Source organism: Nycticebus coucang, chromosome X (genome assembly GCF_027406575.1).
Source record: "Nycticebus coucang isolate mNycCou1 chromosome X, mNycCou1.pri, whole genome shotgun sequence".
Classification (NCBI taxonomy): Eukaryota; Metazoa; Chordata; class Mammalia; order Primates; family Lorisidae; genus Nycticebus; species Nycticebus coucang.
In genome coordinates, this window is record NC_069804.1 from 29,570,862 (window position 1) to 29,706,211 (window position 135,350).

The window sequence follows — 135,350 nt, forward strand, 5'->3', positions numbered from 1 at the left end:
GAAGAATTCGTGTGATCACCAACAAAGAGAGACATCCTGGGTCTTTTGATGTAGTTCACATGAAAGATGCCAATGGCAACAGCTTTGCCATTTGCCTCTCCAACATTTTTGTTATTGGCAAAGGTAACAAACCATAGATTTCTCTTCCCCAAGAAAAAGGTATCCAGCACGTATATGGGGCTGGTGCCATACTCACTAAGCCACAGGCGCCACCCAAGGGAAGTTTTAGTTTTTGCTCATTTTAAAAGAGCTGGTTTGGTCCTCTATACAACTGTAATTCTCTAAGCTAACAATTGGCACTCACCTTTTGACTCTACCCAAGGCCTGATCCCCTGTCTTAACTCCTGCTTCTGGGAAGAAAATGTGGAGACCAGAATGTTTTTTTTTTTTGTTTTTTTTTTTATTGTTGGGGATTCATTGAGGGTACAATAAGCCAGGTTAGACTGATTGCATTTGTTAGGTAAAGTCCCTCTTGCAATCATGTCTTGCTCCCAGAAGGTGTGGCACACACCAAGGCCCCACCCCTCTCCCTCCTTCCCTCTCTCTGCTTTTCCTTCCCCCCCCCCCCACAAGCTAGACCTCCCATTTGATCCTACAATCCCATTACTGGGCATCTACCCAGAAGGAAAAAAATCCTTTTATCAGAGCACCTGCTGTTTCCCAAGTGCCTTTAGGTCAATATAATCCTTATGGAAAAATGGCATACTTTGAGGTGGCAAATTTTGACACCCTTCAACATACTGTTCCAGATTTGGCTTTGTGCTTTGAAGGAATCCAAGAAAAATACCAGCAATATCCTTCTATGAGAAGAATTTACAATCTGGTTAGAAAAGACGACACTAGGGTGATATAGATCAAAATGGCACAAAACATGCCGTAAAGTATATTTCACATGATAAAAACTCAATACTTATCTGTTTCTTGATTATAGAACATTCAATTTCACAGATAATACCTCTGAACCTTTATTTTTCAATTTAGTTTCTCTTTAGATCTTGAGACCACATGAGCCCTGGGGAATAAAAAATCACACTTAGACTTATTACATCAAAATATATGAAATTACCATTCTGTGGCCTGAAATAGCCCAATGCTGTCAATTTTGTGTGGCTCACTATGGCATAAGACTTGATTTAGGATCTATTGCCCTAGGTAAGTTATTATTTTGTTCATCTAACCTTGATCTTGGACTTTTTGTCCTACAGCAATAGCTACCCATGAGTTAGTCTCTGAAATCTGTGTGCCTTCAGACATTCCCAGTGCTATTAACCCTACAGCTTGGATGTTGGCTGAGCATTTGGCTACTAGGTCTAATAACAGCTTACTCTTCCCTCAAGACTTGCACAACCCCGGGAGCGAGTGCTTTTTACATTTTTCTTCTCTAGACTCTTTGTTTGCCTCATTTTAGTCCCATCCCTGCCTGACCTCACACTTGAATATTAACCGAGAGCTGTCTGAATTAAATCATTCAAATTCAACTGAAATGTTCTCACTCCTAAGTGGATATTTTTCACCCTAATCATATTACCACCTCTTCTGCATTTGACACAATGAGTCACTCTATCCTTTCCTAAAGCTTTTTCCTCTTTTAGTGATCGTGAAATAGCTGGCTTGGTTCTCTATACACCTGTACTTCTCTAATCTAACAATTGGCCCTCACCTTTGCACTTTACCCAAGGCATGCTCCCCTGTCTTATCATTTTAAATTTTCTCTGGACAATCTCATTCTGGGATGGCTTTCCCTACCAACTATGTGCTGATAATTTTCTAGCCCAGACTTCTACTCTTGACTGGCGGCTTGACTTGGAGGTCCTATAAGAGTCACAGATTCAACTGTTCCTCTTCCCCTAGTTTTCTCTTTTTCAGTTGCTAACACTATCCAGTCACCTAAATTAGAACTTTGAAATCAATCTCTGATACCTCCCTCTCCCTCACCTTCCCATCACCATTCTGCCACCAAGTCTTTTTTTTTTCCTTTATTTCACAAAGGCTTCTTCAAACACTTTCTTCCTTTCCATCTTTTCTGCACTTGCAGTGGAGATCACCAAAGCTTGCCGACCCAAAGTCCTCCTCCAATAAGACTCTGCGTATGATCTTTCCCCTGTTACCTGAGATCAGCATGAGAACCATCTAGAAACTGATGCTATGATGGCAATAATTATTTTCATAAATATTTGTCTATATTATAAATTATTTCTATGTAAGAGTTCTTATACTGCTTCTTTAATAAAATGTTAAAAATTAAGATAAAATACCGGTGCTTTGAATCAATTTTTGAACATATTTCTAAAAGGGCTATAGGTATGCCACATACAGTGAGTTTAATTGTCTTTGGTTTTTTAATACAAGAAATTATTGATAAAATCCTGATGCTGGAATCAAATAAATGCTTACATGAAAAAGGTTCTCAAAAGACGTTAAAGTACCATTTTGTATCTTCTAAAATTTATATTTAACAATAAAATACAGTGATGCACTTTTAATTTCTTTGGGAGTTGAATAGAAGGCCTTTCCTGTAAATGAGGATAAATGAGAATATCAATACTTGAGTTGTGAGAACAACAAAAAAAAAGTACAAAATAGGGAATCCTGATATCGATGTTATTTTATGAACTAGATTTCTATCAATGAAAATTGAAAAACTTGGTCTGGAAGTTTGAAATGTGTAATTACTACAATACAATGGGAACTGTTTATCAATTATGACCACAAAAGCTAGGAAGTCACCCTCATATTAAGTATTACTTAAGAACCTACTAGAAAGAATGGTGTGAAAAATAACACAAAGAACAATACATTGTTCTTATGCCAAACTAACTTATAATCTAGTAGTGTAAAATACCAATAACTGTAATGCTCTAACAGCATCTAATGAGAGCTGTACAAACTGATTGCCGGGAATTAGTTAAATAGCATGAGTTGCCCCAAATCACTCAGTCTCATTTTAGCACCTCTTTCTTTTACTTGTCTTTGGAGAACTCTGTTACAAACCCTTTCTAATTTCTCATCCACAAGATACTGGAAAAGGAGGAAGAGAATAAATAAATGGAACAGGGGAAAGTAAGGAACTGTAGTAGGTTAAAGCTTGTTCAGAAAAGTACTTTATCAAAAGTTTCTAAGGAGCTCAAGGGTTAATGTAGACCCAGTGCTGCACATTTTAGGCAATAATGGATGGAAATGACCTTTGGAAAGTACATTTTTTTCTTTAAAAGTAGAAAAATATAATTCCTCTGAGTAAAAGGCATTATGCTCAGATACACAGGATTTGGGGAGAAAACAAGGACAAGAAATGCTATAGAATGAAGACTTTGTTGCCTTTTTCTCTTCTTCATTTTAGGAAGAGGCTCTCAATGTTTAAATCATTCATGGGAGCTTATAAAAATCCCTATTCTTAAGCTCCACCCCAGAGAAATTAAAGCCAAATCTCCAGGCCTAAGTATTTTAGTAAACTTCCCAGGTGATCTTACTATGTAGTTACAGCTGAGAACCCCAGCCACAACAGATCTAAAAGAGATCAGCTAAGAAAGACTTGAACAAAGAATTTGAGAGGGGAAAGATACATCACCTTCACCTTGCTAGTGTCACCTTGTTAAGATGGGTAGGAATATAGCATCCATAATAAACAAAGTGGACCTCCTTTATCAGTAAAATTAAGAGTGTTGGATTTGATGATTTAAAAATTATCATTTACTGTATACCATTTTGAACTGACCAAAGCTGAAGAAACTTAGGGGGGAAAAAAGTATCCCTAGCTGTTAAATCACTGCTGTGTTATTTCTTCTTTTAGTCTAATCCAAAATATTTAGTCTTGGTCCTCTAATAAACCTACAATTACTGAAACACACATTAAATAATCCAAGCATTTGAGAAGATGGCAATATGGGAAGTCAGGTCTGAGGTTGATATGTGGGTAGATAATTTTTAAAAATTCTTATCTCTTGGTATCAGTAAATATTTTTTCCCTCATAAAATTCATGCACCATTTACTGCATGCATGGTACTTTTGTGTGTATAAAGGCACCTTTCATGTATTCTCACTCTGGAATCTGCAAGTTCCTTGGTGTAAGAAAAGGAAAGCTACAGTTAGTTATAAAATGTGATAGAGATTTAGGTGTCTGTATTCAGCTGTAAGCAATAAACGCTGAGCTAGGCAGAAAGTCCAATAGGCAAAAACGCAAGTGATTTACTAGCTATCCAAAGCACATGAGATTTGTAATGCATGAGACCCTCAGGCCCATCACTTCTCTTCAGTAATGGGAAACAATATTGGGAAACAATGTGAAAAATGACACATTTAATGTCAACTTTGTGTTGTAAAACAAAAAGGCAGGCTACTTTTCATTTTATTATTATTTTTTGGAAGGCATCTTTGCATCTTAGTGGAGGTATAATTTTGTTCTTATTTCAGGTTATTATGAGGGTACAATTAAGTTACAAGGTTTGCATCTGTTAGGTGAGGTCCCTGTTGTGGTTGTACTCCTCACCTAGGAGGCGTGCCAAATAACCTCACGTTGTGCCCATTAGGTAAGAGCACACTAATCCTCCTCCCTCCTCCCCTCTCCACCCTCCCTCTTCCCCACTCCCCCCAACTTAAATTAAGTTTTTCTCTCACATGGGCCTGTTTTAGTTTATCTACTGGTTTCATATTAGTTTTGACAAATGGTTTTTTAAGAACAATGGTTTTTTTAACAACAATGTGGGAACAGTACCTACTGGTAGACATTTATTATCTGCTGTGTGTTTGTACATGGTTGTGGTTGGTGGGATCAAAATGGGAAACCCAGACTGCTGTGACAGACCCGTTGTGTTCTGATGGACTCTCCCGAGAACTGATTCTAGCAGTTTAGTGCTGTTTAAGGCAGATATGTATACAGGTGATTGCCATGGTTATATATGGTTACTGAAAACAGTCTTGGCGTCCTAAAAAACGTTATAAAGGCAGGAGAAAAAAAATAGTAAGAGACATAATGTTACTCGCTGAACTAAGGGTAAAAAAAAAAAAAGTGTAATCACAAAAGACCGTGAATTCAGATATCAACTCTGTTAATGACATATAATGTGAATGCCACAGACTTTCTGTATCTCATTTTATCATGCTGTGAAATACTGACCTATTTTGCTATTTCAATGTGAGAGATAAATAAAACTTCTTCCAAGGCACTTTGAAAACAGATTCTGCATTTCAGAATAAATGCTAAGCAATAATAATGATGGAATAGCTGACACAATGCAAATTTTAAATAGAGCAGAGTAACTTTCTAATTACAAGCTACATTTTATTCTTTGTAAGTGTAATTAGAAAGTGACTATGTTCCTTTAATTAGAAAGTTAATTAGATTGTGACCTCTTTTCCTGTCTTATTATCTTGGACTGCAGGCCAGGAGTAAATTACTAATCCCATGACCTACATGTCTATAGCCCCCCAAAATCAGACTGCTTAAACAAATAGGATTATAAGCAATAATATTAGAACTTACAAGTCGGAGGTGAACTTCATGGGCTATGCAATGGTTCTCCCATTAGAGAAAAGTTTATGTCAATAGTGAAAAAGATACTTTTCTAAATCAAGTCTATGATTTTCAACCAATCTGCAGTGGCACACGGGTGTGTTGTGAGTGGATCTTAGGTGTGCCACAAAATTTTTTAAAGATGGTTAATTAAATTGTTTTAGAAAGAAGTTCAAAGCACAGTAAGTATATTCTTTTTTTATTTTTTGCTTTTATTTTTTTGATCAACATAATTTAAATGTGCCATGGAAGTTCACCTATAGGTTCAAGTATACTGTGGGATAAAAAAAGGTTGAAAAACACTGTATAGAGCAGTGGTTCTCAACCTTCCTAATGCCGTGAGCCTTTAATACAGTTCCTGTGGGTCGGGACCCACAGGTTGAGAACCGCTGGTATAGAGAAAGGTCCTGAAATTGTATTCCTCAGGATACTGGGTTTTTGTCCAGTGGTTTTCATACTTGATTACACATGCATGAGAATTATCTGAAGGACTCATGAAAACAGATATTTTTGGTCTTCACACATACACCCTCTAATTCAGTGAATCTGAGACTTGAGAATTTACATTTTTCTAATACATTTCTAGGTGATGCTAATGATGCTGATTGAGAGAGCTCACTTGGAGAACTACTGCCTCAGAATGTTAATGATGTTAGATGAAAGTATTGTTTTGTAATCAAGTACGTTGGGAACTTTTAAGGATGAACAAAGTAAAACAAGTTTCTTTATTCTATGATAAAGTTAATGTACTTTGGGGATCACCAAGAAGAAGAATAAACTATGCATTACTCTTCAAATGTATTTGACCTTCTCACTTGTAGAAAGTTTTCAATTTACTTTAAAACACTTCAACATCGACGGTGTGACAGAATATATGTATTGCTTAGTTTATACTAGACTGTAGAGGTGGTGAGTTGTCCTTATTAATAATAATTTCCAGGGCGGCGCCCATGGCTCAAAGGAGTAGGGCACCGACCCCATATGCCGGAGGTGGAGGGTTCAAACCCAGCCCCAGCCAAAAACAACTGCAAAAAAAATAATAATAATAATTTCCAAAGGTGGCTCCTACAGGCACCTTGGCTCTCCTTATCTCAGAGGCACACCAGAGATTTTTGTATTTCACGTAGTATTTTTAGAATGGTTTGTTGTGTCACGTTAACAGCAGAATGTTAGAAATGAGTTTCCACTGGTGCAATTAGTGGTTTTCCTATGTGTGTATTATCTAATGTATTATAGAGACATTCCCCACCCAAGTATGAACAGGCTACACAAACACAGTAAGGCTTCTCCCTTCAGTGAGAAATGGTACTATAAATTTAATTCCTAATTCTGGAAGTTTCTTAATTGCCTGATTCCTGCTAGCCTAATTAGGTGAATTCTTTCTCTAATATTATCATATTTGCGAAATGATATTGGGCCACATTAAAGAAATTTGTACTTCATAGCGTTGACTGCCTGTTTTGTGCTTGCTTATTAATAAATGTCTAAGAAACATTACTCTGTGATTTACTCACATAACAATCTAAACACAAACCTCCTAGGGGGAGAGGCTAAGCCTCTGCTACCTCTAAGCAGTGGCAATTATAGATACACACAGAAAAGAGCATAATAGTTGTGCAAGATGAGATCGCCTTAGGTCAGATTACAACACTGCCTGTGTGCTTTACTCCAATTCTTGTATAGATCTTTGTCATGCAACCAATGCTCTTCACAAGCAATTGCAAAAATGCTATATGATTATTTTTAACTTCTTAGAACAAAGAAGCCTGGGTCACAGGAAACCAAACAGCGTTAGTAAAGCAGTCGGTAGCATTTCTGTTGTGCCCTATGTGAAAATACCCTGAAGAGCCAAATAGAAATACAAGAATCACATAGAAGCAAACAAATAGAGAAGAGACAATGATTCATGGTTGCATTCTTGGTAGCCGGTTCCTAGGGAAATGGTAACTTGAGAGAAATAGTCAATTTGCCTTACTTGGTGATGTAAATTGTATCTTGTCTAGAATAATAAATGCTCTAGAGCAGGCAAATACCTCTTTGTCTAAGAAGATGTGCATATGAATGATACTAGCAAAATGCTAGGGATCCTTTTGGTCTAGTCTCATTTGACTTAATTAAAAGCAAGATTCTCCTAAGTCCATAATGTCAATATCTAGTAAAGTTAAGGACTCTTATCCACAGTATACTGTTGCTTGCAAAATAGATGCTCAATAGATGGCTCTGTGTGCATGGGCATTATTTCTGTGCATGCACTGTTGTACTTTCAATTTCAATTCATTATATGGGCTCAGAATATATGGGCAAAAACCACATATCTTAAGGGCACAATGGCCATGATCTATAGAAATTCCATTTGAAACCAAAATGAATGGAGAGCACTCACCTTGGAGTTGGATTTCAGTTTGGTTGTTGGCTGCATCATTTACTAGCTCAGATGGGGCAGGGATACCATGGTTCATTTGCTAATTTGTTAGTGTTTCAGTTTGAGTCTCCCAAAATATGACGAATAAAACCTTACCTCATATATGATTCATTCATTCAATGAACATTTAACTAATATCTACATGTGGCAGGTGCTGCTCCAGGCCTGGAAACCAATAGTAAATAAATATACTAGCTGCTCTTATGGAGCTCACATCTAGTTGCAGAAAACAGGGGGAAAACACCAAAAAACAGTAATATGTAGCAGAATATCTTATGGTGATGAGCACCTTGATGAAAAGCAAATCAGGATAAAGGAGCAAGAGAGAATTATAAGGATACCATTTTATTATGAATCAGGCACAACCTCTTCACTACATATACTTCTGGGAAAACTTTTAGTGAAGTCTTCTGTGTCACAGGGTAAAATGAGGTAGAAAATACGTAAAGTGTATTGTGAAATATTTGACATAGGGTAGATATGCAGCCAAACATGCTGTTATGATTACCATTGCCAAAATTATCAACGATGTTGATATATTTTCATAAACACCTAACTCACATTCATATTTGGAGGACAAACCTAAGGAAAGAATTGCTGCCTAACAGAAGGTCCTCACAAGTGAACTACTACTTAAGGAGGGAACCAGACTTCTCAACCTCACCAAGACAGAAGTCTGAGCTCTCATCACTGCTTTAGTGAGATCGTTATTATGATCGATGCAGTAGTTTGGGCCCCCATGGTTATTAATAGAGAAAATATATGTGATAATAGCTATTAATGGCAGCCGCCACCAATTATTGCTTACTCTTCATGCATCATATAATGTGCTGAGTGCTTTATATTTTCTATTGCTTTTAATTCTCCCCCAAATCCTATAAGGTAGATTTTGTTAAACGTGTAAAGTAACCTGTTCGGGATCACCCAGACACTTAGTATCAGACCTGGGATTGAAGACTGCAGCAGAGTGTAAGCAAGGCTCATGCCCTTATTCACCACATGCATAGTGCATAATGAGAAATATACTGTCAAAAAATTACAACATTCATTAACTTGTATATATTTCAATTAACATTATGGAATAAATAACTAAACTTTTGCTCTTGATTTTGGAACCCAAATTTCTGTGTGTTATTTGCTTTTTTAATGAAAAATATGTTTTGAATACGGAATGGTTTGAATGTGTCCCCTCAAATTCATATATTGAAACTTAATCCCTAATTTGATAGTATTAAGAGGCAGAGCCTTTTGGAAGTGATTAAGTGATGAAAATGGAATCCTCATGAATGGGATTAGTGACCTTATAAAACAGACCAAAGGGACTATCATAGGTCCTTTTTGCCCTCCCACCAAGTGAGGATACAGTGTTCAAGGCACCATCTTGGAAGCAGAGACCAGGCCTTCACCTGAACATACTGGTGCCTCAGTCTTAGACTTCCCAGCCCCCAGAACTGTGATAAATAAATTTCTGTTATTTATAATTACCCAGTCTCAGATACTTTGTTATGGTAGCGCAAGCAGATTAAGACAAATGCCAAATAACAAACATACAAATTACCTTTTAGAGAACACATTTGTGTACCCAGAACTTCCTACAGGTAACAATTCTTGGGATTCTTAGCACTAGGAGGGTAAACAATATGCTTTGGCTTTTTAAAATCATCCTATTTCCCCTCAATTTCATATTTATCCCTCATCTGTTTATACTGTTGATAGGTCGCTATCAAATTCCAAATAGAATCATTCATACAATCCTAAATCATCACTAAGGCCAATTCACAACACGGAGGTTTTATAATTTAGGTGTTGTTGGAGAAACCAAATACGTAACTAAGACAGCTTATTTGATTTTTGAACTTTATTTAGTGGAATGACCTCTGGAAGTACAAATAATATGAATTGCCTTTGAATTATTATTCAGGGTTGGCTGTGGCTGGCAATGAATAGACAGACAATTAAGCATCAAATTTATAACAAAGTAAATCCCCCAGTGACCTACTGTTTTCTTTTTCAGTGAAGGTCCTCAAAGTATAATCCTATCACTTTTGGCTTGCATGAGCTAGTCATTGTCTCCTAAGGTGAATTGTAATGTCACATTGAAGTTTAATTTTCACTTTATTTATTAATAATTTGATCCTGAGTAAGCTGGATCATAGAAAGGAAATATAATCTCCAATTATAAACTTTAAGCATTTTAAAGTACTCTATCCAGTGATCTCATCTAGAGGATCCTAATTGAGACTGAGGATACCTAGGCTGCTATGGCCCTTCCTATTCAGTGGAAGGCTTACTATTAATTGTGAAACATGGAGTCCAGATGCTGAACTGACAAATCTACCTTCTCTCCTGAAGCCTCCTAAATCACAGCTCCACTCAGCTCTATGTGTTGCACTTCAGAGGAATTCTCTTCCACCTCCTTTCCATTTATTCTTGCTTGTATTACTCAGAATTGCCTGCAGCCAGAGTCCATCCTTCTCTGGATGGTAGTGCTACCATACAGCTTGCCCTCCTAATTACAGCCTTCTGCTTACCTGGTTCCCCACAATTTATAACATGGAATTTCGAGTACTCTATGTCATTCACCTGGTCAGAACCCACTACCTCACTTTAGTTTCTAACCATTGCTTAATGCCAGGGCTTCATATCTTAGACCCTAAACTGTTAGATTGTTCTGTTTAATTTTAAGGTTACTAAGATACACACATATGTTTCTATTCTGTAAGCAAGAAGAAAGTGAAATCAAAATGTGGGTGCAATTATTATGTTAGAAATATGAGCTAGAGACTTGTCTGCCTGCATATGGTATTAGATTCCTAATGCTGCTGTAACAAATGACCACAAGCTTGGTGGTCTAAAACAACATGCATTTCTCATCTTACAGTTTAGTAGATTAGACATCTGAAACTCATCTCACTGAAATATAATCAAGGTGTTGGCAGGGATGAATTCCTTTCTGGAAGCTCCAAGGGAGATTTAGTTTTCCTTGCTTTTTCCAGCTATTAATGTCTGGCCACATTCCTTAACTTGTTTTTTCCATTCAAAGCCAGCAATGTCTCATCTCTTTGACTCCTTAGCCCATCCTGGTGTCTCTCTCTGACCATTGGGACAGATTCTCTGCTTTGAAGGACTGATGTGATTAGATTGTGCCTAACAGGATAATCTTTCATATCAAATTCCATAACCTTAATCACATATCCAAAGTTCTTTTTCCCATGGAAGATAAGTTAATTACAGATTCTGAGGTTCTTATGTAGACATATTTGGGGAGGCTATCATTTTGCCTGCCACAAGATATTTTCTGGACCAGTAAGAAAAAGTGAGAGTCTCGTGTCCAGTAACAACAGGAGTTATTCTGATACACAGCACAGCCACTCGGTTAATAAGAAAGTCCTCTGAATTAATATAGGTTGTGATTCTCTCTGTCTTTCATTTTACAGAAATACAGGTTTTTACTTGTGTAGTGGCCATGTTTTTTGCCCCAAAGTAACAATATCTCCCACAGCTTGCCAGATAATTACACACTTCCCAGTTCAGCCTATCTAGCCATCAGAAAAGGAACTTGTTTTATTTAATTAGAGCAAAAAGATTTCTGTCATTTTCTGTTATATGTTTCATAGGCATATGATTTTGTGATAATTTGAAATCTAGACCTTTTTCTAAATTATTAAATTTGACATTTTTTTTTCCTCTTTGCAAATTTCTCCTTATTTGGGGAACAGTCAGCTAGACGAAGAACACATACCATGCACCAAACCTTCCTCCAGTTAGGTCTATCAGAAAATGGGTATCAGTGGTGCCTTGTAGCCCTCTATCAAACTAGCAGGTTACACACATGACTTGATTACACTTGACATCAATCTAGTGTATCCTAAATTTCATCAGAGCAGAACATTACTCAGGAAGAATGTTATGCCAGGTAGCTTTTCAACACTAAACCTATAAATTATCCTGCCTTATGTAATAAGGAAGTTTGCAACAAGTGCTGGGTTATCTGTTGTCAGTAAGAAACTAGGATGTCTTACCTGTAAATTATCTTTCATTATATCTTTTTCTGACCAATTGTCATATTCAGCTACCAATCTCTCCTTTTAGCCTCAATGAGCTACTTTCTCAGGATTGAATCCCATGAGCCTATATGGAGCATAGCACAAACATGCTTTAGGCCCCTCTAAGACCTTCTCATGACCTTCCCACAATGGCAGCCCCGGGGGCTGAGACCTTCTCAGTATGGCTGCCTCACCAGCCACCAAACCTTTGGCAAATCTACTCCAACCAGCATTTAAATCTGGTTGCTGTACACAATTTGAGTCTGCCCACTCTTCCAAGCTTTCCACTCAACGCTCATGGGGACCTTAAGCAGAGTCGAAGCTGGAGCAGTGGAAATCTGATGAATTAGGCAAGTGATTGCAACTGGCTGTAATCAGCCGGCTACTAACAGAGGTCCAGAACGGGAGGAAGCCTTTCTGGAGTTTTCAGTTGTTGGGGGAAGCTGGACATTGAGTGGAAAACTTGGAAGAGTGGGCAAACTCAAATAGTATACAGCAACCAGATTTGAATGCTGGTTGGACTGGATTTGCCAAAGGTTTGGTGGCTGGTTAGGCAGCCATACTGAGAAGGTCTCAGCCCCCAGGGGGCTGCCATTGTGGGAAGGTTGTGAGAAGGTCTTGAGCCTAAAGTATGGCTGTCTTAATCCTGCCTGCCAGGATCATACTCTTGGGACAGGCTGAGGGACTCTCACACCCCACAGGAACTGGAGTCAGGGGCACTGTGAGACCTGGCCTTGAAGGATTCTTGTGAGCTTTAAGATCCCAACCCAGCAGGGGGAATGCTGAGGAAACAATCAGGTAATCACCAAAGGCCACTAAGTTCAGAATAAGGATCATAGAGGTTGCTGGCTGTACTCTGTCTTCTAAGACAACCATAGCGTCACCCAGTGTCTTGGTGACATATTGCAACATATTGTCATCAAGAACAGGGACTTCTGTTTATTTGGCCAGGCTGAATCCACTTCAACACGTAAGCTCTGAGACAAGGTAATTTGAAGCAAAGGAGGCAATGAGAAGGAAAAAGTAGGACAGGGAAGTGCACAAGAAGAAAGAATACATGAGGAGGAACCAACAGAAAAATTTGAGCAACATGAAAAACCCAAAACCTTCCCCAAAGGACCATGAGGCAGCTACTCCAGAAGACTCCACCTATAAAGACTTAATGTACTTGACAGAAAGGGAATTTAAAATATGGATGATAAAGACAATAAGAGGAATGAATGAGAAAATGGAAAGGTAAAACCAAAAGTTGGATAAGAGATCTGTAGACTATAGAGAGGATATGGTGGAGCTTAAGGAAATGGAGACAATCAGGGAATGTAAAGATGTAGTAAAATGTATTAAAAATGAGTTAGATCATGGAGAAGAAAGAACATCAGAGCTAGAGGATGAAGTTTTCAAGTTAACCCAGTTAAAGTTTTTAAGTTAAGGAGGCAGAAAACAAAGAGAGAGAAAGCAGAACAGGTGCTTAGAGAACTGTGAGACTCCATTAAGCACTCAAAATATGAATAATAGAAATCCCTGAAGGGGAAGAAGATTGTTCCAAAGGAATGGAACCCCTACTGGAGACTATCATAAATGAAAACGTCCCAAGTTTTGCTAAAGACCCTGACATACGCCTTTCAGGTGGATATCAAACCTGGGGTCATCTCAACTCAAACAGAGCCTCTCCAAGACACATTGTGATGAACCTGTCCAAAGTCAAGATAAAAGAAAAAATTTTACAAGCAGCCAAGAGTAAGCACCAACTGACCTACAGAGGCAGAGCCATTAGGATAAGAGCAGACTTTTCAACTGAAACCTTCCAAGCCAGAAGAGCATGGTCATCCACCTTCAACATTCTTAAACGAAACAATTTTCAGCCCAGAATTCTGTATCCTACTAAACTAAGTTGACTTCACACCAGAATTCTATCAAACCTTCAAAGAATAGCTTATATCCATATTGCAGAAATTATTCCACAAAACTGAAATGGAAGGAATCTTCCCCAACATGTTCCATGAAGCAAAAACCACCCTGATACCAAAACCAGGAAAAGATTCAACTAAAAAGGAGAATTTCAGACCAATTCACTCATGAATATAGGTGCAAAAATTCTCAATAAAATCCTAGCCAATAGATAACAGCTACACATTAAAAAAAATCATTCACAAGCAAGTAAGATTCATCCCAGGGATGCAAGTCTGGTTTGACATACGCAAGTCCCTAACATAATTCACCATATCAACAAAAGCAAAAACAGAGACCATATGATCCTCTCAATAGATGCAGAAAAAGCAGTCAATAAAATTCAGCACTCTTTTCTAATTAGAACACTTAAGAATATAGGCATAGATGGCACATTTCTTAATCTGATCAAAGCTATCTATGATAAACCCACAGCTAATATCTTACTGAATGGAGTAAAACTGAAAACTTTTCCTCTTATAACTGGAACCAGACACGGTTGTCCTCTATGGGCACTACTATTCAACATAGTGCTGGAAGTTCTAGCTAATATATTCAGGCAAGAGAAGGAAATAAAGGGCGTCCAAAATGGAAGCAGAGGAGGTCAAACTCTTCCTCTTTGCTGACAATATGATCTTATACTTAGAGAACCCCAAAGACTCAACCACAAGACCCCTGGAAGTCATCAAAAAATACAGTAATGTTGGGTGGCACCTGTGGCTTAAAGGAGTAGGGCGCCAGCCCCATATGCTGGAGGTGGTGGGTTCAAACCCAGCCCCGGCCAAAAACTACAAATAATAATAATAATAATAAAATGAAATAATACAATAATGTCTCAGGATATAAAATCAATGTCCACAGATCAGTAGCCTTTATATATGCCAATAACAGCCAAGATGAGAGGCTAATCAAGGACACAATTCCCTTCACAGTAGCTTCAAAAAAAGAAAGAAAGAAAGAAAGAAACACCTATGAATACACATAACGAAAGAGGTAAAGGACCTCTATAAAGAAAATTACAAAACCCTAAGAAAATAAATAGCAGAATATATTAAGAAATGGAAGAACATACCATGCTCATGGCTAGGAAGAATCAACATTGTTAAAATGTCTATACTACCAAAAGCAATCTACATATTCAATGAAATCCCCATTAAAATACCATCATCATGCTTTCAAGATTTGGAAAAAATAATTGTTTTGTATAGCCAAGGCAACTCTTAGTAATTAAAAACAAAGCTGGGGATATCATCCTACCAGACTTTTGGCTATACTACAAGGCCACAGTGATCAAAACAGCATTGCCTTGGTACAAAAATAGAAATATTACCATTTGGAACCAAATAGAAAACCATAAGATGAAACTAACATCTTATATCCACCTGATCTTTGGTAAACGAAATAAGAACATACACTGGGGAAAAGAATCCCTATTCAATAAATAGTGTTGGGAGAATTGGATAACCACATATAAAAGACTGAAACTCTTGCAAAAATTGATTCAAGATAGATAAAAAATTTAAATCTAAGGCATGAAACAATCAAAATCCTTGAAGAAAATGTGGAGAAAACAATTGAAGATACCGGCCTGGGGAAAGATTTTATGAAGAAGACTTCCATGGCAATTGCAACAACAACAACAATAAGTTCCTTCTGTACAACTAAGGAAACAACAACCAAATCAATCAGACAGACTTCAGAATGGGAAAAGATATTTGCATATTATCAATCAGACAAAAGCTTGATAACTAAGATTTATAGAGAACTCAATTAATCAACAAAAAAAGACCCAACAATCCCATAATCACTGGGCAAGAGACATGAATAGAACTTTCTCTAAAGAAGACAGATGAATGGCTAACAAACATATGAAAAACCGTTCATTGTCCCTAATCATCAGAGAAATGCAAATCAAAACTACCCTGATATATTACCTAACCCCAGTGAGAATGGCCCACATCACAAGTCTCAAAACTGCAGATGCTGGCATGGATGTGGAGAGAAGGGAACACTTTTACACTTCTGGTGGGACTGCAAATTAATACAACCTTTTTGGAAGGAAGTTTGGAGAATTCTCAAAGACTCAAATTAGACCTCCCATTTGATCCTGTAACCCCATTATTAGGCAGCTACCCAGAAGAAAAAAATCCTTTTATCATAAGGACATTTGCACTAGACTGTTTATCGCAGCTTAATTTACAATCGCCAAAATGTGGAAACAGGGAGGGTAATTGGTGGGACCACACCTATGGTGCATCTTACAAGAAGGGTACAAGTGAAATTTACTAAGTTTAGAATATAAATGTCTTAGCACAATAACTAAGGAAACACCGTGAAGGCTATGTTAACCAGTTAGATGAAAATATTTCAAATTGTATATAAAAGCAGCACATTGTACCCCATGATTGCATTAATGTACACAGCTATGATTTAATAAAAAAAAAAAAAAGTGGAAACAGCCTAAATGCCCACCAACCCAGGAATGGATTATTTTGTATTAACCTGGATGGAGGTGAAACACATTCTTCCTAGTAAAGCATCGCAAGAATGGATAAGCAAGAATCCAGTGTACTCATTTCTAATACACAGGCAGTAGCTGAGCTAATACAAGGCAGGGTAGGGGAATGAGCTAGTGGGGAGAAGAGAGGAGGGAGGGAGATGGGGGTCACAGTGTATGGCACACATCTTGGGGTTGGGACACAATTATAAGAGGGACTTTATATAACAAATTCAGTCAGTGTAACCTAATTCTTCGTACCCTCAATGAATCCCAAACAATAAAAAAAATGAAAAATTAAAAAAAACAACCTGATCACCAATGCATTAATATTAAGAGGTGGAGCCTTTAGAAGGTGATTAAGTCTTGAGGGCAGAGCCCTCATAAATGATAACAGTGCCTGTACAAAAGAGGCCTGAGGGAGTTTGTTTGTCCCTTCTGCCATATGAAGAAGCAGGAAAAGGTGTGCTCTATGAAGCAGAAAGTGAACCCTCACCAGACACTAAATCTGCTGCCATCTTACTCTTCAACATCCCACCTTCTAGAAGTATAAGGTATAAATTTCTGTTGTTTATAAGCTACCCAATGTATGGTATTTTTGTTATAACAGCCCAAATGGACTAAGACAAGTAGCAATGTTTCTCGATTCTTTTTTTCCTGTCGTTTGGCATTAATTATCATAACAATGCCAGCAATGGCTCCTTTCCTGCTTCCCCTATAATAGAGTCCTCTTTATCACTTATCAGTGTGGATATAGATATTAGAGGTAAGTATTGAGAAGGTTCCTAGTAGTGCCTGGCCAGGCAGCCCTTTATGTATATACTATGTATGACACAAACATTTCATAAAAGCAAGGCAGAAAATCCAGCTCTAAAATCTATGTCTCTGAACCACTATTTTCCTCTTCCCTCTGCTTGCAATGGAATGTGTTTTCTGTCATCTCTCATGTCTCAGATTCCTGGCACTCATATTCCCCTTTGGATTTCTTCATTTTGGTGGATCTTTGGAATTCCCCCCTCAGATGTTAAAACCTTGGTTCTTCCTAAGTGATGTACTGCTTAGGTGACTATTCCCCATTCTAAACCCTAACCCTGTGGATGACCCACACAGGTCATCTACAGACCCTTCTTCCCCCTGCCATTTTCAATTGAGCAGTAGTGTGTTTTATAAACATTTGGGTGTTTTATGGGGAAAAATATGCTTTAAGATGGCTTTAAGCTATTTTTCAAAATAAGCAAATCAAAATCAAGGACTGGGGAGAGTGAGGGATAAAAATTTACCTATGGGATACAATGTACACTATGATGGTGTTGGGTATACTGAAAGCCCTGACTTCAGTATTATATAATCCATCCATGATCCATCCATGTAACTAAAACTATGTGTACTCCACAAATCTCCATGAAATCATCTATCTATCTATCTACCTATCTTTCTGTCTGTCTATCTATCTATCATCATATTCCTTGCTGGATAGAAGTAATCTAAGATATTTCCCTTCCCATTCTCTTCAGCTACCTAACATGATAATGTAGACTTTCAAATTTTCTTCTGCAACTTCATGCTTTATTAATCCATTACATATCAGGATTAAATTATATGACCATTCCTGGGATTCTTGAAATCAGATTTTTGGGAAATCACAATGTCAATAGAAATTATAAAATGAGGGCATTTATATAAAAGGTAGGATCCCTTGCCAAGAATTTACAGACTGAAATAAAAAATCAATGCTCACAGATTTCAGCTCTCATTTTAGTAAAGAGTAGAGTCCATGGCTTTATTCATAAGAGGTGAATGATACACTTGAACAAAACCATTTTACAAAGACTTTTTCTGCAACATGAACAGTGAAATAGATCTTGAGATAGACAACATGAGTATCCTCTGGACACAAATTTTCACATGCAAAAAGTATATAATGTTAGCATATATGTTTGATTTTTAATTAAAACTGGCTGTTTTTATAAAATACATGCTTTCAGTTTTTTCTTTTCTTAAAGAGAATACAATTGTAAAGGTTTTGTTTGTTTTTGTAAATATTTCAATGACTGCAACAGTCGCCACTACCCCCCAATTCCCTAATGCTGTAATCTTAACTCCCGGACTGCAGACTAGACTGATCAGTGGCCTGTTAGCTACCCAGGCCACACAGGAGGAGGTGAGCAGCAAGTGATCATCATCTGTATTTACAGCTACTCCCCGTCTCTCACATCCCAGCCTGAGCTGTGCCTCTGGTCAGTCAGTGGCAGCATTACCCTGTTTCCCCGAAAATAAGACAGTGTCTTATTTTAAGGTGTGCTCCCAAAGATGCACTAGGTCTTATTTTCAGGGGACGTCTTATTTTTCCTGTAAGTAGGTCTTATTTTCGGAGGATGTCTTATTTTCGGGGAAACAGGGTAGATTCCCATAGTAACGTGAACCCTGTTATAAATTGCACGTGTGAAGAATCTAGGTTGCAGGATCCTTGGGAGAATCTAATGCCTGATGATCTAAGGTGGACACGTAATGCACTTGAATCATCCCAAAACCATCCCCCTGCAGGTCCATGGAAAAAAAAATGTCTTCCATGAAAATGGTCCCAGGTGTCAAGAAGGTTGAGGACCACTGCAATACTACATTTATATGCACACAGTTTTCAAATTATCAGTTCTTCAAAAATGTCTCTTTGGTCAAACTCTTGTTTACATAGCATGAATGCCTTAAACACTATTGCCTCTTGATGATGTGAGTCAGTTCTTTTCTATCTTTTATTGGCCCCTCAAAGTGATTTCTGGAAGCCCATCTCATCAAATCATTATTTCCATATGGCAAAATATCTTAAAAACTGATGGTTTCAAAAATGTGAGAAAATTGCCTTATAAAACCATGTACTGAAGGAAACTGTACATATTTCAAGACACAACTTCCCACTGTACATTGAACTTGGTTGAATATGGAAAATATGGCCATATTTATTTATGCTATGCAGTGTTAAATAGTCCTTATCATCAAGGGATCCGAGGACCTCCCACGTCCCTTGGGATGCTTGTTACCAAAGTATATTTCTGAGCCCGCTATAGAGTCTGAGGGTGAAACCAGAGAAAGAAATTTGTTCTGGCGATTTTCATGCATAGTATAGTTGGAGAAGCAATGTCCCTCGGAACCATCAGTAATTCAGCTAGCATCACCCTAGAATTCTACAAAGGGAATCACAACATGCCTTCTAAGAAAACCCTGTATTTCCATCCCTGAACCAGAATCTATAAATTTCTGTTGTCTAAATCCCCCTAAATTTCTTATCCCTAGAAAAAGGCAGAGGGGAGAGATAATGGGAAAAACATGAAGCAAATGAGTAATGACCAAGCGGTATGAATGTGAGTGTGATCCAACACTTTTAATATTTCAAGGAATAGGGGAAAGTAGAGAAAGCAGGTACTGACCAACCCCAGTTTAGGACTGCTTTTGCCCACTCTGACTGTGAGACTGCATGACTTGGTCAAATTATAAGATATATTATCATTCACATTTTTTTGGTAGAGATTAAATGACTGATATAATGTTTCCATCAAAACAGTAGATAAGTATAGGCCCCTGCATATTGCTGGCCTTTCTTACTTTAAAAGAAAAGCTTATAAACTTTGAGGGACATCTGCTGAAAGAGTCTAAAATGATATCAGGTCATGTTTCTAGGTCATATGGAGGTAAAGTTTGTCCACCAAAAACTGTAGTCTTCTGTATGGTTCAGAAAGTGAGTATCAATATGCTTTATCAAACAGCAGCAATAGTCCAGTAATTGCCGGCCTCAGGGTGGAGCTACTTTTAAATGTTCCCAAGTATTCAGTCACATAAATGAGGGCTTCATGTAAGGCTATTCCGAGAAAAATGTCTCAGAAGAAATCAGATTGTAGTCTCTTACAATCTTTACTTTTGCTTTCAGGAAGGAGAAAATGGTAGGAAAGAGAAGAGTAAACAGCCCCGGAAAATGGCAGTAAAAAAGGGCAAATAGGATAAAAGAGACTAATAAAATAACTAGAGCACAGAGAAGCTAAGTTGGCTGACAACTCATGAGAAATGGTTCTCATATTTTGACTTCTGATTCCTAAATCAGAACCCAGGAGTAACTGCTACTAAATAATGAGTTATAATAATTATCCCTGAAAGTGTAGTCTTACTACTGATAAATAAATCAGTCCAAGCATCTATTAGCATCCCCTGTGAACAGTGCAGTATAGTAGACGGCATGACCCAGTAATAAACAAGGCCCCTATCTTTGCCTTCTAGCATTATACAGAATAGCAGGAAGCCTCAACAAATTTGGCACAAGAAATGGGTAATCAGAAAAAAATAAAGCTTATATCAGTGTACTTAAGCTGGGAAGAAAAAGTCCCATACTTCTTGTTAAAACAAATGGGGTTTAATTGCTCAAAGAGATCCCAGTCCACACATTATCACAGTAAATAGTTGCACACCCATCTCTTTTGAAAAGCGCAAAGCATCCTGCTCCATGTGCCTCAGATGCCTTTCCAAATCACCACAGAGGGAGACTTTTAATCATTTCAACAACCAGAGCACCAGCTTTGTTCTCAAACAATGCTGGAAGGTTTCTAACACCTGTGCTATCCACAGTGCTTTACTTCTTTGGCTTTGCATAGGCAGGGGTTTTGTTTTGTTTGTTGGTTGGTACTGTCATATCCCTGAAATAAAATAGTCCTGCAAATCAATGCCACAGATATAACTATGCATATAGTCTCCCTCCTCTTCAAATCTCCCAGGGCTTGATTGGAACTCTGTAGTGGTTGGTGGTGTTGCCTGCATCTGCCTTTCATTCTTAATTTGGGCGAAATGAGTGGAAATTGACTCCTATACCTGGCTTTTTCGATTGGAGATTTCAAATGAGCCCCGGCTGTGTTTCCTACAGTAGGGAATTGCTTGGTGAGCAGCATCCCTGAGAGATCACGGATTTGTCGTATTTCCTAGGGATAAAGAAAATATAAATATAAAATACAAATAACACAGCAGCAACTCTTTTTAACCACTACATTTTCAAAGACATTCTACTGAAAAGAGTAATTAACAAAGTGTTATGTTAACCCAGAAAAAGGACATAATTACTATATAATCACTAAGAAGATGTTAGATAAAGAAATAGGTGTTTGCGTGTTAACATACACATATTCTTATCTCTGGAATATGATTCATTAACCCATAAAATGAGCAAGATGTAAGTTAATTGGTGAGTTCTTTCAGTGATAAATGTTTAATGTAAATACATTAGATTTTCAAAATGATTTAAACAGAAGTCAAAACTGTTTTAATCATGTGTGAAAACATTTCTAGGCTTTAGACTTTTAAGTCTTAGACCAAAACCATCATGGAAAAAACACAAAGGTCTGGGTCTCCATGGCTTTGACCTATGTTAGAATGTCAGCTCCAAGAGGACAAGTACTTTTGTCTATATTTTCAATGACCAATGTATCCACAGTGCCTAAGACAGTGTCTGGCACATTGTAGGCTATTAACAGATATTTACAAAATAGACAAATGGATAATACATTTCAGTTTCTCTACCAAAATGGCAATCATTGGTCAAGTTGGGTAATAGGTGTGGACATCTCTCTTGGGAAGATATGGTACTGAATGCTACTTTGTGGAAGGTATGGCTTAAGGGTTCTTATGGATGCCCTGTCTCCTAATGGGCCCTGCACAACCCAAAGCTCAAATTAACTGGAAAATTAGGACAATCATCTCTCCCTGTCACTTCTCTAGCAGCTTTCACATTCTGCTGTCTTCCAGACACAACTCAGGAGACGTTCCCATTTTTGCTGCCCTTTGCTTTCTCTATTGGGAATGATGCATTGAAGAATATTATGTTTGCTTTTCTGTAACTTCATTTTTGTGGTCAGGGCAAAACGGTATTTGAGGCATTGACATGAACAAAAATGTTGTCAATTGTCTGAATTTCCTCTCCCTTTTTCAGTCTATTTAACTTTTCAGATTTAAGGTGAAGATTTAGGAGATTTCAGATGTGGCCATTGAGGAAAAGCTGAAACAACCATCCCTGGTTTTGTATTATCTCCAACCATAATATTAACTACATGATAAGGGAAAATACTTTTCTCCTCTCCTCTTTGAATAAAAGGCAACTGGGTGGTTTTGATGTCAGTTTCTATAATTTTATTTCTAAGAAATGGCATCGAGATATATCAATTACATAGGAGGATTTTGGTATGTCCTTTTGGTATTTTGTCAGTGTTTGGTTTAATAATTAAAATATCATATGGTGTCTCTTAAACAGTAAAATACATACTTATTATATTATTCAGCTATCCTAATCCTGAGTATTTACCATCAAGAAATGACATTTTATGTTGACACAAAATCCTGTACATGAATTTTTGGAGCAGCGTTATTCATAATTGCCAAAACACTCAAACCAGCCTATATAGTCTTCCTTGGGTGAAGGGATAAATGAATTATAGTGCAGCTGCATGGTGGACTACTACACAGCAGTATAAAACAAACGGACTACTGATACACACAATCTGAGTAGATCTCAAAGAAATAATGCTGAGTGAAACGATCCAGTCTCAAAGGTTACATACTCTATCATTTCAGAAAAGACAAAATTATAGTAACAGAGAACAGAGCAGCAGTTGCCTATTAATAGGAGTACAGAGAGAATGCCACTTCAAAGGAACAATGGGAATAATATTCGAGTGTAACATAATTATTCTGTAACCTGATTGTGCTAGTCATTACATGTATATGTGTGTTTGCGTGTGTCTGTATGTTTGAATGGATATAGACCAGTACAAAAAAAGAAAAAATCAATTTCCAATATTTGAAAATTTAATAATAAAATTTTTGAAATGTCAAAAATACCATATTGTTCCTTATGAGTCTATGACCATAGAGGAATGCCTAGAAGGGTGTTCACCAAAATTTTATCATCTGTGTGGAGGGACTTCAGAAAAAGAATCTGTTTCTTTTGTTATTTGGTAAAGAAGCTATTTCTCTCTCTTTATTTTTATTATTATTATTATTATGTATTTATTTTATTTATTTTTTTTTTTTTTGCAGTTTTTGGCTGGGGCTGGGTTTGAACTCGCCACCTCCGGCATATGGGGCTGGCGCCCTACCCTTTTAAGCCACAGGCACCACCCCTATTTCTCTTTTTAAAATGTGTGTAGTTTATTTTTATTTAGAATTGGTGAAGGTGCAGTTTTGAAAACTCATTTTCTCGTAGCTTCGATTAATATAAATACCCAAGTCATTAATGGTTATTTTTATACAATATTATTCTGGCAGCATTAACACTATTTGTAAGTAGTGAGTGTTATATTATTTCTGCCAAGCTTGGAAATCGAAATGACAAGTTCCATAAGTGTTAAAAATATATAAAATTAATAGTTTCGTGCCTAAGAGCCTCTCTTTGCACATGAGATTAATATACCATTCTCATTTTTATTTTGTGGTATAATTTGCCTCTTCAGAAAGCTCACTTCATTCCATTTAATTGCAAAGCTGGGATGGCTGATATGACTGTAATAAATTTAGAAAATTAAGCTATTACCACAATGAAGTTTTCAAAACTCCATCCATTCACAAGTATTTTAACCTTAATTTTCATTATGGAGAAGATAGAAAGACAGACGCTATAAATATTTCTCTTCCTATACTGGATTTATCCTCTTATTCTTTAATGATGAGAGCATGCTATATCACATATGCAGGTGTGTGTGAACATGGAAGAACAAGAAAAAGGAATGTGCTCTATATTTTAATTTTAGAATATGTCTACCTCTTCTTATGTTAGAATTATAGCAAAAGACAATTCCATAGCCAGTATAAGTAATGCTTCCCTTTTATCCCAGAGTAGGTTTCTTTTTTGTTGCTCTTGTTATTTTTTTTATTGAGGAATCTTTCAAATGATCATGAAGTGTTCAACTCAAAGTAAGACTAATAAAATAAGGTATTAAAGCGAATACTGGGAGGTGAATGAATTGTTATGTTCATTTTACAACATCCAACTATTTCCTGTTTCCATTTTTATCAAAAGTTATCCTTTTGCTGGAATTAAAAAAATTCCTTTCTTGATAAAAATCCGTTGACTTAGCAGTTTTATGCAAGAATTGAAGTTTTCAACTAGTGTTTTTTCCTGTCAAATTTCCCTGTTAATGGGAAAATCTGTTTCGGATTCTTTTTTCTTTAAACATGGTTGAAAAGAGTAATTTTAAATACCACCAAATGTCTTTTTTGTTGAAATGGCTTTTAAAGATACACCACAATAAACCTTTGTTTCTTTTTTGTGTGGAAGCTACCTTTATAAAAAGGCTGATTTTATACTGGAATCTACTATTAAAATTTGTGACTCATGTTTCAATATGAATCAGGATCACAAACAGGGTCATTGTGTATGTTTGGCTTTGAGAGATGCTTATCAACAACCATTCAAGTAGATATTTGTGTGAGTTCCAGTTTAATTTTCTCTACTCTCTTGTGAAAGACAACCATTCTCTTTTCCTCAAAGTATTCCCTCACACTCTCCCTGTGGTCCTCTCCACATCTGAGCTCCCTTTCTTCTCACAGATGGTGATACTCTCCAAGGTCAGTGGTCTGTGAATCTGGAGTGTTTCTTGAGGCACTTTCAAAATTCAATTCCAGTTGTTCAATACTCATGATGGCCCACACTCTAAGGCAGCGGTTCTCAACCTATGGGTCGCGACCCACAGGAACTGTATTAAAGGGCCGCGGCATTAGGAAGATTGAGAACCACTGGTCTAAGACAAAACAAAAGTGAGGGTTAATTGATCAGAGACATGGCCAAGACCACCAAGAGAAGCTGTCGGGGGCAAGCAACTAAGTTGATCCAATTCTACAAAGAGGAGGATGTGTATCGGATATAGAGGAAGGTCACCTTGTTTTGGAATCATAAGCCGAGGGCTAAGAAAAGAATATCTTGGAATTCTGTTCTGTGAGGACACAGATGGCTTTTAGAAGAAAATAAAATACTAATTGTACTGTAACATGACTTTTGGCAGGTGTTTTTGCCTTTTGCTAAAATTCGGCCATCCCCACACCTTGTTGACCCTATTTTATTCTCATTCTGACCTTCAGTAATCTCTAGTCCATATTAATTAGAGACAATATTTGTTAACCAGAATTTAATGTTTAAATAACTTATTCTTTTTATATGTGAAGCATTGATTGGGTAGGAAGAAGTCTGGATTCATGTACTTACTTTGCATCCAGATACTTAGTGACCTTGGGTAACCAGAATCTTACAATCCCAGCTCTAAAATGTTCACACTCAGCACTGTGAGAGATAACTAATTCTATAGAAGGGAAGGCTTGTACAAATAATATCTGCTCTATTAATATATCAGTCAGATAGGGGTGTGTGTGTAATTGAATTGATGGTAGACTATTTCATTTATATAGAATTGATGATAGGTAGACTTAATTTTTTTCCCTAATCAGTTGAAGATTCTCCCCAAGTAACCGTTTGCCTATATTCGTCACATTTCTTTGGATGTGCTGCTAAATATATACAGAGTCATCTTATTAATATTTTGTTCTGAACAAAACTTTTCTCTACACCCTGATACTCTCATTGCTTCTACTAATATAGAAACCTCGTATATTATTGAGAGGCACTATATATGATAGTTAAAGGTATAATTTGGGGAACTAACCCTGGATTCAAATTTTGGGTTGGTTACTTTCCAGTTTATAATATTGAACAAATTATTTCCATTCCTCTGAGCTCTAATTTCTCATTTTTCATAAACTGAAATAATACCAGTATTAATATCAAGGGTCATGGAGAGAATGATCTATATCAAGGGTCAACAAACATTTCTTGTAACAGCCCAGACAGCTTTACAGACCATGTCATATGGCTTTACAGACTGTATCATATAGTATCTTTCACAACTACTCAACTCTGCCTTTATAGCATAAAGGCAGACCCAGACTGCATGTAAACAAATGGACATGACTGTGTTCCAATAATACTTTATTTACATAAACATGCAGCAAGCCTGATTTAGCTGACTGGCTCCAGTTTTCTAACCTGCGATCTATATTAGGGTTTAACATAATTCTAAACAAGAATTTTAATTTATGTAAATTAAATGTTATTCTATGACATGAATTTAAACTTAGTCAAGAATATGTTATAATCATACACTCTATACTATATGACTTCAGAAACTAAAATCATCAGATCCTAGAGGAAACTACCACAGTTTGAAGATTTCTGTTTGTGAGAAATCCTGCAGTAGAATCTAGTGATGTGCTGAGAGAGAAATGATAATCAGTGAGCAGTTTGCAGTGCTTTCTAATCAACTAGATGGGTGAAGCTGGAAAAAGGAATCAAAGTCAGATAAAAATTTTCAGTAAGATAGGACCCATATTTATTCATTCTTTAAAGTAGTTGTCCTTTGACTATCATTTTCTTCCTATTATTTGCTAAACATATGCACCTAGTAGAAGCCTAATGTGCTGAACTTTTAACATTTTATTTCTGTTCCTTGTCTTCCTAATACAATGAAGCTGGTTACATTCCTTGTTCCATAATGTTCATCCTTTTAGGATTGGAAAATTCATCGGCTACTAAGCACAGCTTTCTGTTCATGCTCTTATCATTAGCACTATTCTAGCTATGGAGCTGTCAGCATTTTTAGCCTAAATGCTGCTTTCAGGAGTTTGCAATTCAGTCATAAAAATTAGCTGCAGGCAGAAACTTGACATATGAAGTCCAGACCCAAGAGAAAAATTTTATTACATTTTTTAACAGGGAGAGAGAAGTACATTTGGCCATTATCAAAAGCATAAATATCATTGTAGTGAGCTTGCTGTGGATCCTTTTCTGTTCTGGCATAATTTAAGATTGTAGTCATACTCTGCCTCCTCCATTTTCCATGTATCCATGGAGGAATCCTATGGACTTCCAGTGTTAGACAACTTTATGACAAGTTCCCTTAAGGCTACTGTTCTATTTAAGATTGGACCAAAGCAGTTTTTGAGGCTCCAGTTGTCAGTGGGAAAAGGAAACATCAGCCTTTTGCTATAGCCTTCTATGAATTCAAAATCGGAATAATTTTTCTGCCATAATAGAGCAATATACAGTATGACCTGAATCAGGCTTCATGTTTTATGACTGAGCTTTAAGAAGTGGCTTGCATGTGCCAAGGCTTTCCTTTGATGTGACGTTGAGTTAGGAAGCTTGATTAGCATTTTATAATTAAATCCTGCATTGTGACCTCAATCACATTGTACTCGGCAACTTTGAGGAGATTGCTTGCTCTTTATTTAAATAAACACGATGGCTTACGTGGTTGAGAGTTTGGGTAATAACCATCTCTTCACTTCATCCATTGTCACCCCTGTTTTATAGGAACATTTTTAGTCATTCATCTAACTAACTGCAGCCTTTTTTTTAATTAATATTAAATCATAGCTGGGTACATTAATGTGATCATGGGGCACCATACACCGGTTTTATAAACAGTTTGACACATTTTCATCACTCTGGTTAACATAGCCTTTCTGGCATTTTCTTAGTTATTGTGTTAAGACAATTAGACAATTATATTCTACATTTACTAAGTTTCACATGTACCCTTGTAAGATGCACCGCAGATGTAATCCCACCTTTCACCCTCCCTCCACCCATCCTCCCCCATCCCTCCCCTCCCTTTCCCCATTCCCCATATTCTTGGGTTATAACTGGGTTATAGCTTTCATATGAAAGCCAAAAATTAGTTTCACTACACTGCTGGTGGGAATGCAAATTAGTACATTCCTTTTGGAAAGATGTTTGGAGAACACTTAGAGATCTAAAAATAGACCTGCCATTCAATCCTATAATCCTTCTACTAGGTATATACCCAGAAGACCAAAAATCACATTATAACAAAGATATTTGTACCGGAATGTTTATTGCAGCCCAATTCACAATTGCTAAGTCATGTAAAAAGCTCAAGTGCCCATCGATCCACGAATGGATTAATAAACTGTGATATATGTACACCATGGAATATTATGCAGCCTTAAAGAAAGATGGAGACTTTACCTCCTTCATGTTTACATGGATGGAGCTGGAACATATTCTTCTTGGTAAAGTATCTCAAGAATGGAAGAAAAAGTACCCAATATGTACTCAGCCCTACTAACTGCAGCTTTTGGGTAGAAACACATTTCTCAAGACTGCTCAGGGATATTAAAAATTATGCCTGATTTCCCTTAATATCTAATTCAAGTTTATTATGTTCATGAGACCAAAGATGATTTTTATTCTCTTCCAGACCATTTTCTAAATGGAATATATTATGGATAGCATGTATTATATAATGACTAGCATATATGTGATCTCTGGTGTCTGTCGTGCTGTTCAGTGTAATGGCTAATGCACCATCCTCATTTTACTTGCCCTGAGAGCTGCACTGGACACAGTACTCACAGTTCCTCCAGGATACTCCCTCTCCCACAGCTTCTAGGACAACACAGTCTCCTAGTTTCTCTCCCATCTCTCTGGTCACTCCATCTCACTCTCCCTTTGCTAATTATTCCTCTTCCCCCTAATCTCCCAATATTGCAATGTCCTGGGGCTTAGTCTTGGGCATTTTTCCCTGCTCTCTACGCTCTACATTGATGATCTCATCCCATCTGTATGCCACTGACTCCTAAATATGTATACCCTCCCCTGACATTTCTCTAATATCTCTGTTTATTCATCTCCATTAAAATAGACACTCCAAATTCCACATGTTCAAAACCAAGCTTCCTGAGCTTTCCCTGCACATGTGTACCACTCACAGATCCCCTGCCTCAGGGATAGTAACTCCATCTGTCAATGGCTTAGGCCAAAAACTTAGGAATCAGCTTTGAGTTTTTATTCTCTTGCTCTTCACATCCAAGCTGTGAGGAAATTTTGATGACTGTAATTTGAAATTCATCCAGCATCTGACCACTTATCTCTTCCTCAACTCTTATCACCATGGTATGACGCACTTCTCATAATTTGTCTGCTTAAAAGTTACCTGTTTTACATTGTAAACAACAGTCCCTACAATGACATATAAGACCCAACCCAGGTATACTTTCTGTCCCCCAACCTCATCTCTCTCTTCCTGTCTAACTTTTACATGTCACACAACCCCACTGGCCTTCTTGCTGTTCCTCTAATATTTCAGGTATTCCCTCTGCTTAGGTTCTGGAACTCATCCACCTCTTGCCTGTGGTGCTCCTCCATAACATGTCTTGGCTAATTAATTCCCTCACCTCTTCAAGTCTTTCCTCAAATGTCACCATGTCAATGAGTCCTATCTTGACCTCCTCTTTAAAATTGCAAATACATTATATTGGAGGTATTCCTGAGTTCTGTATTTTGTCCTTTTCCAATATATCTGATCACCTCTGAACATACTATATAATTTTTCTCCATTTATTATCATTTGTCTGTTACATGAGGATACAGATCCCACGGGTGCTGAAAGCTTTGCCATGTTCTTGTACACATCCCAAGCATTGAGAGTAGGGCCTGGTACACAGAACTAACTCATGGACTATCTGAACTAGTAAATGCATGTATAATCATTGAAAATAACTTAAAATGTAACTATCATATTTCAAGCAGTCACAATGTTGAATGATTTGTTAAATATTTTTAATTTAGGAGAGGTGATTTTTTTACAAGTAATATTTATTTTAAATTATTCTTGACATTTTAAAATATTCATTTGATATGATAAAAGATGGATGGTGGTATTATACATTAAGCATCTTTTAAAGAAATAATAGTTACATCAATTGCCATGGAGTTCTCAATAAAATTTGCACATAGAAAATTAAGCATGTAAAGTATTTGCATCCTGATGATTTATTAATTAACAAAATGTCCAAAAGAGATAAGCTTGGTCATAGATTTAACTCAGTGGTTCACAACTAAAGTCATTTGGCACATTGGCAGCAAAAACAAGAATTTTAGAAGATTTTTCTCCCAAATATTGGATGTTGTTATTTCTTTCTAAAAAACCATAATTTATTTAGCTCTGCATGCTTGTTAGAAGTAAGCAATAGCAATCACTTATTCCTTTTGATCTCTTTATAGAACCTCTGGCTCTGTGGGTATATTTCGCCCCATGTTCTATCTCCACTCCAGAGGTTTTGATCATAACAAATTCCTCTTAATGAAGATGATTAGAAGGTAAAAACTAGTATTAATTTGGGGGGGTGGGGGTAGTAGAAGTTTCCCTTAGGTATTGAATTCTAACCAAGTTAGGAAAATCTATTATTGATATTTATTCAAAATTTCATATTAGAGCATTGAAAATCTCTAAGACTGATGATTATGAAGTCTCTGCTAATAAGTTAATGACAATGCAAGATATTGAGTGCTTAAAAAGTTAAAATAGCTGTAGATGGCAATTCCTGACTGAGAAAACTGTAACACTTTTCCCATAATTAACATTCACATAATACAACTGAGACAAAAATCAAAGCAAGAGGTAAATGCAATATGGAGTAGATATAATTAGGGCCTAGAAATCAGAGTTTAATTTGAAAATTATAGTTCTTAAAGTAATTGTGCTACGGAAGCCTATCATGAAAAATATAAACCATGGAATAAAATCAGTATGAAGTTCTTTCTGAAACCATTTTTATATCCTAGTTTTGATGATTTACACTGCTAATTTCACATCTGTAGTTGAGCCCTAAACAAAATTATGAAAACATGTTTCTTATTAGAGCATTTGGAATTCCCCACATGTAGCTGACTCCAACCGATGAATAGGAATTTTCATTCTGCAAGGAATATTGCTAATATGCCATGATCTATATTTTACTTGTATACAAAAACACTTCAGCACAAATCAAGAAGGAATTATTAATTTTTCAGCTATGAAGAAAATAGCCTAATTAAGTCTCTCAACTCCCACTTGTAAAAACAGAAAAATCGTTAAAGTAAAATCACCATAGGTTATCTCCTCAATTTACAAGAACAGAAAAATTGGAAATTTTCAGCAAAATTTATTTTTAACATCGTTCACCTGTTTTGCATAAAACATTTAATGTTAAGAAGCGATTTGTAGTTTGAACTATTTGCATAAGAATTTATGGTGTTTAAGACATATTATAGCAATGTTTCTTCAACTTTCCACATCAGCATATTAACAGTGGAACCAATTTGGTCTCTTTATGATTGTTTCAACATTGAAATGATTTTTAAAATGAACTACCGTTGGAAGCTTATTGTGGCATTGGTTAATAAATGAGATCTGGTTATATCAAATCTCTCTTTTTAAAAAATATTGCGCTGATAATCTTCTCAGGACTTCACTAATGAGTTATCACCTTATTATTTAAGAGACATATTTAAAGAACTGTGAGGATACAAATAGCAACAGCTTGTGTTTGAGTTAATTATTTTGAGCTGTGTCGGGATTATTTCTGAGCCTAGTCACACAAAATGATGCCAAAAAGTAGAAAAGAGAAAATTGTTCAGGCTATTGTTGCTGGATACTTTAATAAGTTCACCCTCTCTTGAGAGGTCAAGTTACCTGTTTCCAGTGATGGATGGAAAGGGTCTCTGACGCACTGATTCATCTTTCTTATTGTGTCTCCACATCCACGTCAACAGCTGCAGTGATCCTTTCATGGGTAATAAAAATATTCATAGCTTTTTCTTACACTTGTCAATAAGAGAGTTCAATTTTGGATGAGAATTTCAACCACTGTTTATGAACTTTCAGGCTTTTACCATTGTGTTGAGCGCCTTAAAAAAAAATTAAAAGGAGAATGCCTTGAGATGAAGTTGCCTTTGTGAATAATGCTGCAGCGAGAAATGTAGGGTGAAGAGTAGTCCTAATGAAGGCTGCCGTACTCCAGCTCTGCCTTTGATGATGTGACCCTTTCAGTGTACATGTGCATCTGGTAACATTTCCAGTCAATTAAATGCTCACCACAAACTGTATCCCTCGTTGAAAAATTCCTCACCAACTGTTTTCCATCAAACAATTTTTCATAGGTCTTCCTGGGGATCATCCTTTCAACTATTGAGAATCCAAGACTAATAAAACCATCCAATCATCTCTGATTTCATAAAAACCATAGGAAAAAATAATAGAGGTAATTTGAGTCCAGTAACTGGTCATTCTGCAGCGTGTCTGAGCACTTGAAAAGATGTCCCTTGTTAGTCTCAGTAAAAAAAGCTATACAGATTTTTTCAGCTTGGCTCCCGCTTTTTGGATCAAAACAGATTCTACCATCTCTACACTCCAAGTTTTCAAGTTTTCAACTAAATTTTCTGTTATCTGTAATTCGCCTTCCAAAATAATAGCTTTAGGCCCAACTTGTTTGCTTTATTTTACTACCCTGTTTCCCCCAAAATAAGACATCCTCCGAAAATAAGACCTACTTACAGGAAAGATAAGATGTGCCCTGAAAATAAGACCTAGCGCATCTTTGGGAGCACACCTTAAAATAAGACACTGTCTTATTTTCGGGGAAATGGGGTAGTTGAAAGTTCTTTTTTAATTTTAAAATAAAAAAAATCATGACTTGTTTTCCATTTTCCAAGTGCATCTGATTGATTTTAAAATTCCTCTGCAAGAATGATAGTTTCCTGGAGGAGAGGTTCATGCTTTTTTATGGACCAGACACTAAAATATAAACTCATTAACATCACAAAATTAAAACTTATATTTGAAGAAATTATATGTAGCCTACAAAGTATAGATTCACTGCAGTTTACTAATCATTGCAATAGTTTTGGTATTAAGATTAGTCCCTGCTGCAACCTTTCATCATTTCTGATTCTTCTTTCTCATTCATCTTGTATATTTTCAATAGTTTGAAATCTATACTTCAAACTTCCTATTTTTCCTCATGGGCCATTTCAAACTTTGATATATGAATTACACTTTGCTGTAACTATATCTATTCAAAAAAGTTTTGTGCAGCTTTTTGTGGTAATAATAAATACAAAAAGAAAAAAATTCAGAATAGGAATAGGAGAATAAACTGTAATCCGCATATTACAAGACTGTGTAGCCATTAGAATGACAAAATAGAGCTCCTTGTAGAGACGTTATCTTGTGCCTTTTAAAGAACATTTGAGTATGTATGCATATACATTGTGTTTACATTGAACATCTGCGTATTTCTATGTCATATACAGGCACATGTATGGAAGCGTATTTTTGTACATACACGTGTACATACCACAAAACATAGAAAAAAACTGTTTGCTTGTTTATCTCTGGGGAGTGAAACCAAAGCATGGAATATGGGTAGGAGTTCTTTGCACTGCATCTCATACTCTTTCCAACTGTTTAATTTCTTTTACTGTGACTATCTGATTTGGTATGGCATTTATGATACATAATACACATACATGCACATGATATATCTGTCCTATCTACTATATGATGTGTATGTATATATATACCGCGTTATACCTATCTTCAAAGAAGATTTTTTTATGACTGAAGAATAAGAATTGAAGATGAAGGAAAACTTTAAGTCCCAAATGACATTGTTTGTAGTATTCAAATTCGGCTTTTTATCTTTATTCTCCCGAAGTTTTTTCCCCTTATCATTTAAATTCATTCCTACTATAAATTACTCAAGAGCATGGCTTGGGACCAGCTATGCCCACACTACCCCAGAGTTAAGGGCAGCAGTTTTTCTAATCAGAGCTGGGAAAACATAACTGGGAGGGGGGACATAGTTTTAAATCAGTCAGCATCCATGGAAACTAAATACAGAAATCAGAAGTAGTTGCAAAATTGCAGTCCTAGCCCACTCCCACTCTTTTCTCATTACTGTCTAACTGTTTCTAAATCATGTGCAGCCAGGCTGCAGTAACTGAGGTATGGGAAATGAAGAGCTTACTGAATAAGGCAATGCTTACTCTGGAAAGACTTACCAAAAACCTGATTGTCACTAAAATGAGGTAAGAGTTCCTACTATTTCCATCAAATTCATTCTGCCCAAGGACAAAGATGATGATTTGATCCGAATTATGCTAACGGCATTTCAATAGCCTCTACAGAAAATGCCAGCATTTCAAAATGCAGATCACTAAATTATTCTGCACCACTTAGCAACCGCTACCCACTGTGAATTCAAGGCTTATCCCAACTTTACTTTGTTTTAGCCATCTATGGATTCCGGTGTGTTCTGCCCACCCTTTAGCGTCTAGGACACAATCTCAAGGCATCTGGTTCTTCGAAGCCATACAGTTCCTCTGATCCACTCAAGATAGGTCACATTACAGCTGGAGTCAAGCACTGCGCTCACTCTGATGGTCCTCCTCAAACCCTCCTATTAGTATTTTCAATTTGCTTCTTTCTGTCTTGGCAGATAATACCAAGAAAGTCCCAAACCTTCTCTGCACCCAAATCATCAAGAAATCTTGTTAAATAAATAGACTCTTGGCTTCTGGGCTATACTGCTAAACAACCAGGTTTGAAATCCCTTCTCTGGGTTCACTGCTTCTGGGTCTTGCGTGCTGGAGCACCACTAGTCCCTCCCAACACAGGGGACCTTGCCTTCTTAGGCACAAACTGCCTTCTATTTCTTTAATTCTCACTTTCCATTTTACGAAATATTCAGATAAGATCATTAAGATTAGCATTAGAATAATAGACATATTTCTCTGTTCCTCTGTTTCCAGAAGAAGGCCTGTGCTTTCGGACTCTTCCTTAATTCAAGATGAGTGTTCTGCTCTTCCAAATGGCCTTCAGCAGGCACTAATGCTCCTCACTAGTAATCTCCACTGAGAGGATGGGAGGCATGGCTTTTGGGCTCAGAATCCTCACAGGCTCTGAGACTCAGGATTGTATGAACTTCCTCTAATCTCATTTCGAGGAATAATAATGATAATAATAATAATAGATCTCACTTAGGGTGCTGACATCAATGGAAATGGTTATATTCATGGAGGTTTCAGCAAGGGAGCTGATTCCCACTAAGAACTACCTAGAATATTATTATACATCTCTTAGGAAAGAATAAGAAGCCCAGATTAAAATGAAAATCTTTGCTTAAAAGATTTGAATTTCAAATTGATCTTGTGGAGACTGAGAATAGAATGATGGTTGCCAGAGGATGGGAAAAGGGTAATGGAGAGGGGGGATAAAGTAAAGATGGCTAATGGGTACAAAAATATAGTTAGTTAGACAGAATGGGCAATATTTGGTAGCACAACATGGTGACTATAATCAATAATGTATTTTAAAATAACTTAAAGAGGAATTGGAATCTTCCTAACACAAAGAAATTATAAATTATGATAGATACCCCAGTTACCCTGATTTGATTAATTCACATTGTATGCCTGTATCAAAGCAGGACATGTACCCTATACATATGTGTAACTATTATTTATCCATAATAATGAAAATTTTTAAAAGATTTGATTTTAATGGTTTGATTTATGGTTTGAGTTGAAACACCTATGAAAATAAATTATCCTCAGTTATCTTAGAATTATGATTTTTTTTAGAAAAGCATAAAGATGAGTACAATGTAATTCATCTTAAGAGACTTTAATCTGTAGTCAAGGAAAATTTGGGAAATTCTTCATTAATTATGAATAACTATTAATACCATCTCAATGAGTTTGCTAGACATAGAAAACCTTGTTAAATAACTTTACACATGCTCCATACCCTGAGAGATTTAAAGCCTAATGTTGGGAGATAGCACATCAGTAAAAGTTATAAATTTTTATACTAATCTAGGCATAGTTACTTATAGGTTCCAAAAGTTAATGTATACGTTTCTAAAAGTTAAATATAATATTGTGGCCTTGATTGCATATAACATTGTTTTCCACTCAGATGAAATTCAACATAATTTGCTAGATTTGCTTTCAACTTTACCTACCTTAGAAACTCTCATTCAAGTGTATAGTTCCTTTTTCAATGTATAGAAGAATATGTTACTATAAGCAGTACCTAATGTCTCTAGCACTGAAGGGTCTTTTTATTCATTTGTGACCTTTTTTGTTTATTTGTATATGAGTGAGCATCAAGTGAGCCCTTACAGGACAAGGAAAAATATCTGGTGTTTCTTTATAGATTTAATCTCAGAAAATTTTCACACCATCACTAATGCAGTCTGTCCCAGGAGTAGTTGAAGCTAAAAGAAGATGGTGTACAATTCATAAATTTTTATTTAGATGGCACCCATTATTTGCAAATAACTCTACAAACTAGTATGCAGGCAAAGAGATAAAATATAAGCATAATGAACTTGCATAAATGGATTAAATTTCAAAGATATCTGTGGCATATATCAAGGGTTTTTTTGGTCGCTTGGGAAGATAATGGGGAAAAATGATGGAAATACTCAAGAAAGTCTTTCTGGATGGGCTGGTTCAAGTCTAAAATCTAAAAGTCGATCCTGCCATGTAGGTAAGATAGCAACTTGCAGATTGGAAGTGGGTAAAGACTTGAGTATAGGGAATTCCAAGAGAGGAAGAGAGGATGTGTCTCAAGAAGAAATTCACCAATGCAGAGCAAAGCAGTGAGGAGCCTTCACTCCTATGGACAGTGATTGTTCTTTCACCCTTAGAATAGATTGCCCTTGAGTTCACCTTGAATTTAACAGTGCTTCTGCTGACTACTAGAGAATGAAGGAAAACAGGGTACAGTCTGTTAAGAAGACTGGACACATTGGGTAAGTGGAAATACAATATGAGAGTGTTAACAGCAATTAAAAGTTAGTAGTTAGCAGAAGACTAGTTCTGTTTTATTAAGAGATCTTCAGGTTGGCATCTAGGAGTCACTGGACTGTGTACTTGACTCATGCCATTTTTACTAGTACTCACACACATCATTTATTGATCTGTCACTCTGTGCCAATTTATAGTGTGCTAAGTGCTTTACATACCTTGTTCATACATTTAATCCTTATAACAAACCTAGCTAATGTTTTTACACCCAGTTTTGCAAATAAGACAATTAAAATATCAGAGTGGGTCAATGATATAACTTGCTTGAAATCAAAGAGATAATAATTCTATTTGGACATAGATTTAGCCAATTCAGGGCCTGGATTCCAACCACTGCATTTGTGTTTTAGTATAGGGATTGCAAATTAGTGACTAGAGTACCAAATAAACCTGGGGACCTGCCTTGTTCAGACTACATAGTATGTTTTCTGAAAATCTGAATGTGAATTTTTTTTTTTTGAGATGGAGTCTCAAGCTGTTTCCCTGGGTAGAGTGCCGTGTTGTCACAGCTCACAGCAACCTCCAATTCTTGGGCTTAAGCGAGTCTCTTGCCTCAGCCTCCCAAGTAACTGAGACTACAGGCACCCGCCACAACGCCCAGCTATTTTTTGGTTGTAGTTGTCATTGTTGTTTGGCAAACCCGGACTGGATTCGACCCTGCCAGCTCTGGTGTATGTGGCTGGTGCCCTAGCCGCTGAGCTACAGGCGCCGAGCCCTGAATGTGAATTTTTATGGAGGGGACTCTTCACTGGAGTTATCATGCATCATTGTCTTAAATCATCTTGACATTTATGATTTCAATCTCTTATTTAAGGTTACAGGTTGAATAATAATTCCCCTATGTTATCTAAAAAATATCTGTGTATGTTAAATAAATTCACACACTTATTTAAAGGTTTTATTGTCTATGCTAAAAAATACAGACAGGAAACATTTTGTGGAAATACTATAATATTCTTAAAGTAACTGGGAACATTGGTTTTGCAATATTAAGGTGACAAGTTTCCAAAAATTCCTTCTTTCTCTGCTGATTTCAGATCTTATTTTCCATGAATAGACACAGCCAGAAGGATCCCCTTCTGTAATCTCATCCATATGTCTCTATGAACCAATTAATTGCTCATTAATGATCATTAATTAACCTAGGTGTTAATTTGTTGACAGACAGCCACATTTAAGAAAGAGATTGTGAATATGTCCCAATGGCCCTACCTTCTTTGGGATGTGGGGAAAACCATAATCACAGTGAAATCAGTGTCAAATTTCTTGTCTCAAGTTTCTTGTCTCTGAATACTAGGATAATTTTTCATTCATATTCTATTATAAGTAGTTTTTACTGTTATTTCATGTTATTTGCCACTATGGAACCACATTTCATTTTGCACAAAATAATGAATAGAATACTTAATAGTAAGGACATTTTGAGAGAATGATGCTGTTTTGAAAAAAGTTATCTTTGTGTTTCACTCTGGCTGGTCAACCAGTTAGAATTCAACAAATGCTGGTAAAATTACTTCCCTTTCCTAAGAACCTATAATAAAACTATTAATTAGAGAAAGAATGTCTGAAATTTTGGATGAGATGAACAATGATTTTATAATAATACAGAAGAGGAGGTTTTTGTATTTTAGCACATAGAAACAGTTTAAAAACGTATTTATTAAATTTCATCTAAACTTTATGATTTTTTTTGGTTTCTTCTCATTTCTTTTTTTTTAATTTATTTATTTTTATTGTTAAGTCATAGCTGTGTACATTAGTGCAATCAAGGGGTACAATGTGCGGGTTTCATATACAATCTGAAATATTCTCATCAAACTGTTCAACGTAGCCTTCATGGCATTTCCTTTTTTTTTTTTTTATTAAATCATAGCAGTGTACATTGGTATGATCATGGGGGCACCATACACTTGGTTCATAGACCATTTGATACATTTTCATCACACTAGTTAACATAGCTTTCCTGGCATTTTCTTAGTTATTTTGCTAAGACCTTTACATTCCATGGCATTTTCTTAGTTACTGTATGTAGGCATTTGTATTCTGCATTTAGTAAGTTTCATCTGTACCCATTCTAAGATGCACCGTAGATGTGGCCCCACCCATTACCCTCCCTCCACCAAAACCTCCCCCCTCCCTTCCCCTTCCTTGGCCCTTTCCCCATAGTCTTGTGCTATAGTTGGGTTATAGCCTTCATGTGAAAGCTATAATTTAGCTTCATAGTAGAGCTGAGTACATTGGATACTTTTTCTTCCACTCCTGAGATACTTTACTAAGAAGAATATGTTTATGATAATAGAACCTCACAAATAAGTTAATATCTTAAATGAAATAGTTGATTTCATGCAGAGGTGTCTAACTATTTTTTTTCTGCTGCACATTGGAAGAAGAGTTGTCTTGGGCCACACATTAAATATACAAATACGAATGAAAGCTGATGAGCAAAAATGAACCAACAAAAAGGTCCTTGCATACGTTTTGTGATATCTGACACCACACATAAGCAAAAGTCTTCAAATAATCTGCATGCAGCCTGCAGGCCACACGTGAACCTTTTGCTACTTTAATTTCACTAGATAAATCATCAGTGTTTTCACTTTTTTTTTTCCCAAAAGTCCCAGTAGGTCAATCATGTTTGTTTTCACAAACAACTCTAGAAGGTTTTTATTTCTATTAACTCAAATAGACAAAATAAGATATGTGAAATCAACATGAATTCTCCAACACCACCTTGTGAGGTTATACCTCATCTAAAAAGTAATTAACACTTTCCATTATTGTATTTTAAGCAGATCACAGATCCTTAACCCAGTATTCCTGGGTCTACAATTAAATTTCAAATGGGTTTAAAACTGTACACAAGACACAATGTATTCATGGTATGGGACCGCAGATCTCTATTATTCCTCAGTTCTTGAGAGTTTTGGAACCAAAAAATGTTAAGGCTGACTTGCAGGAAGGAAATTAGGGGTTATTGGGAGGATGAATGTGATTCATTGAAGTGTCCCTTTCACATAATTTGCAAAAGAACTATTATGTATGAATTGGTTTGCCGTTATTAGCTCTCATAATTTAAGAATTTAATAGTGGAGAAATGTGTTTTCTAAGTGTGTTTATTTATTCATTCACTTCCCGATAAGCTTTTATTGATTGCTTACTGAATAGTAGGTATTGTTCATCAAGATAGGAAATCACAAGGAACAATTTGGGGAGAAAGATGACTAATAGGGCGGCGCCTGTGGCTCAGTCAGTAAGGCGCCAGCCCCATATACCGAGGGTGGCGGGTTCAAACCCAGCCCCGGCCAAACTGCAACCAAAAAATAGCCGGGCGTTGTGGCGGGCGCCTGTAGTCCCAGCTACTCAGGAGGCTGAGGCAAGAGAATTGCTTAAGCCCAGGAGTTGGAGGTTGCTGTGAGCTGTGTGAGGCCACGGCACTCTACCAAGGGCCATAAAGTGAGACTCTGTCTCTACAAAAAAAAAAAAAAAAAAAAAAAAATGACTAATAAAATTGCTAACAGTGAGGGTGAGATGCTTGTGGGATATCCAAGTAGAGAAGTTCATACAGGAGAGAGGCCCAGGCGACTTAGATTTGGAGGTCAGTAAAATATGGGTGGTAAAAACATTAACATTATTGATGTATATGAGCCCATCATTGCATTCATAGTGTTGGAAGAGGGTTAAGGAGAGAAACAACCAACACTTCCTAGGTATATGGAGTAATTATCTTCCAGAAGACATTGAAAAGGGTGCATAATACAATGATAGATTTCAAAACTATTAAGAATACAGTATAAATGTCTTACCACAAGACATTTGCTTATTTGTAAACAAGCAAGGTCATAGTTACATTAATCAGTTCGATGTAAGCGTTCCACACTGTTTATCAGTTCAGCACATTGTACTCCATAAATGCATTAATGTACACAGTCGTGATTTAATAAAGAAAAAAAATAAAAATAAATTTTAAAAAAGTATTTGCAAGAAAACCAGCAGAGGGAGTCCCAAGTGAAGGAGGAATGAACCATACCAAGGATGTAGAAGAGCCAGTTTTAAAAAAGTAAAATAAAGACATAACCGTCTTGAGAATCAATTCTGTTGGAATGTTATCAGTGGAAGTCAGATTGTAGTGAGTAGGCAGGAAATGAGCCTTCAACGTGCTACATGTTTACGGAAAAGACTGGGAGATAAAGTTGAAAATGAGCTTACTGTTTAGCACTTGATAGATGATATTTTATTTATAAAGACCAATTTAATAGCTTTAAATAGGAAATAATAAAATCACTGTCCTCCAAATCCCAGATGGCAACCCAATGAGAGAATATCCAGGGAAGAGTAATATATTTGTCATATCGTGTGGATAATTCAGGGCTCAACCAGAAAAGTAGAGCCATGGGGTATTATATATGTATCCTACTGTGTATATACCCATACATAATATGTAGAAAGATAATAGATACATACATATGTATATACATGATTACAGGGCATTGGTGTATACAAATATGGGAGCTGGCTGAGCATTCTCCACTGATTCTCTCTGCGTGTAATGCTGAAGCCTAAAGTTCACAGGCAGGCATTCAGGTATGGAGATCATAAGTAGGCTTGAACTCCACTAGAATATACTGGGATATACTGAAATCTATGTGGTTTCTTTTTGCCTCTGACCTTGGCACTATGAATGGGCATAAATACCTTTGGTCTAGGAGTCAGAGTTTCTGAAGATTCAGGGCAAAAACAGCAATCGCAGGTCCAGCTGCTGCTTCCTATCAATGACCCAGCATGTCAGCAACAGTGCACAGTACACACATATATGCTTCAAAATAGCCACTGTCTTCCTAACATCCTCCAAATAATGTAAAAGAAGTTCTCTTGAGGCCTACCCTAACTGGACACATACAAGAAAATGGAATTCTGGGGAATGTAGTTCAGCCTAACCATGTTGGCACATTACATGCAACATGTACTTTCAAAGACAGCAAGCCTGGGTGGCTGCTAGAGTAAGGGGTCTGGGCAATCCTTGTGCTTCATGAAGGTACTGTCACTAGGAGGATAAATGAAGAAGTAATATAGAAGTCTGAGGATGGGACCACAAGGATCAACTTGTTTATCCTCTCAGTTGTTCTAAGGGAATTGCTCATATGTATATATACAAATTAGATAAACAAGAGGTTTAGGAAATAATTAATTAACTCAATTTGCCCCTCTACTACTCTTTATCACAAACATCCTTTCCTAATAATGAATAAAAATGTTCACTTTCCTGTATCTTTTCAGGCAATATTTTTCTTAGATAAATGGTCTTGATTATTACAGTTGAGAATAAAAGGATGTCTGAAAAATCTCTGAGAACAGTTGAATAAATGGAAGTGACAGTGCTGGCTTAAATAAAGAAGAGAGCCCAAATGCCATTTATACCTCTTCTTTGGCTCCCCTAAAAGAGCGGGTATTGCTACAAGGTGTAGCTTTATTTATTGTCACGCAAAACTGTCAGTGAAAGTTTATTTATACTCTACCAAACCTCTATTTTTGGAGTAAGAGGCCAGTGAAAAGAGGGGAGCTAATCTGAAAACAAACACCAATTCAATAAACCTGATACAAAATTTTCAATTATTATTATTCTTTTATTTTTTTTTGCAGTTTCTGGCTGGGGCTGGGTTTGAACCCACCACCTCCAGAATATGGGGCCGGCGCCCTACTCCTTTGAGCCACAGGTGCCTCCCACAAAATTTTCAATTATTTGGGGGAAACCCACAGTCCTTAACTATGGGTGAAAAATTTGTCTCTTTTACTACTTGCTTATATTCTGTTAATGCTAAACTTCCAAAGGATATCACTAATCTTTAGTCTACACAACTGTATTTTCTGAGCATGCTTAGAGTCACAGAGCTTATTTTGACAGAGGGGAAGGTGTTTCTCCAAGAGCTTTCTATAACTGTAGATTGTTGGAGAAAAGCATTAGTGGAGAAAGACGATGCATGATCTGTTGGGCTACCTTGAAGTAGAATGTGTAGTGACACTTCAAAACTACATGTTTATTTTTTTCCTAAATTATAAAAGCAACGTTTTTATAGTATATAAATTTTGGAAAATGAAGATACATGTAAGAAAAAACAAGATTTGAAGATTTAATATAATAAAGATGTTAATTCTGCAAAAAAAAAAAGAAAAAGAAAAAACAATAAAGAGGTAACTGACATATGTCAAAAAGTGCATTAAAGCTTCATCCATGGAATCTTAAGAGCCTCTCCCCTACTTGAAATGAAAAAGCTAAGCAGCTTATCTTTTGACTCAATAATAGGAAAAAAAACACTAATTAAATAATGCTTTGAAATTGCAATTTTGAAAGGATCTGATGTTCTGCATATGATAAACTAGTTATGTTTACTAACTCTATTTATTTTGTCTTCATTTTTACTGTACCTATAGCATGGCCATGGCAAATTTAAATTGTCAGATTGATCAGTATTGTTCAGATCTATGAGTATTTTCTTAACCCAAAATGCTGTTTCATTCAGATGCACATCCCATCAGTGACACTAGCCATTCACCTTTCAACATGGAATATTCAGGTAGCTAACATCAAGGAGTTAATGTATTATGAAGCATCATCTAGATATGAATAAATGGCTTTATTCCTTATTTTATCTTGGGCTGTGAAGAAGTTGCCAGGGTTTCCTAGAAAAGATTTAGAAGTAATTGCTACATTTGACTTATACAGATTATATATATCAAAGGGCATTCTCCATGAGAGTCAAGAGTTGGGGAAAAGGCAAGCTTATTAATACAACTACAGATAGAATGCCTTTAACCTTAATGATTCCACAAATATGATGAGGAGGTATTCATTTACGTAGTGCATAAAATAGTCATTTTCCTAAAGACAAGAAGACTCAGTTATTTTAATTTACTTCCATAATTCCCACTCAGAGAGTTGCTGGTATTAAAATATAAACAAAAAAAATCATAGATTAAAGAGTAGTGATGGGCACAAAAATAGACCTCAGAAAATCATATGCTTACTTTAGGTAAGAAAAGAGTAAAGATATTCTCAAGTGACAACCTTTGTTAGATGCTGACAAGTCTCAGATGCTCCTTTATAATCTCTTTTATTAAAGACATCATGAAAGTTATAAGCTTTCTAGACTGGTGCCTTATAAGCCTCGCATAAGACAGTTGTGATTAAAAACCAAGTGAAAAACCTCCCAATAGCTCACAGAAGAGTAACAAGTTGGTCTTAGTAGTGTGTGTGTGTGTGTGTGTGTGTGTGTGTGTGTGTGTGTTTTAATGAGATAGTGCTTTTAGTACACACGCCAGGAATAAAGCTAATACCTTGAGAGAGGATAAAGTCATGGAGTGTGAGACTGGGAACCCCAAAAGGAAGGAAAGACATTTGAGGATTATCAGAGCTTCTCAAGAAATTGCACACTTAGAGATAATAAAAATATTTTTATGGGAAAAAATAAGTCTACTGAACCTCATGTTCCTATGATCAGGATCAGAAAATTCAGAATACCAAGGTTAATTTCAAGTGATTTTAAAGACATCAATATTAGAATGGGCTGAGAAAGGAGATACATGTTGCAAAGAGAAATAACATGTCTTTCTCAAGGATGAAAAGAACTGAGAGAAATAGCTCTGGCCATAGACTAGTAATGAAAAGAACTATGAATTTTTTAAGAACTGAAAGTATCCACGAATGCTGCCAACTTCTGAAACTTCCTAATTAACTCAACACCAAAAATTTCCTCCCATTTTGAACTTCAATTGTTCAAACTGCTTCCATGGCAGCTGAAACTGTTATTGCGTCTCTTTCTATCAAATGTGGACAAAAAAGCCAAGCTTCATGGTGTATTTTAGGCGCAGAAGATGTCAGAAGCATTTTACTGAGCCTCCTCTATGGAGAGGAGACACTGTATGAAACACTAGCAGTTACACGGAGTACTTTTAATATAATGGTGACAAATGAAAGTCCTTCTAGGCAGAAAAGGAGAAAACACAAAACAATGAGTCCACTGAATGTTCATTTACATTTTAAATCATAAACGTGTATGAGTTATCGTTATGGCCTGCATTAGCCATGTTTTATAAGCTTATAAAACTTCCTAAAGAGTCTTTCATTAATCTTGAAAGCCAGTAAACCTAAGAATTATGATTTATGTATTTAAAACCATAAGAAAAACAGACTTTGTGAATAACTGAGTTACCTCTTAAGACCTTGAATGTTAAGAAACTTGAGAGAGGGTGCCTTATTAAAATGCACAGAGCATAGCAAAATCCAATTTGAATTGGATTCTTTAATTTTAGCCCAACCTGTCCATGCAAAAAACAATAAAACAAGACATTCTTTTTAAGTCTCCAGGTGATAAATGTGTTTTCGAACACATACTATTTACTATATTAGCCCTAAATAAACCAAAGTCTAAATAAAAGCTTGAGAGTTTTCCTCTAATTAAAGCTAAGGTTTTTCTTAAAAGGAGTCTCATTCCTCAATTCCTACTTGCCTTCTCAAAGAGCGAGTTAATGTTTTCTGTTTCTACATTTTATATGGAGGTATTGTGGGAAAGTATTAAGGGATTAGGAGACATGCTTGTGTTTTTTCTACTTCACTAAGTGGATCAAATTTGTTAGTGTAGGGCCATAATTTTTTTCTTGCCATACCACAACCGGTGAGGCAAGGTGAAAAAAGTAGATTCTAGATTCTATCTACTAATAGATACAGGCTAAGCTTGGTAACAAGGATATCCTAAGATGCAATGTCTTCAATAAACTGTAAGTATTACTCTTAAGAAATAGACCAGTAGAGAATAGTCCCAGGCTAGTCAGGCGATTCTGTTCCATGAAGTCATTAGGGGACCTATCTTCCTTGTATCTTATTGCTCCACCATTTTGTCTTCACATATGGTAGAAGCCAGTTCACTGACACCTCTGTTTTCCAGTCTACAGGAAAGAGAAACATAAAGTCCAATCTGTGGCATGAGGCTATATCATAAAGGAAATGCTCAGGAAATTGCATGCATCACTTCTTCATACATCACATCGGCCTGATCAATTGCATGGCTCCACCTAGCTGTAAGAGAAGTTAAAACATGCTCAACTAAAATTCTAGGGGCTGTATTACCGAAAGGAAAAAGGTACTGATAGGGAGACTAAGAGGCATTTAGTGGACCCCACCTCAATAGGTATCACCCAGGGTTTAGAGATGACATATTAAGCTCAAAAAGATAAACAGAATATATGGACAGGGTCTGCTTGAGAGCATGACTTATATGTAACAAACAGTGATGGTCATTTACATTTGAATAAGCTGAGGGGGTATTTCAATACCCTTCATCACCACTAATATCCTTTCTTACCTCTTCCTTTTTTTGTTTCCGACTTGCTAGTTCTTTTCATATTCTTATTCTAGGGGCTCTTTCTTTCTTTCTTTTTTTACTTTCTTTCTTTTTTTCTTTCTTTCTTTGTCATTTCAACTGATTATTATAGTGAAGTTTGAAGAATTTACTGATTGCTGAGCAAAGATAAATGCCTTCTCTAGGCATTTTTAGTGGCTAATTTAAATGTACTTATTGGCTGAAAATGTAATAATTTGCTCTAAAATTTGAGACTCCAGAAGGATAAAAATGCACCATAAAAGTTAAAGGAATCAAGGAAGAGTTTGGTACAGTGACTATATAATTAAAAGAGCAAAAATAAAGGAGATATCTTCTCAAGATGCAATCATGAAAATTTGAGGATGGCAAGGCCTATGCAATAAAAACCTAAAAATGTCCACATTACAAAAAAATGTCCACTTTGTGGATCACTTGAAACAGTTTTAGAAATGAGTAAAACTATAAGCAGTTCTGATGTCTTTGTCAAAAAAGCAAATCACGAGGCACTTCTTCCATCCACTCTTCAACTCAAGGGCAAAAATGACCCTATTTCCTGCCCTTCATTATCATCAAGAGTTTCTAAGCAACCCTTTTCAGCAAATCTGTTTCCTGGCAGTTAATGATTTCCACTGCGCACTCATCATTTTCCAACATCTTTTATCTAATACCCATCTTCTCAACACTCAGGTGCAACATCACACCTTCTCAGAGGTGAGGTCATCAGGTGGCACTGGGTGTTAACAAATGTTTGATGTTTCCCCCTCCTCAGGCTGGTGTCCACTGATTGTTTCAGATTCCATGAACTTTTATTTCATTCAGATAGAAAGCAGCCATCAAGAGTTAAAATTTGAGTCCTTACAAGTATCTTTGAAGCATTCAAGCATAATGTGGTAATAGTATTTCTATTTTTCATGCCCTTTTCCTTCAAGAGCATGAGGTTTCCCTTCCATTCTGGAGGAGCTCTGCCAATGCCTCTCTTCATTTAATTAGTGTGGGAAATATCCCAGACAGCTTATTCAAAGTTCAATGTGCAGCCCTTTGGTTCCTGAAATGCATAACTTGGCTTTCCTTGATGCATGTATCACAAGTCATCACTTTACAGAAGCTTGTCTTGCAATAATAATAATAATGTAATAGTAATAATTACTAGCAATTACTGAGCACTCACTCACCATGGGTATTATGAATGTATATTAATTCAGTTAACTCCAAGTTATTTGTGATTACTTAAATCATCTTACAATCTATTGATCAGCCAAATGAGTTGTTTTGTTCTTAAAAGTTATAGAAATATGTAGTAAGGCAGTATAAAATCCATTTTCATAAACAATCTGACATTATAGCTGATTTATGGTTAGCAAATGTGAAAGTGTATACCTTCTTTTTGTCTTGTGATTTTATTTATTATTGGAGCAGATGTTGTTATCTTGCAGCAGTAACTATGAGCTTCATATAATCTATCCCTTCCATTACCTTCCTTTGTTTTAGAACCCTTAGCTCAATCTCTGATTTCAAGAGACTATCTGTGGTTTGATACAAGCAACTATTACCTGCCATAGATCCTAGTATATATTCAGGTAAAATGTCTTGAGGAGGTTTTTAAGGGAACTTTATTTTTTTTTGTGGTGTGGCGTACGTCGATACATCTGTCTGTCTGAGGGTGGTGAGGGAGCAAGAGAGAGAGATTTTCTCTGTTTTTTTTTTTTTGTTTGTTTTGTTTTGTTTTTACCCCACGAAAGAGGCACCATTCAGTGTAAATAATGACAAAAGATAAATATGTTTTGTAAACCACTTTGCTTTTATCTAAAATGGGAAGTCTTTGGCAAAACATTTATCTTTACCACGACCATAGGGTAATTTTAATATACATGATTAATGGTGCAAATGAAATTAAAATCCCCCTACTATTCAACGTCTTAGTTAAAAACAAAATGCTCACTATTTCCTAATTGCAATGAGCAAGATCTCTGGCTGCTGATGCTTTTTAATTAGAAGAAATTTTTCCTTCTAATTAAAAAAAAAAAAAGAGCTTTTTATTTTTCAATAAGTTAGAGAGTGTCCTCTAGTGGAGAGAGACTCTGATCTCAGCATTTTAGAAATGGCTAAAATATACTAAATGAGAAGTTTACACTAAATAACAAATATCAGTACTTAGATGATTGGAATCCACTGATTGAAGGGAAAATGTACTCTTTTTCCTCAAGACCCCCCTCACATTGTGGTCTAGTTGAAAGCCTGCAGTGTGACAAGCTTTGTTCTCATTTTAGATGGCAAATGATTTTTTATGATCAATTTTAGCGTGCTTCCTTCTGAACCTGGTAAGATTGAGCTGACGGTGCACCTTTCTGCCAAAAAGGCGGCAGAAGCATTTAGTGCAATTTACTGTAGCTTTTACAGATAGCAACTTGAGGTAGCAAGAATACCATTATCGTCAGGACTCCAGCCCAGGCTGACTGATATATTTGATTTGTGCAGATCCCTAGGCCATGGCTTAAATTTGTCTATTATTATTTGAAAGAAAACAAAGAAACAAAACTGAGTAGAAAATTAAATACATGTCTCTCTTCCCCGTAACTTTTGGAATTCTAATGTTAGTTTCCTGTATTTCTGGTTAAGTATAGTAAATAGTATTAGTGCTATCACTTGTGTATCAGAGATGAGAGGTGGAGGAGTTTGTTTCAGTATCTAAATGGAAGAAGCTAAGAAGCAGTGGTGATCGGCTCTCTGAATCACACACTAGGATAGTCTTATCAGAAATTGCATGTTACTGCAAATTAGAGACGCAAACAAAAGATGGATAGTTGCTCTTGATAACAAGTTAAATAGCTTGGACTTAAACAGAGTGAAGATAAAATTTTAATGCTGATTCTTTATTTGAAAGAAGAAAGAGGGATAAGGAGAGTATTTGTAAAATCCTTTAATAATCCAACAAATGTCAGAACCATATTATGTGTGTGTACGCATTGCTTATTTTAATGGCAGTGATAAGCAATGAGGCAAGCATTGTATTCCTTTTAACAGATAATTTTGGAAACATGTATAGGTATGACTTCGACACAGATATAAGAGTAGACACATGTTAAAGAAATTTATACATATAGCATATGCAGGAACCAGGCAGATATCATGGCTGCTTCAAAGGAAAAGTCAAAGCAACAGATTTAAACCAAGTAAAGAAAGTTGAGATCAATTATAAATGGAGACAAAATTGTTTTTTCCCCAAGTTGAAGGGGGGATAGCAGAGGTGATTCAATTAAGTCACTATCAGACAAGATAGAATTTACACATTTATCAGTGTCCTGCACTTTACGATTCAAAAAATAGCCCAGACAGTAAAAGAGCAAGAATCCCATAACCCGGAAGAGTGGACCACAAACCACTGAGTAGTTATGAAACACAATTTTGTTCATACTTGTTTCTTTTCAAAGAAACTTTGTGTTTGTAGCCTGGTTTGGGTCATTCATGACCCAGTTGTACATCCTACTTCTTGTATACACCAACCACCTCTCCACCTGCCACTGTCATTATTGAGAATACTCTCTTTCCTCTTTGCCATTCTCTCTGTCCCTGCTTTCTGCTTATGGGCCTTGCCCAAATGTTTTGCAATTTTCTTGCTTTTCTGTACCCCAGTTCCATTTTAAACAAATTCCAAGGTAAAAACAAATTGTTGCGGACAATTAACTGTAACTACCTGTATGACAATCACCTGAGGGTGCTTGATAAAAATTCAGATCCCCGGAATACTCCAGACTTGCCAAATCAAAAACTGGTGGGAAGTGGAGGTAAGGGTTTTGATAATAAATTTGGAACTCAGTGGCTCAAGTAAAATAAGAAAAAAAAAAAAAAAAGGTGACATCTGAAGCCATGTGCCTCTAAGCTAAATGTCATTGTAGAACATATAGGAGTATAAAATAAAAACAGGTATAAAACTTACTGGAAATTTGCAGGAAAAAACAAAGTTAATGGCAGCATTAGTCATTGAATAACAATAACATTCTCTTGAGTTTCCATTAAAATCTGGCTGTCATTATTTTCAAGTTGACTATCAATAATATCAATCTATTAATGCCCATTCTGGATGCTACGTTAAGTGTTTTCTTCCTATTGTATTTCCTTTCTAATTGAAAACATATACCCAGATACATATTAAATGACAAATATAATTTGAAAAAATCCCCCATCACTCTATTTTTAATTTCTTTGTATTTAATTTGTTTCTTTGTTTTCCATTTTACTGAACTATTACTAATTAGATATTCAAATCTTTCAATCTCTTTTAAATTTAATTTTTATTAAATCATAACTGTATACATTTATGGGGTTCAATGTGATGATTTGATATACAATGTGAAATGCTTAAATCAAACTGATTAACATAACCATCATCTCACTTATTTTTTGTGGTAAGACATTTATAATATACTCCTGGTTGTTTTGAAATGTACCCTTGCATTGTGCACATAAGGTGAGATCTCACCAAATACCTTCCCTCCATTGGATACTTTTTTCCTATTCTTGAGATACATTACTTAGAAGAATATGTTCCAGCTCCAGGTGAACATAAAACATGTAAAGTCTCCATCTTTTTATGGCTCATAGTATTCTATGGTATACTATACCATAGTATTCTATGTCTCCATCTTTTTATGGCTCATAGTATTCTATGGTATAGAAAAAAAGTCTCCATCTTTTTATGGCTCATAAAAAGAGCCATTCTATAGAATGCTATGAGCATAAAAAAGATGTATGAGATATCTTTTTGAGAGATATTTGTATACCTTGATGTGCGATCTCAATTGATATATATATCTCAATTTGTTACTCCATTCATGGATTCATGAGCATTTGGGCTGCTTGCACGACTTGGCAATTATGTGTTGGGCTACAGTAAACATTCTGGTACAAATGTCTTTGTTATAAAATGATTTTTGTTCATCTGGGTAGATACCAAGTAATGGATTTGCAGGATCAAATGGTAGGTCAACTTTTAGTTCCTTGAGAATTCTCCATACTTCTTTCCAAAAAGTCTGTATTAGTTTGCATTCCCACCAGCAGTGTAGAATTGTTCCCTTATCCCCACATTCACACCAACATATACAGTTTTGGGACTCTGTGACATGGGCTGATCTTCCTGGAGTTAGGTGGTATCTCAAAGTGGTTTTGATTTGCATTTTCCTGATGATTAAAGATGAAGAGCATTTTTTCCTGTGTTCATTGACCATTCACCTGTCATCTTGAGAGAAGTTTCTGTTCAAGTCTCTTGCCCACAAAGAAATGGGGTTGTTTGTTCTTTTTTATCTATTAGTTTGAGTTCTCTGTAGATTAAAGGTATCAGACCTTTGTAGGAATCATAACCTGCAAAAATCTTTTCCCATTCCAAAGGCTGTCTGTTTGCTTTACTTGTAGTGCCCTTAGCTGTGCAGAAGCTTTTTAGCTTGATCAGATCCCAGTAATATATTTTTGGTGATGCTTCATTTGCCGTGGGGGGGGGGTCCTCCTCATGGAATCTTTTCTGAGGCCAATATCTTCAAGCGTTTTCCCTGCACTGTCTTCTAGTATTTGTTGAGTTTCATGTCTTAAATTTAAATCTTTTAGCCAGTGAGAATCCATTTTTGTTATTGGTGAAAGGTGGGGGTCCAATTTCAGTCTTCTATAGGTCACTAGCCAGTTCTCCCAGCACCATTTGTTAACCAGGGATCTTTTCCTCAATGTATGTTTTTGTTAGGCTTATCAAAGATCAAATGATATGTGTCTGGGTTCATCTCTAGATTCTCTATTCTGTCCCATATATCTATATCTATATTTTTGTGCTAGTACCTTGCTGTTTTGATCATTATAGATTTGTAGTATAACCTGAAGTCTGATAATGTGATGCCTCCAGATTAGTTTTTATTTCTAAGTAATGTATTGGCTATTCAAGGTTTTTTTCTGATTCCATATAAAACAAACTACTATTTTTTCAAGTTTTTAAAAGTATAACTTGGTGCTTTGATGGGATTGCATTAAATCTGTAGATTGCTTTGAGTAGTATGGACATTTTAACAGTGTTGATTTTTCCCAGCCACAAGCATGGTATGTTTTTCCATTTGTTAACATCTGCTATTTCTTTTCTCAGGGATTCGTAATTCTCATTATAAAGATCTTTCACGTCCTTTGTTAGATAAATCCCCAGGTATTTCATCGTCTTTAGCACTACTGTAAAAGAAATAGAGTCCTTGATTATATTTTCCGCTTGATTATTGTTGGTATATGTAAAAGCTATTGCTTTGTAAGTTTTGATTTTGTATCCTGAGACACTGCTGTATTCCTTGATAACTTCTAAGAGCTTTATAGATGAGTCCCTAGGGTTTTCAAGGTATAAGATTATGTCATACATGAAGAGTAAGAGTTTGATCTCCTCTGACCCTATTTGGATACCCTTGATTGCTTTCTCTTGCCTGATTGCAATGGGTAAGCCTTCCATTACTATACTGAATAGCAGTGGTGACAATGGGCATCTTTGTTTAGTTCCAGATCTGAGGGGAAATGTTTTCAGTTTTACTCCATTCAATATGATATTGGCTGTGGGTTTGCTGTAAATGCCCTCTATCAGTTTAAGAAATGTCCCATCTAAACCTATTTAGGTTTAGTGCTCTGATCATGAAAGGATGCTGGATCAAAAGCTTTTCCTGCATCAATTGATAGAATCATATGCTCATTGATTTTATTTTATTTATGTGGTATATTATATTTATAGATTTACGTATATTAAACCAAACTTGTAACACTGGGATAAAACCAACTTGGTCGTGGTGTATAATTTTTTTGATGTGTCATTGAATTCTGTTTGCTAGGATCATATTGAATATTTTTGCATCAAGATTCATTAATGATATTGGTCTATAGTTTTCCTTCTTTTTCTATGTTTTGGAAAATGTTATGGAATATAGGTACTAGTTTCTCTTTGAAGGTTTGGTAGAATTCTGAAGTGAAGCCATCTGGCCCCGGACTTTTCTCTTATGGGAGAGAGTTCTAATCCGGTTGTCCTGAGCAATACAACCACTGCTCAACAGGGAGAGTTCAAAGGGTCTCCAGCAGCCTGATAGTAGAAATCCTCAGGCAGTTCTATCCCACAGACCCAAGGGGATTAAGCCTGGTCCCCTCTGGTGAGCCACCAAGTCAGAAAAGATCACAGGCCAAAGTCAGAAAAGGGGCATCAGTGCCTCTGCCCACTGTACACCGTCACAGTGTGTCTCTCTCTCCCATGTGTCCCTCTCTACCTGCTCCCCCCGCTTCCACTCAAGTCACCGTTTCCACGCTGCTGTCCTGCAGCCCACACAACTCCCAGACCTCTTAGGGAATTGCCAAATACTCTGAGCTCTTCAGGGGTAAAACCGCCAGGCAATGGGGGGAGGGTGAAGTGGGACTTCAGAATTGGGGAAAAAATATTTGTTCAATTTTATGCTGGGCAGGATGATGCCTAGGCTCCCGAGTGGGACCTTCCTGGGGAAGGAGGCCGGGCAGCTCTCTCCCGGGGGGTAAAATGAGAGGTCTTTTGTTCCCTGCTAGCTTTCAGAGAGCCCACAGTGAGCCTCCCGCTTTGGGGAGGGGTCTCTTATCCTCTTGGCAATGGGCTCTGTACCTGGAATTTGTTTTCCTGGATCCCCTTTCTTGGAGTCACAGCTTGCCTCAGGAGAGGTGCTGTACACTTGTCTATCTTCTTTCTTAGCTCAGCTCCCCACCTTTTGTTTCACTGAGTCCACTTCTGTCCAGGATCTCTCCATCTGGACAGGAGCCTGGTGAAAGCTGCCTCTAGTCGGCCATCTTCCTCCAAATCTTTCAATCTTAAATGTTCTTGTTATTTCTAGAATTCAATTCTAAGAAATTATATTTCCTCCAAAAATTTATAAAATTTATATTTTCTCCTAGATAGTGTATTTTTATAATAAATTTAACCTTAACAAATCTCATATTTATTTTCTTATATCATATGAAACTAATTTTTGTTCCCAGATCATAATTCAATTCTGATAACTCATTGCCTGGAGTTAAATCTGGTCCCATTTCTAAGCACTGCAACTGATTTTTCAAAGAGCTGTCTCTACCTGCAGGACAAACACGATATTGCTTTTTATCATTGTTTTTAAATACATTTTTTCTCTTTGTTTGAACCAACATACTGTCTAGTCCTATCATCATTATATTTCTTTAGAATAGTAGTTGACAATATCTATCTGCTTAAATTTCTAAATAAATATAGAATTGTTTTGTTGAGTTCTGCATCTTATTGGACTTTTGTTAACAATAACAATACATCCCACTGATTCATATTACAGGGGTATTTGCGAAACTTGGTAAATGTAGAATGTAAATGTTTTGGCACAGTAACTGAGATAACGCCGGAAAGGCTATGTTAATCACTGTGATAAAAATGTGTCAAATGGTTTATGAAGTGAGTGTATGATGCCCCATAATCATATCATTGTATACAGTTATGATTTAATAAAAAAATTAAAAAAAACAATAACAATACATCTAAAGTATCACTTGTAAATAGCCTTGACTATTTATCACTAGGTAAATTATGTAGCCTGTGTAAATAGAATCTCTATTTTCTAATTTGTAACTGTAGAGATTGTGTATGATATTGATGTTTAGATACTGTAGTTCATAACTAAAACCAGGGTTTTCTTCTTGAAGCTGGAAAAATCAAGATGAATCTTGGTGTCTCCTACAGAATAAGATTAAAGAAAAAATATTTTAAATAACATTAACTATAGCTAAAATAAAAGTACATTAAATTGCTGCAAATTATATAGTTTTTAAAAAGCCCTCCAATTTTCTAGACTTAAACAAGCTTTCCTCACTAAGGAAAACTTTTTGCTTCTCAATCGTCTGTGTCAAGTATTTATTTTTGCAGGTCACAATGTGCTGAGGTAGATTCTCCTATAATTTCATATTTGGCAGACAGTGTCTCACTTTAAAATTTCATAAGCATGCTTTTAACAATTTTAGAATTTATGCCCTTTAGAACAACATTCTTGCTTGGTTTGCTTAGTGTATTCCTACTCTTGAATTTCTTAAGGGTATATTTTCCGTATCTAAACTTCTATCCAAATATATTGAAAGACTAGCATGTCCTTTTGATCGTTACCACATAGACTGTAGTTGTTCTACAGGATAGCGATCACATCTTATTTTTAACATGAATAATTGTTGAAAAGGCAGCCAATCTTTTGGAAGAGATGCTGTTTGAGTTGGGATTTAATGGATGAGGAGTGTACTAGGTGGATATAAGAATCTAAAGCAAAGATTATGGTGTTTAAAAAGCATGAGAATATAAAAAGAATCATGAATGGGCAGCTCCTAAAATCCAAATGCTAAAAAGCTGCTATATAATTGGCATGTCCTATTTCCTCAGCTCAAAATAAACCGTTCACATCATTTTTATTTTCCTAGTCATTTTTTGTCATTATTCATTCTTATTTGCCCTTCCTAGGTGAACGGGCATCACCCCTTCCTAAGCCCCACCTTGCCTCATGAGTTTCTTTCAACTCCTGGTTCTTATTCAGCCTGAAAGGGGGGCGGGGGGTGGGTAATAGTTCTTCATTTTTGCTTTCACCCACAAGGTAATACACACTTGGTCTCCAATGTGACAGCTCTCTGACACACGTGTGATTAATTGTCATTTCCCAAATGAAAAGCCCTGGCAGACTAGTTTTTCTCACCAACCCTCTTAGGCCTTTGAGTAGAGTCTCGGGTGTGAGCTTCACTTTGCCTGGCTTTCTTTCTGGACTGACTCCATTGGGCTCCTATTGTCTTGCCTGCTAGCAGAGCTGTGCGTAAAAAAGGGAGTGGTGAGTGCCTCTTGCTCAACCACACAAATTGGCACAATTAGGGGAAACCACTGAAAAATCTCTTCATAGAACAAAGCACTGCTTATATTGACCTTCTGTCCTGCCTTTACTGGGAAGCAGCAGGAAACTCCCCAATCTCTCTCTCTACCTGTCTTTCTGTGTTTGGGACACACATATACTCACACACACAAAAAAAATGGTATATATCAATTATAAAAGTAAGAAATGTATGTATTTTCCATCTTAGCAGGCTTCCTATTTAATCTCTGCATTAAGAGGTCCCCTAGTACCACACTGATAAAAAGCATATTGATCTGTAATCATTGTTACCACATTTGCTTTGTCCTTTTAAGAAATTTATACAGAAACGATCTGGTGTTTGCAGTGACTATTCCTTTGAAGGGTCCTCAATCTCTTTTCTTTTTTGCCACACATTGAAAGAATAAGAGTTATCTTGGGCCTCAAAGTAAATACGCAAACACAAATAAAAACTGATGAGCACAAGAAACTATCTGTGTATACTTTTTGCAATATCCGACACCACAGATGCAAAATAGTCCTCAAACAATCCGCATGCGGCCCTGCAGGTTGGAACCCCCTGCGTGATCCCAGAGTATTGTAACATTCTCTGTCCTGCTTGCTGCTCTGATCCAATCCCAGGTTAGAAAATGCAATAGAAGTAATTCCTTTAGAAGGGAGATGTGATTATGTCAGTCTCCTATTTCAAATGTCTTCCCAGTTCCCAATGCCTTCAATTGAAAGTCTCAAACCTCTACATGGCCTGCATAGAACAGGGCTGCTGCTGCTCTGGCTTCATCAGGGCTCTATGCTCCCCATAATTTTCCCTTCACCCCCACCCCACCACCCCATATACAGTTTTAGCCACTCCACTGTTGTTTATTTCTCCCAGAGTTTTCTTGATTTCTCTCACTCATGCTCTTCTTCTCTGCCTGGAGTGCTTTTCTATTCTTCCCTCCACTCTCTTCTATTCCTTCCATGAAGTCCACTCTCTGACCCATAGCAAGCCTAAGCCAAGTCTAGATAGACTTCCACTGAGAGCCCCCAGAGCACCACAGGTACACTCAGTGCTGGAACTCAAATAAGGTGGTTGTCAGGGACCAGGTGAGCCAAGATGACTGAAAAAAGCAAATCACTTCTTACAGGGATGCAAGAGCCATTTCCTAGGTGTGGCAGCACAAGGTCTGCAAGCAAGAACAATTAACAATTAACAAATGAAGTCAGTTGGTCTGAGATAGCAAAAGGATGATGTAAGAGACTAATTCAGTTCCTTGGATACTCTGCTGAGGAATGTCAGGCTGAGTTGCTAATGGTGTGATCATTATGTCTCAGTCTTACATTTAGTAAAATTGTAATGGGAAACTAGGCAATACCTGGAGTTTTCTATTTATGAGTTCTAGGCATTAAGTTCCACGTCAAAACTAAAACTTGGTCTCCTAAAAGAGAGATTGTATAAATACTGATATATACATTTTTAAATTCTGTAATGTATCTTGATCTGTCAAGCATCTAATGTTCATCATCGTATCATGCAGTATTTTGAGACTCACTGTTAAATTCGTGACTAACTTGGTACTTGGCACTATAGCAGGAAGTGCTCCTACAAAAATGTAAACACAGAGACTATTTGATTTGAAACTGTTTTGTAATGTTGGTTGACACTTTTCATAGAAATCTGTAGTTGATCTGAGAAAGAAGAAGGGTGATATGAGAGAGTAATTTAGGTCCCACTAAGAGCTGCACTGACCTCACTGCTAAGGAATATCAGGCTGCGTTGCTAATAGTGTGATCATTAGTCCTCATAGTTAGTAAAATTGTAATGGAAAAGTAGGCAATACCCGTGCACTAAGATTGACATTCATTTACCCCCCCCCTTTTTTTTTGATGTCAGAGTCTCACACAGTTGCCCTGGGGTAGAGTGCCATAGCGTTATAGCTCACAGCAACCTCAAACTCTTGGGCTCGAGCTGTCCTCTTGCGTCAGCCGCCCAAGTATCTGAGACTAAGGTGCCTGCCACAACGCCCAGCTATTTTTTAGAGGCAAGGTCTTGCTCTTGCTCAGGCTGGTCTTAAACTCCTGAGCTCAAGCAATCCACCCTCCTCGGCCTCCCAGAGTGCTAGGATTACAGGCGTGAGCCACTGCACCCGGCCCATTTATCCATTTTGTAACATAAATATTCCCTAAAGGAGAAAATTCCATATTAAAATATTTAGAAAGCATTTATATACAAAAATCTAATAATAAAAGAACCTCCTTGGAGCCTCGTTTTGCCTCTTAAAAGCTTATAGATATTTTCTGGACTTGCCTTATGGGATCACCAATGAAGATTAATACATATGGAATCAAAATCGAGGAGGAATCTCTTAGGGAACATGGAGACCTGAGCAAAGATAAAATAAATGGAGAAGGATATGTTATTTCATCTTAGAAATATTAGAATAGCAAGACTTTTGGGGGGGGAGTTAATATGAGAGCACATATGCTCAGGTTATATTATTTGTGTTTAGCAAGACTTTTTTAATGAACCATTCTTATATAATGGACATAATTAAGAGAATAATTTTATTCAATAAAAATTTTCTTATAGAAATTATAAAATTGAGTATAGAACTGAATTTACAGATAGTGATGCCCGGGGTTAGAAAGCGTGTAGCATCTAGGTACACTGTGATTTTCTCTGTTTTTATACTGTAGAATCACTCACAAGCAAAAAAAAAAGCACTCATAAGCACAATTTTGGAAGACATTCACTATTAACTCATAGCTTAGCTCTGAGGCTTCTAGTCCTTGGAAACCTTCTTCCTCTTCCTTGTGCCTTAAAGTCTTAGGATTGTCAGGGCCCTCTAGTAATATTTTCAAGACTTTATGGCTATAGCTAATCTTTGAGAAAGTTTCTTTACTTCAGATGCCAGCAAAGGTGTTGCTAGGGCCTAATTCTCAGCCCCTATGGAAATGCCCATACCCGAGAATTCCTTCCCCCCAATCTGGAGCAGGTCCTTACAGGACCCCATCTCATCCTCCAATTTCTGGCTCTACTTGGAGATAGTAAGATCTTAAAACTAATGTACTGGAATATTTCAATTCTCTAAAGGTGGTTGAGACTCGCCTAAGCCAGATGTTTATAAAATGGCATAAATTGTCCTAAAATAAACCTTACCTTCTGTAGGCATTAAATTTACATCCACTTTTTAGTGAGGGACTTCCGCTTACTTCATTAAGTAATTGATCTGTATTCACCATTCTAGAATGTTCTCCCTCAAGTAGCATATTGAAAGAATCTAATCTCCATAGTAGGATCATTGATTTTATCCATAATGAAAACCTTGAATACTTATTATCAAATTTTTTTCATTTATTTTAATATGCTTTTCCAACTGAGCATGTGTTAATTTATTTAATTAAAATATTATTCCTTATGAAGTAAAAATATTTTAATAACATTTTCACTTCCAAAACTGAGAATTACCTTCTACCTGCCCTAAAAAATCTTACAATTATCAGTGTGATCTACCCAACAATATCATGCTTTGAGAAGGGCACAACAACTCTGTGATATCCTTCCCAATCATTCATAACCTCACTCTTATCATGAGAAAACATTAGGTAAACCTAATTGGAAGTACACCGTGTAAAATAACTGACCAGTCCTCTTGAAAATTTTATAAGTAACTCTCATTCCATTAAATAAGCCACGCTGCCAAAATCACACATTCTATAAATCTGACAAAGATTGAAAATACCTGAGAAATTATTATTTTAGAAAGATGTTTCATTAAATCAGCAAAGTGATCAAAATGTTACCTGTCAGTAACATTTAGCCTAAAATAAATGTGTACAAATACTTTTATAACACATTTCCATCACTTTTCTCTACAGGTGACTCAGCTAATCTAACCTGCAGAGCTTTCTTTGGCTATAGTGGAGATGTCAGTCCTTTAATTTACTGGATGAAAGGAGAGAAGTTTATTGAAGATCTTGATGAAAATCGAGTTTGGGAAAGTGACATTCGGTAAAATAATTTTTTGCTTTTAATTTGTACAGTCAAGATTAATATTTGCCCTGTTAGCAAAAAGAAAACAAACTAAAAGAAAAAGTATGTATTGTTTTATTATTATTAAAATAAAAATACTGTGCTAGGTAACAGCAAAGAACCAAAACATTATAAAGAAACTGTGAAATTGCAAAACATGAATGCCATTTGCAATGAATGTGAGAGAAATAAAAAGAGTATTTTCTTAAGGAATATACTGAGTGTCAGACAAAAATACCATGAAATATTTTAAAATGTATTCATGTACCTTTTGTTTGTAAGAGCTTTTTTTTTCATAGTTGAGAGAAAGCATAAACAAGGTACAAGGACTTAACCAAACACAACCTCTGTTGTTTCCTTTTATAAGTTTTTATGTATTTGAGCCACCAAGTGAAATAGAAAGCATTGATGAGAGTGATAAAGGATATTCAAAATGGTTTTATCACCTTTCTTAGTCTAACTTTAAGGTCTGAATATGTATTGAGTGGGAATGATACCAAGAAAATAGCCGTTTAAAAATACTATCTATTTTGAAGACATAATGTTTAATCCTTTTTTAAAAATGTATTTACTTATTTATTCATTTACGTTTGAGCAAGCTGTTTGATATTGACTAAAATTATGCTTAGGTTTAGATACTTAATTTTGATCATAATGTAAATAAGCAAGGACTTTAATATTAACTAAGTTGTAGACAAATCCAAATGAAGATCATTTCTAGACATCCTCCCATCCAAAGGTTTGATCTTCTGAGCATATATAAGCATTTTAATCATGATTCCTCTTTTTAAAAGTCAAGACTTAAAACATAATCCAAAGTATAAGAGAAAATGTTTTTCAATAGGAAATAAAAGCATATAAAACTGTTCACATAAAGTTATTTCTATTGGGATCTTTTCTCTAGCAACAAATACACAAGAATATTGCACTGTACAGTGTTCTAGTTGGATTCGGGAAGGCCCAACTGGGCAATTCTCCATTATGTACTAAATATACTTCTGCCATTTTTCTTACCTTAAACTTCACTGTAATCTTTTACCCATATTCTTTGAAATGTTAAAATTTAAAAAAGAGCTCCTAACTTTTACCTCCTCTGGTTTTCTGTGTGCTCAAGGAAGTTTCTAGAAAGGCATTTTTTTTTAATTCAGCACTAGCAAATGTTGCACGGAGTTTACCACCTCTGTGGGAGGGTGGAGGTGGAAATGTTGAAGGAAGGGAAAGGGAGCCCTAGTTTGGAGAAGTTTTCTATTTTCTCTGAGAAATTGCTAAATTCTCTGACAATGAGATTAGTGAGTGTTTTCCATTCATTATAAATGGCATGGTTAGACACTTTGCCAGAATTTTTAGTGTACAGGTGTATAATTCCGTATTTCTTTTAAAATAAGCTATTTGTTTGTATCATTAATAAAATTCAGGCTAGAGTTTTCAAATGAAATGTCAAAATAGCTCAGAAATTTTCTTCCCTTTCTTTCTATTTCTTAAAAAATTAACTTGAGGGGCGGCGCCTGTGGCTCAGTCGGTAGGGCGCCAGCCCCATATACCGAGGGTGGCGGGTTCAAACCCGGCCCCGGCTGAACTGCAAACCAAAAAATAGCCGGGCGTTGTGGCGGGCGCCTGTAGTCCCAGCTACTCGGGAGGCTGAGGCAAGAGAATCGCTTCAGCCCAGGAGTTGGAGGTTGCTGTGAGCTGTGTGAGGCCACGGTACTCTACCGAGGGCGATAAAGTGAGACTCTGTCTATACAAAAAAAAAAAAAAAAAAATTAACTTGATATGTAATTAGGCCTTCAGCCTAAGGCATAGAATTTCTTTTCTCACCTTTGCATAGTATTTCTTCTTAAAGGCAAAGCAATTTGTAAACTTTTTCTTCAAGGTCTCCCTCACCTCTTTATTATGACAGTGTGATTGTCCTGCTAAGAGAGATAATTAACTGCAACTTCATTAGCATCTACAAAGACAAGCTTCTTTATTAGAAGTGAAGAAGAAAAGGACGTGATATAATTTAATTAACAGCATCAATCCATAGCCAAACTTGAAGCACAGATTCTGTAGGTATTTTCACATCAGGTTCAAATTCATCTACATTTCTTTCTTTTTTGTGTATGTGTTTGTGTTTGTGTATGTGTGTGTGTGCCTGTGCGTGTGCTTTTTGCTTTATATTTTAGAATTCTTAAGGAGCATCTCGGGGAACAGGAAGTTTCCATCTCATTAATTGTGGACTCTGTGGAAGAAGGTGACTTGGGAAATTACTCCTGTTATGTTGAAAATGGAAATGGACGGCGACATGCCAGCGTTCTCCTTCATAAGCGGGGTGAGTGTAACCTTCTAAGCTTGAGTGGTCAACTGAATGTACAATGGGAGGGAAATCATTGGGAACCAAGAAACAAATTAAATCGTGTTTTTCTACGCAAAGTTATCCTAAATAAAATAATCACATTAGTATCAGGTCATATCCTAATACTAATAATTGTATTAGTATTAAGATCATCAAGCCAGACAGCACAGTGGATGGGTAACTAGCTCAGGCTCTACAGCCAAATTTGGATTCCTTGCTCTGCTTTAATACGAACTTTACCTTGGGCAAGGTATTTAATTTCCTTATGCTTCAGTTTCTTGATATACAGAATGGGGAAAATAATAGTATCAAGTCTTCGATGTGCTATAAGGGTAAAAGAAGATAATAAATGTGAAGAGCTTGACACAGAGCCTGTACACAGAAATTACTTAGTTAAATGCTATGTATTATTATTAGAAATAAGTTTTAGATTCTTAAAAGTAGCCTCAATGGTGTTAAGTAAAAGGCTCTGTTCCTTATAGGAAAGCTGTTCCTTTAGTGAAAGAACTATGTCTGCTGCATTCCTTATCACAGCACTTCTTGACATTTATTGTTCTGACCTGCATAAATTTTACATGTGCAATATCTTCACATTATTCATAATAATTCATTATAAGAAAGATAGGTGGTGGTTGATTGCAGTACCTGCTACACTAACTCTGACTTCACAGCAGTCCCATCACCTTATGCATGGAGTTAAAATATAGATAAATGTATACTGAATGATTTGACATGAAAAACCACTGTAAAATATGCCTTTTAGTTAGTAAAATTGTCCATATACATTATAAAAGAAAAGTATATTTTCTCTGCATTATGCTAAGTGAAAACTTTCTAGTCTTTGGAACAAGTACATTGGATGGTCCCTTACTCAGCAAATTTATAACAATTTTAACTTCAAAGCCCACGTTTAATCCTAGAGTCTTTGAGGTTTGAAAAGAAAGAGAACATTGAAAGCTGTTCCCCCTATTTGGGCAATAGATTCCCTTTGAATAATGAAAGCTATTAAGACAGCTATCACTGTTGACAAGGTGACTATAATATTAAAATAGTCTACTTTGGGGGGATGTGAGTCAAGGAGAAAGGTAAGCAGTAGCTAGAAATGTAATTGTTTCTTTTTGTAGTTTAATATATAGTCAATCAGTGAAGGGATTTGAGCAAAATTAGTGTGCATATACAAGGACAGAAATTGCTTCTCAGGATTGGAAGCAACTTAAGTGTTGTGTAATTGAACTACTCATCCTTTAATAATATCTTCCAGAGTCATCTACCAAGTTTATATTTGAGCCCATTCCCTCTTAAAGAAACACAGTCTACCTTTGGAAAATCTGCCAGAAAGCATCCCTATTTCACTGTCTATCCATTGGCCCTACTTTACACTTTTAATAACTTTTCTCCAAGGCAGCCCTTCAAATGTTTGATAATAGTCACCATTACCCTGCTGTACCTTTACTTTGCCACATTCAACCTCTTTAACTCACTTTATTCATTCTTCATTTGTATAAATGAAGTCATTTCATCCTTCTGGTCATAGTTCTCTTGAATATGCTCTAATTAAAGAGTTTATTCCTTAAGAATAGAGGTACAAGAGAGAAGATACAGGGTACATTTAAAAATCTATTGACTTGAATAACATATATTTCTCTTCGGGGTAAGGTTGGGGTAAGAGTTTAGCAATCAGAAGTGGAGAGAAAGGAAAATGAATAGTATTTAAGGATAAAGCTATTAAAGCTCTGTTTTTGCAGAGAGGCACATAGCCAGGAAGGGTCAAACACACCCAAGGCTATTTTTAGCATGTGTAGCAAAGGTTAAGTTGCCTAAAGGTACAAAAGCTTCCAGTTATAGAAAAATAAATGATTGAAAAATAAAGGAAATTATTTTGAAAAGCTTTTCCAGTAATAGCGGATTGCTTAAACATGAAAAAGAAAATTGTGGCCAATGGTGGAGTGCTTTTCAATACTTACATCTAGCACAGTGTTTTTCAAATTTGTGTTTATGTCAACAGCATTTTATTTTTAGAAAATGAAAGCATTAAGAAGGGACTTGGGTCAACATATGACATAATCACGACTTTGTCATGCCTGCAAGGTTTAGAAGGGCAGGACACAGAATATATGAGCCGATAGGTTTGAAACTTTGACCACTGAGTCCCTGAGTCAAATTTCTGTCATGCTAGTAATTACAGAATTTTAAGATGAGTCAATATATTACTCAGGAGACTAAGACACAGATAAGGAACTGGAAGTTATCACTGTTAGTCATATTTTTTTGCCATCGACTCATAAACTTATAGGTCTTCAAAGTCTTCCTTTTTAAAACCTCCCTGGAGTGACATGTTAAAACATTTGTTGAATACAGATCTTGCACACCACAAACTGTCATTTCTTCTGACAGGCAGACTTTTTGGGACGTACCTCTGCCAAAGTTATCTAAGCATTTTTTCCTCCACTGTTACCTTTTGTTCAGTATTGTTGACATAATAAAATAATTTCAGAGCTCTCCAATGGGTGGCATGGATTCTTTGAAACATCACTCCCATATATCAAATGAGTCTTCCTTAATGCCAAGGGGATAGTATAATAAATAATTCAGCTCTGTTTGAGCTAGGCTAGATTCTGGGTCAGTCTTTTATCTTTATAAAAGAATCATAATTGTGTGAAATCCTGCTGAAAATCTACAAAAAATTTTGACCATAAAAAACCTTGCTTCAGATTTCTACAGCTAGAGAAGGAATTTAGATAGTTAGAATTTTGTCAGACATACTATATGGATATGTTTCATTTACTATACAGAACATTAGGCTGTGCTGTGAGAGGGAAGTGAAAAATGAAGGGACAAGGCCCATGGGCCACACTGGTTTACGACTGCCCTGTTCCTTACCTCTCATTCTCACCAGCAGCTCCTCTCAGTCCTCTTTGCCCCATCCCTGACCTGGCACACTTGAAGTTAGATCTTGGCTTCAAAAAGAACCAAAATAAAGGGTTTCCAAACCAGTTACTGGGTTATTTCTTGTTCTTGCTATTACTGCCCATACTTGATAGAATCCTGTGTCTGAGTCGCTGAATCTTTTACCCAGAAACATTAGGTTGGGTTTCTAACTGCTACTGCCCGCATCAACATGTATGAAACACTGACGGATCTTCAGTTTTCCTCCACAAATTGAACCCTTCCTATTCTCTCCACTTTTTTGCATTTTCCACTTTCTCTGACACACACAGTACTCGAGATGAATGCCGAGGAGCATCGTGCTCTGGCCTCAGGCTTAGCCACTCTTGCACACACCAGGCAGTCCTAAACTCTTCTTTACTCTCTGTGGGTTTTGTCCATCCTCTCACTGTCAATGATATCACAGTGTAGACAGGTGTGCTACCTGAAGCAAAGCACTTTAGTGCTTAAGGGCATAGACTTAGGAATAAGGCTCAACTCCATTCTTGCTAGTGTGCTATCTTGGGCAAATCTCTTACTCACTCTGAGCTTCAAATTTCTCTTCTGTAAAAGGGGAATAATAATAAGACCTATCACACAGAGCAGCTATGAGGATTAAATGAACTCATACATGTTAACATTTATCACAATGTCTGACACATACTTAGTACCTAGTAAATGTTAACCAACTATTACAAGATTTCCCTACTCCAACTATGTGTTACTCTGGGTAATGAAAGATACAACAATTATGTGTTCCATTAGAAATTCCTTATATTTCTAATTTATCTTCCCTTAAAAGGGTCACTATAGTTCCTGCAATTTTATTTCATCGATTCCGAATTTGACCTTATAACAGGTTAACTTTCATTTGAATGTTTTTTCCTAAAGAAAAACTGTATTCACCCATGCATTTAATGATGATTAAGAACCTACTATGTGCCTGGCATTGTTCTAGACACACATAAAATTAAATGAATGGGAAATAAGAACCAATATAATTTGGAATGCCATCATCTACTTTTTAAATTACACTGATATTAAACATTCTTCATGTAGAATTGTGCTTCTTAGTGAATGTTTGACTTTGCAACTGTCATATTAAGATTGTTCATTGGCAGTTCTGCTCTGAATGGTTATGTTTACTTATATTCATTACAGAAATATAGCAATGTATTCATCACAGAATAGTTTGGGAACTGGCAAAGTGTCTATCTGAGAGATTTAGTACTATTTAATCATGATAAACATCTAGATTGTGTCTCTTCTGCCTAAAACCCATTTTATATCTTGTGCACTCTCTCTCTCTCCAAAGAATATAATCAATAGGAATTAGACTTGCTCAATAAACTCCCTAGTCCTAGAAATATCTTTAGTAATGTAATTAAGTGCACATCATTTAGGATGCATTGTTTGAAAGCCAGGTGAATTTAGACCCAGTAGACTCCTTAACCCTTCTTGTAATGAATCAACTTTGTAATATGTGCCCCTGGATTCTTGTTAGTATGTGTGCAGTGCATTTATTTACTGAGAGGCACAGTAAGATCATAGAACTGATTAAACATCTCTTGGGTCTGGCTATTTGACCATTGATTTCAGAATCTGTAAAAGCCAAACCTTACTTAGATATTAACATTTCCTACTTCTGTACATGACATTATCTGCCTGGAAAGACAGTAACTAATGAAAAGCTGAGTTGCTGTCCATGAGTCTCTTTTACTGAGTCTTAGTTTAGACAACACTAAAATATTAAGGACCTTTTGTTATTTTGCTGTATCATCTCCAAATCAGAGCCATCAGGCTTTAATAAATTTGGATAAGATTTGACATGTTGCAGTCAATTTTTTTTTTCTATCCTATAACATTTTTCTTGCTTTTCTGTCCCTCATTTATTTAAGACCTCCAAATATCTGACCCTAATGTTATTTTTTGCTTGGTAACAAATGCCAAAACAAATAACCAAGCCAAATATATTTGGAGGTTATTTATTATTTATTTATTTAGAGACAGAATTTCAGTTTGCCACCCTCGGTATAGTGCTGTGGCATCACAGCTCATAGCAACCTACTTGGAGGTTATTATGAATACCAGTAGCATAAATTGTCCAATACTAATGATTTTGTAGCTTTGAGCTTCTTGGTGGGACATTCCAAAAAGGCTACTGATTGCACAGTGAAGTTACAGGTATAGTGGGTAGGGCGCCAGCCACATACACCAAGGCTAGTGGGTTTGAACCCAGCCTGGGCCAGCTAAAACAACAATGGCAACAACAACAAATAGCCGGGTGTTGTGGCGGGTGCCTGTAGTCCCAGCTACTTGCAAGGCTGAGGCAAGAGAATTGCTTAAGCCCAAGAGTTTGAGGTTGCTGTGAGCTGTGATGCCATGGCACTCTACCCAGGGCAACAGCTTGAGACTCAGTCAAAAAAAAAAAAGAGAGAGAGAGAAAAAGAAAGAAAATTAACCTTGTGACCTAATTTCTTAGACATAGAATATATGATTTAAATGAGATGAGCCCCAAGTTAGTTTTGCTTCAACAATGTAATATCTTTTAAAATATCTGTTGATCCCAGTTTTTGCTCATCAGTGATAATCAAGAGATAGGTTATATAAGGTTGTTTAGCCTTTTAGGCATTTGGTGACTCAACTTTTTTTACTGTGAATAAGAATATCCAGTAGCATCTTTGTTAGGAATGAAAAGGAACATTTTTTTATGCTGATAAGTAGCTTATTTCTCAATTAATAAATAATAATAGGATGATCTTGGACAAAACCAATGCAACATGCCAAGAATGATAAATTCTTCAGTTTTTAATCATTCATGTGGTCCAAAGCTCTTAAGTATTTTATTATACATGGTCATCGTCATTGGATGTCCTTTATTTACTTTATTGAGTCCTACACTTGTTTTACTAACTAAATGCTAAGTTCTTGATAAAAATCTTTAACTTATATTTCTGTTAAATGCTTCTGTGTACTAACCCCAATTTGTAAATGTAATGAGTGGATTGACTAAGTGTATTCTGAGCACTCTAACCTTTGTCTGCAGCAGGGTTTCTAAATCTTGCTAAATCTTGCTAAATGGTCTGGATAATTGTTTGTTCTGGTAGGGGGCTGTCCAGTGCACTGCAGATTGTTCAGCACCCTCCCTCAATATCAAGCAGTACCTTCTCTGATTATAACAACAAAATCGTCCCCAGACATTTCCAAATGTCCTGGGAGTTAAATTGGCCCCTGGTTGAGAAACACTGCTCCACAGTATGGCTAATCAGAAACTCTATTCCTTCCTAAAAATGATTTCAACACCTAAGCTACTCCAAGTAGAGAAATTCAAAATTGAAGGACAGGTACTTTCATCTTGAAAACCTTCCAAGATTATAGCAAACGTGACTGGAAGGCCAACAGAAGGGTTTCTCATAAACCATAGGAATTGATAAAAGTTAGACTCTGTGTTTCCTGTCTCAGAGAATCAGCTAGAAGCTCCTAGACCAGTGCTTCCCAAACTATAAGCACACACAAATCACCTACGAGTTTGTTAAAAAGTGTTAGTCTGAGGTGGAACTCAAGATTTGAATTTCAATCAAATTCCTTACTGATGCTGCTGCTTGTGGTCTGTGGACCACAACTAGCATGCCAAGGCCCTTGCCCAGACAATAGATCCTTCTACTAAACTTGGTAGCATCTAATAGTTATAGAACAACTTGTTCTCTTGAGCTCACTGTTTCCATGAGAAAAGAATGGAAGCTGAGTACAGCCAGTCAATGGGACTATTTCCAACTAATTGCCTCATTCTTTTTACATGGTCAGCACCTCTGAACCTATTTGAACATTAGTTCATTGCCCTCAGTCTACTCTTAATGAGATTACTTGCCTCGTGTATTCAATGAAATTGTGCTATTTGGAACACATTTGTTACCCAGAGACATGTCTGAAAGCACACTCTTCTGTAGTATTAAAATACTTAACCTCTTAAACATAGAAGGCCTTTAAATTCGGGCCCATTTCCTATAAATCTCATTTTTTCAAAAGGAAATACATTTAAGAATGTTTCAACAACATATAAGTGGTTATATACATTTATTTCAGCCTATGCAAATAGATTGTATATAGTGTTAAGCCTATGCAAATCACAATCACCATGGAGGAAGGAGATATAAAGAGAACAATAGAATTATGTGGGCATGGTATGGGAATTGAACTGCCATAATATTGGTCAATGATATGGCAAAATTTTTAAAAATGAAGAAAGCCCACCATAATGCAAACTGGATAAAACCATTCACTCACTTAAACAAGCATCAGTCTAGCATCCAAGAATGGCTATAAAATACAAGTAAACTTAATGTTAGGACAGAAGGAGTCCACTGGACCTCAGATCTTTGTATTGGAAAATAGTAAGCAATTTTGAAAAAAAAGTTGTTTAACACATTTGTAGGAAGACAATGGATATGATGTAGCACACACTGCAACATTCCCTGTGTCATCAAAGATGACACATGAGGTAGTACATCGATGGCCACCAAACATTTCCTCTTCCTACTCAAAACCACTTTGTATTCTCATCGTTTCTAGGTCAAAACAACCTGTTGATGTGTTTTATATCCCACTCGAAATTTCACTTCACTACAGGCTGCTTACAGGAGATAATTCACATATGCTGTCACATGAAAAAGTAACAAATCGTTCTCCTTCAACAAATATGTATTGAGTGCCAGCTATGGGCAAAGCACTGGGTTAGATGTCTTTAGTAGCCAACTCCCTGCTACCAGAGGGATGTATACCACCTTTCTGGAACATCACAGCAACATTATTGGGGAGAGGAAGATGTCTGTGCATTTTTATGGCTGTGAATTCCTGCAATTGGTGGAGAAATGGCACAACTGGGTCATAAAATGTAAGGTACAACTTTTAATAAGTAGTTCCTGTGTGTCAAACTTTGACAACCAGGCCAGTAAAGTAAGAAATTAGACGTGACACATAAAAAATGCTAACTGCTCTCTCAGGTCAGATAGTAGGAAAATGTTGATTTCCAATAGATTACCATGGTAACTTGTATTAGGTTTTAGTGTTGAGAATTACATTTGCCATCTGTAGAAAATATGTTAGGTATTTGTCTCTACTTTTAGGGCACATATTCTATATTTAGCATGAACTCTATGAAGTATAATATATCTGGAAGTTGATTTCTCCAAATTGAAAGTAGACATTTAAATGCCATTAAAATAGATTTCATTTTTAATTCAAAAAGAAAATTCAGTGGTATATTTAGGATAGCACATAAAGGTCATTCTTAAAACCACCCCAAAATTACTTCCATTACATGAAATTTGATATGAATGATAACTGAATAGGAAAAAAAGAAGAAATTATGAACTGTGATGAAAAAATGGAGTTACTTGAAAATAACTTTTATTTTTGACTCTTCCGTTGTGTGTGATTAGAACAAGTATCTTTGTGTCATTGTCCCTAAGACCCAGGATGGGAATCTTGAAAGAACATTTTAGACACTGGGACCAATAGTACATATTACTAGACCATTTGTTAGATGTTACTGATTCTTTTCTTTTTATTGTTGGGGATTCATGGAGGGTACAATAAGCCAGATTACACTGATTGCAATTGTTAGGTAAAGTGCCTCTTGCAATCATGTCTTGCCCCCATAAAGTGTGACACACACCAAGGCCCCACCCCCCTTCCTCCGTCCCTCTTTCTGCTTTATCCCCCATAACCTTAATTGTCATTAATTGTCCTCATATCAAAATTGAGTACATAGGATTCATGCTTCTCCATTCTTGTGATGCTTTACTAAGAGTAATGTCTTCCACTTCCATCCAGGTTAATACGAAGGATGTAAAGTCTCCATCTTAACGTTTTAAGTCATTGTACCTCACTTTGCCAATTTTGAAAATAAAATTAAGTGGTTGCTTTTCCTATGGATTTTCTTATGGTTTAAATGTTTGAAAGTTGACTCTAATTTTTTAGTTGGAAAATTCCTATAATTGCAAAGCAGAAATTTCAAGTCCTTATGATATGCAACTATAGTTAGATGGAAGTACTGACTTGTAATGGTTGCCAAATCCATGCAAACTAAAACGGAAGAGGCCATTACCAAAGTCTGACAGGACTAAACATAAATTCTCAGATTTAAATCAGTTTGGAATTATAGTTCTAGTACTGGATTTAATGTAAATTTAGCAGGACTTGAAAGTTCATTTGTAGTATCCCACAGTTTTGAGGTAATAACTCACAGAATTGGGTGCAATTCTGATTCTCCCCACATGAACAAATATATCTATAGTATTTCATTGTTTTAGTGTCGAAAGTAGCTTAAAGGACTACCTCAAGGATGTCACAATAAAATTCCGTTTGGTTATCTTCCTAAGTAGACTGACGACAGGGGCAATTCAGTACTCACATAAAATCTGGTAATATTAAAATATATTTTCAATGGCTGACTATTCACATACTAGTTTAATTCCTTTATGTGTAAAACAATGCAATTAATCTAATGAGATTTGAAATATATACCTCATGTAACATCAGATTATGTTTTATTTTACATTTTGTGTGAATATTTATAAACTGTGCCAAAAATAATTATCATTTATGTAGAGAAAGTCTCTATAGTGGTATTAACAAATTCCTGTTAGACTTGCCTTGCTGAACCAGGCATCTTTAAGTGATGGTTGCATAAATAGTTAGTTGAATAAATAATTAATTAGGCTAAGGTGATTATCAAGAGGACTTTTAGCAGAACATAGCTGGCAAACCACCTTGGACAGCTCCATTCCAAACTATCCAGAGTAAAAGGCAAACTTTGAGCTATTTTGTAGTACATTAGTGTTTAAAGTTGTACATCACTTGCCCGTGTCAAAGGTGCATGAAAACCTTAGAAACATATGCATAAAAACATTCCAAAGTATTAGGAGTGATGATCTCAGGGTGGTATGAATCCATGTGATCTTTAATTTCTTCTCATCGTGCTTATACATTTTCAAATTCCTTACAATAAGCACGTTTTATTGAGTCATACAAAAGGTGAGAAGAAAATAAATCTATACTGATATGGCTACTGAATGTTTTAAAACTGCTTACAGGAAAGCTATCGTTACTCTCTTTGCTATAAAATCAAGCTGTTTGCACATTTTTAAAGTATACTGAAATTTGTTTGCTTGAATGTATGCTCTTATTCCCACTAATTCCCCTGTGTCTGCCTACATTAGAAAAAAAATGACATTTTAGGGGACACCTTTACTTCTGTATTATTTTCTCAAGCCATTCTAATTTTCACATACTGAAAATCTATATGCAGAGTGAGATGGTAAGATAATTCCCTGTTATTTGGGAAGCAGGGTTTTGTTCTTGCTATTTTGGTAAAAGACAATTCATTCTTGAGGACAAGCCCTTCATGTATTCCAACTACAGAAGCCACTAAATCACATGAACCCCTAGCTTTGTCCTCAACTTTATTATGGTTTAAGGAGTCATTTATTGCTCATTTAGGTGGAGGAAAGTGGTGGTATGTTCTGTTATCGGTAGCTCCCCAAACATGCCCAGTTCTGTATAGGTTGTTAATGGAAGAAAAAAAAAAAGTTTTAAAAAAAGGCTGTGGCTGTGGCTCAGTGAGTAGGGCGCCAGCCCCATATGCCGAGGGTGGTGGGTTCAAACCCAGCCCCGGCCAAACTGCAACAAAAAAATAGCCGGGCGTTGTGGCGGGCGCCTGTAGTCCCAGCTGCTCGGGAGGCTGAGGCAAGAGAATCGCGTAAGCCCAAGAGTTAGAGGTTGCTGTGAGCCGTGTGATGCCACGGCACTCTACCCGAGGGCAGTACAGTGAGACTCTGTCTCTACAAAAAAAAAAAAAAAAGGCTAATAAAGTCTTGAATGTATCAGCTAACAAAAAGAGAAAGCAAGGTAAATTTATCAACAATTTATGAGCATAAAATAAGAAAGAATTTAAAAATTTACCAGCATGTTTATATATTCAGAAAAGAAAATGTTCAAGAACATTCAAGATAGAGAAGAAATAGATTTTTTCTGTTATTCCCATTGAAAGAAGTGAACCAGTATATGGTTTGATTGTTGTTTCTGCTTTAATAATCTCTAGCTCTGGAATCACCAAGATTCTGAATGAAACTTGCCTCATGAGATTTTGCCGAACACAATTTATTCTAATGCTTTCAATAATTAGGAAATATGTTAAACTCCTAAAGGAATAGAATTAAAATAATAACATAAAATTCTGAAATGTATCAATGCATTCCATTTTGTGTCATGTAATAAAACAATTTTTATGTATGTACAATGTTTTATAAATTTATTCCCATCAATTAAATATACTAAAAATCATTATAATATCTTTTAAAAGAGCTCCATATTCCATATTTCTGTAAAAACAAAACAAAACAAAACAAAAACATGGATTCTTCTTTTGGATATCTGAGCGTGCAGATGTTCTGGGTTTTTTGGCCAATCCAAAGCATTCCCAATGGAAGATTAAATTGTTTTAACTGACAATATATTCCCTGATGGAGGATTGCTTTCAAGATAAACACAGCATCCCTTAACAGAAAAGAGTAAAGTAGTGATGCCACCTTCACTATGACAATTTTCTCCCAAGAGATGTTTTATAACAATCCATCTGTGCCTGTCTGTTTGTATGACATGTTAAGAAGGAAATTCCTAGCGCAGGAAAAGCAAATATTTTTTCTTCTAAGGTATTTTCTTTTAGGCATCAGTGAAGTTTGACACCGTGATATACAATAGCCCTGTATTCTAAGCTGGTCACCTGAGGTCTTTTTTGTTCTTTATTATAGCAGTATATTTCTTCTTTGTCTGGCTTCTCCCCATCATACTTAATCTTATAAGATTTAAGATAAAGGAGGCCCCATCTGAAAACTTGCTTCCTGTATGTGTGCAAATACATAATAGTCTATGTACATCTCACATTATAGTCTTAAATAGAGATATTTCAAACACTACTTTTATAATCTAAAGGAGAAAGGTTTTCTGCAAGAAAACTCTGTGTTAGTAACTCCATATTGTATATTTTGGAAATACAGCAGAGCCTCATAGTTGACCATCTCCTTACATTGACCACCTCCTTAAGTTGACCTAATTTTCACAAACCCAGCCTACACCATACTTAGGTATCAGTAGGCCTAGTTCCTTACCACCTCTGTATGTTGACTAGTTGTTACAGTCCCTTTGTGGTCAACTTACAGAGGTTCTAATGTATATGCCGATTTTCCACAAAAGAGAATCATTGCTATTGTTTTGGCCTAATTTGGGGAAACCTGACATAATGGGTGCCATGAATTTAAAAATATATATTTATTGACAAGGTACATGCTTTTTTCTTTCAAAAGAATAAAAAAAAAATTCAGGCTGAGAAAACAAAGCATGAATTTGCCTGTCTTCACCCATCACAACATACATTTGCTTTTGAAGTACTCCAGACCACACTACTTTTTGAAAACCTTTGCAGATACTTCTCCCCTGGGCCACCCAGTGCCTGATCCCTACCCCTAAAATCTTCCATCAGGAAGACACACCACACACACACAGACATACACACACACACACACACACACAGTACATACACACATCCCAAGTGAATTGCTCACCTGGCTCATAATTATGCTACTTATAGTATAGCATTCTTTACACTTCTACACAAGAAGTTTATCACAGTGATACTTGCTCAATTATTTATATTTATTACTTTGTTATTAAATATCTGCTCCATATGCTTTACTCTAGCAACTAGACCTGAGTTCCTTTAAGACAATAAGCATATTTTATTTAGCAACTCTATCACTAGAACTCAAAAGCACTCCATCTGGTAGGTAAAAGGCACTTATTAAACAAAGAGAAAAATGAATGAATTCATGAATGAGATAAAAGAAAAGGTTTAATAGCAGCATCAAAGGTGTGAAGTAGGCCAGGTGTGGAGACTCACACCTGTAACCCTGGCATTTGAGGAGGCCAAGGCAGGAGAATCACTTGAGGTCAGGAGTTCGAGACCAGCTGAGCAAAAGTGAGATGCCATCTCTATGAAAAATAGAAAAATTATTCAGGTGTGGTGATGGGCAGCTATAGTCCCAAGTACTGGGAAGGCTGAGGCAGGAGGATAGCTTGAACCCAAGAGTCTGAGATCACAGTGAGGTATGATGGCACCATTGCCATTGTACTCTAGTCAGGGCAACAGAGTGAAACTTCGTCTCAGTAAAAAACAAAAAATAAAAAAAACAAAACAATAAAACAAACAATTATGTGAAGCAGTACATGATTGATTTCCAAATGCCAAGTGAATACAAACTTACTTAGTTCTGTAAATCTCTTTAAGAATGTGTTGTCATTGGATTAATGAATGAAAGACAATTTTTTAATCTATGAATCGACCATTTTTCTATAATAAAGTTTGATTACCAACTTAATGGACTTCATATTAATACTATAATTAAACCTCATCAGTTCCTTGAACTTTATGAGACATTGACTAGAAAAATGACTCACAGAGATATTCTTGGAATTTTAGAGTAGAAACTCATAAAAATCCAATTTTTTATTCAAAAAATTGATTTTGCTATTAATCATCTAGTCATTTATTCAACAAATATTCTTTGAGTACCTACAATGTGTTAGACGGTTTAGTAAGGTACTGGGGACAATTAGTGAAGGACATAGACAAAACGGACAAATAAAAAAAAAAAACAGGGGCGGTGCCTGTAGCTCAAAAGAGTAGGGCGCTGGTCCCATATACTGGAGGTGGCGGATTCAAACTTGGCCCGGCCAAAAACTACAAAAAAACAGACAAACAAACAAACAAACAAAAAACAGAAAAACAACAATGACAAAAACTTGTCCTGATGGAATTTGAACTCCAGCAGGAAAAGAGAGATAATAAACAATACACTTATTCATAAGCAAATTAAACATTGTAATATAATGATAAACACTATAGAAAAGACATAGAGAATGAAGTGCAATGCAGAGCCACTCATTCCACTTCCAATGAGTGCTTAGAAGGTGCCCTATAAGTAAAGGTTTGAAGAAGCATAGAGAGAGGCAGGCAGACTTCGGGGAGGAGCATTCCAATCAGAGTGTACAGACAGAGCAAAGCTATAATGTAAAACTGTCAGCGAAACTCTGATATAATGCAATATCATCAGTGAACAAAAAAGCTACAGGAAATACATGTTCTAAAGAGGGCAAATCACTTGTAGTTGGAAAAGCTTCAGTGAAAGTGTAGATCTTGCCTTGCAGGACTGGTAAGGTTTTCATAAAATGGAAAGGAGATGTTCTGAGCTTGTACAGAATTGGGAAAACACACATGAGATTCAGTTTACATTGGAAGGATGATTATAGCTAGAGGCTAGTTAGCTGCTTCAATTAAAGGATTGAAGGAACTTAAATTCCAACCTAAGAGGTTTCTACTTACCTCATGGGCAATGTAAATCACCTAACAGATTTTAAAGAAAATTCCAAGGTAAGACATGTTTTGGGACGATTGCACTGAAGGCTTTGCACAGATCAGATTAGAATTGCTGTAAATAATACAATTTTATCCAAAAGCATTCCCCCCAAAATATACTCTAATTACAATAACACTTGCAATAAGGTAATCTTAATTTGGGCTACCTTTTATTTTTAAACTTTTTATCTTAGAATAAAAACCGCATACATTATAGAGAAGAATTATAAGAATAGAACAATAAATTTCTATGTATTTTCTCCACTTACATTTTCCAATTAATAAAATTTGCCACATTTACCTTATTTCTCATCCTATAGATAACTAGGTAAAATAAACACACAGCACATATTATTTCTGAACCAGATGAAAGCAAATTGTAGACATTGACTAAATTCTTCAGTGTGAATCTCCTAAAAGCAAGGATAATTTTTTACATACCTAGAGAACATTCATCAAATTCATAATAATTGAGAATGATAAGATGTCATTGTCTATTATATAGTCTGTATTCAAAGTTCAAAAATATGCCAATAGATATTCTTTATAGCATATTTCCCGTCCAGGATTATACATTGCATTTGGTTGTCAATTCTCTTTAGTCTCTTTAATTTGGGATGGTTCTCCAGTTTTTCTTTGTCTTTTAGAACATTGACATTTTTGAAGAGGAGAAGGTAGATTTTTTTTTTTTATCATTGTCCCTCAGTTTGGGTTGGCCTGACATTTCCTCAATTGGGGGATAGTTTCATCTTTCTGGCTCAAATTCTATATAAATGATATTATACCTTGTTAGTATAATACAACAGGGGGCACGTAATGTCAATTTGTCCCAATACTGGTGATGTTAACTTTTGGTTGTTTCCTTAACATGGTGTCCATTTTCTCCTTAATCATTAATAATAATCAGTGAAGAGGCACTTTGAAACAGTGTGAATATCCTTCCTCACCAACCTTTCAACCAGTAATTTTAACAATTGTTATATAATTTTTGTCTGAATCAATTGTCTGAATCAATGGCTGGAAAATGGTGGTTTCTAACTATTATTCTTTTTATATTTACCATTTGGCATTCTGTTCTTAGAGACAGCTTTCCCATTTTATTTGTTTGTTTATAATTAAGATGAATGATGGGTTCATGATTTATTCAATTCCTGACATTATTCATTTTGACTCATCTTTTAAAACAGGCTACTTATGAATATTCCTTACTTCATAAAAAAAAGAAAAGAAAAGAAATTCCCTTAATACCCTTCTTACTTGTTTGGAAAGAGGAAAAGCATATTCTGAGGGTAGGCTCAGCAAACTGTGTAGAGAAAGATACATTTTTTTCCTCTGGTCTTCCATTTTTTCGTTCTTAATGGGTCCTTAACATGTAACAATTAAATACCAAGGGCTTGTGAGACTTAGTCTAACTGGGCCCTAATGGGTGGGTCCTAGCCAAAGACCGTATTTGCATTCTTGATTGGCAGTGAGTACAAGTTAACTTAATTCTTTGCTGAAAACTTCTTTACAAATGGCAAAATATATTACTTTGAAGGTGATCTTTTGCCAAAGTGTTTGGTCACATAGATCAACCTATTCTATTCAGGGGCTACTTTAATTTTTATTATTTTAATTTAGGAAGTATGATCTGCCTTTTCCAAAAGGACTTTTTGCAAGATCAAAACTGTTTTCCTTACATTCTAGTTTATACCTTCCCAAAACATTTTCTAGCTTTATGTGAATAGAAATTTGGTTTCTTAATATGTTACAAAAAAAAATTATAACTGCTTCTAAATTGCGCTGATGTATTGTAGAATTGAGTTGAATATCTTTGTAGGCTGCGTGTAATTATCCTCCTGCCAGGAACAAATAAGTTATACTGCTCCAGAGAAATAAATATGCATATGAATTTATGTGGTTGGATAAATCCTTATAAACTTTAGCTCTTTATAATACAATGAGAGAAGAAGAAATGTACTTGGTGAGGCTAATGAATAAAGTGGGATCATTACAGTGTCTATCATACATTTCCCCATGAACTTGCATTTTACTGCATATAAATCAGGGCACAACATTTCAAAGGACTTTGTATAGCAAATGAACCAATTTTGGGATGAACTATATAAGAATAAACCACCTAAAATCCTCAGTTACACTTTAGACCAGATTTTATTATATATGTATACACACAGAGAGAGATCAAATAAAGATACAAAATGTAAACTCCAAATGAAGAGTTTGAAAGTACATATGAGCTTTAATTTACATTGTTAAAATCTTTGTCACTTCAAGGATTTCTAGCAGAAAATGTTTGCAAACAATAACACCAGGTATAGGCCAATGAAGTACAGGATCCCATACTACACCAGGTAATTGCAGCAAGAGTAGTGTAAACCAAATGCATTTATTACATGCAGTGTAATCCAATATACCAAGAGATGGCATGCGCTTTATTTTAATTAGCTGTTTCTTTTAAGGGGTTGCTTGCTCCAACTGTCTAGATAAGAAAAAATTGTAGTCATTGCTCAAAATGCTTGTAGCAAATCTAGTTTTAAATTGAAACAATTTATTCCAAAAGCAGTCTACTACTGCAGCAATAATCAATGTGTTTTCCCAGAGCCATACTGGAGCTTTCCAAGGACTATTGTTAATTGCCTATAACTAAATGACTGCTTGTGCCCTTAAATGCAACTCTTTGGCACTTGTTCATTTGTTGTGTTTAACCAAATGCCAGTTTTCCTTAGGTTTTGACTAGCAATTTTGCTTTCCCGTTTTCAATATTCTGTCTCAGTCCCTTAAAGAGGGCAGAGTCTATCATTTTAACAAAATAACACAAAGGCTAAACAGATTTTAAAAGGTCTGCACTTTCTCTTTCCATCCTCAGATGTTGAATTATGCTGAAATGGAATCTTTCTATTTTTTAAATGCTGCCACTCCAGGCAACTTGAACTAGAGCTGAAAAGCAGATCCCATTTCAAAGGGAAAATGACATTTGCTGGGGCAACACCATTCACATTGTAATGTAAAGATAAAATACAGCACAGTGGGTTCAAATAATTTCTTTTAACTGTGACAGAATTTAACCCCTAGTAATTTTGTCCTAACCCAATGGATAAGCCATAATAGGTGGTGCTCAAATTAATGAATAAGTCCAGCTTGGAGCAAAAGAACTCGGAGACTAAATCTAATGCACCGTTTTCTGTGAGAGAGTTTATACATGCTAGCTAAACCAATGTGACTGACTTAAATCAAATGGAAACAATTTTAGCCTGCACACATTTATAACATGCAGGCATATATATTACACACTTGCGTAAAAAGAATGTAGTAACTGTGGATCAAGTCCTGGTGCATGAACTGTGGGTAAAGACATTTCATTCCTGACCTCCTGGTAAGGAAGCTACTAGAGTGCCATGCTTCTTTATGTAATACTACATAAATATCTGGGGGGCAATCTGAGATGCTCTCAGGCTCTCAGGATAAATTAGCTCCTCATAAGTGCTGTTTCTTTGGATCACATTTTGGTATTTTTATTTTATTTAATGACTATGGCTCAGAAGAATGATTCTTGCTTATTGCTCATTCTCTGGGCATATATAACATTTCATATATTTGTACCTTAAAGGAGTTATTTAGTGACATTAGACCATTTCTGTAATTGGTCAGCTACCCTGCTCTCATTTTCTTATTACATTTCAGACAGCACTATTGATTGGCTAAGTAAATAGAGTACTTTTTGAATGGCTCCAGACATCTAGTAATGGGAGTAACTCACCTTTGGGTAATTCTCCAAAAATAAGAAAGACTTACTCTCCTGCATTTTTTTTTTCATGAATCTATAGCAGAGCAGCTGTCCTGACTCCCAGTTTTCTATAGAGTTTCTCCCCACATGACCTTGCATTAAAAGGTACACTGGCTTTATTTTTTTTAATGAAAATTTTGAAGAATGGAAGTGTGATTAAAACAAGATAAAATGCATACATCTTAAGTGGTCAGCTCAGTGAGTTTTACCAACTGCATACACTTGTATATTTACACCAAATCCAGATGCAGAATATTTATTTCACTCCAGGAAGTTTCCTCTTGCCCCTTTACAACAAATTTTCCCCTCGCCCATCTCCAAGGCATCTATTTTCTGATTTATATCACTGCAGATTATTTTGCTCCATTCTTGACCTTAATTTGAATAAAATCTTATAGCAGGTATTATTTTGTGTCTGGCTTCCTTCACCTAACATAATTTTATGAGATTCATGAATGTTGTGTGTATCTATAGTTTATTCTTTTTATGGCTAAGTGTATTCTATCATATGGACATACAATAGTCTGTTCATCATCTCCAGTTAATGGACATTTGGATTGTTTCCAGTTGTGAATACTATGAATAAAAGTACTCTGAACATGTTTATACAAGTCTTTTTGCAGATCTCTGCTTATACATATCTTGGGTAAATACTTAGGAGCAGAATTGCTATTCATAGAGTAGATTTATACGTAGCCTTTATAGAAGTTACTCCAAATTTTCCAGCATAGTAGTACCATTGTGTGTTGTCACTAGCAGTGCTTGAGAGTAGAAGTTAAGTGTTCTTGGTTTTTTTTCCCATTTCTTATGCAAGAAATTCTTAAATGGTGAATTCCAAGTGTTTAATATGCTAAGTTGGAAAACAGAATGAACCTTAAAAGAAGCCACGATCAAAATTCTTCCATCTGCCATAATATTTAGTGTATTTTAAATCAATTTTTTTCTGGTATATAAATCACCCTCTAAACAGAAGTTACAGTTTTATACAGGCTTCTGTGTGTGGTGAAGTTTAACCCAGATCCTGAGAGAAGAAGACCCAATACAATTCCCAGTACTATCCATTCGCTTATCCTTTCTATTCACATAATAGGGGGAAAACATTATACTGAAGAGCATTTTATATTTCATTCCTGATACTTTTGTAGTTTTATATTGTGTGGTTCCTCACGAGGTTCAACAGATAAAGCTGCTGGAGATATTTTTCAGTTTTTCACACTTTATGCTAATTTACTTAGAGTCTAAAACGTTTAATATCTCACTTTACTTTTCCCTTTTTAAATTCATAAAGTTCAATTACTTTTAATAAGATTTCTTTTTCTTTTCGGTTTAATTTTAGTATGTACAAAAAAATGCACTTGATTATACAGTATTTTTATTAAACTGTTGAATTAGAAATAAAAGCATAAATAAAGAGAAATACGACTGAAGTTTTTTTTACAGGTTTTTTAATAACAGGAAAAATGACATCACATCCAAACACACACACAGTGTTCTTGTTATAAAATGATGTCCACACTTTTTACATTATCACTGAAACTGCACTGCTGCCATCATATTACCCCATTTGTGATAACTCAAGACTGACCTTAGTAATTGTGAATGCTTGTTTCTGCAAAACCATAGGTTACCGTAAAGTTGTCAGTGTAAGTTTACATTAATTATACTTTGAAATTAGATAATCTGTTGGTGAATTCTAAACTATGGAATCAATAGCACCATTAGTTTACAGCTTTAAATACTAGAATAATTATATTTAATGGTAATTAAAGAAACTAGTAATTTTCAGGGTGGTTGTCAACAGCAAAGAACAGTGGTTACCCATAAGTCACATTTGGACTGTGGTGATCAAGGACAACACTTAGTTAATGTGAATTTCAATATCCGTGTGTGGTGACTTACTATTTTAAATACCAGTATCTTTAGTTTTGAACCAATGCTCATAAGCCCTAACGGAGATAAAAAGAAGGAAATAATTTATCCTTGATTGGCCTGATAATTTTTGACGTAATATAGATATTCAGTAAGAAAGGAGCTCTTGTATACAATGAGTATCAAGAAAATTCCTCTTTTGATAGAACATAGTAGCATACCTAGTAAAAAGAAAGGAAAGAAGAGGGGAAAAATAATGAAATTTTGAAAAATACAACCAACATATTCTATTGTGACATCCACTACAAAGGCCTACTTCTTAAGCTCAAATAAACGTTCAGCCTATGAGATCATGGTAGACTACCTTGGCAACACTCTATTCACAGAGATATGGTACAGGAGTCATTGCTGCTGGCAGGAGTCAGCAAACAGCATTAATCAGGCTTCCCCAAACTCTATGCAACAGTCCACAGTGCACCACGGGAACCATGCTGTTTGACCCCTCATGTCCCTTTGATTCCTAACCTCCAGGTGACAGCTCAGGTGAGAGGTATCAAGATTCACATCAGGTAAAGGCAAAAGCCACCCTAGCTTAAAAGCTTCATATCCACAGGAACCAATATTTCTTTTGTCAACCTTATATGCATGCATAGCTTTCAGGATCTCCATAAGGGATTTGCTTATATATGAGAGTTATTATACTCAGACAAACCTAATATTATAGTTCCCAATCAGGTATTTATAATTCTTTCAGTCCAAATGCAATCTACCAAGGAAGGTTCCTTTTTACTATAAGCAATGTTGCTTAGCAACATAGTTACTGCATACCACCTTATCTGGTTACCAAGGAAACAAAAGCTAGAAAGTTATGGAAAGGTCAAATTGTCATGCAAAAAGGGAAAGGGTTGTCTTTACCCATTACCCACATCTGATCTTCTCCAGAAAAATGTGAAATTAAGTTGAATTTATGATTTTAGATGTGAATATTACATAATGTCCTGCTGTGATTTCTTTATTTCTAGAACTAATGTACACAGTGGAACTTGCTGGAGGGCTTGGCGCTATTCTCTTGCTGCTTGTTTGCTTGGTGACCATCTACAAGTGTTACAAGATTGAAATCATGCTCTTCTACAGGAATCATTTTGGAGCTGAAGAGTTGGATGGAGGTAAGATGGGTTCTTTTATTGTTCTTTCTGAATAGTCTTATTTGTTTCCTGCCTTTGTTTTATTAAAGGGAAAGAAAAGTTACCTGTGTAATTACTGGCAGCATCTCTTATAATCTTTCAACGTTCAGTTCGTAAATTCATCTTTTGTACAGAAACATAGGTATGGTGCTCTGGAGCCAATACTGTAGGTACTTTCTCCTGAGAATTGTATAGTAACACCTACCCTTTTTGGAATTGTATTCCAGTAGCGCTTACAAATTACAGGCACTGATGGAAATGCCATCAGAGTGTTCACTTTCTCCCACCACGTAATCAGTTCTGAAAAGCCAGCTTTACTTTTCTATAGGTAAAGAATGTCTTTTTTAATTGTGTTCGCTGGCCCAGTAGTTTGAAGTTTATCTCAATTGGTTCCTATTTAGACTGATCAGTTATAATAACCTGTACTGAGTATTTTAGAATTCACCCAACAGTCTTGTCAATGTGATTTGTTTAGTTATATTTAGATAGCCAAATTTTTATTCCAAGTGTGGACCAACAAGATAGGAAAGTGCACAAACACATTGTTTTTATAATAATACATCTAATGCTTTTACTTAAATAGGACAAGTAAATTTTTTTGCCGAATTATAATTATTATTTGCTTCTGGCCTGCCATGAATATGTGTACAATCTAGGAGTAATTGGGGTCCTTAAAATTAAGTTCCCTGAACCTTCCGTTAAAGGACTTAAGTGGTTTTTCCCCCCTTTTTGATGATTCAAAAAAGCGTAAGATAAAATTGCAATATAGGAAGCGTATACAAACTGAGAATGAATAGTACAGATGATAAAGCTTTCTTAGTCATATTTACAATTTTTTTTTTTTTACTGAATGCAAGTTTTGCATCAAATGGTACAAAGGAAAATGAAGCAACTGCCCCTGTTGCCATGTTTCCAGGTCCACTGTAATAAACCCACAGGCTGAGCTGTAGGTTCTCAGACTTGCCCTTTTCTCTTCCCCATGAGGGTGAAGTCTCAGCTGCAGCAAAACTAATTTTTTTCCTTTTATTAGCTTTTAAGTGCAGATTTACCTCATTTATTCTTTGTTTCTTTCTTGCCTATGGACACAAATTATTATTTTTCTTTGCTACTGCTTTAAAAAACTGTCATTGTCAGAGCTAGTGTTAGATGAATATTAAGCAAGCCGAGTGCTAAGCATTCTTAAAGTCATGCTTGCTAAGCCTCACAAAAATCCTGAGGTCAGTATTACAATCTCAATTTTACTGATAAGGTAGCTGAGGCTCCCAGAGGTTAAATAACTTACTCAAGAAGATAACACAAGTATTACTGTCAATGGCCAAAATGGGATTTGAAAATAAGTCTACTTCCAAAGACTTTATTTTATTGGACACTGATTCTCTGTAATTTTTTATCTTTTAAAAATTTAGTACCTTCAATATAATCTAAAGACTGCTGCTTTTGCCCAAATAGCACAGTAGACGATATCTGAAAAGGCATATTACCTGAATAAGTCTCACTTTAGCTATTGACCCTGTTTTGAATGTTTATTTTGTGTTCTGAATGATAGGTATGATTTTATCCAAACCTCCAATTCCCAATGCACTTTTTATCTGTTATTTTCTGAATGCAGAAAATGGTGGAAGGTAATGAAAAATGTGTGAATCATATGCAGTTGAACTTTTAATGAATTGCAGTTTCTTTGGGGGGAGTCCTGCTAATTGTAAACACTTCAGTGAGTTACTTGAGTAACTTGACAGAATTTCACTGTTAAGCTGCTTGGCCCACAGGTTTTTGTTTTTGTTTTTTTTTAAGTGTCTTTAAGTAAGAAAATAAAGTAAACATTCACAGATAGTATTCTAGCAGACTAGAAGTTTCTCCCAAAAAGCTAATTTAGTTAATAAATGCTTAAAGAATTGTTGGAACTCTGCCTCTAAGGCCACCTTGAACACGATTGAGGATCTAACTACTAGGGGCTTTCCTTGAGATGCCATTGTGAATGCATCAGGCCCAAAGAAAACTAAGATAACACAATTACTTATCATCTAGGTATTACTAATGCCCAAGGTATTCCTTTAGCAGCGGTTCTCAACCTGTGGGTCACAACCCCTTTGGGGCTCTCCTGCACACCAGATATTTACATTACGATTCATAACAGTAGCAAAATTACAGTTATAAAGTAGCAACGAAAATAATTTTATGGTTGGGGGTCACCAGAACATGAGGAACTGTGTGTATTAAAGGGTCGCGGCATTAGGAAGCTTGAGAACTACTGCTCTAAAGAGAGGAATAAAAATACACGCTGCCAAGGCAGGGATTGTTTAAATGATTTTATGGGAAGGAATTCTTACTGGAAGTGCCATGGTTTGTGTGGCCTTCGTACAGTAAAGCAGATCTGTTCCTGCTAGAATGATGATCAGGGGCCTGCACTTAACTCCTATCTCCTGCTACCTCACACCCGATCCCACGAACTTTCAGAAACACTCTTCCATCAGGTCCACACTATAACAATACTATTAATAACAACAACGATAATAATAAATAAATAAGGTAACAAGTTGAAAACCCATATCTTAACAAAAGTTAGATGTGTATAAATGCCAGCTTTCTTTAATTCTCTAATGCTCTAAAACCATTCATCTTGGCTCTCAAGTTGCTATTTTCACTTATGGCAAAAAACTCATAACCTTGTCACTCCCTGATACCTCAAGCACTTCATGTTTGGAATTTAGCTTCTTCCAGGTTAACATTCAGCTGAAAATTGGGATATTCCATTTCTCTTCTTCCGTTTTCCCTCAAGAAACCTGTTGCAGTGAGCTATGATGTGAGGTTGCACTAAGCTATGATGATGTCAATGCATTCTAGCCAGAGTGACAGAATGAGACCTTGTCTCAGAGAAAAGAAAAAAACCCAAAAAGCAAAAACAAAACCCCCCAAAACAAATAGATGAATGGCCTTCTGCCTGAAGACACTCCAAGCCTTGGGAATTTGACTTCCCCACTCTATGTTCGTGTGCAGCCTCCTGACATTCTTGCCAAGTCTCCAATGAAAGCAGAATGCAGGCGTCAGTGTTTTAGTCTAATTTTCATTGAGATAAGGGTTTTTCTTGTTTTTAGTAACCTGAAGTCCCTTTAAGCAACTGTAGTCTTCATATCTCCCTGAGCTATTGGCTCACTTTCTACCTGCTGTGATCCTATTTATTTTTGGAAATAAAAACTTATAAAAAATATTTAACTATAATTCAACTAGAAGTGTATCAGTATATTTATAAATAATAAAGACTTAAAAATTTAATGTCTACTAGAGGATTAGAAAAAATCTGTATTATGGATAAATAATAATTGACAAAAAAAGAAACTTGTTTCTAGGGAACTCACATATCTCTTCCTCACTGGAGATACTGCCACCTCATCTTTGGACACGTCGAGTACTAGTTACTAAAGGGCCAGATCCTTCTATGGCCTCTAGTCACAAGCTTCACATTGTTGTCCAGAATATTCTCCTTTGTGAATTTCAGACACCCTTACCTATATTTCCAGCACCATAAACCCTACTACACTCATACTCACCTCCCAATTCTTTAAGAAAAAATCATCCCCTTAACCCATTAGCTCTTTAACATGCAGGTCCCATGTTGGTGCAGAATTTTTCTACAAAGATTTTAGTTTCCAAAGACCTTCCCTGAGAAAAAGGACATAACTCTTTGCTCTTCTTGGATTCTGCCTTGAACTATAGGAACTTCAGTTATACCCTTCCCCTCCCGGAGGCCTTAAGGGTCCCCTCTCAGAAACTCAGGCAGCCTTTAAACCTCAGTTACATCCTCCTACATCTAACTAATTATGTAGTCTTCCAGTGGTGGAAAACTTCTATGACATTATCCAATCCCGATCCTTCCTAGCTGTCCCACAAGTCTTTTCTTCTTCCAAAGAATAGATGACTGTCAAGAGAAAGTACCGGCTTTTTCAATTCTTGTCTTGGCCTTTTTAAAAAAAAAAAAAATTAATTTGGACGTTAAATCTGAGAAATGCCTTCTTTACGCTTGGTCATGGTATTTCTCTCCCCTGAAAAAGAAATTCATAAAATAATCTTACAAGAAAGGAAAGGTGAAGAGTGTGAAGAAGAGCAGGGAAAGAAAGTTTAGCTGATATTTCGAAGCCTCCTACTATGACAATGTGATAATAACAAATTCATTGTCCATTTATTAACTAGTTATTGAATAACAAGTACTGTGTTGACTACTCTATTAATAATAAGAAAGTCATATAATTAGAAAGACAGAATTTAAACCCAGATCTAAAAGACTCTAAATCTCAACAATTGTAGCCATTGTATTAGGCTGGGAGATGGTGAATCACCATCAGGAACACATTCAGCCAGTTCCCTTCAAATCATTACGGTAGGCATTACCTATTTTAGTTCTATATTAGAAGGATTCTTATATAAAAGAATCCTGTTATTTTCTCAAGATAGAACACGTTGATGCTTTGCTCTTTTAGTTTGTTAACATCACTCCTATGTCTCTCCCAACATAACCTTACATTTTACTATTTCCCCTGGATTCCGGTCTTAGAACTTCTCTTCTAATGCCACAACACCCAAATTCTTGGATTGCATTCATTATCCTGCCTTTCATTGCATTCATGAACAAGTAACTCCTAATCTGAATGTCCTGCTCCCACTTCTCATGTTTCAGTATCATTTTTCTTATAACAGCCCACTGTTGTTTCCACCAACATAGGTCCCAAACACCTGCCCCCAGCACCTCCATACTCATTCATTCATTCTCTGTCATCCTACATTTTCTATCTCAGCTTGTTATATTTTCCTTTACCTCACTGTCTGTACTTTTTCTCCTTGCCTGCCATTTCCAATTAGTTGTTAAAATCAATCACACCTCTTGAAATTAGACTTTTTCTCTACCCTTACTGCAACTGGCCTATCCAAGCTTCCTGCACCACCTTCTTGCTTTCATTCTCTACCTCTTTATTTTATCCTTCACAGTCTAATGTAATTATTAAGTACACATATACTGTGACTCTTTTTTTAAAGCCTCCATTTTGCCTTCCAAAGCAAGTCCAGGCTTCTTAGGTCAGAAAGCAGTTGCTATTAGAGGGTGGCTCAACTTACTCTTACAGCATTGTCATTCCCATGGAATCTGAACATGCAGAGTTCCAGTTAGAATAAGATGCTGGTCTATGCACAAACTCAGCTGTTGAAGACTGACATAAGACAGTCAAATTATGCGTAATTCTTGGGTTCTTTTGCGTAAATGACATAACAATAACAGTTAAAGGTAAAAGGTTAGCTACTCCCCCAACAACCTTCATTCCATAAAAAAAATGAAAGAAAGTTTGGAAAAATTGTGCTACATAGATGTTTATTAAAAAATAGGGACAAAACCCATCTTATAACCTTGAGAAAGTTCCAACTTTGGGGCACATATGCTCTCAAAAAACTTGTAAGAAAATTTCCCCTGAGGCAAATGTGACAATATTCAAGTGGTAGGATTGGGCTAACCATCTAAATGACATTCAAGAACATTCTTCATCAGAACATAGGATCACAGGTCTAAAAGAGTTTCTCCAAGAGGGTAGGCCACTGGTCCCGCTAGATTCTTGCAGGGGAGGGGATGTGTTTCTAAATTATGTTAAGTAAACCGTATGTCTTGAATTGCACTGATTTTTACCGCAAAGAGACCATTTCCAAGATGCATTATACTTAGTAAAAGCTACAAATTTTTGCAGTGAAATCTGATTTATAATATCCATTGCGCTAATTGATGAAGCATCGACTTTTGATCATAAAGATAGTTTAAGAGCTTATAATGGCTGCCTTTGGAGTACTGCCTCATTTTAATTAAATTTTAGCTGGCTGTCCTGATAAGGACAACCTATTGTCTCTAGAGCAGAACTTATAATAACATAGCACCCCACTGTCTGTGCTGGAGTAATTAGAAAGAAAATACAGACATCATAACAGCATCCGACTCCTTTGCTCCTCCATGCCTCTGCCTGCCATGTCCCTTCAAGTTTTGTTTAAAAGCTTATAAACCCTGATTAATGTTTGTTTTTCTCAGGGCAAAAACTACTTTTTGTTGTTTTTTTTTTTTTTTTTTTGAATTTGTTTTCCTTCTCTGACTATGAAGTATGTAGGGCATGCTTACTCATAATGATGGCAAGACAGGCTTATAAAAACACTGTAGTCACTAATATGATTTCTATTTTAAAGATGAAGAAAGACATCTCCTACTTTTATGTTGGGAGTTATTATAGGCATTGGACAAAATAAGTTAGAACAATATTTCACAATCTACACCCGAACCCTTGGAAAATGTGAACATCTGTTCCATTTCAGGCATATGAAACAAATTGGTATCTATGCAATCTTAGGCCATAGAATTTACTTTTCTTTATCTTTCAATTACAAGGCCACTCATTATCCATAGGTTCAAGAATGTATGTCCTCATATCTATCAGTGAAAGAGAGTTCTTCTGTAACCATTCAGAAACTCTATAGGGTTTGGTTTTTGTTTGCTTGTTTGTTTGTTTTGGAGGGGGTGGTAATTAGATAATTTTATACCCAGAATGAGTTTTTGAATCCCCGGAGGAGAGGTATAGAGTTGTTTTTGGTATATAACTTGCCCCGAATTATAAAGTCTTAAATGGTAGGAACCAAGCCTTCCTGTCCCAAATCCTGGCTCCCTTTACAACTCTGCTACCTCTTACTCTTAAGACTTCTGAATCTATATTGCCTGCTGCCCTCCTAAGGATGCAAAGGAAGGAAATCAATATCTTTTGAATGACTTCTTTGGGCCATGCATTGTGCCAAATGGTGGGGACTCATTTAATCCCAGATATCTTGGCTCGGCGCCTGTAGCTCAAGTGGCTAAGGTGCCAGCCACTACAGCTGGTGTGTTTGAATCCAGCCTGGGCCTGCCAAACAACAATGACAACTCCAACCAAAAAATGGCCGGATGTTGTGGCAGGTGCCTGTGGTCCCAGCTGCTTGGGAGGCTGAGGCAAGAGAATCGCTTGAGCCCAGGAGTTGGAAGTTGCTGTGAGCTATGATGCCATAGCACTGTACTGAGGGCAAAGGCTTGAGGCTCTGTCTCAAAAAAAAAAAAAAATCCCAGACCTTTTTAGGAAGGTACTATTTTATACATGAGGAAATACAGTTTCAAGTGAGTTATATAAAAAGTTACAGCAGTCAAGATTTGAGTTCAGCTGCTGGTTTCTTTTTTCACTATTTCACACCATAAATATTTTAATTAGTATCAAATTGAAATGTTTGAAAGCTTTTGGATTCAAATAGTCCAGAAAATTGCCAGGTGGCAAAATATGTAAACTAGAACAACATGGTAAAATTTTCAGTGTATGACTTAAGCAATTTTGAGAACATAATTGCCAGAGGTTGCCGCAGCACACCTGTGGTGCATCTTACAGGGGTATTTGCGAAACTTGGTAAATGTAGAATGTAAAGGTTTTGGCACAGTAACTGAGATAACGCCGGAAAGGCTATGTTAACCACTGTGATAAAAATGTGTCAAATGGTCTATGAAGCGAGTGTATGATGCCCCATGATCATATCAATGTATACAGTTATGATTTAATAAAAAAAAAAATTAAAAGTGAAATTTATTGAAATAATGATGCTCAATAATCACAAAATCAGAATATTAAGGTTATGTATCTAATTCTTGTTCATTCAAAGATATAAGTATATCTCTGCAGAATTTTTTGTTTGAAAAATGATATCTTGGAAATGTAAGAAAGCATATGATGGCAAATCTGAAACATGAGAAAGAAATGTGACTTGCTTTGTAAACACTCTTATTTATTCCAATGATGTCAATGCTAATTTTTAATTTCCACAATTTTCTGTGGTTATATGCCCCACCTAAACATACAAAATCACCTTTTAAGATGAAAAAGAAAGAGATGAAATACACTATTCATCTTTGATCCCTCCTCCAGTCTCATTTTGGGAACCCATTTGCTGAATGATGGCTTCTGTCACGAGTCAATTTCACTTGTATGACTTATAAATATTTGAGAACAAAGAAAAAAAAGAAAGAAATAGCCAGCTGCCAATAACAGCTGACAACTATTCAATAGGTGTTTAAAGGTTAAAAACTCCCCAAAACCTAGATGTCAATCTCAAACCATTTCTGTTGTCAGTAAATCTCTTTCGTAGACCAGATGCAATATTGCCACCACCTTCATCTTGAAAAGGGAATCTTCAATGTACGTTTTCTTAAAAGCTGCGGTATTCTAAAAATTCCATGGATCTCTTGGTTTCTCAATACTCTTAAAGAGAATTGAGGCTATTATCCTCTCATATGTTAAACAGAATGACGCATTTATTTATCTCCTTTTCAAACTCTTCATTTCTGATCATGGTTCCATTTTTTCCCTCCCTCATCAATATTTCTTAAATTCATGTTTTTAGGAACTCTATAGGGTCCAAATTTTCTTTATTTCCCCTCAAAAATAATTTTATAAAATATCAAAGCCAGAAGTTCATTTAGTCAATTTAAGGAGAAAAGTCTGCTGAGCATGTTGATTGACTTCCAGTAACCGAATAGCTAATTGATTGTTTAGATCTTAGGTTTTTTTGTTTGTTTTCTTTTTTTTCTTCTGGTGGCACATTTCAGCCAGCATCTCTTAACTGTCATAAAAAAAAGTAACTTAATGACTATATTTGAGATTATGAAGAATTATTACAAAGAGTGTGTACACCAGCTGTTTTCTATCTCTGCAGTGAATAGAATTATAGTTGATGGCTTATATTACAGAAAGCAAAATTTAGAGAACAAAGCTCAGAATAAGAAATAGGCTCTTGTACCACCCTATGACTACTTATAAGCTGTTTGTAAACTGAAGTTGAATTTAAATGATCATAGCCCTGTTCTTTAAAAATATTATTTGAGGTCTTTTGTGTTATAAAAATGTCAACTTTTTCAAAGTTTCACTAGTCACATGAAGCTCATACACACTAAGATTTGCCAATATATGCTATTAGATGTATCAAAAACAATTTAAGAGATATTGTCCACAATGCATATTCAGTTGCAAATTGGGAAAAGGCTAGAATAGAAAACATTGTTGAATTTTATATGGCATCTGGCACTGAGTTTTCAATCTAACAACTTTCAAACCAGAGATTTGCTTCTGGTGGTAAATAAATACCTAACCCATTACTGCACTGATGTAAACACTGGAGAAAGAGAAAAATTAGATATCAATCAGGTGTCCTATTGATTTGAGGATGGTGCTGCATATGCTTGCAAGGGCCTTTCTACCAGGATAATCTGATTGTGAACAACTTCTTTCTTAAATGGAAGATATTACCTTAAATGCTATAAACTCATCCGGATGACACAAAGAGATAGAAACTGACTGAGGTCATAGCACCAATTCCTGAAGTTCATTTAAGGTTAATATGGTTACTTCATATATTACTCTAGGCAAAAATCTATCCCCTTGTTGATAGCAGTGTGAGTCTTCAGATAATTTATTTGGAGTGTATGCCCTCTAAGTATTAGGTCCATTTATCATGGACCTGGGGTGAAGGAATGGGGTCAAAGATTAGTTATTATGGTGCTCTAGTCAATTACCTGGCAGCCAACTCCATTGCTTGATGTCACTGAGACCTCTGCATGCCTATCCCCTGTTCTTGGATAGTATCTCTTAAATGGTTTTCTGATGTATCTAATAGCATATACTGGCAAATCTTTAATGTGTTGTCACTGCACCAGCATCTCCTCAGAGCATGCTATAAATGCAAATTCTCAGTAGCTACTCTAGACCTACTGAAGGAAAAACTCTGAAGGTAGTGCTCACCAATATGTATTTTAACAAGTTCTTCAAATGATTGTCATTTATGCTCAAGTCTGAAAACCACTTTCCTAGAGGCATTTACACAGACTTTAAGGTCTTTCCTTAAATCACAAGGAGTCTTGCTAAACTCTAACCACACAACTCCTAGTAATTCTTTGAGGAATCTAAGTAGCATGGAGTTTACCTCTCCAAAGTCATCACTCCTGATAAATGATCTGGGTCCTGAGAAAATTCCAGGAGCTAACTATAGGCTGTGAGCCTTATGATGCCAAATGGAAGGCCATTCATTTATTTAATCAACAGATATGTCTGAGCATCTGCTAAGCCCTAGTCACAAATCTGAGGCAGGGATCTTGTAATCTAAAGGACAAGTCAAGATTCAAGCACAATGATACAATTAATGAGAAAAAAATAACTACCAACTCAGGAAAATCAAGCTCAACTTCAAGGAAAACAAATTATGGATTTAGCTTCTGATTATTTCAATAATGAGGACCCATAAATATTTTTTGAGCCACCATAAAGCATGATTTGTGGTGAGATTTGGAAAGGTAAATTTGGTGACTATTCTCAAGAATGAGAATAAGCTATGAGATTATTTGTAAAGAAAAAGAATAAGTGGAACATGCATCCAAAGCGTATGCACTAAAGAAGTGAGATGGTTATGTTACTAAAATTGAAATTAAAAGTGAAGAACAAAGCTTCGGATGGGAAGCTTCCTATGCTGGAAGCATGTTAAGAGTGAGGTACATGCTGAGGATCCAAATTAAAGGCCCAGATGACAGGCAGGAGTGGAAGACGATTCATACATAGTTCAGGAGAGAGAATAGGATCAGACATCTACATACATCTACACCTTCCTCTAAGGAGGAATCTACACTGAAGTGATAGTTGATGTTATGGGAGAAAAGGAAATTTTAAGAGAAAGTAGACTGAAAGAAAAATTAAGTGGGCCACAGAAAATCTTGATAGTGTTTGCAAGTTGGAAGAAAGGTGGTTCATGGAAGAGGTAATCAGCAGCAGACAATGTCATATAAGCAAGGGTGATAGCCATCTGGAATTTACCAGTATGGGTGGTCCAGTCGTCTGTATCTCTGCTATCATAATTCCTGACCACTTTGTCCTTATTGGTGTACATGTTGATCTGGTTTTAAGATATTTTTAAGCCTAGAGAAAATGAGGGGAAAATCATGAGGATCTAGTTATTGCAAAACTCCATTTTAGGGGAGCTTCAACAATTTATAGTACTTTGAGGCAAACTGGAAGATAACAGATTCCCAGAAAGAAAATAGCATATGTGCAAAATAACACTATAATGCACAGGCTGGTCCAAGGAACCCTCTTTTTGGTCTGTGACTCCTTTACTACTCTTAGTAATATATTTATGCTCTGTAAATGGAATATTGGCTTGTCTGCATCTCCTAGTAGACTGGAAAGTGCTGACTAGTATTATAAAGAAAGTTTAATATCTCTTAGAAAAGACATGTGAATTGCTAATGGATGAGCATTTTAATTAAATATTAACTGATATTACAGACTAGCTTTATTATGTGCTATTTTGTACGATTTCTTATTTAAGTAAAGTGTTTCCATTAACAAATGGTACCATTACAGACTATCTGTTGGCCTATGGGCATAGCCTTATTATATAGCTAACACAATTATTATTTTTAGAGAAAATTAGATTTTATTTGTAAAATGCACAACTACATCCTAGTTGAAGAATAAAGGAAATACTCAAATATGACACATTTAGGATGATAAATGCTTCTAAAACTTTTTTTTTCTAAAAGCCACTTTTTAAAACCATTTTCTATAGCTACAGGGCTTTTGTTCCACAAAGATCCAATAGTGGAATTGTTTGTTTCTTACACATTTGTACTAACATTTGGTGCAGTAAACAATTTTATGAGTTTTCCCTAAAAAGTTATAATCATAAAATAACTTCTGTATGGCTCAAAATCAACAGACTTCTAGAATTAACACACATATGAAGATCTCAGGTGCTTTGGTGTTCCTGGAATCAAAAAAAAAGTATCCCAAAGCCACAGAAAGCACTAGTTGAGAATATCCCTCTTTGATGTGTTATAGCTCAAAGATTTTAAATTCTATGCCTAATGCAGAGTTCATTTTATTCAGAAATTTTATGAGTGTTTCCATTCAATCTTGATCTAATAATCATCAGGAAGCATGATATATAGCGAAGGATATTGACAGTCCTAGACTCAGCATATTGACAGTGTTTAGTATTAGAGTGAACCATGAATCTTGACACTTTATTCTAAAAAGGAAATTAACAAAAGAGAGACTATCCAGAGAATAAATGGTTTCTTATTCTTAGAAACAAGTAAGTAATTTGAAATGCTATGTTAAAAAATATTAAGATAAAGCGAATACATCATAGCAATCCTCAAATATTTGAAGAGTTCCATGCCAAAAGGGGAAAGAGTAAAGAGAGAGATTATACTTTAGTATGAAGATTCTTTTATTTATATTGTACCTTTTGATCCTTATGTACAAACTCAGGCCCCAAATCCAAGGAGTATCTCTCAGTAAAAAATTTACTGTTCCAAGTTTGGTTTTATTTTCTCCTTCACAGAAAATAACAGTACACATAATCTAAAAATAATTCCCCTACAGTCAAGCTAGGCTTAGTTTTCTCTTTTCCTTTTTTCAGTAGGGTACAATGGACAAAGGCAGGAGCAGATAAATATAAGATTCCTGTAAGGTCATACTACTATCCAAATATGTGCCTTTTATTAGCAGTCACAATTCTCTAAGATCTGTACATCAAAAATAGTGGAAATCAGCTTTTTATTATTCATTTCATTGATTTATTTTTTTACTATTTTCACAACAATAACAAAATAAATCAAAATGGTGACCCTTTATACCTCCAGTCTAATTCCATAGTATTTGGCATTATTGAACTCCTTATGAAAAATAATGAGGGTTTCTTTTCTTTTTGGTTTCTTACAAATGGGGCATTTATAGACGTTTATGAAAAAAACATGATTGTTTGCATGTTCCATTGTTTTCTTTGTTGTGATGCCATCTTTACTTTGTAATTTTTTTGACAGACAATAAGGATTACGATGCATACTTATCATACACCAAAGTGGATCCTGACCAGTGGAATCAAGAGACTGGGGAAGAAGAACGTTTTGCCCTTGAAATCCTACCTGATATGCTTGAAAAGCATTATGGATATAAGTTGTTTATACCAGATAGAGATTTAATTCCAACCGGAAGTAAGTTAATGTTTTCATTTGAGTGGTGGTGTTGTCATTACTTTCACATAAAATTTTAATTTGGGGTTCTTTACTTCAAAATTCAAGTGTGTTAGTTTCCCAAGGAAGAAATATTTTTGTGTATTCATATGAAATGTAATTTTTTATAGCGCAGAGAAAATATTTCCTTCTATCATTCTATAAATTATCTCAATGTAGGAGCCCTGACATTTAAAGACCAAATGAGAGATTTGTCTATAGGAAAGCTATTTCCAATTTATTTATTTTTATTTTTTATTTTTACACATACATGTGTTTATTAGGTTTCCATTTTTTGCCTTCATGAAATTAAAAAGGCTTAAATTTAATAACAATGACAATGTTTAAGATAAGGACTAGAAACAAAAACCTTGTAAAGAACGAATGAGCATAAATACATTCCGAAAAGAAATCAGACAACTGCTGCATCAACATATTAAGCAATGATAATAATAATAACAATAATAATGCAAAGAAAGTAACATTCACATTGTCAAATAAGAGTAAGTCTATTATGTCTATTGAGGGAAGTAAGGCCCAAACTCTATTCAAAATGATCCTTGGCTGCATTCATCTTCTCAAGGTGGTACTCAGTAAGCAACAATTCTCATTTAATGTCTGAAAGAGAATCTGCTGGGGCTTTCTGGACCAAATATTCCATTTGTTCACTCTGATGCCCTCTTTTCTCTTTTGTAGCATACATCGAAGATGTGGCAAGATGTGTAGATCAAAGCAAGCGGCTGATCATTGTCATGACCCCAAATTACGTAGTTAGAAGGGGCTGGAGCATCTTTGAGCTGGAGACCAGACTTCGAAACATGCTAGTGACTGGAGAAATTAAAGTGATACTAATCGAATGCAGTGAACTACGAGGAATTATGAACTACCAGGAGGTGGAGGCCCTCAAGCACACCATCAAGCTGCTGACGGTTATTAAATGGCATGGACCAAAATGCAACAAGTTGAACTCTAAGTTCTGGAAACGTTTACAGTACGAAATGCCTTTTAAGAGGATAGAACCCATTACACATGAGCAGGCTTTAGACGTCAGTGAGCAGGGGCCTTTTGGGGAGCTGCAGACTGTCTCGGCCATTTCCATGGCCGCGGCCACCTCCACAGCTCTAGCTACTGCCCATCCAGATCTCCGTTCTACCTTTCACAACACGTACCATTCACAAATGCGTCAGAAACACTACTACCGAAGCTACGAGTACGACGTACCTCCTACTGGCACTCTGCCTCTTACCTCCATAGGAAATCAGCATACCTACTGTAACATCCCTATGACACTCATCAACGGGCAGCGGCCACAGACAAAATCCAGCAGGGAGCAGAATCCAGACGAAGCCCACACAAACAGTGCCATCCTGCCGCTGTTGCCAAGGGAGACCAGTATATCCAGTGTCATTTGGTGACAGAAAAGCAAGGGACAGCCCGTCCTGGGGAGCTTGAGTGGAATCTGCAGTCCAGTGCCTGGAACTAAATCCTCGACTGCTGCTGTTAAAAAAAACATGCATTACAATCTCTAGAACACGAGGAAAAACAGGGTCTTGTACATATGTTTTTTGGAATTTCTTTGTAACATCAGTGTCTTCCTATTTTACCATGTCTCTTACCATTACATTTTTGACTTTGTTTTATATGTCATTGGAATTTGTAAATTTACAATTTTTTTTTAAAGAAGAAACTGATGTGTAGATAGAAAACTCTTTTTTGCTTCATTAGTTTAGTTTTAGAATGGGTTTTTATTTCCTTTTTTTTAAAGTTTACTTTGCTTTTAACATTTCCTTGGGGTGCTTGGACAAATCTATCCGATGGGACAAGGAGCACCGGATCCTCTCTCGGGTTCTGCCTAGGATCAACTGGGCCATTTGGCCTTCAGAGAGCAGTGCAATGAAGGCCAGCATTGCTATTTGGGGAAGAAAAAAAAAAAAAAAAACCTGAGAACACTTGTTCATAGGAGGGCCCTCCAGTCAGAGCCCCCGAATCTCTTCCTTGTCCCATCTCATTCCCCACCTCTACCTTTCTAATGGCGGCATGATATGTAAACTCTGCGGACGGGTGGGGGTGGGTCTAACTGTCTTAACATTTAATTCACTACTCTTCAGAATACACTCTAGACCCAAAGGTGTGCTAGTCACTTGACAGTGACCACTACAGAGTGCTAAGAAGAGAAGATCAAGGGCATGAAAATGGGGAGAGTGTTGTTTCCGTTTTTTAAATGAGTTGACGTACCCTTATATATATATATATAAATATAAATATAAATATATGTAAAGACAGCAAAACAAAACAAAACAAAACAAAAAAACAAACAAAAAAAACACAAATACAAAAAAAAAAAAAAAATCAAGCCCTATATTTGATCACTTCCTGGAAAGGCATGAATGTGTTTGTGGATGTTTTTCTTTAATATTCTACTTCCTCTTTTCCCTCTATAATTTTTCTGCAAACGAGATTATGTACAAATGCCAGGCAAGTTAACTCAAAAGGGTGAATCAACGCAAGTCAAAATGAAATTTACATTGAAGGCTTCCAAACCAAAGGGAAGGACAGGATGTGTCATCAAATATGTTTTGTCACCTTGTATTATATAAAATGTTATTTTCTAAAAAGTCAGAGAAAATCTATGAAACTTCTTGTGGAGTCCCCTTGTATTTAAATGTTAACTCGCTTGCATTTAATTTTCAATGCTACATTCAAAATTAAGTGGTTTCAGTTTGTGAACATAAGTAACACTTATTAATATCAAGGCGTTTAAATAAGAACTCAGGAGGTCAAACGTAAGAATACCAACCAAGAACAATATTTTTAAAGCAAACATTATTTACACAAAATAGTTTTAAAAATATATCAGAAAGTGTTTAAAATAATTTTGCTGTATAAAGAGTGTATTTTATTTTAACTATATAATACTATCTTTCAGAAAACAGAAAGCTGATGCTCCCAGGAAATTCATCCCTTACCATTTAGTTTTATGTTTGAAATCAGTGACATAAGCAGCTAATTGATATTCATGTTAAGGATGACTCAAAATCTATCACAAAGGAATCTTCTTCAGAGGGCAGAGTTATTAAAAGAAAATATTACCTATGTAGCTTTTAGTTTAAAAAACTCAACGTGATAAAAACACTGATAATAGAACTTATACATTAATTTAGTGACTCATTGTAGAAACGTCCATCCCAGTTATCATCTGTGGGCTCGTGTAGTGACTACTGTATGTTTGGTTTATTCTTACCACCATTTAATGAGAAAACAATTCTACAGTTTTGGTCACAATACTAAGGTGTAAGGTGGCCACAACAACAACAGAAAAAGAAAAGTAAGAACTGCTGTAGAGTTCATTGGGGGGAGTAAGATTGAATTGCAAATGTCTGAGAGATGAGTATAAGCCATCTCGTAACAATGCAAAGGTCTCAGTATCTGTGTGACAAAGTACAGGAGCCTTGGGATATATATTGATTTTTATTCACTTGAAAATGTTTATTTCCCTGACAACTCACGTGGATCTTTCTCTACAATCTGTTCTTTACTCCCTTGCTCCTCTTGGATCTGTGTCACATTTTCCACAAACCAGAGTTGAAGCTGCAAGGACACTTAAAACTTTAAGGACAGCTTTGCACATTGAGTTATTTTCAGAATTGGAAAGGCCATTGTTTACTCTGTACTATGGAGACCTGTCAGTGACTGGTGGCAGTGAACCTTATTGGACTGGATTCCAAATTTCCCAGTGCTCAGAAAGCAGTAAACATGGCAATGGCCTGGTTTATTTCTTTGTTTTTGTTTTTGTTTTTATTAAAAGAAATTTAAGTGCACAATGGAAGTGTGGAATAAATGTACAGGAAATTATCAGACTGCAGTCATATTTTAGGCATCACAGGTGTTAATTTAGCAGCATTGGGAGTCCATTTTTTGTTCTATTTTTAGTGTAGATTTAAGCACTTTGAATAGCATGATTCAGGGATTGATGGGTAATATTTGATATTCTCACAACTTAAGAAACCTTTTTTTCCTCTAATGCTTTGTCATATTTTTTTATAAATGAAAGCAATGCAGAAGAAGCTATCTGTGGCATTAGAAACATTCCTCCCAAGTATTCCTCTATCAGCTCTGTGTGAGAACAAATGAAGGGGACTGTCATGTGTTCACATGCTCTATGTTTAACAAAAGCTCTGTGAGAACTCACAATAAAAAGAGAAAAAAATGTTATTTCCCATAGTGCTTAGGTTTCATCCTTCGCTTTTCTCAGTCCCCACTGAGAGGGGGTTAAGAACATTCTAGTTGTAAAAACACAGTTGAAAGTGTGATTATATTAGCCAAGCTGGAAGAGAGAATGGACTTCCAGACTTGGACACATTTGGTGTTTGGTTTTGCCTGCTTTTCATCAATCACCGCTTTTGCTCTGAATGACACGTGGATTCAAAAGTTCATCTGGTTCTTTATGTAACCTCTACTTGCTGCTTATAAGCGTCCTACCCTTTACTCTGGTGCTCAAATCCTTATTTAATTTGTACTCCATTCCTTAGGTCTCCTTTGGGCAGAGAAGACATCTGTATCTCATATAGCCAGCTGATTTAAGTTTAGATAAATTCTATGAAAAAAATCCAAGATGTGATAAGTTGAGACCTGAACCTACTATATTTCTGTAGCTAAACACCTGATTGTTTGAACAGTAACCACTTTGTGATTATTACTTTCTTTATACTACATGTATTTGAACCATATCAACTTAATCTTAAAAATATAGATGTTAGTTTCTTCCATATTTTATTATCTAGAATTTTATAACAAGAACAAATATTAACTGAGAGCCAACCCCAAAATTGTAAGTAAGTTTTGTTTATCCTAGAATAGTCATTAACTTTTCAGATATCATTCGTGTAAATTGAGATTACCATTTCTAGGAAAACATTGATTCATATATTTGTGAATTATTTTCAGATTCTGAAATGATACCCTAGTTCTCCTTTTTCTAAGGAGTATTTTGTATCTTGTGCTTACTTCTTTCTTTTTACATTAGCTTAAGTTTATATTATTAGTCCCAGAAGAAAAGCTTACTGAAATTGAAGGATTAACTTCAGCATTGTACAAGTGAAATGACAGAATGAAACTAAGAGAATACACAGACATGGAAGAGAAATATCTCTACCGCGTGTTGGCCATTAATCTCATTATTGATATAGTTCATTAATAGAAGTGAAATATTGTTAAATAGGTTAGAAATCCCACCTACAGATACATATTCCCTATTGCTGAAGAATTTTTCTATCAATATACATAGTTATTACAATGAGATGATGCTGCCGCTGGGTTCCCTAAAGGAGAAGCTTGTCAATGGAATCAGAGGCTATTCCTTGCCTTATCATGACCGTTTCCCATTTGATTCTGAAAAAAAGAAAATAACTGATGGTCAAATTTTGATTATCCTTAATAATAGACCTTAAACTTGGGTTCAAGGATAACTTTTATCTATAAAAAGGATTAAAGAAAATGATGAAGCCTGCAAAATTCCAGACAAATTTGTTAATATGTATACATGTAAAACTGTGTCCATCTGGGCGTGACTTTTAAGACACCCATCACCTAAAATGTGATCGATGTTTGGATTAAGAAAATATTCTCAGAAACTGATATATAGACAAACCCACATGTCTTTCAGGCATTGTTGTATCTACCATACCTTACCTTTATTGGTGAAATTTAGGTGATGATTATTGTTCTTCTAATAAAGGCAATTTCTCTTCCAAAATGGCCTGACTTTTCTTCAGTACGTACTGAAGAAAAACTTGGTCTGGTGGCAAATAATTCATACCCAGATAAGTAAGAATTGGCTATTACTATTGTGATAAATTACTCATTTCTTCATACATTTAAAAATAGTTTCAGGGTAATGTAAAATCATGTAATTTAGCAATGATGCCTTATTTTATTAGACATCTTTATAATTTGTGTTTAATCATATTTGCTACAACAAAATTAAGAATTCACTCAGTACAGCTAGTAAAGGAAGAGAAGAAACATCTGTTTCACATGTTTTTCCAGTAAAATAAATGCAAAGATTTAGAATCAGTCATAAATTTGATTTTCAGCAATTATATACTTTCTCAGTTTCATGACTTACGATATGATTTTGGAGCAATATGAAGAATCCTGAAAATGAACCAAAGTGAAGTGGTGGTTATTCAGTTTTACTTTTTACTCATGATTGGTAGCAAGGTGAAAGTTTGTTCTATGTTAATACATTGAGATACGGTCACAAAGAGGAGTAAGATCTGACTAAATTTGAGTAAGGTAAGATGATACGGTGATTGTGATGATGATGATGATTTAATTCTAATTCTAGTCTTATGTGCCTTTTCACATCAAATTTCTGTCACATCTATAGAAATGCCCAGATTAAAAGAAAAGGAACTCAGCTCCAATCATCCATTAAGTATCATTTCTTCCTTCTAGGCTCAGAACGGAAAACATCTCTCCATTTAGACACATAAGATACATATACAGTAGAACCTTTGTAAGTTGACCACCAAGGGACTGTAACCAACTGGTTAATACACAGAAGTGGTCAAAATAAGGAACTAGACCTACTGTACCAATATATACATGTGGTGCATGTCTAGTCTGTGAAAATTAGGTTACCTTAAGGAGGTAGTCAGTATAGGAAGGTGGTCAATGTAGGGAGGTGGTCAGCTAGGGAGGTTCTACTGTATGTGTGTATGTGTGTGTGTGTATATATATATGTATATATGTAAATGCATATATATATAAAGTCCTCCTGCTCATTAGAAAATTTTCTTCTAAATAGCCTCTGGGTCCACTGACAAACTTATGTTTCTGGAGTCTTCATTAAAGTAAGGTACTGTTGTTTTTCTACCGTTCTCTACCTTCATCGATACATCCCCCATGGTCCATAAATGTGAAAAGTATTCTCTTTGTAACAAAGGCAATCACTCGAAAAATATCATTACACTGTGTTCCCTCCACTACTAAATGAATAGAATCCAAAAAATTGCATATGAACTTGAGAGTATTACATGTAATATTGATGTCGTGTAAATTTTAATCTTCATTATCCAGATTATGTTGTTTCAAAGGGCATGCTGTGTCATTTAAACAAAAAAACAAGATTTAATGTGAAATGACATTATTACATAGTGCATGAATATGTGGCAAAGTAATTTGGATCTATCTTTACTAGTCCATGAGAGATTAAATTGGGGAGATTGGATGTGAGTGTTTTAGGTTAATTCTCAACTGAAGTGAAGACATCTTAATGTTAGGATACATGGGCAGTTGTCCATATTCCTTGCAGTATACGATCCTGTTAACTAGAAGCTTAGTGTATTCTTTCCACCAAAGTAGTGGAGGTATGTTCTTGTAATCTGCTAATGAATTGCAAAAACTTTCACATTTTTAGAGTTTGTGGGAACCCAAGTAGGAAAGTGGATTTACTCATTTTCCTCTGCTGGTGTTCAAGTCGTACTTTAAACTCAGACACTCTCAGATCTGTTCAACAGTCAGTAAAAAGTGCATTTCTACATAGTGTTTCCCTTTAGTTTTGCCTACCCTCTTTTGATTTTGTAAAATCTAGAATGTATGTAACTCATGCGTAGGTGATGGAGGCGCTCCTTTTTTTTTCTTAGAATACTTAACAATTATATATTTGGTTTTGCTTTGACTAGCAATAGGAAAATAGACAAATACAAGTGTAAAAATGAGAAATTTTAAACTCGAATTATAATTTGTGTTTTATAGTCGTTTCATAAGTCTGTTGCTCTCTATGAGTATGCTCTCTATATATCCTGTACAAATAAATTTATATGTTACATAGAAATTCAAGAAATTAAATTATTTATTAAGCTACAAATGTTTCTTCTGGTTTCTACCTGATCATAGATGAAAATAAATGAAATAATGTGTTGTTGGAACATATGTAAGTACGTTTGTTAATTTGATAACTCTTGTTATACTTTTTCCTTCCTTCTCTGTTGATGTCTGTATAAACTTATAATCCTTAGGCCTAATTCCTATTGTGACTATGAAGTAAGAGACTTAGGAAATGCCTAGTTGGCTTAAAACAAAACAAAACAAAAAAACAAAAGAGGAAACTTCTTTAAAAATCAAACCATTTACAACCTGTCTTTTTTTCTTCACTACCGGATTATAGAGATATTTGAATCACCAACTCAATCACTTGAAAGTCATTATCACATTAATTGTCTTTTCAAGGTTAAACTCCATATTTTTTATTTCATGAAATTCTTTGAGAAACAGAAATGAAAGAAATGATAACATGTGAGTCCTTCTTTACTGTTTCTTTCTTATTTCTTGTTTTCCAGGTATTTTATTCATTTCTTTTTAAGGTACTACTCACATAAAGACCTTACTTAAAATAACATCCCCTCAGGTAATATTTTGAAGTGACCAAGACCTTTAATCATCTTGTTTTTCTACTCTATTTGCATCTACTTGTAGTGCACCACAGTCATTCCTAAAGGGGCACGGTTTTGACCTTACTTTTCATTTTAAGTTTAAGGTAAATAGCTTTTTTAATTTATTGATTTGAAGTTCAGGTAATGGTGGTAAATCTTTTCATCACAGGGATAACAAGAGAAGAACCATAGGCCTCTTAGAACAGGCTATGGGTCTATGGGGCTATGAGAATGGGCTATTTGAGAAGAATTCATTATCTTAGGAGAACATACTTTTAAGAAGCACTCATCAAAGATGAAGCAAAGATAACTCATGATGAAAATTTTAGGTAATAGTTTCAAAAAGCCCCATAAAGTTATTTTAGGCTGGATTGCAAAGTAATTAACATATTTAAAATTTCATAAAGTCATTTCTACCTCAGTAGGGTTTTTTAATGTGCGAAAATAACCTTTATTGACAAAGTAAAACGTTATAGGTATCATGACTCAGTGTACAATTTCTATAGTATAATTTAAATTGTGAATCATATAGAATATGACCAATTATTCCAAGTATCTAAAGAGAACTCTACAGTTAAAGAAAGTTTGGGGTTATTTGTGCACTTCAGACACACATAAATTCTTAGAAATTTTCAATTATGCTCTTCGACAGGTGGTGAAAAGACTGATATTCAGAGACATCTTATCTCTAGAAGATTCCTAATTAATATCAGATCTACATTTACTGACAAAATAAAAGCAGAGAATGAGGCAAATTGTGGGAGAATTATAAGAGTGGTGACTCAATCACATACCACTGTGATATTTTTTAGCATTTATGTATGGCCTGTCAGAGTAATTCAAACAAATTTCTTGCGGAAGCTGCATTTTCAGTCATTGCTTAATGCCCAGTGACATTGATGTAAGGTAGTGTAGGTAATGCAGAATCTAGGTATGTGTATATACATGTGTGTTTGTGTGTGTGTGTGTTCATGGGTGAGTTAAGTTTCTGGAAGATAGAGAACATTTCAATTTGACCAACCGTTTAGCTAATGGATGGCCCAAATTAGGAACTTTTATCCCCAGTGCTATGTTAATCATTTTTCGATGGTACACAGAGGGAAGTTTTAATTCAAGTAGTCATGTATTCTATTTAAAATTTGTCGAGATTTTTAAAAAATTTAAGGAGGACAGCAAACTCAAGACTTTATGGATATCATTTATAAGTTTTGCTTAGATAGTAAATAATATATATGATTTAAATTAACACATAGGTAAATAATAGTCTAGAAAAGGTGGCAAAAGTCATCAAGATTGTTTGTGAAAGACTGGTTTATGAAAAATCTTCTAAGGCAGCCAATTGTCTAACCTCTGGCAAAATAAACACTAATAAAAGGTGAAACACCTCAAAAAACAGGGAGCAGAAGAACATGCCAAAGGCCAGCATAAACGATCAGAACTGTAAGATTATGAAAACAGATAACTGGTTTCAATTAAGCAATAGTTCTCCAACTCTTGGCAACGAAGAATTGTTTAGATAATTATGAACTTGAAAGGAAAATGCAAATCCTTTTTAACGAAGAACCATTTCTCAGCATACTTTTCCTAAATGCAATGGAAAATAGATTACTAAATATTTTAATGTATGAGTAAAAATAATGACTTTGGCATGCTTCATCCTGGGATATAAAGACTGGTGATGGGTGAACTAATCCTTTCAAAGCATCCTTCTAAGGGACCTATTGATGATAATTTAAAAATCCTGCATTCACTTAAAATCACCTGGGAAGGTTTAACACATTGATTGCCACACACGCATATAAAAGAAAACTTTTCCTTGGAGCATGGTATTTTATTATGAAACTAGAATAAAAACTTCAAATACAAAATGATTCTAAAACATATGTCAATTAAAAAGCAACATACAAACTTTAAAATTAGTAATGTAAAAAGTAATGTGAAACTTGAAAATTAGCTCATAACTCACATGGCAGTTAATGTGTTTAAAAAATCCAAAAGTCCCAGAAATTCAGATATAACTAAGTGGTTTGGGGTTTGTTCCAAATGTTAGCATTGTTTTGGAGTAAACTTTCCAGGTGATTGATTCTATAGGACAACTAGAGGGAGCAAAACAGGTGGGACTCAAATTCTAGACTTCAAAAGAATTGTGTGGAAAGCTTGTTAAAAATGGAAATTCAGATTGAACCCCAATAGAACTGGAGGCACAAAATCTATGTACATAACAAGCTTTTCATATGATTCTAATGTGGAGTTTGAGAAACAGGGGTGGGGTTTGTTTTTGCAGTTATTAAAACTGTTGTCACTGTGAAATACAAAATTTAAGATTACAGCAGATAAATGCCACTATAAACTGACTCTTTTAAAATAATTCCTCTCAATGGTTTACATAAAAACTGAACTGTAGACAATTATGCTTTATTTGAAAATAATTCAAAAGGGGGGGAAATGAAAGGATTAGTCAGGAAAGCTGTGTCCAGCTTTGTCATGTAATTAAAAGCAATTACACCACTTAGCAGAAAAAAATATTAAAAATTATGTTAATTAGCACCATATCTTCTTTCTAAGAAAATACAAGTCTATTGTTACTTCTGTTTTTATTTTTTTAAGGAAGAAAAACAAAATTAGAGAGATGGCAAAATCATTGGCTGTGAAAATAAATATATAAATATCAAATTAGTTAAATTAGTTGGACTTAACAAGCAATTGTTTTTCCTCAACAATTAATTCATCAAAAGATGAGCTCTAATAAATAATTTTCCAAAGTCTCTTTAGCATAGGAATCACATGTAGCATTTGTTAAAATCATTGCCTGGCTCCCACTCGAAAACAATTGAACTCCACAAAATTTTTACAACTTTGTAATTTTGTAATTGAATGTATACAGTACAGGACTATATTCACGTAGTCCCAATAAATATAGTTAATTCTATGTGAAATCATCAGTTCAATGCATCATCTTGCATTATTTTAGCAAAATGACAACCTTCACAGCAGTGACAAGCCAGTTGATTATCTTATCCCTCAATCACTTATTTTGACAATACAGTGCCAGCCACATTTATTTATTTCACTGGGCTAATTTTGACCCTTATACTCTTCGTTTTGCCAGAAATAACTATGGTGTGGAGGTTGCTAGCTTCTGTTTCTTAAGAAGGATGTACTGTTTGATGTAAGATTCTCATGAATCAATCACATCACTGGTCCAAAGTGCATGTTTCAAAGACATGGTTCTTGTTAGTTAAGAAAAAATATTCTTATACATCCTTCATAAAGTAGCCACATCAGAAAGTTTCTGGAGAGTTGATGCTACATTTCTATATATTCCACTCATACCCTAGTGACTTCCACAGTCACTGCACCAGCGAGGGCTTTGTAACACCAGAACGTCAAAAAAAGAAAAAAAATAGTCAACAGGAATTTATTAGGTTATATTGAGCTTTTTATATTTCTACACTAAACTCAAAAAGACAATATACTAATTAAGCTTGGTTTATTTTCCGAATGTATATTGGTTAAGAACAGTTGTCAACTGTGACAAAGATAAGCATTTAGTGTGCTAAACTCATGTGCTTATATGCATGCATATGTAATGTGCTTGTATGCGTGTATATGTAATATATATTACACGAAATTAAAAACACACTATCGATACATTTAAATAAGCTTATCTGAAATTAAAAACACGCTATCAATACATTTAAATAAGCTTATTCAGTATATGTACAACATTAATGAAACACTTTTGAGTGCCCAAGGTTATATACTCCATCAGGAAATTGCCCAGTGCCTCATTTTTACCCAGGCTAAAAATAAATACCTAGGTTGCTGTTCAACTAACTTTTCTTTAAAGACATGCATTTTATCTTAAAAGAGAGAGTCAGCTCCTTCTTACTTTTCCCATAAAAACTCTTTGATTGTCTCCATTTCCTATTCTTTCCATTACATGGTAGCCCTGAATTATTTATTTATAAAGAATGGGGAGGTATTGCACTCAGCAACTATCATAAGAAAAGCCTGTGAAAGCACCAAAGTTATTACCATGGATTTCCTATCTTTTAGTCAATTTTACTTTTCCAGGGCTGTGAAATGACTTATTTTTTCAGATTCCATTTAAATTATGTCCTCAGCAAATAACATGTCCTCAGCAAAGCCTAACTTTAGAAATATGGTTACTGATAAGATTTTTTTTTTTAGTTTTCTCTTTACAGAATCCGTGTCATCACTGAAGTGAAATAGAAACAAAATAGAATTAAGTAAAATTACAACTGACGATCTTATGAGTACTGCACCTTAAGTATTCTGCCCCACGAGGTGACCTTGTATTCATAATCATCTTCAAAAACGGGCATCTGAATAACTTGCTGTGTATCTTCGTGAGAAAACTGGATGTGGGGTGAGAAATCACAGGAAGGGGATAGCAGAGATTTCTGTGGTGCAATGTTGGAGAAGTGTACTTTCATTTTGATATCGCTAAGGATTTTACTTCTGGCTTATAGATAAGACTACATAGCTGACTGTAGCAAGTATAACACACTTAGTATTTGTACTTTCATGTTTAAAAGGGAAGGAGATCAGTCACTAAATATGAATGCTGCATATGTCAGCAATGGAGATAGTGGTTTTGTAATTTTGATTGCACTTGCCTTAATTTTTTCCCCAAAAGAAATTTTATATATATATAATGTATATTATATATATACATACACACACACACACACACACATAAACCGATATACATGAGGATGGTTGAAGAACATTGTTTAGGAACAGGCAAGTTCTGCACTGATTATACTTTTTTACGTAATTTAATGAATAAAGGCAAAGTATATTTGCCAGATCCATGTAAAGAGTATATGAGCACATGATAACAGCAGTTTGTATAAGCACAAGGTGTCCTATGTTTAGATTAAAAATTGACAATGATAACTTTTGGTGTGACTGCTTTAAATTTCAAAAAGTCGGATGTTTAAAGATAAATTTATTACTTGCATAAGAATATTTTTGTATCATACTGGGAATGGTTTAAAAAATGAACATGCTTTATGGGGTGCAACTTTCAGAGAATAAACAGGGTATGTGTCTAGTTTGTAAAATGTTTTCTTTCAAGATTATTCTTTCACTGGTTACATGCAAGGATATGATGACTTGAAATAACTTTTTCTGTGAATTGAACAATACCACCCACAATAACAAAAATAAAGCAATGTGAATAAGTTGCGTATGCAAACTTCTTTTAATCAATGCTAGTAGACCCTGAAAACAAACAAACAAACAAATCTATTCTTGTAAATATCATACTGGAAATTATCAATGTGGCTTGCCATTTGATGCATAAACACATACCCATTACAAGAAAAATATTTTAAAAATATTGTCTTTGGGGGGATTTTTATTCTTTATTCTTCAGTCTAAAACTATATTTACTTTCTAATATTAACAAAAGTAAGGCGAGTTAATAATAGCACCCCAAGTTGTTATTAAATATTTATGACATCACAACTAATATAAAAAGATAGTTCTTGAATTTATAAGCAGGTCTATGTGTTGTATGTGTACCTCTTAGTGAATATTCGTTCTGTGTATATTTTTCTCCCACATAAATATATATGTATTTACGTATGTAAATATATACCTCCCGTGTGTGTACATACATATCTCCTATATGATGTAACTGTACCTAGTTTAAGACCAGCCTTAAAATCCACAAATGTAATTGTGAGTTGGTTTGGGGATCAAGTGGTATCTACAAGGCTACAAATATCCCTGGAAGGTTAAAATAAGAGACTAGATCATTTAAGAAGAAAATAATCCCAGATAAGATACAGGGATTTTCATATGTGCTTTTTAAAGTATCATACAGTAAGTGGTTTTAAGGAGGTTCTATAAATTCCTAATTTAGAAAAAATATATAGAAACCAAAAAAAAAGCATTCTTTGATAGGAACATGACTTGTGAGAAGAAAACTCAAAAAAGAATGGCGCCTTTTGGATATCATGCATTGTATCTGCATCACAATCGGGTGCGAAAAAGCAATGGACTGAGATAGATTTTTCTTTAAAGTTTGTAAAATATTTCTTCCAAGAAGTCAAAAACATTAAAATGAAAACCTAATTTCTGGCGTACACAGATGTTTCTATACCCATGGTAAGTATTACTGCTTTTTAATGATGCACAGTTATTCTATATTTTGAACATCTGTGTAAAAGTTTGTGGTTATTACTGTATTAAGTCGTGCCCAGAGGAAATGCCAAAATCAAGAGTGGGTGATACAATAGCTCAAAAATATTATAGGCATTTATTTGGAAAAACAAAAGAACATTTAGATCAATAAACAACAACAATGGAAAATTAACACATAGATGTTGACCCTCATGTGTTGCTTTTTCACCCACCTCCAGTTGTCCTACCCAACATCACTGAATCAAATATACTGACACTCCCTAACCCTAATTGTTGGTCTTATAATTCTTTTCAGAATTTCACAAAACGAACAATATGTAAGAGTTTCCGACCTCTTTTTTTCTCTCTCTCTCTCTGGGGCACATTGGAAGAAGAAGAGTTGTCTTGGGCCACACATTAAATACATAAACACCCATGCATACTTTTCTCAATACCCAAACACCACAGATAAGCAAAAGAGTCCTCACAAAATCAGCATGCCACACCTTCAGGCAGCAAGTTGGACACCCCTGATAGAGTCCCCTTTCTGTTTCATCTGTGTGATCTCTGTCTTAAAAAATAAAGGAAGACAAAGTCATGTGTGCACACCGGCACAGAGTGGATGTTTTTCTTCGCAATGTTCTGAGCTTCCTTGGTCCAGTGCAGGTGGGTTGTCACATAGATACAGTGCCAGGTCTGTATTATGGTTACAGAAGAAAATCTTTCTCTGATGGTGTCAATGGATGTAAGGAGTCCGCCCAGGAGAGGACCATCTAGGTAGCACTTGAGTGGACCTCCAAGGTTAGGGTCTGAAATTCTGATCTTGAGTTCTGTAAGTCTGGATCTGTTAACAGTCCTAGGAATGATCATTCTTACTCGCACAGACTCATGCTAACCACATGCTTAAGACGCTGTCTTCAAAATAAAAGAGAATTATTTGTGGTCAAAAGACTCCCATTTTTTTGCTACCCTGTAAGAAGGCCAAATCAGAACCAGATGTTTGTTTTGGGAAATGTGGACTCACAATGAGGGAACTTACAGGAAGTATTTGATTTCAATTTTCATGACACAACTACCTCCACCACTGAGAAATAGCTACTGTTCTAAGTCTCTGTACTGAGCATTTTCTTCCTTAGAGATGGAAAGAAGGGATGAATTGTGATGATTGGCATTTTCTCATTCTGGATTCACAGATGTCCCTTACCTTCTTAATAAACAGTACAGCTTTAAATAGAACAATATAGTCATGCCTTGTTGTCCCTGGCTGGAATATGGGTGTTAACAAACTCCTCAGCCAAAATTTTTTTTAAAAAAACCTCCTCAACCATCTATTAGTAATCCCTGTTTTTACATCTGTAAAAACAGCAGACAGTAATACCTTTCACGAGGGTAAAAGGTAAAACTCCCTTCCTGCCTTGCTTCATTAATGCCAAGCATTGTTCTCGGTACTGGGGACATACTGGAGAATTAAATAGACAATATTGCTGACCCACGTGTCTTACTGTCTGGCAAAGGAGAAGACAAAAGGCAAGTTCGCTAATTAATATGAAAATTTCAGACAGTGATACATGCAATGACAGTATAAAATAGGAGGGTGTGATAGGAAGTGACTACCTGGAAAGGTTAATTTGCATAAAGTGACAATGAAAGGCTACTTAGAAGAGGTGAAATTATGGCTGGATTTATTATAGAATCAAGAGAAGAGGACAACCAGGAAAAGATCTGGCATTAACAGCTGTTCAGTTCAAGGAACTGGCCAATACTAAGACCTTGAGGCAGGAAGGAGATAGATGTGTTTGAGGAAGAAAAGGAAAGCCACCATTGCTAGGCCATTGTGAATGCAAGTTAAAAGTAATATATAGGACATAGTATATGGTAGGTTCCGAATAAAAGGTAACTAATATTATTAAAAGCATGTTACCTTTTTTTTTCCAAAATGAGTTTGAGTTGTAGTTTATCAGTGATATCCAGGAAGGGCTTTCATAGGTTGCAATGGAAAGCATTTGTTCTGAGGCTCAGCACCCATGCTCAATGGTTAGGGAGCCAGACACATACACCAGGGATGGCAGGTTTTAACCTGGCCTGGGGCCTGCTAAAAACAACAATGACAACTACAACAATAACAACAAAAAAAATAGCCAGGTGTTGTGGCAGGCGCCTGCAGTCTCAGCTACTTGGGAGGCTGAGGCAAGAGAATCACTTGAGCCCAAGAGTTTGAGGGTGCTGTGAGCTGTGACATCATAGCACTCTACTGAGGGCAACAAAATGAGACTCTGTCTCAAAATGAATAAGTAAATAAAAATAAAAGCATTTGTTCTCATCTCTCTATTTCACCTAATCAGCTATAAGAAAAGCCAAACCAAACAAAATATACACCAAGGGTGTGGACTTAATATGCTACTTCAGAGCCATAGGCTACTCCGGGTCTATAAATGGTTCTTGAAGGGAGGGACAATATAAGGTTGAAAATAGACATGTAATGGGTAACACCTATCTTTGAACTAATACGATAGTCTCTCACCTCTCCAAGATGTGCAAGGAAAGAGTTGGGAAGGAAGATAATGTACAAAGAGGTCTGGGAGAAATGTACTGATTTAGTTCTCTTTCGCTCTATAACAAACCACCCCTAAAGTGTCTTAAACTGACAATCATTTTATTATCACTCATGTGAATTGCCTGAGATCAACTGTGGTCAGCTGGGTGGTTCTTCTGCTGGACTCACTTAGGGTCTCTCATGTGGTCATAGTGGAGATAGGGATGGAGTCATGTGGAGGCTAAACTGGGATGCTGGGATGGGTGCCCCTCTCTCCCTTTCCATGTAGTTCAAAGCCTCTGCTTTCAACTTGGCCCCTCTCCACCTGGCTGCTAGGCTTCTTACATGGCAGCTTGAGTTTCTCAAAAGTAAAACAGAGAAAGGAGTCAGACCCTAAAGTTAGACTTGCACCGCATTTCATTGGTTAAAATGAGTCAAGCCAGATTCATTGCAGGAGAGGGCCGCCCAAGCTCATGAATTCTGAAAGCCGTGGTTCATGGGAGCTATCTCTTAAGACTGGCTAGCAGTGCTCGCTTCGGCAGCACATATACTAAAATTGGAACGATACAGAGAAGATTAGCATGGCCCCTGCGCAAGGATGACACGCAAATTCGTGAAGCGTTCCATATTTAAAAAAAAAAAAAAAAAAAAAGACTGGCTAGCACAGAATCAATAAGAGAGATCAGATTGGTGGGGCCAAAGCCTCTGTATAGAGCCCAGCACATGGTTCCTCCTCACGGAATCACTGCATGATTCATTTTGGGGAAACAGGAAATCTGCAACTGCCTTTATTTAGCATCTAAGTGCAACTGGCTAATCTCAAATGTTCATTACTACCACTGTATTTTTAAAAAAATACGAAACACACAGGGAGGAAATTTTCTCTTCTTTCCTCTCCCCCTTACTAAAAGGCTTCTTTCTTATTTCAGTCAAAACTTGCTTTCTCTGCTTACAGGAGAACAGAGAGCCAGCTATTTGAGGGAGTCTTTGTTTTGTGGTTTAGTTTTACTGGTGATGAACTAACACTAAATATTCATCAGCAAAGACCCCAGGGATCATTCAGAGGCACATAGAGTTAAATTATTTCTTACCTGAAGTCCTCAGAACTGGGTACAAACCATAGATATAGTTGTCTAGCCAAGAGGTCATAATAACCTTCCAAAAAAAAGAATGGAAAAATTGAAGCTATGTTAAATTCCCATTAGCATTTCTTTGATCAAATGTATATTTTTCTCCTTTTCATAACTTTTTTTTCAAATGCAAATATGTGCTTAAACATTAGCCACTGAGCTGCAACTGGGAGAGCATCCACAGAATGTTGAAATATGCAAATCAGCACCTCAGAGAGGAAAAGATGAACCTTCTCTACTTGGCTCTTTTGTACAGGCAGCCAGCAGTGGAAAGTACAATTAAATGGAGTCTCTCTGAACTCCTCAATCAAGAAGTATGTATTATCAGCTAAAAACTATAAGCAGTCGTGCTGCCAGAAGTCTTAGCAAAATGCCATGTGTGCCCCAGGGACATTCCAAATGGAATACAATTGCAGTTAAATTGAGATACCATTAAGGAAAGTGGCTCAAATCTGTGTTCATATAGATCAAATACAAAGTTTCATTTGAAATTGGGCTCAATCCTCTCATTCTGTGGATGGTTTTTTTAAAGCAGATACGGATTACTAATATAAAACAATGAAGGCAAAGGCTTGTAAGTACCACCCATGGTACTTTATACAGAGGAAGCTGCCCAATTCACAAAAGAGTAATATTTACTAAATTATTGAGATAATTTTGTCAAAGATATGAACAAATGCAAATAAATCCACAGATACTAGCTCAATGACATACCAGTTGTTGGTGAGGATGTGAGGAGATGAGGAAACGGATATGCTTATTTACTGTAAATCGGTACAATAATCTCTTCAGAGTGAAAAGATGGTGTCAGTTCTCATCTACTGGAGAATTTTCTTTCTCCGCATTTTAAAGTCTGTTTAACAATCTATAGCCCACTAAACATTCCACTGAAAGCCTTATCCAGAATGTTTGGAACATCATAATACTGGAAGCATACATTTCAACTTGGCATTCACACAGAGAACCACCCTCCTTTCTTCTAATTCCCTTCTCTCCTAATTATACTTTTTCTCCTTCTCACCCTCCTCCTCTCTTTTCTCCTTTTTTCTTCATTTTCTTTCTTTTTTCTACATTTTTAATAAAAACGTGATATAGAGAAAATAATTCAAGCTTTGAGGTAAGGGAGACAATTTTTAATCCTGGCTTCACAACTTGTTTTGGACCTTCATCAAATTCGTTATAATTCAACCGAGCCTTGGTTTTTTGTCTATAAAACAGATATAAGAATACCTAACCTATAGTGCTTTATGAATATTAAACTTCTATATATTGACATGACACATACAGGCACCTAGATGGATCATGCATTGTTAGCTGCTGCAACAATTTGAAAAATATCCAGTGGCCTAACTTATAAGAACATTATCATTACAGGTGTTATAGGCAGCCAACACCTAATTCTGGGTGTTTGGATTTTTCCATTTATAGCTTCATCATCCTGTCCTTGGACTTTACATAGGCTATGAGTTCGTAGAAGATCACTCCACTTGATTTCCACTTCCACTTAAGCTCCATGAAGTCAAAACTAGTCTTTTGGTAACACTAGTGAGGAAGTGAGGAAGCTGGAAAGGTGTAGACTGGTTGGACAACCCCTTTTGGAAACAACTCAATGTTATAGAAGTCCTAATTTATGATAGACGGCCATTCATTCAACACAGTCAGCCTCTCTGACATCACACCGCACCCCTGAACAACCTTCTCTGACATCACACTGCACCCCTGAACAACCTTCTCTCCACAAGTAGAAAGTGCCCACCTGCCTCCATAGATGGCAACCTGCATTCCACCCCATCTCAGCATTCACCTGAGTCTTAGATCAAAGGCTAGTGAATCACCTTCTTGATCAACTGTGGGAGTGGCTTAGATACCCATGGAATCAAATACAAATGTTATACAACATCCTCACCTCTAGGATATAAGAGTGGATATGGACAGGAAAACAATTTTTAAACATTATATTTGGAAAAGAGAAGAATAGGAAATGCAGAAAGATTATTGATTAATAGAAATTCTAAAATCCTGGCAGGCAAGCCTTGTAAAGATTCCAGCCTTCCACCTGGAAGTGAGTAAAGTGATGGATTGGATCCTGATTCTTTTTTCATACAGAACTCCATTATTCATTGTTTTTATATTTATAATGTGTAATGTGTAATTTCACCCCTTGGGAGGAATCTTTCTTATTAATTATCTTCAATAGACTCATGCAATATAGGCACTGAACATGCCCTCTTGGAGGGCTGTACGCTTTTTACTGCTGTTTTTATGTTTATGTAAATTAAAAGCTTTGACCCCTATGTGGGTTGTTGGTCTCTAGAGCAATGCAATCCCTTCAACTGCTTTATTGGCTTTTGATTGATTAGCTTTTCAATCAGTACCATTTGCTTGTAATCATATTCGAAGTTATTTTCCAGACAGAATTCTTATTCTTGATCTCTTTTTGCTGCCTTATCCTTCTGCCATTCTCTCAGTTATGACTACCTCGAGATTATCTGAAGGAAAAGGCTTGGAAGGAATGAAACATTCATAATCTAATCCTTGCCAAATAAGTTCCTCCATTTTAATAAGAAGTCCAAGTGGGCATTTGTTGCTCAAACATTTTGAGTTTTATCTTTTTGGTTTTAGCCCCATAAGCAATTTACTTTCCCAGTCATATAGGGATTCAACTTTTTGGAGTCTTTGTATTCCTTTTTACCATATCTTGCCATATATCATGTGCTCCTGTGTATAATGCATACTCATGTTTTTGACCGATTAAGGAAAATGCTCCTCAAGAAAGTGGCTGGCTCTTAGCCAGGAGAGACACATCTGGAGAGAACTAACACTTCCCCTCCTCTGGTAAGCATGCAGATCATACTACCCTCTCACAGCTGCCCATTCCGTGAAGTTTGCCCCTTCCTTCTCTCCCAGTATCCCTTCCTTCCCCACCATGTCAAGAGCCATGACCAAGATGGCCACATGCAAGCCAGCTGGGTGGGAGCTTCTGAGGCAGTTTGGCCCATAGAAAGATAGGGAGATCCTTGCAGCCCCACTGGGGCTCCCAGTCTTCTCCCTGAGGCCGGGTTTGCCTTGACAACCCCACCACCATCCAATACTCCCTCCCCTGATTTCAGTGCTTGGTGGAGGCTGCTCCAGGCTGCTCCCACTGAATCCCAGATCCTCCCAGACTGGGACCCCATGCACACATGCAGAGGGCCTAGGCAGGAGGGCACAATGGCCCCAGGAGGCCTTCTGGGCTCCTCTCTTCCTGAGTCATACTACCCATGTGTAATGCACATCCTTAATTTTCACTCAAAATTTAGGCCAAAAAGTGTGCATCATACTATAGGGCAAAATACGGTATTTCTGCTCTCATGCCATAAGCTCAATTTATGTGCATGTGTAAAAATTGTTAACCACAGCAAGTTATAGCCAACACTCACTAACACACTTTCCTACCCTTTTGCTTAGAGCCTGTGGCTCAGTAGGACCCTAATCTTCCACCTAAGGCATCACAGGCAGCACTTTCACCAAATATTTTAACACTGCACTAAGTGTGGCTCCAGAGTCAGAGAGTTCCTCACCACCCTCTGACTGCCTGCTAAGACAATGACACATACTTAGGCTGGAAGTACCACCTGACTTCAAGGAATTAATTTACCTATTTTAGAGTAATGTAGATCATGCTAAACGAGGTAACCAAAACAAACAAACAAACAAACACGCACAAAAAATAAAATTCGGTGGTTTAACCCAATAGAAGTTTATTTCTCTCTCTCCCCAAATGATCTCATGCTAACATCCCTAATCATCCCCCTTTTACTGGGCCAAAACGCTTTACATCTATGGTTCCACTACCTCCAAAGGTCTCAAAGTTCTCTCTGCATTCAGCTAGCTAATAGAAGGAAGAATTGTGTAGAAGAACCTCCTATTTCTTAAAAGCATGGACCTAGAAGTGCCATTCATCCCCTCTGCTCACATTCCATTAGAAATATGTGATGGTTTGGGTTCTGCAAGATGTACCAGGCGTCCTCAAACTTTTTGAACAGGGGGCCAGTTCACTGTCCCTCAGACCGTTGGAGGGCCGGACTATAGTTTAAGAAAAAACCATGAACAAATTCCTATGCACACTGCACATATCTTAATTTGAAGTAAAAAAGCAAAATGGGAAAAAATACAATCCCACCGCCTCATGTGGCCCGCGGGCCGCAGTTTGAGGACCCCGGATTAGACCTACTTCAAAATCTTGTCAATGAAGATTAACTAAGGATGATTTAAAAGTAGGATTACGGGTAATTTTTCTTCTCTACATGTTTGCCAATGCTGTAACATTTTTCTACTATCATGTGGGTGGTTAATTTTAAAAATCACATGCAAAAGCACTCAATATTGCATTTAGATGATATTGGGTACGCAGGTAAATATTAGAATATCCTGGATCTAACCTTGAATTACTAAGTAGAAAATATATTTAAGCCAGGCAATGGAATTTATGGGGCCTTAATTCTCCTTCACTTAAAGGTTAATTGCTATGAAATTGCTCTAAAAAAGGAGAAATGAGGACAGAACAAAATCACTCCTTGATACTGAATGCAGATTGGGAATCTGCTCCATCAATGTTCGGTACACAGGAAGATGGTAATTATATTTACATGGATGAGACTTGCCTTATCATGTACAAGGTTCTTGCTACCATTTAAGAGGAGAAATCCGCATACCTTAAATGCAGGCAATTTATCATTGTCTTGGTTCAGCGCAACCCAGGGACATTTCGTTGTCTCATTTTCTAGTTATACCAGATAAACACTTAAAATGCTCTGTATTGTTGCACTGCATTATTTTCTCTATTCTTTTCCTTCTAATATAAATAATGGCATTTGGGTATGTTTTTTGGTCTTGTTTTGTTTTGTTGTTTACATCATCCTCTCTTTAAATGCACTTTGAACTCATTCATCTGACAAGCATTGTTGAGGTTTTACAATGACCAAGGCATTAGAGAGAATCCAGTCTCTTAAAAAATATACTCACTGACTTTAAGGATTTTAGGGTCTATGAGACAAATCATATGACCACTTGCAAGATATATGTGGTGAAAGTGATTAATTGAAGCCAGTGTAATCAACAAAGGCAACCTCAGGTGCCATTTGACACAGGATTTGAAGGCCAAAATTTGAGATGTGCACTGGGAATTACAAACGATGTGTCAAAGGATAATTGTCAAAATGTTAAAATCATATAATATAAATGTGGAATGAGCATGGGTCAAAGATTTAACTCATTAACGAGAGAATCAGTAGGCTGGTAAAAATAGCTCAAAGGAGAGTTTAGAAAACAGACATTGGTAGAGGCACTCAGTAAATCAAATGAAATGCTGGAATGAATTTACTAATAGATAAAAATTAATATACTATAAGGCCATAAAACTGTATCGTTGGAAGTAGTCTTTTTTTCTAATTAGAAATTTACAAGTGAATGTGTAACTTCAGAGCCTGGACCCTGATCAGTAGTAAATAGTAAATAAAGCAAACTTCAAGACACTTCCATGGAATGAAGTAATCCTTGAGCAGGCCTGTCAGTCAATGCTTCACTATGGCATCAAAATGACTTGCAGTCATTCTTTTGTCTAATCTCTAAATTTCAAATACTTTTTCTTAATGAGGATAAATGTCATGAACATAGTCACAGAGGTACATTTTCAGAGAATGGCACATAAAGAGTTGGAAGAATCATAAAATTGGCAAATGTAAAGGGGTTTTCATTATATATGGAAATATAAGGAAATTCTATGTATAACTGTTTGCTAATAAATTTATAAACTGGATGAAATGGACAACTATTATGGAAAACACAAATTACTTGAAAATACCAATATCTACAGAAGACATTGAAAGACATAAATACCTCTATAAAAGGGAAAAAGAAGGTCATATAGTAAATATTTTGGACTTTGGGACATGTGTGACTTCTGTTGTAGCTGCTCATCTCTGCCCCTGAGGTACAAAAACAGCCATAGGCAATAGGTAAACAAATGAGTATAGTGGTGGTCCCATAAAACATTTCATACAGATGCTGAAATTTAAATTCCCTATCATTTTTAAAATTCTTTGTTTTCATAACATATTTTCTTCCTTTGCTATATGTTCAATCATTTCCTAATATAGAAATCACTCTGTATACAAACACTTGGCAGGTTACATATGACACAAGTGTCATAGTTTCCTAGCCCTAATGTAGAATAACTGATGTCACAAGTCAGTGTTTTGAATCACTGGTAAATAAAATAGCAAAAAAGTTGGGGTCAGGGTATACATGACATTAATTAAGTCAAGTCTCCTATGCAGACACACAGCTGGGCATCAGCTGGAGTTCGTTAAATGACATAGTAATGCCTTTGTAAGATAGATATGAAAGAAATTTTTTAGACCAGGTGCAAATATGAAACATTGGAAATAAGAAAAACTAGGTAAGAAATTTTCATTAGCTAGGGTTGAGGTCATTCAGGGTGTGGCCAAAGAAGAATTTCTCAACAGATCAGATGCACAGAACAGGAGAGAGCAACTATTCAAAGCTTACAGATAAGATTTAAACCAAAGATATCAGGAAACGAAGGCTTCTTTGTCATAAAAGGAGCATAGTGACTATGTTGGATGTAAATTAGCTGAGCTGGACGTGTCCACAGAATTCCAGCTATAGGTGGATTGTTGGGAATGCTGGAATGGATTTTAGGAGATAGTACTTATGGTTTATGGAGAGGAATCTATAAGAAACTGCCTTAGGTAAGGGATGCTGAGGGAGCATAGAAATGGATGAATAGTTTGAAGAAAAACACATAGCTTGATAATCGAACTAAGGGAAGAAGCTGGTATATGTGGTGGTGGGGTGGGGTGAGGGCAGAGGGTGACTTAATGGAATGCAGGAAGAAAAACCAATTTAGTCAAAGAAAAGAATCTGAAAATCTGGAGAATTAGAATTGTTTAGAGTTATAGAAGTCAGGTCTTTTGTTTCTGAAGGAAAATCATGGCAAAGAGTCCAAAGTGATATATTATTCATGGACATTTACAAATTTTATTTTTCTTTTGTTTGTTGTTATATGTGTTATACATATTTTCAGAAATTAGAGATGGGAATTTAGTAAATAAATTTGTAAAGTACTGGGCTATCAGTTAACAGCTTACAGAGAGTTGAGAAAGACCCTCAAGTCCCATCTCTTGGTCCTTACTACCATGAAATACTGGAAAGAAATAATTCTGATTGGTTCTCTTATAAATTGTATGAATTTTCAATGTCATGCAACAATTTAGGGTTTTAGTCTCTTTATGTCCATAGAGAGGGTCCTCTAAAATTCCTTACAAGTCTAAAATTCAATGATTCTATTTTACTTTTTTTATATGTAAGAACAGTCCTGTGTAGTGCCAAAAACAGTGAAAAATTGCACCTACAACTTTGGATTCAAACTCTGAACTCTCAAGGAGTTATGTATGAGTAGGAACAGAGATCACTGAGGCTTTTAATACTTCAATATATTTCGCTATTTTAAAATCTAATTCCAATGGCACCTCTAGCGGAGAGAGCACTTGAAATAATAATACTTCTTATTTGGTGCTTAAGTCTTACTAATTTAGGGATAAAATATTTTCATGCAGACCAGAAGCTCTGACTGGCATTGGTCACTCTTTGACATCCAAAAGCAATAAAAGGGGACCTTTATGAAACAAAGTCTGGAAACTACCTGTCAAAATGGCCAGATGAATTGTTGCAACAAAACTGACATCTAATGAGCCAACCATGACTCAAAGCCTGACATTGGCAACAATTCCAACATATTATAAAGCATCATTGACTTTGAGAAGATGGGAATACTCCACAGTTGCAGTTTACTTCTGGTAAAAGCGAATACTGACACACATAATGTGTCCCCTGTTAGATAAGAGAGGGGGAAATGTCCTAAATGTACTCAAGTATTAAGAGAAGCTTCTGGTCATCACTGGATAAAAATGGATGTAGAGCCACACAGTCACTTCCACATAATAAACTAAATTTGGAGCACATTTTAACTTTTTGTTTTGTTTTGTTTTGTTTGTTTGTTTGTTTTTTGATTTATTTATTTATTCGTGAGTTTTAGCTGGGGCTGGGTATGAACCCGCCACCTCCAGCATATAGGACCAGCGCCCTACCCCTTTGAGCCACAGGTGCCGCCCCACATTTTAACTTTTAAAAGGGATTTCTACAGATATTATCTAATTTGACTGTACGGCATTACATTGATAAGAAAAGAGGAAAGATATTATTATTTCTGACAAGATTGGGCGCGTTCAGGGTGGTATGGCCTAAACAAGATATTATTATTTCTATTTGACAATGGAATAAACTGAGATTCATAAAAGTAAAAGGCTTCCCCAAGATATCACAAGTAAAAATCCCAAAGCTAGGATTTATTAGGAATCTATTGCCACACTGGTACTTTGTAACCAACCACCACAAAATTTCAGTAGCATACAAAACAAACTTTTTTTTATTCGTACATCTGGAATGGTCAGTTCAGCAGCTCTCAATCTTGGGCCGGGCTCACTCAGAAGTCTAGGGTTTGTCTGACTGGTGCTTGATCTAGGATTGCCGTGGCTATAGTAATGGAAGAGACTTAGGAGTTTATCAGTGTCTTTAATTTTCTAGCCTGAGCATGTTCTCTGGGCAATGGCAGAAGAACAAGACAACAAGAAGAAACAGAGAAGAATTTTGCCAAGCCTCTGATAACATCCCATTGGCCAAGGCATATCCCATGTTCAAACTCCAGAACTCAGAATCAAGGAGAAAAAAAGGGTTAATTAAGCCTTGGGGGCTCAGCGCCCTAGCTCAGTGGTTAGGGTGCTGGCCAACATGCACTGGGGCTGGAGGGTTAGAACCTGGCCAGGGCCTGCTAAACAAACAATGACAACAATAACAAAAAAATAGCCGGGTGTTGTGGCAGGCTCCTGTAGTCTCAGTTACTTGGGAGGCTGAGGCAAGAGAATCACTTGAGTGCAAGAGTTTGAGGTTGCTGTGAGCCACAGCACTCTACCCAGGGCGACGTAGTGAGACCCTGTCTCAAAACAAACAAACAAACAAACAAAAAGACTTGGGCCCACTAACATCCACCAGTTGGAACATGAACCTATATTTTCTGATCCTAATCCGATTTCTTTTTCTCTTTCTAATGTGTACAGTTCCTAAACTGAAACTCAATTTCAAGGGCAATAGCTGGCCCTTAAAGAATAAATGTGATTTCTACTGAGATGTACTGCATGCCAATTAATGTGGTCATTCTTTACTTTCTCCTTCACTCAAAATATGTATTGCCTGCTGTATGCTAGGCATTGTGATGAGAAGCTTGCTATATATATAAATGAATAGAGCAGTCAATTCAGCTTTTTTGGATTCATATATCAAACCTTTGTGTTTAATCATGTTAGCATAATAGTTCATCTGTTTAAGACTCCAAGAATTCAATATTCCAATACTAGCACCTGAGAAATAAAGGGAAAAACAGGTTGTAGTTCATTTGAACAGTTCTGCTCAATTATCCCAAACATCTCCTGCAGCAACTGCCACATTCTTCATGGTCTCACACACCAAATGCACCTTCAATTCTTTTCTCTCCTCCTCCCAGACCTGAGCTTACTTGTAGAGAAAGCCAGCAGCTCTTTCCCTGCTGCAATATGCCTGCGACTGCTTCAAATTACAAAATCAGTCTCTCATGTTGAATGGGTCAGATGGAAAAAGCAGGGGCATTTCTCCCCAGGTTCGTGGATAGAATGTCATATGGACTTGGCATGTGAGCATTGAAAAAGGCATAGGATATTCTAGTTCAGTTATTTGAAAAATGTTTATTATTTTCATTGTGAAGTAGTGGAGCTCCCTTTCTAAATTTCCAAGTGAAATCTTTTGTGGGGCCCCTGACTTAGGATAGATAAGAGCAGGCTCTTTTTTTCTGGTTAAATTGAGAGTGTTCACAGCCCTACCCTTTCAGCTTCAACTAAGCTAAAAGGAAGGTTTCCATTCTGAAAGAATTAAAATTTTCCCTACATAATATTCACCAGTTTTGAAGAGCTTGTTCTCCCTGCCCCCCACTGTGCCATAAACTGAGAACGATGCCCTGTTCCCTACTAACCATAAATTTGGTATCAGTTTTCTCAATAAATTCACTGTTTATCTGTGTAAACTGAAGTTTGCACTCAAAATGAAGTCTATTTACAATCTCTAAATGAGTCCTTTTGTTCACATACACATATGTGGGCATCTTTCTTATACACACAATACTTGTTTTATATTAATTACATGTTCCTTGACTATGTTCACCTGGATACTCAGGTGAGCAAGCTGTGAGCTCTGTAGAGGTTGAACTAGGGAATACACAGTTAGCTCTTAGAATCTCATCTGCTCCCCTTACCCAGGTGGATTTAGTCTGGAGTAAACATCCTTTAGCCACAGTCTAGCACAGGGGTCCTCAAACTACGGCCCGCGGGCCACATGCGGCGGTGTGAATTGTATTTGTTCCTGTTTTGTTTTTTACTTCAAAATAAGATATGTGCAGTGTGCATAGGAATTTGTTCATAGTTGTTTTTTTTAAACTGTAGTCCGGCCCTCCAACGGTCTGAGGGACAGTGAATTGGCCCCCTGTTTAAAAAGTTTGAGGACGCCGGGTCTAGCAATTCTGACCAAAAAAAAAAGAACAGAAAAAAAAAATATGAGTGGATATGTGGGTGTTTAGAGACTCTTTAGAAAACAGACACACACACCCCTGAGACTTTCACTAGTTTGTGATACTCAGAGGCTGACTGAGGAGACATTATCCCCTCTTTTAAGGCACAAAGTATTTTGTAGTAGAAATGACATTTGTATCAAAACAGGTCATAATCCTACTTTACAACCATCCCAAAGTATTTTTACCTCTCTGTCCCTAAAGTAGTCTGAATTGAGAGAGCAAGGAGAGGTGAGTGGCATCTGAGTGGATTTAAGGTCAAGGTCTGGACATTATCTTTGAAAGGTTTTATTTTTCTCAAATCAGTTTCACTTTCCTGACTACTTAGTGGCAAAATTATGGGCTTTGGAGTTAGTTAGACCAGAGTCCCCCTTTAAGCTCTGCCTTTTGCTTGCTAAGTTGTTTTACTATTTTGGGATCTCAGAAAGTTCTATGATCCCAAAGTTTCAAAGTATCAGTGTGGTGGTACAGTGGCTCTGAAGTCAAGACACTGAAGTTCTAGTACCTGATGGGTGCCTTAAAGATCCTTGTGAACTTCAGTGTCTTCATTTATCAAAGAAGATTGGGTTTGATATGCTGTAAGGCAGCCACTAGAAGTGCACCACTCAGATTTTCCATCAAGAGAAAACTCACCATCCTGCTACAAAGAGTGCAGTTCTTTCCATCTGCCTCAGTTTTTGATGTGATGCCAGCAAATCTCAAGCAGCTCCAGCCAGTGACTGAGCATAGTGGGGGTACTAGAGCCTGCCATTTCTGTTCATCATGTTTCTCCTTTAATAGACCATCTTTGCTCTTGAGGTTCCTGTTAGATTGGCTAAGACTTTGTCAGGGTGGCATCGTGATCTCTTCCCTGCCCGGTGCTGTTTTCTCTCCCTTGCATTCATAAATGTCAGATCTGAAATGCAGTTTGAAGCCTTCTCTGTTCATTCTGCCTTCCTCCCCTCTTCACCTTTTACTGGCACCATCCTCATTCTCTCCCTCAATAAGCCCCTTGCACTCCTAACTCTGTTTCAAAGTCTGCTTCCTCATAGATCCAAACAACAGAACAACACATGCTACAATCTCTATTTCAGGTCAATAGTCTTTTAATAAATCATATAATGTTAGAGTGATCTTGCTTTCTCTTACCTCCGTGTTTGGCATTTTAGGAATAGATTTGGAGAGGATGAGAGAGATCCTTAGGAAGACCACACTGTCAGATTGTATGGAACAGAGACAGTTGACACCTGTTTCCCAAATATCCCTTTTGACATGACATTTGCTACTATAAAAATTGTTTGTATGGTCTCCCTCATCTATAATTCCTTAAATGTGTAAAGTTTAAAATACTCCCACGTATTTTCAAAATATCTTAACACGCTCTTCAATGCGATGATGTTCACATTCATTGATGTATTTATTTGATTCTGGAAATATTTATTAAGTTTAATTTAGCACAGTATTATATGCTCAGGACTTGGATAAAATACAATAAATACTTGGGTAACATTTTAGGTCAAGTTGTATTTTAGTGGCTAAAAGACTAATTTGAAAGATCAATTTTTACTTGATTTTCTAGTTCGCGAAGAACATTCATAACGGCTAGTCTACCATGACGGATACATTCTCCGGTGGGATGACAGGCTTCCCTTGGGAAAATCTCTCTGGGCAGCTGCAGCTGCATTGCAGGGTGCTCACTTCAGCTAGATTATATTCGACAGAGTGAAAGCTCACAGGTGCCTGGAGTATACCAGAAAACATTTGTCTTTCTTACAAATTGGAAGGATTTTAGTTGGCTGTGCTGGTTTTTTTCACTTATATAGGTTTCAATTAAGCATTTCTGTCCTAAAAAGTTAGTTATCAGGATATGTTCTGTTACGTATTAAAGCATTCTAGATTTTTTTCACTTCATTCTTAATTTTTAATGCAAATGCATTAAGTGGACTATTTGCTTCTTTGAACAAGTCAAGACACTCTGAAATTGCCTGTGTCTCGTGGTCAAAAAAAATCTGCTTGGGTCTACTTCTCCACACTTCCCCATCTGCCCTCACCACGGCAAAGTCTAATAAGCAAGGTTAAAATGGGTTATGACAGGGAACACTCATTTTAAACACGATGGCAGAATTGTTTCTGAAGTCAGTATCCACTTAATGATCTGAGAGCTAGGCTGGATTCTACTTGAATCGAAAAAGGTTGAAAAAATATTAATACATGTCAAGAGATGAATAACCTGAAGATTTGTCACTTCAAAGACCACATCTCTGATTATTCGCTATACTTAAATGCTCTCTTTAAATAATGATGTGGTTGCAACTAAGATGGTGGCATACATACACAATTTTATTTTCTTATTGTTTCTGCCAATTATTGGCTTCAGACAGCTCTGAATTTCCACTTAGAGAAAAACCTCCAAATTATTGGTGTTTATTGTGTAAAAGGGAGAGATTTTAAAAGATTGTTAAGATCAAGCGGTGCCACGGTTGGTTATCACTTGTGTCTCTCAAACAGCTGCCTTAATAAATTTTGTATAAATATCACTTCGATTATACACCAAGTGTATGAATTGCTCCACAGAAGATGAGGGACAAATAAGGTCGCATTTGATGACTTTCCTTGAGTTGACTAATGTCAGTTTCCATCCCCTTTTGTAAGGTTCAATATCACCCATTTGCGGAGCTATTGCCTTACATCCCCTGTAAAATCATGGTTCAATCAGGAAAACAGAAATCATTCTAGATAGTTCTGGCTGGAAAAAAATGCAATGCAGGAAGAAAAAAAGAGGCTTCCACAACATTTATAGGGCTGCTAGCTTCAGGGAAACAAACCTTGCAGGGGTCAGGGGGGAAAGCCACTGATAACCTCAGCTGTCTGTAGGATCATATGGAAGACTCTTGGAGGATGCTTACTAGTTGTCAAAGCCCTGCCTGCTGCAGCTCATCTCCTGCCTGCCTTCCACAGGGGAATAATGGCTGTCCCTTTCATTAGATTTTCCAGATCTCATACAAGTCCATTTCTGCGGAGTCACCTGAGCCGGAGAACTTCCGGCAAGAGGATCCTGAAAATGTATTTCTACCCTTACTGCACCTGGGCACACAACACCTTCTGTGGGCAAGACACGATTGCAAGAGGGACTTTACCTAACAAATGCAATCAGTGTAACCTGGCTTATTGTACCCTCAATGAATCCCCAACAATAAAAAAAAAAAGAAGGGTAGAAACCATCAGGCACAGTCTTACAAACCTGAGGGGCACAAACAGCTCCAGGAAGACCATCTTTCATATTGCTATTGCCCATCACAGTAGGCTGTGGTTTCTTAGTCTATGACTGCTTCTATGGTCATTACGTGACGTTATCACTACCCTTTGTAGCTGCAGAAAGCCTCCCCATTTCCACATCAATTTTTCCCCAAGCTGGGAAATTCTGGCTCAGCAACCTTTCCAGGTAAGCAAGATCATTCCAATGAAGACACACCTTGTTTAATTCTCTCCCTGCTAAGCTTGAAAATTGGCCCATCTTACAGGCTCCCTGAGCTATGGAGCTATGCCCCACCCTTACTAAGATAATCGCCATCATTTCCTGCTGTGCCCAAAGGCATTCAGGTCACACTCCAGCTCTGTCTTTCAGTACTGGAAACACTCTATTGTTTTCTCCATAACACAATCTTGGGGTTACAGCTAATAGAGATTTTAAGAAATGTTAAAAGCACAAAGATTTGTTCTGACTGCTTTTTTAGACAATAAAGCTTAATTGTATCCATGGGCCTCTAAGCCTTCTCAACACAAAATTCTGTTTTAAGGTAGACTTCTGCTGCCACCCACATGAAAACATCTTTTTCAGAGCCTTGGAACTCAAAAGCTGATTAGTCTCCAGTTGAGGAAAGGGGACCTCAGACCTCAGGAAGATAAAAGCCTGGCTGGCCTCCTGGTGGGGTAAAAAGCAGTTTTCATTCCTTTGCAATGAATCTCCAGCAGCAGGAACACAACGCTGTTTCTCTGTAGGTCACCCCTTCACATTAAATTTGCAATAAATCAAGCAGCCACACTTGCTAGAGGATTGTCTTTTCCTGTAGATGCTAAAGAGAAAAACACTCCTCTAGGAATGTCATTGTGGATTATGGGCTGTGTCTGTCCTCTTGGAACGAAATGGCCATTAAATGAGGATAGATTCTTGCTCACCTCATCAGAAAGAAAGTCCATCAATCCCCATGTGTGACTATGACAGAAGATACAGGGATGGCACTGGGTGTAGCGGGGGTGTCAGATATTCTGAGCCACCCGATTGCCCATTCTAGGTTTAGGGGGTGTACTCCTGGAACTCTTCCAGATGAGACATGGTTGCGGGTCATGGTGAGGACTGGAGAGAAAGGGAGGGAAGAAAACAATGAGAGAGCAAGGGAGCAAGCAAAGGAGCTCAAGGAATTTCACTCCCAAATACTGCTTCCTGGGATAATGAGTATTTTGAATTTAAAACCCTTAAATATCAACAGGCTTTGGAAGAGACTTTTCCCTTATCTACATAAAGACAGAAGGGACCAACTACGGAGAACAATTGTCCGTTCCCCCCCTCCCTGTTATCTCCTTAGTCATTATGGGGAAGAAAACCAAGACTGTAAGGACACCTGAGCAGATCCTTTTACCAGATATCACTATCTCCAGGGATCATTTAAATTAAAACTATGTTTACAAGTTAAAGTCTGTTTCCCTCATCTAATTATTTTCTCTGGTAATTATTTATTGTCCCTCAATAGAATTCTTTTGCCTCCACTTCTGTAATCTGCTTTACCAAGATCCAAGCCCCCATTCTTTCTTTACCCTCAAGAGGGTATGAGTTTCTGAACACCACTGGGATATTGGGCAATCACTTTGTGATTCTCCGTATGTGCATGATACATTTGTAAGCCCTTTCTCCTATTAATCTGCATTATTGTGAATTGATTTTTCAGGGAAACTTCAGGGGGATAAGGGCCTTGGTCCCTACACAAACAGGAAGGTGTGATGAGTATGGAAGCCTTAGGGAAACTGAGTAAGTGCTGAGGAGCATCCAGGCATGAAAAATAAGAATCCTGTAAAGCACATTTAGCACCTGACCAAAACTGGCTTACTCTCTCCAGTAAGACAAGACAAATAAAAAGAATACAGAACCTAAAGTGGTCAGGCACAAACTTCAAAACCAAACCCAGACTTGAAGCTAGAGGCAGCAGGCCTCAGTGGCTCTAATTCATACCTTTGGCGGTATCCAGATGGATGAAGTAAAAACCATAGTGGAAAATCGCAGAACAGGGCAGATGCAGAAATCTACCGAAGTAGGTAATTCCCCACCCAGAAAATCCATTACTAGAAAACAGGACTCCTATCCCTTGACTGGGGTTCAGAATAAGACCATAATCTCTGAGAAGACAAGACAGGTATAATCCAGGTGGAAAGCTGTGCATAGAGAGTTATGGTATAGGGAAAGTTAATGGTTCAGAAACTCACAACATAATTTATGTAATACTAAAAGCTTACCAGGAATGCTAAAAATAAAGAAGAGTTCCAGTTATGAGAAACAGAAATAATGGCAAGATTAAAATTACAGAACCAATAATAACAGTAACAATGGCTGTCATTTATGGACATATTACCAGTTTTCTGCCGGTCTGCTATATCTTTTTAATATTTTTCTCCTTTAATGATTACAACTACTGAGGCAGGTATTACTGTTTAATTTAGTAGATGAACCAAAGGACCAAAAATCATTTGGTAATAAAGCTATTTGCACCAGATTGTTCATTGTAGCTCAATTCATAATTGCCAAGTCATGGAAGAAGCCCAAGTGCCCATGAATGGATTAATAAATTGTGGTATATGTATACCATGGAATACTATGCAGCAGTAAAAAATGGAGACTTTACATCTTTTATGTTTACATGGATGGAGCTGGAAAATATTCTTCTTAGTAAAGTATCTCAGGAATGGAAAAAAAGTATCCAATGTACTCAGTACTACTGTGAAACCAATTTATAATCAGTCACACTTGCATATGAAAAATGAAACACAACTTTAGCCTAGGATAAAAGACGGAAGGGGGGAGAGGGGAGGGGAGGGGTGGGAGGAATAGTAGGGGATAGTAGGGGGACCACACCTATGGAGCACATTGCAAATACAAGTTGGATCTATCATGTGAAAAAAAAATTAAATAAATAAATAATAAAAAATTTAGTAGATGAAGAGATTGAGCCCCAGAAATTAAATTATAAAAATCACTTAAAGAGTAGTGCCATGAACTGAATTCAGGGATCTTTGATTTGAAGTATAATTCATTGGTAAGCATAGAATTAAGCTTGATTTCCTTCAGTCCTTACAGTGCCTGAAGGTATTTTCTAAAGATGGCTGCATTACTTTATCTCCTATTGCACGTGGTTTCCTGCAGTGTGACTGTGCCACTCCCCTACAATGAGGTGGAGTCTATTTCTCCATTCTGTCAAAACTGAGAGAGGTGATAACTGTCTCAGTTACAGATTTAGCTCTTCACTAGCCTGGCAGTTTTCACTTATAATCTCTCAGAACGCATGCTCTTGGGATGCTACTTCTCGGAATATATTCATCTGTTATCAGAAGCCTAAGGCACATGAGTAAAGTCTCATGTAGCTACTCCAATCAACCATTCCAGCTGTGTTCACTGCTGACAACCAGCATCAACTGCAATTGAGTGGGTTATCTTGGGCACCTAGACCAGTGGAGCCTTTAGACAACTCCAGCCTCTTCCAACATATGACTGTAACCACATGAAACTGCTCATGTGCACCCAGAATCATTGCTCACTCAAATCACCAAGGTTTGGGATGGTTTGTTATATGACAAAGGATAATTGGAACACTGCCCAAAGGAAAAAGTGGTCGCAACTATTGAGCTGAGTCTGAGGCTGAACATGAGAGTGAAGTAGGTCTAGGTGTGTGGGGAGAATAAAGTTAGAAAATTAACTATACAGCATATTATTTACTCTTAAGTTTGGGCTAGGGAATGAGTAGGATGATTGTGGAGCACAAGGTTTTGTACCTGTTATTAGCTCAGCTTTATTAATTGTGTTTATTTTCTATAAAAATCACTGTGAACTCAGTGGCTTACAACAACACACATTCCTTATCTCACAGTTACCATGAGCCAGGAGTCTGGGCACAACTCAACCATATTCTCTGCTCAGAATCTCGCTGAAATCAAGGTGTTCCAGAGCTCACGGTCCCTTTCTACCTGACATCCTTGCTGGCAAGATTTATTTCCTTGTTGTACTTCTGTGACCCTCGGCTCCTAGAGGCCATCTAGAGCTTCCTGCCATGTGGCTCTCTCCACAGGCAGTTTACAACATAGCAGTTTGCTTCTTCAAGGCCAGGAGGAGAGTTTCCCTCCTGCACGCGAGTAAGAAAGATCTACACAGATAACATAATCGGGAAAGTGACATCCCATCACCTTTGCCATACCCCATGTATTAGAAGCAAGTTAAAATTTCTGCCCACGTTCAGGGAGAGGAAATTAGATAAGGCGTGAACAGTGAGGTCACCCTAGGGCGTATTCCTTTAGTTGGTGTTTAATATTCATCCATTCAGAGTGGTGCCTGTGGCTCAGTGAGTAGGGCGCCAGCCCCATACACAGAGGGCGGCAGGTTCAAACCTGGCCCCAGCCAAACTACAACAAAAAAATAGCCTGGCATTGTGGCAGGTGCCTGTAGTCTCAGCTACTCAGGAGGCTGAGGCAAGGGAATCACCTAAGCCCAAGAGCTGGAGGTTGCTGTGAGCTGTGACGACACAGCACTCTACGGAGGGCAACACAGTGGGACTCTGTCTCTACAAATATATATATGTATTCATCCATTCATTCATTCTCTAAGCATGCTCCCTACTCAGGACTTTAGCATTTACTTTTCCCTCTACTTGAGACACATTTGCCAGAAAATTTGTACAGCTCACCGCCTGCCTTCCTTCAGGTTTCTGCTCACCTATCAGTGAGGTAGTCCCTAGACTGGCCTATCAAAAATCACCCCATCTTGGACCCCAGCATTCACTATCCCCTTTATCTTGCTTTACTTCTCTCAATAGGTCTTATAAATACTTGATGCATATACATTGACTGTTTCCTTTATTGGCTGTCTCTTCTACCACAGTGCAAGTTCTGTAAGAGCAGGAACTTTGTTTTGTTCACTGTCGAAACCCGAAAACCTAAAGTAGTGCCTAGACATAACTGGAACTCAACAAATATTTGTTGAATGAATGAACAAACATTTATCAAATTCCTACCATGAGCAAGAGACAGTGCTAATTGCTTAAGAGATACAAAAAAGTTCCTCCCTAAATGGATTCAGCTGCGACAGAAAGAATCTTCTAGGAAAGTACAAAAACTTGAACCTGAGAATGAAGATTTTGAAGCAAAAATTATGGCATTTTAAAATTAAACTCAATTTGGAGCAGCTTAAAGAGGCATTGGAAGTTTCTACAATTCTCATAGAAAGCACATATTAAAATTGAGGCAGCTGGAGTTAGTGTTTCAGCCAAGACAAGTACTCGGAAAATTAAAACCATCTCAAAAGGAGATTTAAAACATATCATTTCAAGAGCAGTGGTTTAGGAGCTCACCTTTCCTGAGCCTGAGAGTTGTAAGGAGACCACTAATTTGGGCAGTATTAAGAAGTGCTTTACCTGAGGGCGGATGTGCTATGCTAGTTTTAATTGTTCTAATACATAAGCTACCTTCCTGCAAATGAAGCCTGACAGGTTTTTAACAGTGCTGAGCTGTTTTCTAGAGTCATCCATAAGTCTGCAGGTGTAAATATTGTTTCAAGGAGAGGACACTGAAAAAAAGACTGATTTCTAGATGCTGATCCCTGTTGAAAAGAACATATGAAGTTGCAACAGACAAGCAAATTGGAGCAAAATCAACAGTGGCTAAGAGGAAAAACATTTCTGAGAAATAGGAGAGTGTGAAAACACAGAAACAATCTAGCCTTTAAAACTGGTCTTGGCAAGGGGAAGCGAGAATGCAAGTGGCAGTGACAGTGTAGTTCAACCAGAAATAAAAGGGAAAACCAATCACAGCATGAGAGGAAATGAGTTGATTCTCTTCTGTTATTTTGTGATGGCAGGGATCATTCTCAAACCATCAGAATACTCATGGAGAAAATATCTTAGAGCAGCAACAATAGACGAGGGGGTGCTACAGCAATTCTCTACTTATGTTAAAAAAAAAAAAGCATGAATCTAATTTTTTTTTTTTTTTTTTTGTAGAGACAGAGTCTCACTTTCTGGTCCTCGGTAGAGTGCCGTGGCGTCACACAGCTCACAGCAACCTCCAACTCCTGGGCTTAAGTGATTCTCTTGCCTCAG

General features: G+C 36.4%; 2 protein-coding genes and 1 non-coding gene across 3 annotated transcripts in view; all 3 read left to right on the plus strand.

Annotated features, from left to right (window-relative positions):
• Positions 1-162, plus strand: part of LOC128577944 (40S ribosomal protein S4-like) — a 672-nt gene extending 510 nt beyond the window's left edge. The window contains exon 1 of the mRNA XM_053580296.1: positions 1-162. This exon is cut by the window's left edge and continues 510 nt beyond it. The gene's annotated coding sequence lies outside the window, so the exon portion shown is untranslated.
• Positions 163-16,806: 16,644 nt separating this feature from the next.
• LOC128576738 (interleukin-1 receptor accessory protein-like 1) lies at positions 16,807-98,903 on the plus strand. The gene is made up of 9 exons (XM_053578981.1): positions 16,807-16,973; positions 34,262-34,363; positions 35,087-35,178; positions 50,175-50,303; positions 60,252-60,384; positions 62,568-62,713; positions 83,808-83,951; positions 96,865-97,035; positions 97,750-98,903. The coding sequence occupies exons 1-9, from the start codon at positions 16,807-16,809 to the stop codon at positions 98,466-98,468; spliced, it is 1,803 nt and encodes a 600-aa protein (XP_053434956.1). The 3' UTR covers positions 98,469-98,903.
• Positions 98,904-114,706: 15,803 nt separating this feature from the next.
• On the plus strand, positions 114,707-114,813 carry LOC128578632 (U6 spliceosomal RNA). Its single transcript, XR_008377771.1, has one exon. It is a non-coding gene; the product is annotated as a U6 spliceosomal RNA (small nuclear RNA).
• Positions 114,814-135,350: the final 20,537 nt, after the last annotated feature.

Coding starts and splice junctions, on each gene's coding strand:
- LOC128576738 (XM_053578981.1), top strand. CDS start 16,807: ATGATAACAGTGCCTGTACAAAAGAGGCCTGAGGGAGTTTGTTTGTCC. Junction 60,385..62,567: donor GTTTGGGAAAGTGACATTCG/GTAAAATAATTT, acceptor TTTATATTTTAG/AATTCTTAAGGAGCATCTCG. Junction 97,036..97,749: donor AGATTTAATTCCAACCGGAA/GTAAGTTAATGT, acceptor TCTCTTTTGTAG/CATACATCGAAGATGTGGCA.